This window comes from Loxodonta africana, chromosome 3 (genome assembly GCF_030014295.1).
Source record: "Loxodonta africana isolate mLoxAfr1 chromosome 3, mLoxAfr1.hap2, whole genome shotgun sequence".
Classification (NCBI taxonomy): Eukaryota; Metazoa; Chordata; class Mammalia; order Proboscidea; family Elephantidae; genus Loxodonta; species Loxodonta africana.
In genome coordinates, this window is record NC_087344.1 from 80,502,971 (window position 1) to 80,624,866 (window position 121,896).

Genomic DNA, 121,896 nt, shown 5'->3' on the forward strand with positions numbered 1-121,896 from the left:
ACATATGGCACTGCAGCCTCATGTGATGGTCTTGGAAAGAATAAAAGGTTGCCATGGTGAAGGGGGAAACCCTGGTGGTGTAATGGTTAAGTGTTATGGCTGCTAACCAAAGAGTCAGCAGTTCGAATCCACCAGGCGCTCCTTGGAAACTCTATAGAGCAGTTCTACTCTGTCCTATAGGGTCGCTATGAGTCGGAATCGACTCCATGGCACTGGGTTTGGTTTTGGTTTTTGTGGTGAAGGGGTAGAGGGTCTGCCCCACTCCCCACCTTTTTGTTGGGGCCCAGAGGGAGGGAGCAGTATCCCAAGCTCCAGGTCATGGCCAGCATTACAATGAGATGTGATCCCCTGCAGAGCTTAGAAGAACATTTAAAATGGTGGGCCAGTGCCCAATGGAACAACCGGAGAGGTCTAAGACTGAACCTTCTCTTTCTCTGTTTATGTGAGATGAAATCCACCTCTGAAGGTAGGGTTGGGGAGAAGTGAATATCTGTGACATTTTAAATTTTACTCATTCACAAATATTTATAGAGTCCTACTATGTACCAGGCATCTTAGAATATGTGTGTGTGTGTGTGTGTTTTCCTAAATCATCTAAATCCTTTCTGAATGAAGGTAAGGTAGAAACAGAGAGGGAGGAAAAGGCACTCAATAAATCTTGGTCGAATGAACGAATTGCAAGAGCCAGATGGCATGTGTCTTAAATGAGCAGGGATTTTTCCAGGAGGCTGGTGAAATAATGAAGTGGGAGTGGCTTTTGAGAGTGAGGAAGGTGCTGCCCCTACCTCCCTACTCTGTAGTTGTGGAGAACTAAGCCTGCCCTAGAGACAGTTTCTGTGTCCTCATTAGGCAGGGATTGGAGGGAGGGCCTCCGAAGGGGCTGAGAGAGGGCTAAGTGAGAAGGTTGGGGAGGGAGCAGAGGGAAGTTGGGTCAGGGAAGAGGAAGTGCAGAAGACTGCTGAGTTTAAAGGAGAGGATAGATAATGAAACAGGCTTTCATTCAAATAGTGGTTGAGGATTACCAGGCTATGGGGCCTGTGGGATTAGCTTTTCAGCGGTTCTCCAAACTGGTGCTATTAGAGGCTTGATTATGTTAACTCTAATAATCATCAGATAGCTTCCATTTCCCAGAACCTACAATCTGCCAGGTTCTGGTGAAGCTCTTTACAAACATGATTTCATATAGTTCTTATAACACTATCAAACCAAAACACCAAACCCATTGCCTTCAAGTTGATTCCAACTCACGGCAACCGCATGTGTGTCAGAGTAGAATTGCTCCATAGAGTTTTCCTGGTGTCATCTTAATAGAAGCAGATCACCAGGCCTTTCTTCCATGGCACCATTGGGTGGGTCTGAACTGCCAACATTTAGGTTAGTAGTCGAGCGCAAACTGTTTGTGCCACCCAGTGACTTCTACGACACTACGAAGTAGGTATTATCTCCTGTTACAGAAGAGGAAACTGAGGCCTAGAGAAGGGAAGAAATTTGTTCAAGATTACACAGCTAAGAAGTTGCAGATTGTATGTCTGCATGTCTCCAAATTCCAGGCTGTCTCTTAGTAGCCTGGTCTGCCAAAGCTAAAGCCAGTTTGGCCTTAGGTGGTTGATGGCATGTGTGGCATGTGGGGAGACCCAGCGGACCTGGAGGTGTCCGTAATAGACACCTATGCAGCTCCAAGCCCCTGGCCAGAAGCCCCCTCCCCCCACCTTCACCTCTGAATCCTAAAGCCCACATTGCCCGGGGGCCCCCATAAGCTCGATTCTACATTCCACACAGGGCTGACATTTGCTGTCTCAGAAGTGCTGACCTTCTACTGCCCATTCATGAGCACAACTGTACAGGACACCCAAGTGTGGCCACACCCTGGCCAAGTGGCCATGGGTAGCCCCTTATTCATCTATCTGGAATTATCTGCCTCCCATCAACCTGGGTGCTCTGCTCATGCACTTAATCACAATGCATTCATCCAAAAAAGATTTTTTCAGTACCTACTATGTGCCAAGTACTGCGCTAGTCCTGGTGGAGCATAGGATAGACATGATTCCTGCCCTCATAGAGCTTGCAGTCTAGCGAGAGAACATTATTAAACAAGAAAAGAAAAATGGAGTCAAAAGAACTACAGATTGTGATCAATTCTTTGAAGAAATTAAGAGGGTGCTGTTACAGAGTTACGGAGGGGTATTTTAGATAGGGTGGTCAACACAGGCTTCTCTGAGAGGGTGATATTTCATCTGAGACACTGTAGACCTCTCTGCTCCCTTTCTACCAGTTTTGGTGAGAGGATGAGGGGTAATCCCCACTACCACCTTCCGTGTGCTTTCATTTTCAGCAGCTAGCACCTGCCGTTCTTTCCAGGCTGACTGGCCTCCACCTACCGAAGTCTGGGAGTTCACTCACCATCTGCCCACTCCTCCTCCCTGCCAGTAGCCCATAATAAACGACTAACAGATTGAAAAAAAAAAAAAAAGCAAAACTGCTCATAGGGTTTTAAATGGCTATAATCTTACAGAAGTAGATTGTCAGGCCTTTCCTCCACAGCACTCCTGGGTGGATTATAACCGCTGACCTTTCTGTCAGTAGCTGAGCACAAGGCGTTTGCTCCATCCAGGGACCTTAACCAACAGGTTAAACCAAAAAACCAAACCCGTTGCCGTCGTGTTCATTCCCACTCATAATGACCCTATAGGACAGAGTAGAACTGCCCCATAGAGTTTCCAAGGAGTGCCTGGTGGATTCAAACTGCTGACTTTTTGGTTAGTAACCGTAGCACTTAACCACTATGCCAGCAGGATTTCCAACTAACAGGTTAGGAAGTATAAAAGTTCCAATTCCCTTGCTTGGGGTAGAGACAACTCAAAAAAACAAAAACAAACAAAAAAACAGTTGCTCATGGACTCGATTCTGACCCAGGGTGACCCCATGTGTTTGTTACAAGGTAAAACTGCTCCGTAGGGTTTTCTTGGCTGTAGTCTTTATGCAACCAAATTCCCAGGCCTTTCTTCCATGGAGATGCAGGTGAATTCGAACTGCCAACCTTTAGGTTAGTAGTTGAGTGCAAACCATTGGCACCACCCAGGGACCTTCAGAGATAACACTAAGGTGTAATTTACATGCCAGAGTACTCCTTGGGGTCAGGCTGAAGCTATCCTCTGAGGTGCTTTGCCTGAAATCACATCATTGCTGGGCTTCCTCCCCTTCCATGCCCTGCTTCCCCTGCTGCCTTACCAGTTCCCCGTGGGAGCACTTCCTTAATAAATCACTTGCACATGAATTTCCATCTTAGGGTCTTCTTCTGGGGAACGTGACTTAAGACAGACATGAAAAATGAGAAGGAGCCAGCCATGCAAGTAGCTGGATGATGAGCTCTCTGTGCAACAGAAAGAACGAAGGGCAGGAAGTCGGACGGAGGAGTCTAACACATGTGAGTAAGTGAGAGAGTAACTCCCTCCTATTTTTCTTCCCTCCTTACTGGTAACCTCCACCTTCATCTCCTTTGTGGACTCCTCCACATTTACTTCATCCCCAGATACTGAGGCTAACAATAGCTAACAATTACTGAGAACTTACTAGGTGCCAAGCATCATTCTTTTTTTTTTTTATATAACTTTTATTAAGCTTCAAGTGAACGTTTACAAATCCAATCAGTCTGTCACATATAAGTTTACATACACCTCACTCCCTACTCCCACTTGCTCTCCCCCTCTTGAGTCAGCCCTTTCAGTCTCTCCTTTCTTGACAATTTTGCCGGCTTCCCTCTCTCTCTATCCTCCCATCCCCGCTCCAGACAAGAGTTGCCAACACAATCTCAAGTGTCCACCTGATATAATTAGCTCACTCTTCATCAGCGTCTCTCTCCAACCCGCTGACCAGTCCCTTTCATTTCTGATGAGTTGTCTTCGGGGATGGTTCCTGTCCTGTGTCAACTGAAGGTCTGGGGAGCATGGTCGCCGGGATTCCTCCAGTCTCAGTCAGACCATTAAGTTTGGTCTTTTTATGAGAATTTGGGGTCTGCATCCCACTGATCTCCTGCTCCCTCAGGGGTCCTCTGCTGTGCTCCCTGTCAGGGCAGTCATCGATTGTGGCCGGGCACCAACTAGTTCTTCTGGTCTCAGGATGATGTAGGTCTCTGGTTCATGTGGCCCTTTCTGTCTCTTGGGCTCTTAGTTGTCGTGTGGCCTTGGTGTTCTTCATTTTCCTTTGCTCCAGGTGGGTTGAGACCAATTGATGCATCTTAGATGGCCGCTTGTTAGCATTTAAGACCCCAGACGCCACATTTCAAAGTGGGATGCAGAATGATTTCATAATAGAATTATTTTGCCAATTGACTTAGAAGTCCCCGCAAACCATGTTCCCCAGACCCCTGTGCTTGCTCCGCTGACCTTTGAAGCATTCATTTTATCCCAGAAACTTCTTTGCTTTTGGTCCAGTCCAATTGAGCTGACCTTCCATGTATTGAGTGTTGTCTTTCCCTTCACCTAAAGCAGTTCTTATCTACTGATTAATCAATAAAAAACCCTCTCCCACCCTCCCTCCCTCCCCCCCTCGTAACCACAAAAGTATGTGTTCTTCTCAGGTTTACTATTTCTCAAGATCTTATAATAGTGGTCTTATACAATATTTGTCCTTTTGCCTCTGACTCATTTCGCTCAGCATAATGCCTTCCAGGTTCCTCCATGTTATGAAATGTTTCACAGATTCGTCACTGTTCTTTATCGATGCGTAGTATTCCGTTGTGTGAATATACCACAATTTATTTACCCATTCATCCGTTGATGGACACCTTGGTTGCTTCCAACTTTTTGCTATTGTAAACAGAGCTGCAATAAACATGGGTGTGCATATATCTGCTTGTATGAAGGCTCTTGTATCTCTAGGGTATATTCCCAGGAGTGGGATTTCTGGGTTGTATGGTAGTTCTATTTCTAACTGTTTAAGATAACGCCAGATAGATTTCCAAAGTGGTTGTACCATTTTACATTCCCACCAGCAGTGTATGAGAGTTCCAATCTCTCTGCAGCCTCTCCAACATTTATTATTTTGTGTTTTTTGGATTAATGCCAGCCTTGCTGGTGTGAGATGAAATCTCATCGTAGTTTTAATTTGCATTTCTCTAATGGCTAATGATCGAGAGCATTTTCTCATGTATCTGTTGGCTGCCTGAATATCTTCTTTAGTGAAATGTGTGTTCATATCCTTTGCCCACTTCTTGATTGGGTTGTTTGTCTTTTTGTGGTTGAGTTTTGACAGAATCATGTAGATTTTAGAGATCAGGCGCTGGTCGGAGATGACATAGCTGAAAATTCTTTCCCAATCTGTAGGTGGTCTTTTTACTCTTTTGGAGAAGTCTTTAGATAAGCATAGGTGTTTGATTTTTAGGAGCTCCCAGTTATTGGGTTTCTCTTCATCATTTTTGGTAATGTTTTGTATTCTGTTTATACCTTGTATTAGGGCTCCTAGGGTTGTCCCAATTTTTTCTTCCATGATCTTTATCGTTTTAGTCTTTATGTTTAGGTCTTTGATCCACTTGGAGTTAGTTTTTGTGCATGGTGTGAGGTATGGGTCCTGTTTCATTTTTTTACAAATGGATATCCAGTTATGCCAGCACCATTTGTTTAAAAGGCTATCTTTTCCCCAATTAATTGACACTGGTCCTTTGTCAAATATCAGCTGCTCATACGTGGATGGATCTATGTCTGGGTTCTCAATTCTGTTCCATTGGTCTATGTGCCTGTTGTTGTACCAGTACCAGGCTGTTTTGACTACTGTGGCTGTATAATAGGTTCTGAAGTCAGGTAAAGTGAGGCCTCCCACTTTCTTCTTCTTTTTCAGTAGTGCTTTGCTTATCCGGGGCTTCTTTCCCTTCCATATGAAATTGGTGATTTGTTTCTCTATCCCCTTAAAATATGACATTGGAATTTGGATCGGAAGTGCGTTAAATGTATAGATGGCTTTTGGTAGAATAGACATTTTTACTATGTTAAGTCTTCCTATCCATGAGCAAGGTATGTTTTTCCACTCAAGTATGTCCTTTTGAATTTCTTGTAGTAGAGCTTTGTAGTTTTCTTTGTATAGGTCTTTTACATCCTTGGTAAGATTTATTCCTAAGTATCTTATCTTCTTGGGGGCTACTATGAATGGTATTAATTTGGTTATTTCCTCTTCGGTGTTCTTTTTGTTGATGTAGAGGAATCCAAGTGATTTTTGTATGTTTATTTTATAACCTGAGACTCTGCCAAACTCTTCTATTAGTTTCAGTAGTTTTCTGCAGGATTCCTTAGGGTTTTCTGTGTATATAATCATGTCATCTGCAAATAGTGATAACTTTACTTCTTCCTTGCCAATCCGGATACCTTTTATTTCTTTGTCTAGCCTAATCGCCCTGGCTAGGACTTCCAGCACGATGTTGAATAAGAGCGGTGATAAAGGGCATCCTTGTCTGGTTCCCGTTCTCAAGGGAAATGCTTTCAGGTTCTCTCCATTTAGAGTGATATTGGCTATTGGCTTTGCATAGATGCCCTTTATTATGTTGAGGAATTTTCCTTCAATTCCTATTTTGGTAAGAGTTTTTATCATAAATAGGTGTTGGACTTTGTCAAATGCCTTTTCTGCATCAGTTGATAAGATCATGTGGTTTTTGTCTTTTGTTTTATTTATGTGATGGATTACATTAATGGTTTTTCTGATATCAAACCAGCCTTGCATACCTGGTATAAATCCCACTTGATCAGGGTGAATTATTTTTTTGATGTGTTGTTGGATTCTATTGGCTAGAATTTTGTTGAGGATTTTTGCATCCATGTTCATGAGGGATATAGGTCTATAATTTTCTTTTTTTGTAATGTCTTTACCTGGTTTTGGTATCAGGGAGATGGTGGCTTCATAGAATGTGTTGGGTAGTATTCCGTCATTTTCTATGCTTTGGAATACCTTCAGAAGTAGTGGTGTTAACTCTTCTCTGAAAGTTTGGTAGAACTCTGCAGTGAAGCCGTCCGGGCCGGGGCTTTTTTTTGTTGGGAGTTTTTTGATTACCGTTTCAATCTCTTTTTTTGTTATGGGTCTATTTAGTTGTTCTACTTCTGAATGTGTTAGTTTAGGTAGGTAGTGTTTTTCCAGGAATTCATCCATTTCTTCTAGGTTTTCAAATTTGTTAGAGTACAATTTTTCATAATAATCTGAAATGATTCTTTTAATTTCATTTGGTTCTGTTGTGATGTGGTCCTTCTCGTTTCTTATTCGGGTTATTTGTTTCCTTTCCTGTATTTCTTTAGTCAGTCTAGCCAATGGTTTATCAATTTTGTTAATTTTTTCAAAGAACCAGCTTTTGGCTTTGTTAATTCTTTCAATTGTTTTTCTGTTCTCTAATTCATTTAGTTCAGCTCTAATTTTTATTATTTGTTTTCTTCTGGAGCCTGATGGATTCTTTTGTTGCTCAGTTTCTATTTGTTCAAGTTGTAGGGACAGTTCTCTGATTTTGGCTCTTGCTTCTTTTTGTATGTGTGCATTTATTGATATAAATTGGCCTCTGAGCACTGCTTTTGCTGTGTCTCAGAGGTTTTGATAGGAAGTATTTTCATTCTCGTTGCTTTCTATGAATTTCCTTATTCCCTCCTTGATGTCTTCTATAACCCAGTCTTTTTTCAGGAGGGTATTGTTCATTTTCCAAGTATTTGATTTCTTTTCCCTAGTTTTTCTGTTATTGATCTCTAGTTTTATTGCCTTGTGGTCTGAGAAGATGCTTTGTAATATTTCGATGTTTTGGACTCTGCAAAGGTTTGTTTTATGACCTAATATGTGGTCTATTCTAGAGAATGTTCCATGTGCGCTAGAAAAAAAAGTATATTTTGCAGCAGTTGGGTGGAGAGTTCTGTATAAGTCAATGAGGTCAAGTTGGTTGATTGTTGTAATTAGATCTTCCGTGTCTCTGTTGAGCTTCTTACTGGATGTCCTGTCCTTCTCCGAAGTGGTGTGTTGAAGTCTCCTACTATAATTGTGGAGGTATCTATCTCGCTTTTCAATTCTGTTAAAATTTGATTTATGTATCTTGCAGCCCTGTCATTGGGTGCATAAATATTTAATATGGTTATGTCTTCCTGATCAATTGTCCCTTTTATCATTATATAGTGTCCTTCTTTATCTTTTGTGGTGGATTTAAGTCTAAAGTCTATTTTGTCAGAAATTAATATTGCTACTCCTCTTCTTTTTTGCTTATTGTTTGCTTCCAAGCATCATTCTTGACATCTTACATGGATTTAACAAATAAATGTTGAATGAATGATGTCAAAGGCTGATATTAATCAATTAAATGTATAACTATAAATGGAAAGGAATGCTTTCGTGGAAAGAAACAGGGCTCTGTAGAGTGTCTAGCAAATAACTCTGATCTAGACTGAGGGTCCGGGAGGGGTGCCTCAAGGAAGTGATGCTTGAGCCAAAAGTGAAGAATGAGCTAACAGGTGAGGGGGGTGGGGTGGGAAAGTCCTCTAGAGTGTGCAAGGGCCTGGTGGCTAGGGAGGAAGGCAAAGGGGGCATGGTGTTTTTGAGGAATTGAAAGGAAGTTAGTGCAGCTGGAGGAACAGGGCGGGAATGATGCTGGACAAGGTTAGAAAGTAGGCAAGGCATTTAGTACATGTTAAGGAACTGGCCTTTCATCCCAAGAGCTATGGGAAGCCATTTGAAAGTTTCAGTCAGAGAGTGACAATGGCACCATCTGTGGCTGCAGCATGGGGCTAAGATTGGAGAAGAGCAGAGCAGATGCGGCAAGACCAGTTGGGGGTCACTGAAGGAGTGCAGAGAAGAGAGAGAAAGGGAGCTTGGATCAGTGAGTTATCAGCAGAGATGAAGAGAAGGGGACATACTGGAGGTAAAATTGACAGGATTTGGTGATGGCTCTGAGGATTCTGGCTGGCCTACTGGGTGGAAGTGGTCCCATTCGCTGAGACAGCAAACATCAGAAAGGTGTCAGGGAGTGAAGTTCACGAGTTAGGTCTTGGACACTTTGGGGTTGAGGTGTCTTTGAGACATTGAGGTGAAGATGTTGACTAAGCAGTTGGCTAGGCTCCCGTTGGTCAGGAGCTTAGAGGGAGAGGTTCTCCAGGCTGTAAACATAAAGATGTGAATCATCAGCAGATAGATGGTAACTGGCAGTGTTGGCGGGGATGAGATCACCAGGGGGAGAGTCCACAGTGAGAGGGGAAGAAGGCCTAAGGATGGGCCTTGAAGAGCACAAGTATACAGAGTAGAGGAAGTAGCTCTGCAAAGGAGACTGAGGACCAAAAAGTTAATATGGTGTCAAGGACGCCGAAGAAGATAGTGTCTTAAGAATGCAGCGATTAAAGGCCCCTGGGTGAAGGATAGTCCCTGGGCGGTACGCATGGTTAAGATCCTTGGCTGCTAACCAAAGGGTCAGAGGGTCAAGTCTACCCAGAGGTACCTCTAAAGAAAGGTTGGGTGATCTAATTCTGAAAAACCAGCCATTGATAACCCTATGGAGCACAGTTCTACTCTGAAACATATGGGATCGCTATGAGGGTCGATGAGGAGGAATCGACTCAACAGCAACTGGTTTTAAAAAGAAGAATACTGAAAAACTGCCCAGCAAATGTTGAGCTACATAGATCATAACTCAAACATCGTTTTTTTCAGGCGAGCTGTGGGGGTGAAAACCAGGTTTGACTGAATGTTGGTGTGAATAGAAATGACATAACGGTGAAGAGAATACCCTTTCAAGAAAGTTTATGGGCAAAGATAGGCGGCAGCAGGAGCAGGGAGCTGGAGTTAAGATTGAAGGTCTCACGTTGATGGGAAGGAACCGGTTGACAAGGGGGGAGAAAGTGCTCAGGGGAGGGAAGGGATATTGGATAGAGTGAGGTGTCTGAGAGACAGGAGGGCCTAGGAAATCAAGGCCTGGCAGGAAGCACTGACCTGAGATAGGAGGAGGGGTACTTTAATGCAACAGGAGACAGGATATAGGGCAGATGTGCTGGTGGGAAGCTGGGGGGGATTCCTGCCTGGTGGCTTTAATCCTGTCAGTGAAGGAGGAGGCAAGGTCATATCTGATAGTGACAGGGAAATGGCTTGGTGGGAAGCTCACGGAAAATGAGCAAGGTCGGAAATAGCCACTGGGAAGAGTAGGGGCCAAGCTGACTGGAGAAATGTGTCAAGGGCCATGTGCAGTTCGCGGTCATGATTTGTGGGAACATCAATCTGACCGGTGGAGTTACTTGGCTGCTCAAGGACGAGCACAAGAAAGTAGATAGGAGGGTTCATCTGGTTTTGCTAGACAGATATGACGAAAAGCAGAGAGGCAAAGGGACTTGAGAATATTGGCACAAGTAATATTAAAATGCTGAGCCTGGGCATCTAAGCTGGACAAGGAGAAAAGTGAAGAAAGGAAAGAGATGATAAATTAGGAGAACATCAAGAGGCCAACAGCCCAGAGGTCTGATGAGACACAACAGTTATCGTGAGGTAGCATGAGCAGGGTGGGAGCAGAGGAGATGTGGTTTGGGGTGAGGACAAGGCCCAGTGTGTGATAGTAAGAATGCGTGGCACCAATGGCCTGTAAGAGATGACCACTGGTGATGAGGAGGCCAAGGAGCCTGTGCAGATATTGACGTAACCGAGGCTGATGGCAGGAAGTGCAGAGGTCACCGATAAGTCCGGTGAGCTGAGAACAGAGACCAGGCTATTGGATTTGGCAAAATGGAGGCGAATAGTCATTACATCAAGCGCAATTGTAGTGGAGTGGTTGGTCCCCAAAGCCAGATTGTAGTGAGCTGAGGTGTGAGTTGTGAATGGGAGAGGGGAGGCATAGTATATCAACAGCTCTTGGTTTTGCTGTGAAAGACAGGGAAATGCTCAAGTCTCTCCCACTCTGGGGGTGGGGGGGTGGTGGGGTCAAAAGCAGAAATTTTTTTTAGTATAAGAGAGACTTGAGCATGACTGTGAGTAGAAGGGAAAGATACAACAAAGAAGATGCAATGGACTAGGAAGTGGAGGTGGATAGAGGGGCAAAGTCCTGGAGGAGCCGAGCAGGGAGGCTATTCTGAGCCCAGGTGAGGGCCTGCCTTTGACTAGATGGCTCCTTGGTACTCCTTGATACCAGGAATGAGACAGAGAGGAAGAAGATGTGGGTGGGCTTGTGGACTTGGTAGTGGGGAGATGAGGGAGTCCTCCTCTCACGGCTTCTGTTTTCTCAGAGAAGCATGATGCGAGGTCATCAGCAAGGTGTTCTGTTGAGAAATTAACTCCTGTCACATTCTTCCTCCTGATATTGACTCACTGGGAAAGAATGAAAGGCATTAGCCAGGCTTTTGTGCTCTGAAGAAGCCCTGGTGGTGCAGTAGTTAAAGTGCTCAGCGACTAACAAAAAGGTCAGTGGTTCAAACCCACCAGTCGCTCTGAGGGAGAAAGACTTGGCAGTCTGTTTCTGTAAAGATTTACAGCCCTGGAACCCCATGGGGTCACTATGAGTCGGAATCGACCGGACCATAGTGGTTTGTTTGTGTTCTGAGGCCTGGGCCTTTCTTCCGTCGCCCCACACCTGAGAAGGTAAACCGTTGTTTTATAGTTCTCCTGCTTGAGCTCTTTCTGAAGGACTAAGGAGGAGAGCAACACTGTGTGTTGGAGGATGATTCTCCAACATGGACAGAGGGGCAGGAGAACAGGCATTCCTGGTCCCACCCCCCGCCCCCCCGGCTCCCCAGGAAAGTGGCTGAAAATGACAGGGACTAAGAGCTGCAACCTTTGGGGCATTGGGGTAAGGCCCTCTTGAGAGAGCCCAGAATGGAGAGAGTGGAGAGTCTTCCTCCCAAGGACCAGGGTGGCCTGTGCAAGACCTGGACATGTGAGGCCCTGCATATGGGGGACACAGGAAGCCCCCGAGCAATGATGAGGGATGTCTGCAACAGCAGTGGTGCCTGAAAAAGACTCCAGACTTTCCCTTAAACTCCAAAAGGCCGTGGAGCACAGACTGACCATCTCTGGGGCTGAGCAAACCCCTGGAGTTCTTAGAGGATTGGAGGGAGGTAAAGGGGAGCTGTGAGTGACATGGAATTTTTGCTAATCTGGTGGGTAGGGACTGAAGCTAAATTTAATTTGATTTAGAACAATTAAGAGATGTGACAGTATTTACATCATGGGCTTAAGGGGAGTCTCCAGTGGGCCCAGGACTGGCACAAAGGGCGAACAATGAGAGGGAGCTGACATCTGGCTCTCCCCTCGCCCTGCACCCTGGGGCTGGAACACAGCAAACACAGAGTTGCCACGTGGTTCCACTCAGCCTTCACAGATGAACACAAGGACATCCCTCCCCTCAGGCCCAGGCACAGAGTGGTAGGTTAATCCCACATGGATTCCGTGCTCTGAGTTTGGCAATCTGGATAGAGCCTTGGCTTCTCTCCTTCCTTGGCCATCATTCTCTCACAGGCCTGACCACCTGAGGTTCTGGTCATGTGGCCATGGGGCCTGGGCCTCTGGTGTCATGACCTCAGTTTTGTGTCCAGTTCCAGGCACTGGACACACTGTGCTTGGAGAACGGGGGCCTGGGCTCCAGCAGGCTGCTCAGAGGCACCCTTCATGCTCTGCCTTGGCAAACACCTTGCCGTGTGTTGACGTGTGCCACCAAAAGATGGCTAAACAGAGGGCTAGAAACTAACAGGCCAAGATTCTGAGACCCCGGGTCCCTGAAGGGTTCAAAGCAAGAGCCTGGTTAGCAGAGTGAGTGGATCTGCTGACTTAACCCATAGGAGTATAGAGGTCCTGGTGCACCCACCTTTTGAGTATTGTGTCCACTAGACCAGGCAGTGCTGCGCAGAGGGAAAGGGGTTGCTAGAGCTTAAAGCTACAAAGACCCAGACTAGCAGATGGGCAGGTCAGCAGACACCACAAGCCCCTCTTCCAGCCCATGCTGGACCCACAGAAAAGCCAGAGTTGAGTAAGCTCTAAGGCTTGGGCAGGGAGCTTATCCTCACCTGGTCATTTATATCCGATGGTTCCTTGACCACAGAAGGGGGAAATCTACCTTTTCAACCTTTAACAAATATGTACTCAGCACCTACTGTATGGCAGGCACAGCTGGCACTGGGATATGGCAGTGACCAAGACAGACCTGTCTCTTCTGCTCTCAAGAAACCCACAGTCTGTGGGGTTCGAGGAGACAGATACAGACAGTAATGATACCTAGTGCTCAGAGCTGTGATGGGCAAGCTCCCAAACCCAGCCCAGTGGATTGGGACGGCTTCCTGAGGAAGCGGAGGTTTTTAAACCTAAACCGGTATGCCTAGTTCTAAAACCCAGGGCTTCAAACCAGTTCATTCTGGTTTGAACCCCTGCTGATAATTTGCATTTCTAACAAGTCCCCAAAACCAAACCAAACCTGTTGCCATTAAGCAGATTTCGACTCACAGAGACCCTGTAGGACAGAGTAGAACAGTCCCATAGGATTTCCAAGGAGCAGCTGGTGGATCCGAACCGCAGACCTTTTGGTTAGCAGCCAAACCCTTAACCACCGTGCCACCAGGGCTCCAACAAGTTCCCAGGTGATGCAAGTGCTGGTGGTTAGGGATCAATTCTGAGAAGCACTAGCAGAGCAGTGGCTCTCAAAATTTATCACACATAAGAATCACCTAGGGATCTTGTTAAAATGTAGATTCTGTAAAATGTATATCCGGAGTGGAAAAGCAAATTCTTAGCAGGGGTTCAAACCAGAATGAACCAGCTTGAAAAAAAAAAATTTTTTTTTTTTTTGAAGCTCTCCTAAAATCTTGGTTCTCAGGGACCCAAACCTACTCAACGTACAGCAAGTCTTACCAGTTGCCATCAGGTAGATTCTGACTCATGGCAACCCCATGGGTCTCAGAGAACAACTGTGCTCCATAGGGTTTTCAATGGCTGATTTTTGGGGAGTAGATCGCCAGCCCTTTCTTCCAAGGCACCTCTGGGTAAAGTCGACCCTTCCACCTTTGGGTAGCCGATGAACGTATTACTTGTTTGCACCACCTAGGCACTTCAGAATATGTCTTAAGAGCTGTTACTTTATGACTATGGAGAGAGATTTTATAACCAATTTATGCCAACCAGTTTCCTGTGGGCCAAACCCAAAAGTCATAAACTTTCTGTCTGTCAGGGTCGCCACTGTCTCTCTGTCTTGGAACCACATCATGTCTGATCTCCATTTTTTGAGGTTTGCAGGATTGGTGACTGATTGGATAAGGCTGCAGCACACATTTCTGGCCTAGTGGCAGAGTGAATGAGAAACCATTGCCTGAGATGGGAGATACTGAAGGACAGCGGATCTGGGGCAGGAAAGAGAGTGTGGTGAGTTTGCCTAAGGGACCTCCAGGGAGTGATGTGGAGAAGGTTCTCGGTTACATGAGTCTGAAGCTCAGAAGAAAGGCCCAGGCTGGAAACAGATTTGGAAGACATTAGCACATGGGTGGTAGTGGATAAGGTTGTCCACGAAGAGGCCGGGGACAGAGCCCTCGGCAAGGCTGACATTCATGAGAGAAGGAGGAGAGGAAGTGGTAAAGGAGATCAAGAAAGGGTAGCCAGTGAAGAAAGTACAGTCCATTCACGCCAAAGGAAAGGACTATGTTCCTAAGTCAGCAATGAGCAGACATAATTGGCTAAACAAGTATACTTCTTAAAATTTTGAGGTGGTAAAAAAACCAAAATGCTGAAAAACAGGCAAAAATGCTTAAAGATGCATAAAAATTGCAATACAGTACACCAAAATTACCAATGAGTGAAAAACCACTGACTGAGAATGTCCATTTTTAATCTGTTTGCCATAGGGCCTAATTGTTCACCCAAAATCACCGGAGCCAAGCCCATTCCCTTCTTACACACCAGGGGGCGTACATGCACTGTTTCTGAATCCAAGTCCAGGGCAAAAGCAGGCAATGAGTGAGGTGATAACCAGAACTTCACCCCTCAGCCCAGATCCCTAAATCCCATGACACCCCTGCCCTGCACATTACCAATGTGATCCTTGGATTCAGGTATCTTAACAATCCCCAAACCTTGTCTATTTCTCAACTAACTCCTCGAATTCACAGGGGTATCAGAGAGATCCCACAGAAAAACAAATCCCACCAGGGTTCTCATCTGACCCAGGACAACGGAGATAGGTTTCCCACTCTTTATGGCAGTAGGGTATTCATTCACCCCAGAAATTTATAGGGTCAGCAATTGGGTTTGGTGTGAGGAGTCAGAAATTCAATTAAAAAAAAAAAAAAAAACCAAAGCTTAAATCAGCCCCCCTGCCCCAACCCTTGGGGAAAAAATTCACATCTTGAATTCAGGAGTCAGCGTAAGGTTCAAGATTGGAATTGGTATAAATAATGGAGTGTTGGCTAGCCTCGGGTTGGGGTTGTTGCCAGGTCAGAGAAGTGGAGGGTGAGTATGAGGATGAATGGAGTTTGGGTGTAGAGTTTCTGCGAAGTCTCATTAATCTTGGGTTCCAAGGTTATTAGAATTGGATCAGGCTAGGGTCTGAAATGGCCCCAAGGATGGGAGGGTTTAAGGTATCGGTGTTAGGGGCCCATTCCTGGTGACTCAGTTTGAATTCTGTAATTGGGAATCTCAATTCAGAAAGTGTGTTGGTGTTGATCTGGGAATGGGACTGCAGTACTGGAGTTTTATGTAAGGCTTGGGGTTCAGAAGTTTGAGTACTGGGGTCCGCTTCAAGGTAGCTATTGGACTTTAGGGTCCATATAGAAACTGGGGGATCAGTATTGGCACTCGGGTCCATTTAAGCGCCAGGGTTGGTGCTCACATCAAGCTTAAAGGTAGGTAGAGATAATAAAAGGGTAAGTTTAGGGTCAGAACTGTTATTTGGGATCAGTGTAGCAGTACAGATAAAAATTATTACTTGTGCCAATTTCAGGGAAGATTTATGGGTTCGGACTCAATATTGGCTTTGGGGGTCAGTGTGAGCTCAGCAACCAGTTCTGATCCGCATGAGAAGGAAATAGGGTGCGAGAGTAGTATCAGGTTCACGTTAGAGTTGGGAGCTACTAGAAGGATCTGGATTTACTATTGGACTTTGGGTCGGTCCATGCTTATTAATGGGGTTCAAGCTCAATATTGGGGTTCCAGTCGATTCAGACTCGGGATTGGGTTGTGGCCTCGCCGGGCCTGCCTACATGGCTCCGCGGCTCTACGAGCAAGAGTGCACAAGGGGAGGGGCGGCGCCGGGGGCGCGCACGGCAGGGGCAGGGGCGCGGGCGCGGGCGCGAGCGGGGGCGCGCGGCTGGAGCTGGAGCGGGAGCGGCAAGAGCGGCAGCGGCGGCGGCGGCGGCAGAGGCGGCGGCTCCAGCTCCGGCTCCGGCTCGGGATCCGGCTCTAGCTCGGGTGGCGGTGGCGGGAGCGGGACTCGGTGGTGGCGGCGGCGGAAGAGGAGCAGGAGCAGCGGCCCCAGAGGCCTGGGGGGGACATGCAGACCGACGGCCCCTGGATAGGCGGTGAGTGACCCCCAGCCCCGGTTCCAGTCCACTCCGTGTCTGTTCCTTCCCCACTGCCCCTGCCCCCCCCCCGCGACCACCAAGCGGAGCTGGGGGCAGTCCCGGGGGGCTGGGGGTGCCGCTGAGGCCGGGCCGCGCCCCCACCTGCCGCGCCCGCAGCCGCGGCTAAGCCCCCCTCCGCCCCAGCCCAGCCCGGCGGCTCCTCCCCGCGCTCACCCCGCGGCAGACGCGCCCTCCCACCGCCGCCGGCTCGCTTGCTCTTCGCCGTCCCTGGCCGCCCCCCCACCCCACCGCACCTGAGCCGCAGTCCGCGCCCCCCCAGTGCAAAGTTTCCTTGTGCATTTTTGCTCCCGCTCGTCGGTCCCGCCTCATTCCCACACCCCTCACCAGCACGGACGCGCTCCGGGGGCGGCCCTCAACCTCCCACTGCCTCCCAGCTCCGGGCGGGTCCAGGCCGCGCCCCCGCCCCCGCCGCACAGGCGCCCCCTCCCAGCCGGCAGGGGATCCGCAGCCGACGCGCTCCCGTCTCGCGTGCAGCCCCGACGCACGTGCGGTCCCGGGGTGAGCCGTGCGCGAGTTTGGAATCCCCCCCCCCATCAAACGTGAGCGCGGGCTGGGGAGGGGCCGGGACGGACTGTAAGCCACCCCCTCCCCCGGGTGCTACGCCCTGAAGGCCCTGGAGCTGCGTATCCTGGGAGGACGTGTCCACTCGGACCCGCTCCGGAAAGTTCACTCAGTCGCCGCCCCGCGTCGCGTCCCGTCCGGGTGTGCCCCGGTCCCTATCGCTGTGCCCTAGTCTCTCCTTCCCTACTTTATATTCTCTCTCGCTTTCCTTCTGTATCTCTATCACTGCCTCTCGTCTAACCACCACCCCCCCCCCCCGCCCCATTCAATCTTAGGGTCTCCTCGGCTGTCTCTGTGCTTTCTCCCCGGGTCCCTGGGTTCTCCTTCCCCGGGTCTCTGCGCTCTCCTTCCCCGGGTCTCTGCGCTCTCTTTACCTGGGTGTCTGGGTTCTCCACCCCGGGTCTCTGTGCTCTCTCCCCGGGGCTCTGTGTGCTCTCTCCCCGGGGCTCTGTGTGCTCCCTTCCTGGGTCTCTCTCTTCCTCCGAGTCTGTGAGCTCTCTCTCCCTGGGTCTCTCTGTGTCCTCTTATCCCTCCTGTGTGCTCTCTCCCCCATTTCTCTCTCTCCCTCCCCCCCTCCCCGTGCCTCTCCTGTGTATCTCTTTGGTTTCTTGGTGTTCCTGTCTCCCACTGATCCGTGTCTCTGCACCCCACCCTCTGCTAGGCCCCCTCCTCCATTTCTCAGGAATGTTGTCCCTCTGGTTCTTCCACCCTGTGTGGGGGAGGGGCTTGCCTGTCTCTCTGTCCTCGGCACCCCCAACCAGGGCCCCTGAGTTGGAGCAGGTTGGGGGGTGGGGAGCACTGTACCTGCCTGTGGGGAAATGGGAGGGAGTTTGCGAGGGTGAGTGAGGGGATTCTCTGGATTCCCTGGTGTGGGGGTGGGGGGGCAGCAGGGCAGCCTCTGGGAGGCCAGATTGCTTGCTCCGTGTTGGCGATGGAGGTTCCACTTTGGCTTCAGAAGAACAAGGGCAGGGGTCTAGAGTGACCTGGTGTGTTCGGTCTGGCCAGGGAATCCAGGGACGGGCATTGGTGTGGGAGGTCTGAAAAAGGAGCTTGGGTGGTGATTCTAGGGGGATCCTCAGTGATGAGGGATCCCCGAGAAGGGGCGGGATCCAGAGGGTGGTTCTGACGGGAAGTCAGGGAATTCTGGGCTTGGCTTCTTATTCACTCTTGCTTCAGGGAGCAAGAAAATCCCTGTTTCTTTCTGATTATGTGAAGAAGCTTTAGGGCCTGAAGTAGAAGCAGGTGTAACCCCCCAAGTGGAGCCCCCCACATCCTCAGCCTTGGGCCCAGGCCATACTCACACACCCCACGTCCACTTGCCTTCTTGTCCTGCTCTTGCACACTGGGCTCACATGCCAGCCAGTGTGCAGAAATCTAGGCTTGCACACCCATTCACCACTTCTGCATGCTTGCTTGCGGGTTCACAGCACACCTGTGCACATCCTGGGGAAGGGGCGTGTGCATACTCCCACAGGCTTGCTCATTCTTTTGTATGTACTTTCTTGCACATTTCTTGCTTGATCAGTTTCCCCCTTATCATTTGAAGTAAGTACAATTTTGGTTTTTTTTCCACTTGCTCTTCCTTTTCGCTCTTCCTGTCCTTTAACAAGGAAATCCTTTTAACGTTTCCTCCCATCCTCCTGCAGCTAATGACCGCCCCTCTATCCAGCGTTGTGCACGCTGTGAGGGTGGGCATGGTGTGCAGAGTTCCAAGGGATGTGGGTGAAGCAGTGTAGGAGGGCCTGCAGCAAGGGCAGATGAAATTTTTTTCTTGGGATTTGTATTAATATGCAAGAAAATACTGGCCCTGGCAATTTGTGCCAGGTTGTGGACCAACGGTCAGGTGGAAGTAGGACCTAGACTTGTTGACATAGAGGCTGTAAGACACTCGAGTTCCTCCACTTGCTAGCTTGAGATCTCAAGGAAGTACCTTCATTCCTGAGTTTCAGTTTCACCCCCTATAAAATGGGGCAGCTAATCCAACCGTTGTGAGAATACAGAGGGAACCGTGTGGCATTGCTTCATCAGCAGTGACAGGCTTTCCATGTGACTGACTCTGATGCGTGCCTGGCCCAAGCGTGCACCTAGGGCCTTGCCCTCAAGAAGCTCGAAGTCCCAGGCAGAGCAGATCACATCATGGGGACGCAGAGCAATTCAGTGACCTCAGATTGATTGCTGACTGTGAGCTCTGACACTGAGCAGGCTAGGCACTTTCAGACAGGCTGCCTTGCTTCCTGTGGGACTAACTGCCATGTAGAAGAGGCAGCCCTACCACTTAGGAGCTGCTGAGGTTGAGGCATCAGTTAAAACAGCTGCAGTTCTGAACTGAGCAGGTTGGGGAAGGTCAGCATGAGGCAGGGGTAGTTCAGGGTGAGATGAGTCCAAGGAGGGGCTCTTTGAACTGTTTTTTTTATTTTATTTTTATTTTTATTGTGCTTTAAGTGAGTTTACCAATCAAGTCAGTCTCTCATACAAAAATTTATACACATCTTGCTATATACTTCTGGTTGCTCTCCCCCTGATGAGACAGCACACTTCTTCCCTCCACTCTCTATTTTCATGTCTGATCTGGGTTTTGAGGTATGAGTAGGATTTTGTCAGTTGAAGAAGAAAGAACACTCCAGGCAGAGAAAACGGTATGAGTAAAGACTCAGAAATCCACAAAGGGCCTTTAATGTTAAATACTGTGACTTTACTCTGCGAACAGAGAGGGGAGAAACGGAAGGTGTTCAAAGCTCGGGTGGAGGGCGTAGTGTGCTGTGGTTCGATTTATGTTTCCAGAAGGCGACTCTGTGGCTATAGGAAGCTTAGTGAGGAGGTCAGGTGATTCAGGTGAGAGATGATGGTGGCTTGGTTAGGGTGCACATTTGTCAGGACAGGATGGTTTACTGGAGGTGGGGGTGAGGGAGAAGAAGGAATCTGGGTTCCTGGGAGCAACTGGGTAGGGCCTTCACTGAGCTAGGGGCTTGGGAAAGTAGAGGCAGATTTGGGGGGCAGATAGTGAGCTCATGGTTAGACATGTTGCCTTTGAGGTCCTTGGGACATCTGAGATTCGGTAGGGGAGGAATCTGTAGGAAGGGGTTGGATGTGAGAGTCCAGAGCTTGGGATAGAAGAGTGGGCTGGAGAAAGAGCCAGGAATTGTAGGAGAGCGTGTAGGGCTGTGCTTCCCAAGAGAAGACAGCAGCAAACCATGGTGAAGAGCTTAGGCTCTGGTTCCAAATTGCTAGGGTTTGACCCCTGGCTGTGCCACTGACCAAGAGTGTGACCTTGAGAAAGTTGTTGAACATGTCTGAAACGGTTTGCTCGTTTGTTAAATGGGTACAATAGATGTCCATGCTTCTTTTATAAGGTTGTTTTAAGGATTAAAGCATATAGAACTGGACTTGACATCTAGTAAAAACCAAAAACCCATTGACGCCCAGTCAATTCCAATTCATAGCGACCTTGTAGGACACAGTAGAACTGCCCCATAGGGTTTCCAAGGCTGTAAATCTTTACGGAAGCCAACTGCCACATCTTTCTCCCACTGAGTGGCTGGTGGGTTCAAACCACTGACCTTTCTGTTAGTGCTTAACCACTGCACTACCAGAGCTCTTCTGGCATCTAGTAAGTACATTATTTACATAAATGTTAGCATTTGTTATTGTAACCATCCTCAACGAGAGTGGGACAAACCATAACCTGGGGTTGCTTTTAAAATCTACAGACTGCTAAGGATAGGGGATCTGCTCACCTAAAGTAGTTTTAATTCTGAACTGAGGTTAGCAGGTTGGGGGAACTTACCAGTCCCCAGCCCTCCTCGATGGGGTTGTATTGTTGCCCAGGTGTATTTTTGGCCTTCAGGTAGGCTGGCATGAGGAGACTATAAGATGAAGCCTGGGGAAGAGACCCCACGTTGGGTGTGGATAGACGGGGATTCTGAGATGGGGCAGCTTCAGGGTGTTCAGCTTCTGGAGCTGCCCCTGGTGCAGAAATAGGGGCTGCCTAGGGCTGTCTTTGCCTCTCTAGATTTCAAGTTGCTCCGGTCCCCCTGCAGAGAGGTTTCTGACTGGGCAGATGACAGCCTGCTGAGGGTCTTCTTATCTGACCTGGGTTGTGGCTGCCAACCTCCCCCCTTTTGAGGCTTTCTGGGTACTAACCAATGTGTGATTCCTAACTGGCATCTGCTACTGGTGAGGTTCCTTTCTGAGCAGCTTTCTAGTTGGTTTTTGAGGCAGTGCTGGCACCTCAGGGGGCATACTCGGCAGTCCTGATTGTTCAGTCCCAGTGCAAGTCTACAGCAGTTCTGGGGACCATGATTGGCGTATCCGAGGGGTAATTCCAACTGCCTATCTAGGTCGTTTTCATGCCAGTTTGACCCTGGACTAGTGTGCAGTTCCAGGTGCTATTTCAGGCCATTCTAGAATCCTGTCCTGGGGCTGGTCTCCGTGCCTCAGGGTTTTTCCAAGTGCTAGATCCTGTGCCTATTTTGTCTGTTCTCAGACCCCACCTGAGGGCCATTTTGAGCGTGCACCTCTTTTCAGATGTGGCTTCTGCTCAGTTTAGGGCCTGTGTCACTGCCCAGGCGCAAGGCCCAGTGTTGCCAATATGGCCTTGGGTGTGGCTATGCCAGGCTAGCTTGGGGGACCCTCACTGTTCTCCACCTTGGACTCTGCCCCTCTGCCCAGGGTCCCTATGCAGCAGTGGAACCAACTACCTCACATCTGGCGCTGTGAGGCCCTCAGCGGGTTATCTCCAGGCAAATGGGCCTTTGAGTTTGGGATCCGCCCAGCAGCCTGTGTGCTACTCGCGGGGAACTTTGTGGAGGAACTTAGTACTCTGGGAGAGGGAAGCTGTGCCCATCCCAAGGCCCAAGGCTGTTGATTCTGGGGGCGGGGGGCGGAGGGGGGAGCATAGTGGAGGCAGGAGAGGGTGTGAGCTACAGGATCAGTAAGGATGGTCCTGGTTTGGTGAGGCCCATTTTGGGTCAGCTGGGGTGGGCCTTTGGTCAGTGAGGACTTCCTCCATGTTGGCAAAGGGCTCAGTCTCACGTGAGGGTGATTCCTAGGTCAGGGAGGCTGGTCTTCATGTTGGTAAAGAGGGTTGGTCTCAAGTGGGTGAGGACACTCCTTGACCCGCATGACCACTGTGTTTCCCTCAGCCTTATTTCTGTGTGTCGGTGTCTGTGGGAGTCAAGGTTGGCAGAGCTGTGCGGGGCAGGGACTGATGTGTGTGTAGGGACATCAGGCTGAGGAGAAACCCACTGTGAGGTACAGACTGAGTTAAGTGGGCACCAGCAGTGCCAGGTAGCTGAGCTGTGGTGAGATGGTGATGAGATGGTGTGGGTGTGTCCAACCCCTGCCCCCACCCAGGACGGTGCCCATAATGGTGGGGGCTTGGTAATGGTTCTAGAAGGAAGGGGCTGGTCTGTGTTGCTGTGTATGTGCCAGCGGAGGAGGCATCCAGGGGCACACCTTCATTTTACAAATTATAGAGAAGCAGAGTGTCAAAAATAAATATAGCTTCTGAAACTTCTTTGAAGGCTGGCGTGTATGCACATGTATGTTCTTCCAGGCCAGGTGGTTTTCCGTGAGCTGATTCATTCATTCATTCATCCACTCATTCATCATATGTGGACTGAGCACCTACTATGTGCCAGGATCTCTGCTGGGCCCTAAGGATGCGGAACTGAACCAGGTGACTCTACCAAGCTTACAATCAGGATGAGCACACGTGACTCATAACTGTATAAATAAATAAACAATCACACTTATGGTCACTGCAGCTCCAAGGAAAAGTACTCATTGCTATCAAGTGGCCTGGGGCGTCATGGAAGGCTTCCCTAAGAAAGTGCCATTGTGTGCAAGACCGAGGGGTAAGTTGGGGAGAGGAATATGAGTAGCCTGTTCCAGGCAGTGGCTATCCAGGCAGTGGCTACAGCATGGGCAAAGGCTGGGAGGCAGGAAGACACTTGGCACATTTGAGAATCAGAGAAGGAAGCTCTTGTGACTGGTGAGAGGAGCCACCTGATGGCAAGTGTGGCAGAAGAGTTGGGCGGGGCCAAATCTGCTGGACCTCAAGGGTTATGCTGAGGAGTTTGGACGCAGGTTCTGCTGTCGGGTCAGGGATTTGGTCTGTGTTGTTCGTGGCTATATGTGATGCCTGGAAGAACGTCTGGCACATAGTAGGTGCTCAAGGAGTGTCAAATAAATGAATTGGAGAGGTGGGCATTTTTACTCAATGAGGATCATCCTGCATGAACAGTTCTGTAATCTGCTCTTTTTCCTGCATGAAACAGCACATTTTGACTGTCTTTCTGTGTTGATACATACTCTACTGTGATTAAGTTTCTTTTTTAATTATATTATGCTTTAGGTGAACGTTTATAGCACAAATTAGTTTCTCATTCAAAAATTTATACACAGATTGTTTCGTGACATTGGTTGCAATCCCTGCAATGTGTCAGCATTTTCCCCTTTTCCACCCTGGATTCCCTGTGTCCATTCATTCAGTTTTACTGTCTCTTCCTGCCTTCTCATCCGCTATTGTTTGATTGAACTAAGAACCAAGTTCTTCATGTGTGTTACTGTTTGCTTTAGAGGCCTGTGTAATTTTTGGCTGAAAGGTGGACTTTGGGAGTGCTTCAGTTCTGAGGTAGCAGGGTGTCCAGGGGCCATAGTCTCAGGGGTTCCTCTAGACATTGTCAGACCAGTGAGTCTGGTGTTTTTTTTGTGAATTTGAATTTTGTTCTATGTTTTTCTCCCACTCTGTCTGGGACCCTCTATTGTGATGCCTGTTGGAGTGGTGGGTGGTGGTAGCCAGGCACCATCTAGTTCTTTTGGGTTCAAGCTGGTGGAGGCTGTAGTTCATGTGGTCTGTTAGTCCTTTGGAGTAATATTTTCCTTATGTCTATGGTTTTCTTCGTTGTCTTTTGCTCCAGATGGGGTGGGACCGTTAGATGTATCTTAGATGGTTGCTTGCAAGCTTCTGAAACCCCAGATGCTACTCACCAAAGGAGAATATAGAACATTTTCTTTATGAACTATGTTATGCCAGTTGACCTAGATGTCCCCCGAGACCATGGTCCCCAGCTCTCAGCCCCAGTAACTCCGTTCTTCAAGGTGTTGGATGTGTATAGGAAGCTCCTATGACTTTGTCTTGGTCAAGTTGTGCTGACTTCCCCTGTTGTGTTTTGTCTTCCTTCACCAAAGTTAACACTTTTCTACTAACTAGTGATTTCTCCTCCCCACTCCTCCCCTCCCTCGTAGCCATCAAAAATTGTTATTTTTTCTGTGTATAAACTTTTTCCTGAGTTTTTGTAATGGTGGTCACATATAATATTTGTCCTGTTGGGATTGATTTATTTCACTCAGCATAATCCCCTCCAGATTCATTCATGTTGTGAGATGTTTTGTGGATTCTGTGATGAAAAAAATGAAGTTCTTGATATTTTCTCATTCTTTCCTCCTTCTCCAGGAAGCTGCGGAGGCCCCGGTGCCCTGCCCTGGGTGCTGATTGTGCACCAAGAGTGACTGGTGTGAGCAAGCAAAGACCTGGTGAGCGTGCCCCAAAGTGTAACTGGGGGTGGGGGCGCGGAGGGGTCTTGTGGGCCAGGCTCAGCAGCTTGGATTTTGACCCAGAGCTGGTGTAGAGCTGTGGAAGTGTTGTCAGTAAGGCTGTGACATGATCCCACGTGCCTGTGATTGAGAGATGATGGAGGTCTGGACCAGGATGGTGGTGTGGAAGTGGAGGAAGAGAGGTGGTAGAAGGACCTGAGAGCTATTTAGGAAGTGGAATAGAAAGGACATGGTAAAGGATTCAATGTGGGGCATGGGAGAGGGAAGGTGTCAGGATGGTGCCTGCAGTGGTTGATGGGGGTGGGTGATATTTCAGCTGCTGTAGGTGTGAAATAGGCTCCCAGGTGATATCCTGGCAGGGCTTCAAGCCAGTTCCTTCCAGTTGGATCGCTTGCTGAGAATTTGCATTTCTAACAATCTCCCAGGTGATGCTTGTGCTGCTGGTTAGGAACCAATTCTGAGAACCACTAGTGGAGCAGTGGTTCCTAAAATTTATACATAAGAATCGCCTGGGGATCTTGTTAAACTGTAGATTCTGATTCAGTACATCTGGGGTTCCAGCCAGAACAAACCGGTTCAAAGCCCTGCATCCTGGGACTCCCAGGATCTGTGTGCTTTTCCATTCGCCGTGTTTTTGTATAAAAAGCTGTTCTTACTGACTGGGTGGTGGTAGAAGGAGCAGAGTGCTTACGGGAGATGAGGGTATATTCTTCCTTGTCTCTTTGAGATCCATTTTCCCTACATTTTTTCCTGCTAGAAGCTCAGAGTGGGTGGACTAGGGTTGCAGGGAATAGGTTGGAGAGTTAAGTTGGAGTCAGATCATGATAGGCCTTAGATGTCAGGCCAAGGACTCTAGACATTTTCCGAAAGATGATACGGAGCCATTGAAGATTCTTAAGCAGAGAAGCAACATCCATGTATTCGTCTATCCATTTGACCATCCATTCATGAAACATTACCCGAGTGCCTACTATGGGGTAAAGCAGCAAACAAAGCTTACTGGAGCGATGTGATCAAATGTGCATTTTAAAGCTAAAAGGTGGCATTGGTTTGTGTAGGGGATGGGTTGGAAGGGAAGTGACCAGAGGTAGGAAGACCATGGAAGGGGCAGGAGGTGATGAGGTCTAACTGTAAGATGGTGGTAGTTGGGATGGAGGCAGGGGCAGGTTCAAAATTATTAACTAGTTGGATATGAGGGATGAGGAAAAGGGAGAATTCAAGGAGGACTGTCTGGCGTGGGCAACTAGGTAGATGGTGTGCTGTTACTGAGGTAGGGACTCTGTAGGAGGAGTGGGATTCGGGGAGGCTGAGCTCTGGCTTGGCTGTCCTGAGTGGAAGATTCAGTGAGCCTGTTAACCCTCTGTAAGCTCCTCGAAGGCAGAGCCCATGTCTGTCTTTTTTGTCACCCTTTCTCCTGGCACAGAGCCCAGCAGGTAGTAGGTACCACTGAACAGATTTGGGTGGATGACTAAATGGATGAGGCTGTGGAAAAGATAGGTCTGGCCTAGGCAGGGGAAGAAAGTGAGTGTGTACTGGGCACCTGCTGGATGCCAGGCCCTCTGCTTGGTGATACAGGCTTTGGGGTTATTTACTCAGAGGGTGCAGAAGGAAGGGCCATGTCATAGACTGGAAAGGTTGGATGGGGAGGGCAAGTGTCACAGTCATGTCCACATGGGGATACTGTGTGTCCCTTAACCTGTCCATCCTCAGATGATGGGTCTGACCTACGCAGGACCCAGTCTCACCAGAAAAGGGACCTGAACCCTCTGTCCCCTGGGGAGGCCACGTGCTGATGACATGTCTAGAGGGAGGGGGGTAGGGTGTGCTATAGGTCCCAACTCCTGGAGGCAGGGCTGATGGTGGGAGAGGAGTGCTCTGAGATCCAGAGGCCCCGGAACCAGCTAATATAAGAATCAAGCCAGTACTATTCCTGAACGTTTTGATTCTATAGAAAAAAATCCTGATCAAAAGAAGGAAAATGGAGAACAGAATTTCAAATTCTCTTGGAATACAGACTTTCTGGAGCCATGGAGGCTGAATGAACCCCTGAAACGATTGCCCTGAGGTCATCTTTAAACCTTAAACCAAAAATATTCCTTGATGTCTTCTTAAAACCAAAAAAAAAAAAACAGTAGTTTAGCTTAATTAGTAAAAAATGTTTACCTTGAGCATAATGTTTTTTTTAAGAGCTATCTATGTGGGAACAAATTGATAACGGCAACTCAAAAGATTAGATAGGAATCTTAGGGGGCAGTGAGTTTATCTTAATGGCAGAGGAACAACTCAAAAGGAGGGTGAGAATGGTTATACAACTTGAAGAATACGATCAATGTCACTGAATTTTACATGTAGAAATTGTTGAATTGGTTCAAGTTATTGTTCTGTGTATTCTCAACAACAACAAAATAAATAAAATTAAAAAAAAAAAAGAGTCAAGCCAGGTTGGGATCCCCTTGATCACAGGGCCTAAGGTATTCATAGGAGACTGGGTTCCGGAACAGGGGCCAGGTCAGGCCCTAGACTGAATTGGTGAAGGATCTCTTTGCCTCCACCAGAGTTTCTTGACATCAGCACTATTGACATTTTGGACTGGGTAATTCTTTGTTGTGGGGTTTGGCCTGTGTATTGTAGGATATCTAGCAATATCTCTGGTTTCTTCCCACTAAATACCAGTAAGGAGCTCTGGTGGCACAATGGTTAAGTGCTCGGCTGCTAACCCAAAGGTTGGTGGTTTGAACCCACCAGCTGTTCCACAGGAGAAAAGACCTGGTGATTTTCTCCTGTAAAGATCATAGCCTAGGAAACCCTATGGGGCAGTTCTACTCTGTCACATGGGGTCACTATGAGTCAGGATCTACTTGACGGCACACAACAGCAGATACCAGTAGCACCCTACCCCTGAGTTGTGACGATCAGAATGTCTCCAGATATTGCCTAAAGTCCCATGGGGGTAAAATTACCCCGGGCTGAGGACCACCGGTCTGCACCACCTCTTGCTGCCTTCATTATCTGTACAAATCTGGAGAAATGGAGAGGGACGATCAGAAAGGATTTCAGAGTGATGGGCCACTAGAGCTGAGTTCTGCAGAGTGAGTGGGTGGCTGGGGCAGGAGAAGGGCATCCTCTCCAGTAGAGAGAACAGCAAGTACAGAGGCCTGGAGGCAGCAGAGTTGGTGAGCATTAACCCAGGGGAGGCTGCACTCCACCGTAGGAAGTAGAGCTGGTGGTTTAGGGGTTGCTGCTGTAGGAAGGTCCTTCTGCTGGTCTTCTTTGGTCTTTTGCCCCAGGAGCTGGGCTTCTGCTGGGCCCTTTGCCACCACCCCCAGAGGTTGCAGGATCCTTTTTCTGCTGGGATTGTCCTCCTAATCTCCCCTTCCACTTCCAGGGGAGACAGAAGATGAGAGCTGCAAGGGGTGGGGGTGCAGTCTGGCTGGAGGGAGACCCAATGCCAGACGCAGGAGGGAGGGCCGTTTGTAGTTGTGCTCTCAGATTCTGACAAACTGGCTGGAGTAGGGAAGGCAACCCCGGCCCCCTCCTGCTGGCTGCCTCCTTCCCTGGGGCAGGGGTCGTGGTAGAGACTGTGATTTATTCCCATCATAATCCGGTGGTTGGTTTGGTGAGAGTTGGAAACATGTTGGTTTTCCCTTCCCAAGTATAACAAGGCCTGCTTCCGCCTCCGCGGCCGCTGCTGCAGTGCCACGTGGTGAACTGTCCAGGACATGACAAAAGGGCTTGGTTAGCTGCCTGCCGGCCTGAAGATGAACAGCTCCTAGCTTGCCCTGCCCTCATGGCCTTCAGTGCCCATGCACTGGCCTCTCCTTGGCCCCCCGCTCTGTGGGGCCCTGGATACCACCTCATGCTGATGTCCATTTCTGGGCCCCAGCCTCCTGGGAATCAGGGTCCTGGCCTGGGGACGGGGGGCCAGGAGAAGGCTGTATGAACAGGTGGTATTTGGAGACTAATTAATATTTGTGAATAATAACGTGTGCCCAAGGGAAATAAATCAATCTGTGTTTGCATATTCATGAAGAGGATTTGGGAATGATCCCAGCTGTTCTCCAGCTGGGGAACCCCCACATCTTTGGCATCACACAGTCCCTCAGAGGCCCCCCATTGGTGCTGGCAGTGGTGGTTAGGGTGGGCCGCATGGAGGTGACAAGGTTTCTGGGTAGCATGCATTTTCCATGATGATTGTATGTGAATCCCAAGGCTTGGTGTAATGTAATGCCTGCTCCTTCGTTTTCCCTCAAGGCAGTAATCCCCAGACTCTTAGATTTCCCAGGTCGGTACAATTTCCAGAAGTGCTTGGGGGCCAGACATGGGGTTGGCAGTTTTTTATTTTGCCAAGTAAGGACGTTATAAAAAATAACTGCTATCTGCTATCACCGTTATTTTATACAAGAAAGGACATTTTAACACCAAGGACAAAATTTGAGAATAAAGGACAGTTCTTCCCAAGAAAGGACAGTTGGCAGCTTTATCCCGACATAGCAAAGAAAAAGGATATATTAAAACGATTTTGAATGTAGAAAAATTGCACTCAATTATACTCTACAGTATCATACAGTATGTAATTGTTTTCCTGTCCAAGTATGTCAGTTTGGTAGAGTCCATGATCCACAGTGCAATTCCGGGGCGAGCTGGAGTGTCGAACTGTTCCAGGCCTTGTTTTTATTTCAGTCGTTGAAAGCCCAGGCTCACCCGGCTATGCTGGCGGTGGGGACGCTCTGCTCTTAACACTGTTGAGCTCAATTCAGAAGGTTCTGGCAACCCCAGCAAGGCTAGCCATGGCTCCACCTCCCTGCTCTTCTCCCACCTTCTCCCCACAGGTGACCCTAAACACTCAGGCAGGGGGCAGGGCTGCGGTAGACCTGAGGCCAGGCCTGAGGATCCAGGGCTGCTCTGTGCTGGCCAGGGAGGCCCTCAAGCTGGGAGTGGCCTGACCTACCTGACAATCGTGACAGGCTCTGTGCCCAGGAGTCTTCGGGCAGGAGGCAGCCTGCTCACACCAGCAGCTGGTGAAGGAGAGGCCCCGGCTCAGGCTGCTGTGTGGTTGTCAGAATAGTTCCCTGAGAATGTGTCCATGTTTGTGTCCCTTGTTTCTCCCCATCTGTGTCTGTGCCCATGTCCCTGTGTCCATGGGCCACTGGGAAAACTCTGGGAAGGATGCGTTTGTTTTCAGCTTCTCCACCTTTGTCTGCCCTCCTTTCTGGATCTGAACAAGGTTTCCTGAGCATCCCAGAGCCAGATCACAGGGCAGACCCTGGAGTCCCCAAGTAAGGGCCACTTGTCTGTGTCACATTGGGGCTGAGAGGGGAAAGGACGTCTACAGAGGGGGGACTCCAATCAGGCTTATCTGATGCTCGTGGCTGGAGTTTCATCCAGTATCGCACCATGTAGACATGTGTTCTGGGAGTTTTACCCCCTCAGTGGCTATCCTGGGGAATCACACCCTTTTAATCCTGGTACCAGAGACTGACTGCCCCATAATGCCTAGAAGAGGGAGTTACACCCCTGTAATGTCCATATCAGGCACCTATATGCCCATGGTGTCTGTACTCACTGTCTGCACCCTGTGGTGTTTGTCCAAGGGAGGCACACAGCTATAATTACTATAACAAGGCAGCTACAGGAGGTTAAGCCTCTCTGGTAATCATACTGGGGAGTTACAACCCCATGATGACCGTGCTGTGCCCGTGTACCTCCATCCCCAACCCCCATGATGCTTGTGCTGGGGCGATGCCCCTGTCATGTCTGCACTGGGGAGTTAAAAAGACCAGTTGCTCTCAAGCTGGTTCTGACTCAAAGCAACCCCATGTGTGTCAGAGTAGAATTGCGCTCCAAAGGGTTTTCAGTGGCTGATTTTTTGGAATTGATCACTAGGCCTTTCATCCTAAGTGCCTCTGGGTAGACTCAAACCTCCACCTTGCAGTTAGCAGCGGAGCATGTTAACCGTTTGTACCACCCAGGGACTCCTACTGGGGAGTCAGACACCTGTAATGTTTGCACCTGGGGGTTAAACCTCTGTGCATGTTCTACATCGTAGGGAGTTACACCCTGTGATGCCTATACTAGGCCACTCTACCCCTTGCCTTTTGGTGCAGCCCACCACTGAGTTATAAACCTGTGACATCGGTACCAGAGGCTACAGAATGGTTGTGTCAGGGGACTATAAACTGTAGAAACCTGGGCCAGGCACCTCACTACCTGATGCCTGCTAGGAGGCTGAATTCTGTTGTTGGGTGCAGCACCACAGTGCTAGGATGACCAAGCCCAGGCAGGGCCGTAGGATGTGTGGCCTCCATCTCTGTGTAGCTGTGCAGGGCATTCAGGTAGCTGGCTGTCTCCTGGTCTCAGCCACCTGAGCTCTGTGATCACTGAGTAGAACCATAGGTATGGTGTAAATAGGGCTGGATGCCCATCATATCCCTTGACCTTTCTTGCTTTTGCTGCTCACTTCCTATCTCAGACTCTTGGGAAGGCCCAGGACAGGGGACATCTCCTACCCGTTTCTCTTTGTGTTCAGCCCCTGCCTCACTTTACAGTCCTACCTGTTTGTCCAGCACCGTTCTTCCCCTGCCTCTGACCGTATGACCTCTGACTGCCCCGCTTGAGACGGGTCCAAATTCCAGGAAGGACCAGAGCTAACTGTAAGCCCTGTCCTTTCATGTTCACCTGCCCTGTCACCTTGCAGATTCTCTCATCATCGTGAGGCCCTGAGGCATGGCCACTGTCACTTTCACACCCCCAATGCCGTGTATTCAGAGCATTAGTGAGGAACTTATGTACCACCCCTCCTGTAGTAGGGTGTGAGCAGAGCTGCTAGGCATTAGTACATGTCCCGTGAAGCCCCCTGGCTGGGGGACCTGCAGTGAGACCCTCCAGAGCTCACCACCGGGGTGGGAATGACAGCAGCATATCATACTAGATGGTATGGCCATGCTGCCACCAGGGGAGGCTTCACATAGGCGTTTGCAGGGTGGGGTGAACACGCCAGGCAGAGGAGCCTCAGGAACAAAAGCCTGGAGGCGGTCAGCCCATCCCAATCACGGACATCCTGGGATGTTTGCCTCAGCCCAGATGCCAAGTGAGCGAGCGGCTTCTGCAGTTTGTGCCCTGCCCTTCCCACCGTTGACCTGCTCCAGGCTTCTGTGGCGAGGGCCAACGGCTGTGAGGGTTGAATCTTAGGACCCAACACCCCTGCTCATGGCCACTAGGGCCTCCCTGTGGCTTCCCTTTGGAGTGGGAAGGTACCATGGGAATTGGGTAGGAAGAGGGTGGCCAGGCCGGGCAGCTGCAGCTTGTTGAGAGCACGCTGTGGCGAGCCTGGGCGAATTGTGGCTTTGGCTTCTAGCCTCTGGTACCTGGATCCTGTATGCTGCTAACAAGTCTGTGCTCTGGGGTCTGTGCTCAGCCTGCAGGGTCTGCCCTCCTGCTGCCTCCTCCTCCCTCCCTCCTGAGCAGGGGAGGGACAGAAGGATGCGCCAGGGGTCTGTGGAGTTCTTGGCTGGCCTGTGGGTACTACTCCTCACTGCTCCCTGCCTCTGACTGTCTTGTCTCTGTTTGGTCTCACCTGTGTATCTCTGTGTGTCTGGCTGTACCCCCCTTCTCCTGCCACCTCCTCTTTTGGGTCAGGGTCTGGGATGGAATCCCTGTACATCTCCGGTGTCAGTAGCCTCTCACCCCACTGCAGGGTTCAGAGAACAACCTGGAGGCCTCCTGCACTGTTTTCCTGCAGTGGAACTGCTAGGTTGACCTTGCGCTCACTGGACGATCATTGAGGAGCCTGGGTGGTCACAGGGGTCGAAAGGTCTGGCAATCATTGCACAGGCTGGCTGGGTTGGGGGGGTGGTCTGTTGAACTAGACTTTGGAGCAAGTGGTGGTCTGGGTGGGTCAGTGAGAGCCAGGAGGCGGCATGGGTGGGCAGGAGAGGTATTGGTGGATACCAGCTAACTGGCTCTGCCCTTCTCTCCATCACAGGTCTGATTGTCCTGGGCTGTGGCTGGCCGTGGTGCTGGAGCCTGGATGGCCCCTGAGCCAGCCCCAGGGAGGACGATGGTGCCCCTGGTGCCTGCACTCGTGATGCTTGGTTTGGTGGCAGGCGCCCATGGCGACAGTAAGTCTGACCCCTCGAGGTGCATGATCTCCCAGGGCAAGAGGTGGTATTCCTCCCAGCAGAACTCTGGGATGAGGGGCAGGACCTGAATGAGGAGAAACAGTATCCAAATACACCCCTGAGGCCTTCTGTCTTAGAGACAGCTTCACTTGGAGGCCCCCGCCCCCCCAAGAAGTACCCCAGCCCTGCTGTTTCTAGGAGCATCTTGTGAAATGTGTGTGTTACTGTAGCACAGGGTGGGATGTGTCTAAGCGTGACTCTGTTTTATGTGGCTGGGGTGAGACGTGCCTGAATTCATGTGGTCAGTGTGTGATGTGCCCAGGCGTGTGCTGCGTCTACCATTGCAGATGTGTGTGACGGCACGGTGTGAGCCATGTCCAGGGGTTGGCATGGGAATAGGAGGGCATCACTAGGATGTATGTAGACTTGGGAACAAGATGCCCAATGTGTCCACAGGTCCAGGGTGGGCTCAGACGTGAGAGCCATCCATAGCTCTTCCCCAGCTAGACACTCAGGATCCAAGTGTGGGAACACTGAGCCCTTCCTTTCCTTTTCATGAGGGACCTGCAAGGCAAAGGGGCACCCCCTCCTCCCCCAACCTCTCAGCCCTGGAAATTGGGGGAAGATTGCACTTGGCCAGCAGGAAGCTGAGCATCTCCAGTGCCCCTCTTGTGTGAGTGTGTGTGTAGGGGACATTGTCCCCTACCCCAGGTCCAACTCTGAACTTTGGTCTCTTTCTTGTCGCCCTTCCCCCTGCCTGGCACTACAAGAGTGGCCGCAGTCTGCCCTGTCGTCATGGTTACCACTGCTTGGTTACTGGTGGGAGGCGGGGCAAGGGCAGATTTAGCCAATCTGCAGACTGAGGGGGAGGGGCGAGGTCGGAGCCAAGGTCCCTGGGGGATGGGGCTGTTCCCAGCCTGTCCAAAGCCCAGAGGTGGCCAAGGGCCAACCCAGGAGTCAGCTTGGGAGTCAGCAGGCCAAAGGGCTTCCTTCACCCACCGCTTGGAGTCTGGGCACAGATCTCTCCCCTTGCCCCAATCAGGCTTTTGCTCCTAATGGCTCCTAATTAATTATTCAGGACCAGATCCTGGAGGCGGGTGGGACTGCAGCAGCCCCGCCCTTTGTCCTCAGAGGCTGGGCCCTGGGTGGGGGTAGAAGGGAAGGGGAAGGGGAGGGCAGTCCTCTTAAGGGGTAGGGGTGGGAGGTATTGGGAGCATTGATTTACCAAAATGAGAAAGCTGGGCAAGCAGAGCAGGGCTGGGGGTCTAGATGGGGAATTCAGTTGCAGCGGTAGGGCGAGTGATCTCCAAGCCTGGCTGAGGTTAGGGGGAGAGTGCTTGAGCCTGTAGAGAGAGGTGAGGATAGAAGTCCTCAGCAGGTGTGATTTGGGTGTGGGAGGGAAGGGCGAGGTTTGTTCAGAGCTGAGGGTCAGGTGTGGTCAGCACCCTTTGACATTGAAGCACTGTCCTTGCCCCCCACCCCAGACACTCTCAGGGCCTTCAGACAGGAGCTCGAGGGCAAAGGGAGGACTGCCCAGCTTGGCTTTAAGAGATAGCACATCCAGAGAACAACTGCATTTTCCCTCCTGTCTCGGACTCAGCATGCCCCAACCTGCACCCCCACCCCCTACCCCCCAAACCTCCTCCTCTTCCCATCTTCTCTCTCTTAGTGAATGGCATTACCATCGATTCGGTCACCCAAGTCAGAGACCTGGGCCTCCTCCCAGCCTCCTCCCTCTCTCATACCCTGCATCTAATCCATCACCAAGTTTTGTTGTTTCTACCTTCTAAATATTTTTGGAATGTATCCATGTTTCTCTCTTCACCACCTTCATTCAAGCCACCCTCAGCTCTTGCTTGGGCTTTTGCATGCACAGCCTCCTGATGGTTTCCCTGCCTCCAGTCTCTTCCTTGACGGTGGTCCATTCTCCGTTTCCAAGTGAGAGTCATGTTTCAAAATGAAAGCCTGATGTTGTCATTCCTCGGTTGAAAACCCTTTACCCGCCTCCCTCCGTTGTCTTTGGGATCAACTCTAGGGGTCTTAGCCTTCCTCCAGCCCCTGCCAACCTCCTCCTTTGCTATTCCCCTACCCCAACCCCCCACCTCCATTGTATTGACCTCTCTCAGTTGCTCATATATTCTCTGGTGTCTGGACCTTTTTCTTCTGTTTTTTCTGCCTGGAGCACTCTTCCCTGTTTCTTTTACCTGACTAGTTCCTGTTCACCTGGAGCCATCACTTCCTCCAGGAGCCTGTATGGTCCCCAGCCTGGGTCACATGCTACTCCACTGCACCCCCCTTATATGGAACGATTGTGACTGTCTGCCTCAGGTCTGTCTGTCCCATTGGACTGTGAGTCCTGGGGGGTCAAGCCATTGTCAAGCTCAGGGCCTGGCATGTGGTAGGTGCTCAAAACCATCAATGAGTAGATTGGGCGAGTGAAGTGGTGGGGCCAGGCCTGGACCTACAGCAAGGATTGAGGGGCAGGGGGAACAGTTTCTGGAGCTGAGTACAGGAACTTCCATGCTGGTCCTTTGGGGACCAGAGCCCAACAGTGACCAGGATCTTGGAGGCAGGAACTAGCTGAAGAAGCTGAAATCCTGTCTCAGCCAAGGTGGAGGGGTAGGGGTTCAGGTGAGCTGGGCTTTCCTCTCCAGCAGTGAACCAGGGGGCAGGGGCCTGGACTGGGGCCATGGTGACCTGGTCCTGGGAGGTGGCAGGGTCTGTCCTGCAGGCCTGCCTTAGCTGTACACACTTCTGGATCTGTCCCCGCACCGTGGCCAGACCTGGGCTGAGCTTGGGAGGCTTCTAGCCAGGGGCAAGCACCCAAACGGGGCTAGAGCTGCTGTAGAAGGTAGGGCAGGTGCCCCAGAGAATTGACGACCGGAGCAGTGAGGCGCAGAGCGGACAAATGTGTTTCTGTAGGCCTCTTAACGAGACAAATGAATGGGGGCCCTGGCCTCTGAGGGAGCGAAGGGAAGGGGAGTGGGGAAGCAGCTGCCAAGAGTCAGCCAGGAGGCCCTGGCATCAATGCTGAGTCAGCTCCAGTGCCAACCCTGGGCACACCGGGCTGGACCCTTCTCAGCACAGCTCCCCCAACCAAGGGCTCTGGCTTCTCACAAGGGGAGGCTTGCGGGCCAGCAGTGGTCCTGAGCAGGGAAGAGGCTTCTGCTGATCTGATGTGTGTGTCAGGTGCTCGGCTGGGAAGAATCTGCACCATCAGCCTTCAGAGCCCGCAGTGTGGAGACTCAGGCTGATACACAGACTATACCACGAAGTATGTGTGTGGGGACGGGGTGGGGAGGTGGGGGGGACATTGGCACAGAGGCCGTGACCTAAGCATCTTGGAGAAGGGTTAGGAGATTTCCCGGAAGAGGGTGAGCAGGCATTTGCTAATGTTGGGGCGGGGTCGGGGGGGACATGTAATGAGGCAAGGTCGAGGGGAAAAATGGGCCTAGGCTTCTCCATGGAGCTCATGGGAAAGCCACAGTGAGAACCATCCTCTTCCAGTTCCCAGACAGCATGGGGCAGGTACAGGGTCAGGGATGTAGGACGTTGTGAGCGGGAACATGGATGTGGCCCAGTTACTTGAAATCATAAGGTTGGAGGGGCCGGTGGTGGGGGCCGCAGAGTTGGGTAGGTAAGGGCCTTAGTAGCAGATGGTGTGTCTGTTGTGTCCCCTGCCACCACCCAGAGCCTGTGAAGCTGGCCCTGTGGCAGGGCGCTGTACACGGGCTCTGCAGTGCTCTCCCCCTCCTTCTCATGAGCAGGAAGGACCTGGTAGCCTGTCTAGACTCTGCCCTCGCTGTGGGACTTCCGGCTCCAGCAGGTTGCTTTCTCTCTCCAGCCCTGTTTTTCTATTGCACAATGGGGATAATCACACCTACCTGGGAAGGTTAACTGAGGTCATATGGACAGGGTATCTGGCACCTAGTATGTGCTCCCCCGTGGAGGCCATGACCTGGGGCTCACTGTGTATCCCCCGGGAACCCAAGGTTGTCTCTGAGCGGGCCCCCCTCTGGGGCCACCCAGAGCAGTCACAGGACCCAGTGTTAATGAGTCTCCAGCTCATTAGGCAGTGCAGAGCCTGGGAAATCCTCTTTCCAGGAGCTCCCTCCCTGCCCTTGTGGTCCCTCCCTGTCCCTCACTGCGTGTTGCTTCCGTGTCTGCTCCCTGCTTCTGTGTGCTGTTTATGTGTGGGTGGGTGTGTACTCCACAGAGGAAGCACAAAATAGCAGTCAGTCTCCCCATGGAGGAGCCTTGGAGGTGGCCCAGTTTGGCTGTCCCCCAGGCTGGAACCCTGCAACCTCCCCAGGGGGTGTGGACCCCTAGGCCAGTTCCACCGGTTTCCTTTCTTAGGCCACTTCCTCCCACCTCGCATAGGCTCTGCTGTCTGTGCCCTCCTGAGAATACTGAGCAGGACAGAGTCCCAGAGCGTACCACTGGGTCCTGCTGCCCAAAGGGCTGTGCCACCCATGGCGTCTGCGTGGCAGGGAGGGGAGGTGGAGCCACGCTCTGGTGGGGTGTCAGACTGAGCAGGGTAGGGAGCTGCAGAGTTGCCAGGTGGTTTTCTGTTGGGAAAAGAGTGTGGCAGGAAGCCCCTCCTGGTGTGTTCAGACAGCTCCCTGTTGGCCTAGATCCAGAAGTTCTGTTCAGACCCTCACTGAGCACCTGTGGGCCAGGCACTGGGCACAGAGGTGAACAATAGCCAGTTTCTGCAGGTCTGCCCAGGGGCCTCTCCGGTCACTGTAGGTTATGATCTTTGCAGAGATGGGAGACTCAAGTCTGTGGGGCTACAGCAGGCTCCTAAAGTAGCTTGGGAATCAGGACACATGAGAGTGTTTCCCAGTCGAGATGTTAGCAGGGCACCGGTAAAGGCAAGGAGGTATGGAAGGGCCAGGCCTGGGTGGTGAGTGGTAAATCCACAGGGGCCCAAGTTGGGTCCATTTCATTCCTGGCTGTGTTCCTGGCACAGTGCTTGACTCATAGTAAACAAACAGACAAACAACCCAAGTGCCATCAAGTCAGTTCCGACTCATGGCGAACCCATATGTGTTAGAGTCGAAGAAGTGCCAAAAAATACTTGCTGAGCAAGTAAACAAGATGAGCCAGGAGAGGCTAGCAGGATCAAGTTTGGGGAGGGGAATGAGGAAGCAAATGGCTGGACAGGGTTTGCAGCAGGGGAGAGAGGAGGTCAGCTGTGTGCTTTTCAAAGATTCTTCTGGTGAACAATACGTGAGGCAAGGACTTGACAGGGCTTTGGGTTGAGGCTGAACTGGGCTCAGGGGTTGGTGCTGTGTGTGAGGTGCTCTCAGGATAGGGTAGAGGCTGGGCTGGAGGAGAGCAGAGGACAAAGCCTCACTGAGGAGGGAAGGGGCCAACCAGTCTCCCTCTGGGCTGCACCAAACTTGGGCAGCACTGCCGGTCTTGCCTGAGTCAGTTGGGTGGGTGGGTGGGCTGGGTGGGGCACTGGCTCCTCTCCAGCCTCCAAGCATTGAGGGGGTGAGGTAGTTCTGCCTCCTCACTGGCCCCAGGTCTTGGGCACAATCCAGCCTCCACACTGTTCTCAGGCCTTTCCCCTCCTAGGCCTGGCTCAGGACCATACCTGGCTCTCCTCCCCAGCTTCTCCAGTTCTTTGTTTGGCACAGAGGCCCCGCCCTACCCAGCCCCCAGGCTGACTCGCTGGCCATTCCGGTTCAGCTGGTTCCAGACTCTGGTTTCTGCTGCAGACACGTTGAGGCATGAGCTGAGGCAGGAGCTGGAGAGGAACTTTCTACCGAGGTTTCTCTCCCTGTTGGTGGGGGGTCCCCTGGTGTGTGAGGGGCTGCAGTCTCTACACTTCTCAGGCGTTCCTACGTTAGTTCATTGCTTCATTCATTCAGCACATGTCGTTGGGGGACTCTTATGTGCAGGCACTGGGGTAGGGCAGGAAACACAGCAGATAGGTCTGCCCTGCCCGGGGTTATTTGCCAAGTAGTAAGCAGCTATTAATCAAATAATCACCAAAAGAGTGGAAAAAGTCATAACCTCACACACATACATAACAATCTGTGGGCAGTGCTATGAGAGAGGCCAAGGGGTCACCCGGGAGTTAGGGAAAGCATAAGACCAGGAACTAAACTAATAGGAGGAGGGTTCAAGAATGTTTTCTGAGGAAATGATGTTTAAATTGAGATCAGAGGGTACACAGGAGATAGCAGGTGAAGAGGTAGGCTAAAAGGTTCTTGACAGAAGGGAGGGCTTGTGCAAAGGCCCTGAGGCCACAAGGAACATTGCTTTTTCTGAATGAAAACCAGGGCTTGGGGGACAGAGCCCAGGTCAGACCTGGCAGACCTTGTCTGTGGTAATAGGAGTTAAAATTTTGTTCTGAGAGCAGTGGGAGGCCTTTGGAGGGTTTTGATCAGGGGGAGAAGCTGTCCATTCACTTTGGCTGCTGAATAAAGAATTGACTGGAGGCAGGGACACCTGCTTGTTAGGCCAGTGGGGTGTCCAGTCAGGAGAAGATGGATTATGGTGGTAGCAGTGCAGATGAACAGTGGGGATGTGCTGTGTGGAGGTCCTCAGGTGTGTGTGGGGGGAGGTGCTCGGGGGGGGTATCTCCTGACCCTACTGGAGCCAGAGTGGGTGGAGTCCTGTCTGAGAGGACCTGTCTAAATGGACCAGCAAACAGTGACAGTCTCTGCAGACTGAGAGAGTCTGGAACCTCCTTCAAAGGGCAACTGAGGAAAGGGCAAGGCAAACTGAGGGGTTCCGGAATCTTTGTGTCATCCCATGTTGCTCTGTGGACCCTGCCAGACTTGTGTGTTTCTCCTCTAAGACTGCCTCTACACCCACACCTGCCTGGCTCCTCTGGGCCAGCTGCCCCTCTTTGGCTTTGGTACTCAGAGAGAGTCAGGAGGGATCATGTGTTAGGTGCAGTGAGCTGAGGCTTTGGAACCTCCCTGGCTTCATCCCCAAATCACTCTGTGACTTTTTGGTCCTTTAACCTTCGGAGCCTCCCTTTCTCCATCTCCAAAATGCAAAGATGCCACTTTGAGGACTAAGGTGCACCTGACCCAAGTCTTGTTGTTTTCAGTCACCTCATATGCATGCGAAAGCTGGACGATGAATAAGGAAGATTGAAGAAGAAATGACACCTTTGAATTGTGGTTGGTGAAGAATATTGAATATACCGTGGACTGCCAGAAGAGCGAACAAATCTATCTTGGAGGAAGTACACCCAGAATGCTCCTTAGAAGTGAAAATGGCAAGACCTCATCTCACATACTTTGGACATGTTATCAGGAGGGACCAGTCCCTGGAGAAGGACATCACGCTTGGTAAAGTAGAGGGTCAGCGAAAAAGAGGAAGACCCTCAAGGAGATGTATTGACACAGTGGCTGCAAAAATGGGCTCAAGCATAACGATTGCGAGGAGGCGCAAGACTAGGCATCGTTTCATTCTGTTGCGCATAGGGTCACTATGAGTCGGAACCAACTCGAGGCACTTAACAACAACAAAAATGGGGGTGATAATGCTGCCTACCTCATGGAATTGTTTGGAGATTAATAATGCTAATTGCCAGTGATGGCTGCCCTCACTGAAGGCCTACTGTGTATCAAGCCTGTGCAAGTAGTTCACAGATACCATTTCATTTCATGCACACAGATGTGTCACCAGGGCCATTTTGCAAATGAGAAAATGGAGGCTCAGAGATGGCGAGTGACTTGCTTAATAATGGCATAAACCTCCGGAGCCCACTGGGCCCTGGGGGTGCTCGGTAAAGTGAGCTCCCTCCCTGCATAGATAACCCTCCCTACTCTGTACATTTAGCTAATATACCCTGCGTTGCTGGCCCCCTGGCGTCCTGTCCTCAGGGACTCAGCCCCATCTGCTGTCCCTCTTCTCTCCACTGGGTCAGCACCCTCTCCTTTCCTGTTGGTTTCTTCCCATCAGCATTTAAATGCTGCATCTTAAAAAAAAGAGAAACAAAATGTAAAACCTCCCTCCAACCTTCATCCCTTCCAGCTGCCACCTTTTCTTTATTTCCCCAGTCACAGTGACTAAATAGCCACCTGCGGTCTTGCTCTGTTTCCTCATCCCACTCATTCCCCACCAACCACTGACCCTGCTCTGGACAAGGTCCCCAACGGTTCCACGTGAACTGCTTTGTCCTATGTGTTTTAGAGTCAGATGGTTCCGAGTTGTGCCACTGACTGGCTTTGTGACCTTGGGCAAGTGACTTGACCTCTCTGAGCCTATAAACTGGAGGTAATAATGGTGTAGGACTATATGAGATAACAGACATGAAGTACCTGGCACAGAGCGGGTGCTTGGCAAAAGATTGTCGTCGATGCACACGTGTGTTTCTGTGCCAGGAACCAGGCCAGTCTGGGATCATCAGCACCAAGCAGGTGGTCTGAAAGGTCATTTCTCATGGCATCAGCCTTCCTGGAGTTGTTCTTTGGTCTGACTAATCAGAAATGGATCCACTGTCAGGATTAACAAGGTGTTGCTACATCTTAATGAAGCCAGGTTTCTCTGTCTTGTGACCCTGGGTAGTGGGATTCAAAGGGTGCTCTGGCTTGGCCCTGGTATATGTACCAGGGTGAAGTGGATGTGGCAGGTACAGTGTCTGAGCCCCCTCCTCAACCCCCTTCCCCCACCTCCCTATGGATACTTTGGGGAGATGGCCAGGCTGTCGGAAGGCAATAACCAAGTCAGTGGGGGCAGGGGTGGGGATGGGCAGATTTACAGGAAAGCATTCACCTGGGAAGATGTCCAGAGATACTTAGGAGCTGGAATGTGTAGGCCTCCGGGACTGCTGGTATGTGGGGGCTGAAGGAGAGGAGGAGTCACAGTTCCTGGCTTAAGCCTTGAGCTGTGGGATGGATGGAGGTGCCATCACCAAGATGGAGAGCCGTGGGGGCGGGATGAGCCTGGAGGTGGTGCTGGAGCTCTTCCCGGGAGCTCTCTACTACGCTTTTGTCCTAAAGCTTGGAACTGATGGGAATGGGAGACAAGTATAGCAGTTAGTACGGTATGGGTTTCAGACTCAGAGCCTCTGGGTTCAAACCTTGGCCCTGCCACTCTCTGTGCCTTGATTTTCTTCTCTATAAACAGATGCAGTAATAGCGCTCACTTATATGCTTAAGGGGTAACCCTGGTGGCATAGTGGTTAAGAGTTCAGCTGCTAACCAAAAGGTTAGCAGTTTGAATCCACCAGGAACTCCTAGGAAACCCTATGGGGCAGTTCTGCTCTGTACTATAGGGTCAGTGTGAGTCAGAATCAACTTGACAGCAGCAGATTTGGTTTTTTTCATATATGCTTAAGGAGGGGCAGTGGTAGTTCATTTTTATAATTCTTGCCTTCAATATTCGATTCCCGGCTAATGCACCTCGAGCACAGGGGCCACCTCTCTGTCAGTGGAGGTTTGTGTTTTACTGTGACACTGAGCAGGTTTCAGCAGAGCTTCAGGCTGAGATGAACTAGGAAGAAAGGCCTAGTGATCTACTTCTGAAAAATCAGCAAGTGAAAACCCTGTGGATCACAGTGGTTCAATCCCATTGTGCGTGGGGCGTCATGAGTTGGGGGACCAACTCGATGGCAGCGAACAACCATGGCATATCCTTAAGGGGTCCCTGGATGGTAGAAATGGTTGACAAGCTCCACTGCTAACCAAGAAGTTGGAAGCTCCTGTCTAGCCAGAAGTGCCTTGGAAGAAAGGCCTGGTGACCTACTTCAAAAAAAAAATCAGCGTTGAAAAGCCTATGGAGCATAGTTTGCTGTGACGCACATCACACATGAGGTTGCCGCAAGTCAGAACTAACTCAATGGCAACTGTTCTGTATACATAAATATGCATATTTATATATGTATTCTCGAAGGCGTTAACAAATATCCAAATAGTGCCTGGCACAGAGCGAACATTCCATAAGGGTTAGGTGCATTATTATTATTTATTCTCTAAGCCTTTCTTGCCCCCCTGCCCCATGACTACCACCTGTAGTGTTGGCCATGTCTGTAGTGATCATGCTGTAGTGACTAGGCCCGGTGACCTCCTGTCTTCATCTTTTCTAGGCAAACCTGTCTTCATTAAGGTCCCCGAGGACCAGACTGGGCTGTCGGGAGGTGTGGCTTCCTTTGTGTGCCAGGCCACAGGGGAGCCCAAGCCACGCATCACGTGGATGAAGAAGGGAAAGAAAGTCAGCTCCCAGCGCTTCGAGGTGCGTGCTTAGGTGGAAACGGGCAGACAGGGCTCAGGGTTTGCCTGCCCTGGGGTCTGGTCCTGCATCCCCAGCCCTTGGTCTGCCTCCCCGTGGGAGGACTGCTGATCGGGAGCAGTCCCCTGGGTCCTGAGCAGGCTGTGACGACATGTCTGTCCTCCGGCAGGTAATTGAGTTTGACGACGGGGCAGGGTCAGTGCTGCGGATCCAGCCGTTGCGGGTGCAGCGAGATGAAGCCATCTATGAGTGCACGGCCACCAACAGCGTGGGAGAGATCAACACTAGTGCCAAACTCTCTGTGCTCGAAGGTACATTCCGGGGTGGGAAGCGGACAGGTAGAGGATATGTTGGGAGAGCCAGCCAGCTCTGTTCCTGCTCTGGGCCTGTACATTTGGCAGAAAAGAGGACTGGCCCTCCAGGAGTTGGCAGTGGTCAGCAGTGAACAGTGGGGACCATGGATCTGGCCTGGATTCCTTGGCTTTTGCCAAGGCCAGCTATGTGCCAGGTGTCTACATTGTCCTGCTGAGCCAGGCCAATGCTCTGGTGGGGTCTGGGTCTGACTTGGGACGTGATGCTGTAGCTCGGTGTTCTTTGGGTTCCATGGCTGGTGATAGTGGATCTGATGTGCCTGCGGGAGCCTGGCTGTAGGCTCTGCTGCAGACAGCTTTGTTCCCTGTTGCCCCTGTGAGTGAGGGCCCTAGGCGGGGACCTGGGCTCTGTCTCTGGATTTTAGTGTCTCCCCTCACTTGGTGGCTCCTCCGTTCATTCCCAAGTACTTCTTGATGCCTTAAAGTCCAGAGAGCCATCTGACTGGGGCCCCACACTCGAAGCACTCATGGTTTTCAGTAAGCTCTGCAGAGGGGCAGCACCAAGGACTACTGAAGCCTAAGGACAAGTGGGAGTTGGTGAGAAAGCGGAGGACTAGGCAGAAGGAACAGCATGTGCCAAGGCCCAGAGGCAAGAGGAGATGGAGCTTTCAGGGCACCCTGAGTGGTTCAATTTGACTCGAGGAGCAAGGGTGAGAATGCAGAGAGAAGTAGGGAGAGCTATTTACCGTGACCCTGAAGAGGGTGGATGGCAGATCACACAGGACCAGGCTGAGGAATGAACACTTGCTGGGGCCATGGGAACCACGAATGGGCTTGGTGGTGGGGGGAAGTAGCATGATGAGACCTAGCCATGATGGAGTCATTCGTCCACAAATGTTTATGTGTGATTTAAAAAAAAAGCACTGATCGTTATTTTTTATTAGAGTACTAATACCTGTTCACTGTCAAAAATTTGGGAAGTATAGAATAACACCGAGAAGAAAATAAAAGTCACCCTGATTCTACCTCTGTTGTTAAAAAAAAAAAAAAAAAAATTTTTTTTTTTTTAACATTTAGTTAATAACTTATAGTCCATTTTCTGTACGTATCTGTATCTGGAGTCCTTGGGTGATGCAAATGGTTAATGTGCTTGGCTGCTAACTGAAAAGTTGGAGGTTTGAGTTCACCCAGAGACACCTCAGAAGAAAGGCCTGGCAGTCTACTTCCAAAAGATCAGCCATTGAAAACCCTATGGATCACAGTTCTACTGTGACACACGTGGGGTTGCCATGAGTTGAAACTGACTTGATGACAACTGGCTTCGGATTTTTTTGGTTGTTATCTGTATAAGAAGTTCTGGCAGCTGCTAACCAAAAAGTTGGCAGTTCTAACCCACCCAGCGGCTCTGTGGGAGAACGACTTGGCAGATCTGCTCCCGTAAAGATTACAACCAGGAAAACCCTATGGGGCAGACCTACTCTGTCATATGGGGTCACCGTGAGTCAAAATCGACTTGACGGCGCTTAACATCATCATCTATGTATGTATAGTAAAAACGGGATCACGTTCTGCCCAATGATTCGTAGCCTGCTTTTCTTTTTTTTAAATATGTAGGGGGCCTGCCCTGATAGTGCAGTGGTTAAGAGCTACTGCTGCTGACCAAACGGTCGGCAGGTCGAGTCTACCAGCCGCTCCTTGGAAACCCCATGGGGCAGTTCTACTCTGTCATATATGGTTGCTGTGAGTCGGAATTGACTCGAAGGCAGCGGGTTTGGTTTTGGTTTTGTTCTTATTGTTGGTATATATATTGTTCCCAGTTTTTTGCTTTTATAAATAAGGTGCTATACATATCCTTGTCGATAAATGTGTCCATCTTCTTGATTATGTCTTTATTTCATATTTCATGAAAGTGGAATTGCTGGGTCAAAGGGCACATGCATTTTTAAGGCTTTTGGTATTTCCAGAAGATTGTGTCAGTTCACACTCCTGCCAGCAGGGCATAAGATGGCCTCTTGGCTCTACATCCTCACCAGCAGTGGGAATTATCATTAAAAAAATATTTTTGCCAAGTTAATGGGCAAAAAATGGCATCGTAATTTAATTTGCATTTTTTGATTACAAGAGCAGTTGAACATCTTTTCACATTGGCCATTTTTACACTTTGATTTTGTGTGTTCACATGCGTACCCATTCAGTAACTGCTTTGTGTCTGTGTGTCTCCCATCTGAGCTAGTGGGCTGTACAGAGCTCCGCTGGGCCCTTCAGCACAGGGGGGCAGTGGAGGGCAGTGGTCTAGGGCGTAAATGCTGGACCCCCTTACTCACTCACCGTGTAGCCTCGGGGGAGTGACTACTCCTCTGAGCCTCATTTGCCCCATCTGTAAACAGGAACATGACACCTAAACCCAGGCTGGGATGTACTTGTGCACTTCATGGGAGTCTACCGTAAATGATAGCTGCTGGGGTGCTGGAAGCTGCACATCCTGAAGACCAGATGTGTGAGCTGGCAATACTTGGCCTCCATGCTGCCTGGCATCATTTTGGGTGGCCTACCCCCCTCACCATCCGCTGCCACACAGGGGCTTACCCGTGGGGCCGAAGCCCAGAGAACAGGCCCTGGGCCAGAATCACTGATTGCTTAGTGCTCTCAGGCTACTCCCTGCCACACTGACCTGTTTCCCCACTCCTTACCTGGGGACAAGTATTTCAGCCCTGCATCTGCCCCAACGGGGAGCTGTCTGTCCCACCTTGGCATTTGAGAGGTGGCTGAAGGACCAGAGCTATGGCTCCTGCCCTGGAGGGAATCCTCAGACTCTCTGGCTGGGGGAAAAGGGCCTTCTTGTTAGGTGGGAAAATAACCCAAAACTCCAAACCCACTGCCATTAAGTTGATTCCGGTTCAGACTCATGGCAACCCCATGTATTACAGAGTAGAATTGCTCCATAGTGTTTTCTTGACTGTAATTTTATGGATGCAGATTGCCAGGCCTTTCTTTGACGGTGCCACTGGGTGGTTTGGAGCCATCAACCTTTGAGTTAGTAGCCAAGCACAAACTGTTTGCACCACCCCAAAAACCCCTCACCCCCAGCTCTGGCCCTGACACTTTCCAGTCTTCTTTGGTCCCTGAGCACTCTCCTTCCCCCACCATTGGCCTTGGCAGCTTTATCTTTTGAAGGATTGAAGGGGGTGAGAATGGTCTTTTAGGCCTTGAGGTATGGGGGATTCAGACTTGCTGGGGGTCTCTTCATTTGGAGCAGCCTTGTTGGATGAAGGTTTCTTTGGCAGGGTCCTGGGGTATGTTTGTGCTTCTGGGGTGTGGGGGGCTTCTGACAAGGCTGGGGAGAGTGTGGGGCAGATCCCTGCCCTTCCTATGCTCCCAGGATGGAGGTGAAGCCATGGGCCTGAAGGAGCCCCTCCTACTCCTGAAACATAGCACCCGGAAGACTAAATGCTGACTTACCCTGTTGGTCTGTGTAACCTTGACCAGCTCTGGGCTGGGCAGAAGGGAGTGGAGCTGGAGGCCTCATAGATGCCAGGGGGCGGAGCCAGAGGGAGGCAGCCCAGACTAACCACTCCTGCCCCACCCCACCCCCTCAGAAGGCTAGGAAAGCAGGGGTGTGTGTAAGAATAGGCTGAAAGGATGGTTTGGCTGGGGTGGGGCCAGAGAGAGAGCCAGGCCATTCCTGAGAGACCACCATGGGGTGTAAGCAGGTTGAGGAGGAGATGAAGCTGGTTTACGGCTGGGAAATCAGAGGTAATCCCTTACACTTGCCACACACATTGCAGGCACCCCCAAAGGCACCTTTGTGTGTGCACACATGCTCACCACACACGGGGCTCTTTGGGAGGGGCGTCTGGGGAGCCCAGGCACAGGTGAGGGATCAGCACACCCGCAAAAGGGAACCTGGGCATCCAAATCCGTTTGTATGCCCTCCACCTTTGCCTTGTCCCACGCCAGGCCCAGCTTCCTTCACGCTTAGGTCCCTGTGTCAGGCCCCACTCCACTGCAACCTCTATGAGCGCACCCACCCACTCCTGCTTCTCGGCCTTTGCACCCTGCCCCGTGCAGGACTACCATTCTCAGTGTGGTCCTGCAAGCCCCTGCCTGCCCTGTAATGCCCACCCTCTGCCTCATCACCCCTGCCCCCAGCTGGGTACATGGTGGGGTGCCCAGCACAAGCTGGCTGGGGGTGATTGCATCCTGAGCTGTGACGGAGCACAGGGCCCCACCGCCCAGCGTTCCTGTCTGAGTGGTAATTGAAGCCATTAGCGCGCCAGCCTCTCCCTTGCCGGGTAATGGCAGGAAAAGCTCTTCTCCTTCCACACTCTTGAGGCAGCGGCTGAATCACTCCCCCTCCAACCCACCCTCCGCCACTGAGACAGGGAATCTGACATTTTCCCTCGTGAGGGAGGGGGAGCGGTGGGGGAGGGGAGGCAGGCCTTGATTCTTGGCATTTTCTTTTTGGGAGGTGGGGAGTGGGGGTCTTGGAGCTCCATCTGGAGGTTGTAGAGTCCCCTGGGGAGGTGGGTTCCAGACCAGATGGGACTGGGATCAGGAAAGCCCCAGGAAGAGACCGGACAGCCAGAGATGTGGGTGGGGCTCTGGTGACCAGTAGATTCTGGAAGGGACAAGGAGGAGGAGGAGAAGAGGGCCACTGAGCAGGAATGAACTGTTTCTGACTGTGTTCTAGGACGCCTGGGTCAGGAGGCAGTGCTTGCCTTGTGTTTAGTGATAGAGTGGATCATGTGTACCCATGTGTGGTCTGGTGCCATGTGCGGTGTGTAAGGCAAGCATGTGTGTCAAGTGTGCGGTGCTGTGTGGACAGCAGGCAGTGTGTATGTGTGGTGGTGTGTATACAGCAGGTAGTATGTTCGGCAGGTGGTGTGTGCCTTATAGGTTGTATGTATAGCAGAGTGTGCAGCTGCTCTGTGTGTGTATGTGTGGTGTAGTGTGTACAGCAGGTGGTGTGTACCTTATGGGTTTTGTCTACAGCAAGGGGGTGTATAGCCAGCAGCCTTAGTTGAATGTTTGGTGTCAGCCTGGCACTGGTGGGAGGTCAGAGATGCCTGTCTGGGCCCATTGTCTCTGGGACCCTACAGGATCCCTGCTCAGAGCTGCTGGTCAACAGGGACAGCTGGACAGAGGTGGAGGTGGGGCAGAGTGGTCTGCTGAGGTGTTCTCAGACAGTGCCTGTGGTAGCCTCTCCGTAGTACCTCTGCAGCCAGGCCAGGAGGTTAGGTTGTACCAAGTAAGGGCTGCTGCCCCAGACTTGAAATCCTCTCTTCTCCTTTCCCTCCCTCTATCAAACCCAGACTCCCTTTTACCTGGGTCTGCCTGGCATTGGTGTCTGCTAACTGACCAGAACCACCCCCAGCCCTCCATGCCACCTGGACTCAGGAATCCAGATACCCGAGTGGAGTGCCTGGCTCTGCATCCTCAGGGCAGGCTCTGGGGAGGGGCTACTGTCAGGCATGTGGGTGGAGGCTGGGGGAGCAGTCAGTGCTGGGCCTGGGCCCCCGGGGTCCTGCAGTGGCTCTACACCTGACTAGTTTTGGGACTTGTGGCGTGATGAAGGACCTCTTGAGACCATCTGCCACGCAGTCCCTTTGGAAACAGCCTCAGGGGCACAAGACCTGATAAGCAGGATTTGTCCCTGTCATGAGGTGTTCTGGGCCAGGCTGGACCTGGAGCAGAGCCCATAAGGGAGCTTTTATTTGCAGGGCATGTGAGTGTTTTCCAGGAGTCATCTCTCCCTTTTCCAGCCCTCCTCCCTGCCCCAGGCCTGTCTGTCCCCTCCACCCTGTGGTGGAATGACCCGACCCTGCCTGGGCCCAGGCCTGATTTTGGGGTATGGGGAGTTTAGGTAAAGGGCTACCTCAGATAGAAGATGGCTTCTCAAGTGGCAAGATGCATCCCTTCCTAGTGTCCATGTATGTGTCTGGATAGCAGGCCATGTCTGCAGGAGCTGGGCCTGTCACCTCCTGAATTTGCAGCCACATAATGTGAGCTCCCCAAACCTGGAACTCAGGCCAGCCTCTGCCCCTCCCTGGGCAGCTGAGGTGTGACCTGCATACATCTAGTCTAGACACTGTGATCTCTGTGACCACAGTAGCATTCAGGATCACGCAGACATGAGGCTTTGCAGCCAGTTGCTGGAGGGTGCAGGGCCTTGGGCCTGGGGATGGAAGGGGTCAGGTGGGTGGGCACTTCAGGGAGGGCCTTGAAGGTTCTTAGTACCTGGCATGTCCTCATTGTTTCTGGTTCTGATCTTCCTTCGGGGGCCCAAGTGGACTCCCTTCTAAATGGGTCCTTCTGTGGAGCAGCAGTCCTCCTGCCTCTTCTGTTAGCCGTGGACACTGGACGCCTCCCATGTGCCCAGGCTGGCCCTCCACCCCTGTATTACAGATACCTACAAGGCCCTGTAGTGTGCATGCCCTCTTTGCTCACTCCCTTCTCCCCCAGCCTCATGCCCACAGTGGCTGTGGAACTGGTACCCTCAACTGCTGGCCAACTTAGAGGTTTTAAATGCCCCTGAATGTATACATTCCCTGTCCTTGGTAAGGTGTACCCCTTCCCCCTTCCCGGTTGCCAGGTTGAGGACCGTGGAATTGATCCTGTGGACATTTGGGAGCAGTGGGAGGATTTTACCTGGGGGAGTGACATGATCAGAAAGGTCCCTGTGGGTGCAGGTTGGCCGGGGAGAAGGGGTACTGCCATTCGAGACCAGTGAGGAGGTCCAGATGCAGATGGTGGGTAGGGGAGGAAGGGGGGAATGGATCAGGAGCTGTTTAGAACGAGCAGTGACTACTCGGCTACCTGTGGGGTAAGGGAGGAGGGAACTCTGGGTTATTGGTTCTGGAGCCAGGTAGATGCTGGCACCCTTTTCTAAGATTCAGACCCAGGAGGAAGACCAGGCTTGAGGGGATAAGGTGATGAGTTGGGTTAGAAATCTGTTGAGTCAGGTGTGCACAGGCATCCAGGGATGTGTCAAGAAATCTTGTACAGATTTGCTTGGCATTCCAGATGGACACCTGGCAGTGGAGTTGTGAAGGCCAAGAACTGGCAGATTTCAGGGAACCAGAACCAAGATGGGAGAAAGAGGGCCCTGTTGGAACCCCAGGAACTAACTCTTGATGTTGGGAGGAAGAGTGGCCATGGGAGATGGGCTATGAGGTGCCTGAGAGACAGGAGGGTGTGAGGCCGTGGAAGGCAAGAGAAGAGAGAGTGTGAGGGAGGAGGGAGTGGTCAGCAGAGTGGGATGCTGCTGAGAGGTCAGGCACCATGAGCACTGACAAGCATCCTCTGGAGTTAGCACCATGGAGACATCGTTGGTCTTGGTGGTGGGCTGTTGGGAAGCAGTGGGGGAGGCAGTTGGACTTGGGGTGGGGGGGGTGAGGAGTGAGTGGGAGGCTGTCAGTGGTCTGGAGTGACTGGAAGCAGGGCCTGAACCTAGGGAGGAGGTAAATGAATCAAAAGAATCTCTCTGGAGTAGGACTGAGGTGGGAGAACCCCAGGAAGAGGGCCCTGCATGGGCCAGAGAAGCCAGAGTGTGGGTAGGGTGTATGCCCAGAGGATGGCCCCCAGTTCATCTGGGTGTGTGTGGCGGGGAGGCCTTAACAACCGAGTTGAGTAGGGTGGTATGGGGCCCAGGGAAGCCCTGGGGGGGCCATACAGGGAGAGGGAGGCTGTGGCTGCTCTCCGCTTGCTGCTGCCGACAGGCCCCAAACAGCTCAGATTCAAAAACAAAACAGTCTTTTAAGATGCCAAGTTTGATGAAATCTGAGTGCTGGAAGAAGTGGGAGTTTTCTCTTGGAAAAACAGCTGAAAATCGAGACTGAAAGCTGCGAAGGGAGATGGGCCCAAGGCTCCCTAGGCCCCCCTTCCTGCCTCCAAAGCCTGGGGGCTGGGCTGGGCCAGCGTATGGGAGCAGCCCTGCTCGGGGGTGTCTTGGCCCCAACCCTGCTGAGGATGGAGCTGCCTCAGGGACAGGGATGAGCTGGCTTTGGCTTTGTCAGCGTGCACCAGGGCTGGGGAAGTAGGCAGCCCGCCACCCACAAGGTCCCTTCATGTGCCTCTGCACGTCCTTGGTCTCCATGTCTGTCTGTGTGCGTTTCCAGGTGCACGTACAAGTCTCAGCATATGTGTACGTGTGACTGCATGTCTCCACATGTATGTGTCCCTGGCTCTGCGTGCACATGCCTCTGGATCTGCTTGCCAGCGTCAGTTTCCACAGGTGCTTGTCACTGCAGGTGCCCCACCACATGCCCATGTAGGTTTCTAATTTTGCACCTGTCGCTTTCTGTACGTATGTCTCTGTGTGTCCCTGGCTGTGCATGTGTCTAGGTGTCTGTGTGTTCAGAGAGGATGAGGCCAGGCCCTACACACACATATTGGGGAGGGGGCCAAGCATACAGATGGTGCCACCCCAGGGAGCCTGTGTATGTGCGTGTCTGCAGGTGTATGTCTGCTTATGCACAGAGACGCCATGAAGCTGGGTAAACACGGGTGAGGAGGTCGTGCTGACAGACAGCGCTGTCTGCCCAGGGACCCTGCAAGGCGACTCCATCTGTCAGCTTCCCTGGTGCAGCCCCCTCCCACTAGCCCAGGCACCTGGGGCATCCCAGGCTAAGCTGGACAAAGGGACCTATGTTTGCTTTGTAGGGGGCCTCAGCAGCCTCCCTCCCCAGGCACTGCAGCCGAATGCTTGGTCTGAGCAACCTCCTGTTCACCCCTAGCCTAGTCTACATCAGGACCCGGCACACGTTAGAGCTCCAGCCTCCCCACTGTCCCCCACTTTCTCCGTAGCCAAACAGTAACCCCACCTCCCAGAAAGCTCTCGGTGCCTACCATGCTTAAGTCCTTCCTACTCTGGAGTCTCTTTACTCCTCCAGGAAGCCACCAACATGGCAGGTGAGCTGTGTAGGCAGACCGATCCAGTTCCATGCAGCCATGGGACCTCAGCCAAACACCTGCCCCCCTTTCTGAACCCTAGGCCCCCATCCATCTGTGGCACATACCCTATCATCTTTCTCTGCCCAGTGAGGGCAGCAGGACCTCTCCAGAGATGGGGATGAGGGTTCCTGCTGCAGTGTCTAAAGACCTGCGCAGTTCTGCTTGGGAGCTATTCATGCACATGTACACACCCACCACAGGTACACACAGATCTGTGCCGGCAGACCCTCAGGAGTGTGTGCACACAAGTATGCATGCAAGCCAGCAGAATCCACAAACAGGCGTAGAGACTTGGGATCCCAGTGTCCCTCAAGTCCCCCATGGGCTTCTCTTTCCGTCTTGTAGACTCTCTTTTCAGGGGTTAGTGGGGCCCGGTCCCATGCAGACACTGCGGATGCCCGGCGCTGAGGCTGCGCAGGCAGATGTGGAGATCTCTCCACACTGTGCTGGGCATCCCGGGGGGCCCCAGCTGTGTGTCCGTTGAGCCGGGAAGAAGCCTGAGGGGGGATGTCCTCTGGAGTTGGGGAGCAGGGACTTGGGAGGGGCGGCGCGGGCACGGACCACGATTGTGCGCGCCCGCATGGACACGTGCACGCGCAGCTCTTCCGCCGCGGCGCCTGCCTTTCTGTCGTTGCCATGGTTACCGGGTGGCCTGCAGGGGGAGGGGCCCTTCTTCCCCTCCTGCTCCGGCAGCCCCTCCATCCTCAGGACCTGTTGTGAGGGGCCTTGGCGTGACCGGTATATTCCAGTGTTGGAACGTGGGTGCAAGTCTGCGGGTGTACACGTGTTGGGGACACTTGGGCTCATTTTGCAGTAAATAAAAAGGCAGCGGCATGTGCAGGGGGTCTGCGGTAGAGGTGGAGCCCTGAGCCAGGAAGCTGGCCAGGGCCGTGGTGCTGGGGAAGGGGCTGTGTGAAGGGATGCCCTGGATGGTTGCTCAGCTCTCCAAGGGATATCCCTCATCTCCGCCCACCCTACCCAACTCATTCCCACAGCTTCCAGGGCCCCAGCCAGGCGCTGGTGTTTCACACGGATCCAGAGCACCGGGAGTGGGGACACACCAGCTGGTCTCATCCCAGCCCTAGCTGTGGTTTAGCTGTGACCTTGGGCACATTTCTTCATCACTTAAGCCTCAGTACCTCATAGGGTTTTGGAAAGATTAAATCATTCTGTAAAACACCTTAAGGCAGTGTCTGTTGTTAGTTGTGCTCCAGTTCATTCTGATCCGTGGTGACCCACCTATGCAGAGTAGAACTGCTCCATAGAGCTTTCAGGGCTCCGATCTTTCGGAAGCAGGTCACCAGGCTTTCTTTCGGAGCCACCTCTGGATTGGTTCAAACTGCCAACCTTTTGGCTAGTAGTCAAGCACTTAATCGTTTGCACAGTGCCTAGAATGTAGTAAATGCTCCATAAACGTAACCTATTATTTCTCGTATCTGGGCCTTTCTCTATTGTGATGGGTTTGGAGTGATCATGTGACATCAGCCTGGGGGATTTGCCCTGGGCCCTTTGCCTGAGTGGTTCAGGCTACCGTGGGTACTTCGAGAGGATCATGAAAGGGTTAAGCGTGCCAGTCTGGTAGAGGGATCCAGTTTATACCAACATGCCTGGTGCTTAGATCGGCCAGACACACAGCAGGCGTCAGTACATGGCTGCTGTCCTTTGGCTGTGTCTGAATGTGCTGGTGGCCTCCTTCGGGGAATAGAAGGAAGAAACCACAGCAGGTCATTCCTGAGGGGCTGGAGTCCTCCTGCGAGACACACTTCCCCTCCCCGAGGTGGCAGAATGGCAGCTTTCTGGGTTCTGCCTAGAAGCCTAGTTGGCACAAGGGACTGGCTTTTGGGTCCCGCTGTTTTATGGACAGCACTTCACACATGCCGGTTTGGGCTCTGGGGATGGTGCCTGAGGGATGATTTGAGCCAAGGACGGAGCCATTGAGGGCGCGATAATTGAGGGAGGAAAATTAATTGTCCTTAATTTGGCGTAAATCCCAAAGACCTTCCCCGTGTCAGGAATTCAGAGTAGATTCTTGGGACACAAGGCTGCAGACATTTGTACTTCTTTCATTCTCCTTGATCTGTACCTTGTGGGTGGGATGGGGGCCTGTAGACTCCTGGGCCCCACCGGAGTGCATATGGCAAAGGCCTAGCAGCCATCGCCCCTACCTGGCAGGCCCTGAGTGTCCCTCACCATTGCTCAGGAGGGCTGAGCAGATAGGACTGAGATATGGAAAGAGCTCGGCTGGTACTCCAGTAGGCTAGGATGGCTCTAGCAGCCCCGAGTGTCCCCAAGCTGTTGGGGAGGCAGGGAGGGCAGTCTTCCTGTGAAAGTAAGTAGCAGTGGGGCCAAAGGAAACTATTCCTCTGCTCGTTATATCCCCAAATCAGCTTCATTTCCATCCTCCTTTTTCTTGCCACTGTTTAATATTTTCCTTTTAAAAATCAGAGCCAAAAGTCAGGGTGCTGTGGGATCATATTTACAGCCAAGGAGACTCTGGGTTTACATCCAGAATGTATAGGGCTGCAGCTGGGGAAAAGTGCCGCCAGCTACTGGGAGAGGATGGGGAGGCAAGGCCAGGCTGGAAGTCCTACTGCTCCCTGGCCCTGAAACCCCCCCACCATGGGGCCACAGTCCCTTTGTCATGCCCCATGGCTGCTGGAGCCTTGGCTGATCTCCCCTTGGGGTCTGGCAGCAAACAGAGGGACATCTTGCCCTTGCCTGTTGAGACTCCTCTAGCTTCTTCATTTACCTTCCCTCTAGCCAGTCCCCCTGGGTCTCTGAGAGTCTCCAGAGAGGGCTGACTCTCTGCAAGCCTTTCCTTTTTTCCCTTCCGAGGATGCCAAGTGCCTTTTCCCTGACATAGGAACCTGACCTCAGCAAATGTTCCCACACACCCATCTTGTGTTGGGCATGCAGGAGTGAAGTGTGGAGTGGTGCTAGCCTCCTGACCTCCCCCAGCGTGGAGTCCAGCTCCCTCTCCAAGAGATTGACCAAGGACAAAACGTTCTCTTTTCCCCCATTGGGTGTGCCTAGCATTCCGTTTGTGGTTTGCTCTTGGTGGGGAGGTGGCCACCTGGGAGTGGGGTGTAGGGGAGGGCCTCTCAGTAGCCCAGAATGGGAAAGGGTGGCCCTGGACCCTAATCTCCTACCTGTCTACCCCAGTGGCTCAGCCCTTACTAGTTATAGTAATAACATCAGCTAATACTTTTTAATACTTACTGAGTGCAGGATTCTGTGTCAGACTCTCTCCAATGCGTTTTACGTGCATTATCAGATGTAGTCTTCACAACAGCTGGCTTTGCAAAGTAGGTACTCGAACCCTTTTGTACAGATAAAAATGGAGACACAAAGAGGGTAAGTGATTCTCTCAGGTCACATAGCTAGTTAGTGGTGGAGATGGGTATCCTTATCCCATTTTGGTCTGCAGTGGGCTGGAGCCTGTCCTCCCAGCCGCTCAACCTCATGCTTCCAGGAGCTGGGGAGTAGGCAGCATGGCCTCCCCACCCTCTCAGGCTGGTGTGGAATCAAGGTGCAGTGGCAGGGGGCTGTGCCACTAATGTCTCCTGCTGTTGCTCTCATGGAAGTAAATCCTCCATGAGCCCCAAGCTAGGAGAAGGCAACCGTGGAGGAGTTCTGGCTCCCTGCATCAATTTCTGGTGTTTTCTGAGAACTTCTTTATCTGCTAGCCTCCACATGTGGCACCAGCCAGGACTGAGCGAGTCAAGGTCAGTGCTGCGGTAGAGAACAGGTCAGGGTCAGAACCAGGGGTTGGGGGGTGATCATTGGCAGGGCAGGGGGTGCCCAGGGTCAGGGCCAGATCCTGGGCTGTGACTTGGGCTCTGTTATGAGGTAAAGCTAAAGGCTAGATGCAGGGGTAGAGGGAACACTGTGTGTGCGAACAAGGGGGTGAGGCCCAGAAAACATTAGGCCTTGTGGCTGAGTTGTGGCTGTTGATGCCATGTGAGCTGTGGGATCCCTGCACCCCAGCATCCCTGCAGCACTTTCTGCTGTGGCCAGCAGAGCACTGATCCTCTTCCTCCTCAGAGCCCAGTGATAAGTGCTGACACCTTCAGTCTGAGGCATTGCTTCACAGACCTGGAAACTCCCTGGGCCCCCTGCAGCCCCAGGCCCTGCAAAAGGGCAGGCCTGGGCACTGGGATGCAGGACTTTGGTTCGCCACATCTGCACAAGCTTCATGCTTAGAAGTCAGGATGAGGGAGGGAAGAGTCATGAGGGTCCCAGCCAGCCTGGGAATCCTAACAGGCAGTCAGGGCCAGCCCTAACACACTTGTCTGTTCTTTGTCTGCAGGGGAGCAGCTGCCCCAAGGGTTCCCCTCCATTGACATGGGGCCTCAGCTGAAGGTGGTGGAGAAGGCACGCACGGCCACCATGCTGTGCGCAGCAGGCGGGAACCCAGACCCTGAAATCTCTTGGTTCAAGGACTTCCTCCCGGTGGACCCTGCCACTAGCAACGGCCGCATCAAGCAGCTGCGTTCAGGTGAGGAGAGGGTGGGGGTCAGGGGCCGCAGAGATGTCAGGAAAGTTGTCTGGCCAGAACTCAGCACAGCCTTCTCTCTTAGGCTTGGGTGCCCGGGAGCCGTTGGCAGCCTCAGCCTGGGCTGAGCCCTCAGGGTTGAGCAGAAGGCAGCCAGTGGGGTGGGCTGGATCTTGCTGTAGGCCTCCTGGTTCAGAGAAGAGAGCGTGGCAGCGAGGGCTGATCATTGGCTGTGCCGTTAACCTCCTCCCCAGATTGTCAGGCTCCAGCCTTTGGGCCAGTCCTGCTCCTTGCAGCACCTGTGGTATGCCCAGCATGGCCTTAGGTTCTGCGGACGTGTGCTGTGGATGTTCATCCTCCACCTTGCCCTGAGAGGGGGCCTGGGTGGTGTCTTCGCTTCTGCAGATAGCAGGGCTTAGCCAGGAAAAGAGGCCAAAGATGCCTGATTTGTCACTCTTCAAGAGGCTGGACCTCGGGGGCCTGGAGCCAGGGGTACTCACTGCCAAGCAGGGTGACTGCGACCCCATCCCTTGGCCACCAGACCCACCTGTCTCCTCTGGATGTCTCAGTCGAGCCAGCTCGGAGTCCCGGGAGCAAGACTGCCGTCATGACCAGGCGGGAGGTGTCGCCCCATTGATCGATTTGCCTGCGAGGCTCCCGCCAGGATAATTGATTCAGTTTTTGTGAGAACAGAGCAGGCGGGAAAGGAGGCTCGGAATCAGCTAGGCTGCACTCTGTGTCTGCATGGGCTGGACCAGCAGATCTTGTTCCAGAAGCCTCCTGCCAGCCGTGGAATGGTGGGCCTCAGGCAGGATGGCCAGCGCTGGCCCGAGCCCTTGCTGTCATCAGCTGTGATGTCAGCACTGCGAGGGAGGAGGGAGGAGATGACTCGGCCCCTGTAGTCTCCAGAGATGCCCCCGCCACTCCCTGGGGTGCCAGCCCCTCCCCACCAACTCCTGCTGGGCAGACACCTCCACGGTACCCAGGGGGAGGAGGGAAAGATGAGCCGCCCAGCAGGGGCAGGATTCTGGCCCCAGCCATAGTCGCCTGAGACAGCCCACTAAGTGTTAGCTCATTTAATTTAATTAAAACTCAACAAGATGGAGGCAGCTGTAGCACAGTTAATTAAAACAGCCATAATCAAGGCAGGAAACGGTCCGGCAGCATTCACAGCCACTGCCCAGCCCCACACAGCAGCCAGCGTGGTTCAGCTCCTCTGCATTTTCTTGCAGGTCTCTCAGGCAGCTCCTCAAGCAGGTAGGCAGTCCTCCCTGCAGGCCTGGACTCCTCCCCAGAATGCCGTTGACCATCAGTGGCAGCAGTTCTGGGAAGGCGTATCACCACGTGTGTTCGTTCATCAAGTATTTATGTAGTGCTTGCTCTGAGCCAGGCCCTATGCCACCCATTCACTGCCCTATAGGCCACTTCCTGCCCATTGCTCCTCTGATGCTACTTAGGCCTTATCCTCCTTGACCGCTTGGCAGCATTCAGCATTCCTCCCTCCTTGACTACTGCCTCCCCTTTTCCTGGGCTTCCAGGGCTGGCCCTCTCCTAACTGCCCTTCTGCTTCTCTGATTGCCTCTTCTCTGTCTTCCTCTGTGGGTTCCTTCAGTCGGAGAGCCAGTGAACCCTAACCTGGCTCCACTGATACTCTTTACTCCACTCTCCACTCATCTTTCCTGGGCGAGCTCACCCACTCCTGTAGCTTCTCTTATCTCCACGCCAGCAACTCCCAATTCTGTCTCCAGCCCAAACATATTGCCTAAGCTCTAGACCCAAAGATCTGTGTCTGGACGCCCCCTTAGCCATGATGAGGGGGTAGATGATCTCCTTGACAAACACCTGTGCCCTTCTCTTGCTGACCCTCTCTCACTGGATGGCAGCACTGTCCCTCAGTTTCCCCAGCCTAAAACCTGGGAGACACCCTGACCCTTCTCCATTAAGGAACCAAATCCTCTTGATTATTACCCACATCTTTCACATTGGTCCACCTGTCTCCTTCCACTGCCTTGGCCGTATCCCAAGTCCCCAAACCCTACCTGCAGTCTCTCCCCTGAATCCATTCTCCAGCAGCTGTTGGAGTCACCTGCTGTGTCTCAGTGAGGTCTCATTGCCCACACAATCAAGTACATACTCCTAAGCAAGGCAGCCAGAATCCTTCTTGATCTTTCCCTGCTCATGTCTCTGGCTTTCTCTCATTGGGTCCAAGCTGTACCACTTCCTAGGCTCTGTAGCCTCGGCTAAGTTATTTAAGTTATCTGAGCTTCAGTTTTCTCATCTATAAAAAGGAGCTAATAGTGAGAATTAAATAAGACAATGGCAGTAAAAGCTGTAGTTTAATGCCTGTAGTAGGCTGAGCTATTCTTATCTCCCCCCACCACCTCTCCCCTGCTCTGGCCACACTGACCTCAGCCTTACCCACCATCTGGCCCTCCACTCACATTCTGCTGAGTCTGACTCCCCTCTGTGCAGTCTCCCCGCAGGGCCCAGCACAAGCCCAGCTATAGGGACAGGTGTCTCTGAGCCCTTGTTGAATGAATGATTCCGTGAACGTGACCATTCCAAGCTTTGGACCTTGTCCCTGCAGACGAATGTCCGCTCCTGCTTTTCGGATGCAAAGAAGACCTACCTCCTTGTTTGACCTTTCCCGCCATGGAAGCTGTAATCTAAGGGTCCTGGGCCCAGGGTCCAGCTCCTGGGATGGTACCACATGGCACCTGAGGGGCCTTAGTTATCCCACCTCTTCAGTAACAGATAGGACTCTGCCCCTTCACTGCCTGCCTGTGGCCACTGACCCTTGTTCCCATCCCATGACCGTTGAGAAGGGGACTGGGGCTGTTCTGTGCACATTTTACAGGGACATCCTTCATGGAGTAGAATCAGGCCCTGGGCACTTGGCTGTAAATACAGAGACTCTCCGTTTCCGCATCACCGACAGTTTACAAAGTGCTTTCCCGCCTTTTGTTGCAGTTGCTTCTCCTGCAACCCTGTAAAGTATGACAGGCTGTGATTATCATGCCCACTTTGCAGCTGAGTTAAGAGAGTCACCTGGGGTCGCTTCTGTGAGGCCACCCAGAGGCTTCTAGCATCACACGTGAAAACTGGGGGCCTGAGAAGCAGCTGGACCCCACTAAGGCCCTGCAGTTCCACAGTCCTGTCCTCGCCAGACCTCAGGCCCTTGCCAGCCAGTACCCAGAACCCCTCAGGCATTCTGTGACCTGAGCCACAGCACATCTAACCAGGGCTTGGCCCCCGGAGCAGGCGCCAGGGAGGAGGGCAGCTGGCAGCATGCGTGGCCCAAATGTGAGGTCTCCTCAACAGACACTTCCTCACTGAAAGTGACATGCTGCCACCACAAATGCCTCTTGGAGAATTTGAACACAAGTCCCAGGGCGGAACCAAGAGGAATGGGGACAGACTTGAAGAAAGTGGAAATTAAGTCACAAGGAGGAGGCAGCGTCCCGGGGCAGTGAGCACAGGCTGACCTCCAAGGAGGGCTCGGAGCCCCCGCTGTGTCCTGAGGGGAGGTGTTGGCCTGAACAGGACCCTGAGGAGACTGCCTGTGCTCCTGTGGTCCCCTCATCACAGTGGCTGAACATGCAGCCCCGGAGCAAGTAAGCCACTTGCCTCATACCACAGAGGACATCCTAACTCACTGGGGTGCATGTGCTCACTCAGCAGCCTCCTTCCACATCCCCCAAAACACCAGAACTAAGACAGAGGGTCTTTAAGAAGAGATCCCAGTGTCTGGCTACAACAGGAAGCCACTGCCCCCAGAGGGCGGGACCCAGAGATTCTCCAGGAGCTGGCCTGAGGGCCAGAGCCCTGCCCTTACCCCACCCTACTCTGCTCCTCTTTAGCCCTGAGCATGCTGGTGTCTCTCAGGGACCTGAGCACAGCCTCAAGGCCCCTTCAGTCCCCCACACCCATCTTATAAAACAGAAAAGGAAAATTAGTCTCAGTTCGGTGGGAAAATTACTATTGCAAAAGGTCCAGAGACTTGTCGTGCAGCAGGTTAGGTTTTGGAGGGGCTGAGGCCAGGAGCCAGCGTCCCGACCCTGGACAGTTTACACTGTCACCCCTTCCCCAGGCCCTGGCCTAGGCCCCGGGAGTAGATGAATGCTACTCACCGTTTTTGGTCTCAGAGCCTTGAATCGTAGACACTAGAGGACCTCCAAGTGCTTTTGTTTGTATGGGTTATAGATCTATCAGTATTTACCTTATGAGATATCAAGACTGAGAATGTTTTAAATACTTGTTAATTCATTTTAAAATAACTTTTAAACCCTTTACATGTCAATGTGAATAACATTTTTTAATGAAAAATAATCATTTTCTAAAACAAAACAGTTAGAAGAGCAGTATTATTTTACACGTTTGCAAATCTCTAATTTCGGACTTAATGGAAGACAACTGGATTCTCTCGTATTTGCTTCTGCATTCAGGCTTTCGCGATATTACATGTCACATAGCCTCTGGAAAACTCTACTGTACACTCAGAGAATGACAGCCAAAAAGGCAAATAATGTCTGAGTATTATTATGAAAACAGTTTTGACATTGTAAACCCCCTGAAAGGGCCTTTGGGACTCCCGAGGGCCCCTGGACCACGCTTTGAGCATCCCAGTGATGATTCTTCCCAGGTAATCTCCTTGCAACCCCTTATACACACACACCAGGCCCAACAGCTACCCCTCACCTTCTCCCCATCCTCTGCTTCTGCACGGCAGCCTTGTTCAGTGGGAAAGCTGTGCACCTTAGAGCCAGGCAGACATGGTCAAATCCTGCCTTGTCACTTAACGAGCTGTGTGACATTGGGCTTTGGGCAAGTCACTTAATGTTTCTCAGCCTCTGTTTCCTCATTTGTATGTAGGCATGAACAGGTCCCCACAGGCAGGTGTTGTCAGGTTCCATAAGATAGTGATCAGTGTTTGTGTCTTCACAGAGTTCCCACCTCCCCCCGCAGGTGGGCAAAAAGGGACAGGTAGATAAAGCTGGACCTGGGCCCCCAGGCTTCTCCCCCTCTGGATGAGGCAGGGTTGAATAGGGGGCCCTGAGGGTAGCCTCAGGTGAGGCACCTGTGGGGAACGGGGCCTGTTCAGACTTCCTAACAGCTCTGGACTGGGGATTTGGACGGTGAGGGTCCAGCCCTCTTGGCTGCTGGTTTCTGGGATTACAAGGCACTGAACCAGCAAGAGGTGGGCTCTGACCTCTGACTCTCCACAGTCGGGGTGCGGAGGAGCTTGATAGTCAGACATTTTCTAGCAGAGCCTAGTGGGCTTCGCAGGGAGTCTGCCACTGGGTTGTGAGTTGACCATGAGTCCTACCAGGGTTGGTCTGTTGTGGAAGACCTGGTCTGGTGGGAGCCTTTGACAAGGCCTCCTTTTAACCCTTCTGTCTGCTTAAATACCCTGCTTTGTTTCGAACTCTTACCCAGCTGTGGAATTTGGGCAGCCCTGCAGGATGGTGTGGCTACCTCATCTTCCTCCCCGCCCCGCCATTGGCCCCAGCCACGGGGCCCTGCCAGAGCCTCGCCTCACTTTCCTGATTCCTGTCACCCCCAGCCCTGCTGGTTCCCCTTCACTTTCTCCCTCCTCAGAGCAGTGCCAGTGACCTGGGGAACACAGCTTCACCCACACACAGCCTGGTGCATGCTCACACATCACTTGCTTAGGACCTGAGCCAGGCCTCAGTTTCTCCGTGTATTTAAGGCCATTTCTCGTGTTTTATTTTATCTGATTTGGCTTTGTGTGGCTTTCCTTCCTTTTGTACTAATGCTTTTCTCTGATCTTATTTGCATTCAAATTACCTCGCCAGGTGGTTCACCAATCAGAGGTAAGAATGCTGTCCGTGCATCTCGCCACGCCACTGCCTTCACCACCACTCCATCCAGTCCAGTCCGTCACCTCCCCCATCCCCATCCTGACCTCTCCAGCCTCCTCATCTCCAGCTCCGGCCCCACCCAACACCACCGGCCACCACACACATCCACTCAGTCATTCCCTCCTGTGGACTCATCCATTGCAAGTCTGACTTGTGGAGATACTCAGCTGAGCCCTACCTTTGGGATGGCAAGCCCTACTGCCCAGGCCTTTAGGCCAACCCCTCGGAGGGGAACTTAATGGCTCCAACATGAAACCAAGCCTGGGTCCCCAAGGCTGGCCATAGGTGGAGAGTCTACCTCTGAGGTGGGTGAACATGATCGAGCCATGTCTTTCCTCTTGAGGGCCTCCTTTTTCTTGGGAATCTCAGTATTACTTGCCTTCTCCTTTAATATCCTGGTCCTCTAGTAGACTCAGAGGGCAGCGCTGGTTCAGTGGTAGAATCTTCACCTTCCATGCAGGAGACCTGGGTTCAGTTCCTGGCTAACACACCTCAAGCACAGCCACTGCCACTCATCTGTCAGTGGAGGCTTGAGTGTTTTTATGATGCTGAACAGGTTTCGTCGGTGCTTCCAGGCTAAGATGGACTAGAAAGAAAGGCCTGGTGATCTAAGTCTGAAAATCAACCAGTGAAAACCCTATGGATCACAACAGTCCAATCCCATTGTGTGTGGGGTCACCATGAGTCGGGGGCCGACTCAGCTGACAGCAGAAACAACACAGTAGAATCGGGATCATCCCTTAAATCCCTGCAGCCCATTAGAGAGTCGAGGAATGTTCAGCTAAGACTTCAGTGTAGATGCTGGGTTGACAACAGGGGTATAAACAGGGCCATGAATAACTAGATCGCCCGGCCTGTAAGCTTGGAGTTCCTGCCAGGCTGTGTCTGCCCCCAGCTGCTCTAGGGGGCCCTGCAACCTAAAGCTTAAAAGATCGCTCTGGACTCATAAAGATCTGAGTTCAAGTTTGACTTAATACCTGTGTGACTTTCAAAAAAAATCTGTTCATCTCTCTGAAGTGTTTCCTTCTCTTTAAATTGGCGCTGGGGCACCCACCTCATAGGGCTGGGAGAATTAGGGAAAGCCTGAAGACCTGTACAATATCTGGCGCAGAGCAGACACCGCGTAAATTGGTTGCTTTATTCACATCATTTTCTCCCCACCTTTCTCAGAGTCCTTGGGCAGATCTAGGCTTTCAGAGGTCAGGGTCAGGGCAGTCTTGGGACAGAAATTGGGGCTGGGAGGTCTAGGTGCCTCCCTGGGTGTGTCTTACCCATCACCCCCTATGGACAGTCTCCCTTCTCCTTTTGGCCCTCGGGATCCCCCACCCACCTGCTTAGCCTATTCTCTTTGTTACCCTTGCTGCTGGGTCTTGGTTTTGGTTCCAGGTTTGGGGGTTTCTGTATGCAAATAGGCACAGGGTCTGCACTGGGTCCCCCAACCTGTCCTAGGCTTTCAGCACCAGGGAGCATCCTCCTCCCACAGGCAGGGTCCCACTCTGTGGCACAAGCTACCAGGTCTCCCCTCACCTCCCAGCTACACTGGCCTTAGTGCTGACCCCACCAGCCAGGGGCCCGACCCTTCCCCATTTTGTATGAACATTTTCTGTAACAGCGTCCATCCATCCCATAAACATGTCCTGTTGTTTGCCCATCAGGGCTGTTCTCTCAGGAGATGGGTGTTTGGCATGTGCAGTGGGATCTGATTCCCTCAACAGTCTCAGTGGGGAAGGCTGAGGCCAGGACCTGGGTGGCAGGCCCAGGACCACAGAGGCAGCCAGTCTCTCATCCTCTGCCTTGGAGCCCGAGCCTGGAATTCCCTTCTCTCCCACTGCGAGGTCCCAGCCCTTGGTGTTCATAGCCCCTCCTGCTGCCCTGTGTCCGGATGGTAGACAAGGGATGTCAGGTGGGGCAGAGGCTGAAACTCAGACCCCTAGTGGGCCCCCGCTGGGCCTGCGCCTTGTGAGCATGGCTCGGAACTCTTCCTGTCCAGTCCATTCTAGTGGGATCCTTCAGGTTCTGTCTGTGTCCTGTGTGGGTGTAACATCAGTCAGTCTGTGCCCTGGGCGGGGCGGGGGCTGCTAGGGTCACTGGGCCGTTCTGTGCAGAAGTTAGTTTTCTGTCAGACTATGTCCTGTGGGGTTATTAACTGTCAGTTGGACTGTCCTGTGTGGGTGTAATTGTCTGTCGAGTTGTTCAGGGATAGGAGCGTTGCTTGTGCCTGGGGGTGTTACTGTCAGAGACAGCTTTGCCCAGTGTGCTCTTGCAAGCAGTTTATTCAAGTGTTTATTGTGGGGGTGGGGAGTAGCCAAGTCTTAACAGCTCTGCTCACCCCCTACACACACCTCCCTAGGCTCCCACACCTGGACTTGCCAACAATGGCTCTGTGCCCATTTCTTCTACTCTTTGTGGGGGTCCTCTTCAGCTGCCCGCCGCCACCCCAGTCCTGGCTCCTGTCTGTCGGTCTGCGGCCAGAGCAGCCCTACAGGGCGCTGGCCCGAGTGCGAGCTCCAGCCTGCATTAGCCTCCTGAATTATGCAGGAGCCGTGGTGGGTCGAAGCACTTTAGCAGGGCCAGGCAGAGGAGAGGAGCCGGAATGGGTGGGGCCTGGTGGAGTAGGGGTAGGGGTGGAGTGGAAGGGAGGATGGGTGCTGTGAGCAGAGGCTGCTGGGCCCCAGGGCAAGCCCTTTCCTTCATGTGGAATCCGGGTGGGCGGCTAATTCTCAGGCTCTGGCCTGATGAAGACGTTGTATGCTTGTGAACCCCAGGCCAGCAGATCTACAGGCCACTCCCACGCCTGGCTGCACGGTGCCTGGCCAGCTGATGGAGCACTGATGGGGGTGTTCGTTGGCAAACAGGCTCCAGTGCTGGCTGGAGTGTGGTGGATGCTCACTGGGGTTGCGGGTGGGGTACAGCCCCTGGCGGAGCAAAGGCAAGCCCAACTGGACTGAGGGGGCAGGGAGATTGGGCTCCAGAGCTCAACCCTTGGTTCCAGCCAGAGGGCCGCTGGGCTCATCAGGTAGAGCTTCTCGGCAGCAGCGCTGGAGCTGAGGTGTGGCTTGGATGTGCTGCAACATCTGGTCAACCAAAGCCACAGATGCTGCCAGGACACACCCCCCACCAATGTCCCAGGACGCACAAAACATAGGCCATTCCTGACCTCTGCCTCTGTGTCCCCACAGGTGCCTTACAAATTGAGAGCAGTGAGGAGTCGGACCAAGGCAAGTACGAGTGTGTGGCGACCAACTCTGCAGGCACACGCTACTCGGCCCCCGCGAACCTGTATGTGCGAGGTAAGGACTTGGGCAGTGCCCGGCCTCTGCCACCATGGATCTGAGCTGCACCTTCTGGGCATGCTGCCTGGAGGCCTTGGTGCGGACATGCGGGAGGCCACCATGGGTCCAGTCTCTCTTTTTTCCCTCCTCTTTCTGCAGCAGCGATAACAGCGGCAACAGCTCCCACTGGACAGGCTCTTAGCATCCGCCACTACTTTGCCTTCCTTCCCTGCAGGCCCCTTGGGAAGCAGTCACTCTTGGGAACATTTGCATCTCTTGTAGGTCCTGCCATGTGGGCCCACAGCCCCATGAGAGTCTGGAGCCTTCTGAGCAGACTTATACAGTGAATTTGTGTGTGTTCGTGCACACATGTGTGTACAGACACACATGCTTGTGTGTAAACGTGCACTGCCGGCCTAGACTTCTTAAACTCTGTCCTGCCTTCCCCAGGAGTGTGGCCTCTAGGATTGCTCTGGCTCTGGGCTTTGATTCAGGCCTCAGGAATGGACCTGGTGAGGCGAGCCTGTCTTCAGGCCAGGCCTGCCTGGGGCCTTCCTGGAGGCTTCAAATGTGCTCTGTCACCAGCCAGGACCCTTGTGTAAGGGGGTTGGGCTGAGGCAGCTGTGATCCCCTGCAGTGTACATTGCTTTGGGTGAGCACCTACTATGTTCTAGGTACCTACAAGTCCAGGTACCCAGCAGAGAGAGCCTGGAGACTGTTTTGGGAGGTCCTGTCTCTGCTGTGCTCATAGCCCAAGGGCATCTGAAGTTGGTCTCCTTGCTCTTTCCCAAGAACACACCGGGTCTGGTGTACATGAGGCCCAGGAGATGCCCTGAGAGGCGCAGAGGGCTCAGCCCCCTGCCCCCATCACCTAGGCCTCCTGCACAGATGGCGTCATTAAAAGTTAAACCGTCTGCACTCAGGGGATGGGTAAAGGAAAGTGGATGTGGCTTCCTTGTAGCTATGATTTCATCATGCTAAGTGCTTGGTGCAGCCTTTGTAAGGGGTGTTGTCTGCCTGTCTGCCCAGGGCTAAGCACAGGGCGGGGGTCTGCGGGGTAGTAGTGGTCTATTCCACACTTCAGAGCTGTGTGATCAGACTTAGTCCATCAGACAAGGCAGAGAGTTAGGCAGTCAGTTACCATACGTTTATTGAGGGGCTACTCTGTCAGTTGCAGAGAGGCCTCAAGAGTCTTCCAGCTCATTTGGTGACCAGTCCAGCTGCAGGGAGCTGTTTGTGATAGGCAAGTTGTGCTTCAGAGGCAGTGGACAATGCTTCACTGGAGTTGGGGGCATGGCCTAGCCACCCCCACCATCCCCAATGCCATTTGGTCTCCTCATTGAGGCTTAGCTGAGCTGACCAGAGCCTGTCTTAAGGAACAGCACTGGAGCAGGACCACCAGGAGCCTGAGAGCCACCCAAATGACCAAGATAAATGGAGTTGTCAATAGCGCTGTTTTCATCCCCACCCTGTTCCAGGCAGACTTCTGGTGGGGTCGCCAGGGAATGATGGGTCCCTTTGAGGGGAGCAGCTGGAGTGACCCTTCTCACAAAGGCCTCTCTCCCCTCACCCAGACCATTCAAACGCTGTGTTCTCTCAACTGAACCCTCCTTCCAACAGGCTGAGACTGCTGGAGTAAGGAAGCCTGTTGCTCTGCATGGCTGTGCTGGAGAGAGGACAGGCCAGTTACATGAGCACAGTGGTGTGGGCATGATTCCTGGAGAAGAGCTGAGAAGGTGATGCTGAGGCTGGAGAAGGCCCAGGCCCAAGTTGGATGGACCCCTGTATTGTCGTCTTGGCTGGACAGCTTTCTTCAAAGTTACCGTCAGACTAGCCTTAGCCTGGGAATGGGGGAGCAGTGGGACTCCAGAGATGAGCTGAGCCAGCTGCTATAGCCAGAGGCCTGACCAGGGCTATCTTTCCTCCAGCCCCGGCGAGCACCCCTGTTTATGGGCCCCCACTGTCCACACACATGGGTGTGCTCAGGCAGGACTCAACTGGCTCCTGCCGTGGTCCACCCCCAACTCCACCAGGTCTTCCTAAACCACTTTTCGAGCTCCATTCCCACAAGCCATTTTGGCAGGGAATGTGGGGGTTCTTTCTGTTCCAGTCCCACTTACCAGGGACTCTAAAACAGGCTGTTCAAGCCTGGCTTCTGTTGATAAACAAATGTGTACGCGCACCTACACACACACGCGCACACACAGACGCACACACACATACTCCTGCAGACCCTGATGTTTACAGACTAGCCCCAAGCCTCCATCTCCAGGCCCTGTTTGAACCTAGGCCTGCCCCAATTTACTGAGAGCAACCTGCCATTTGGCCCCAGGACAGGCCGTACTGACAGGACTTTTGGACACCAGAAAAGCTCTGCTACCTGGAACCCTTGCCTCTGGTGTCCCCACCCTCCTCTTAGACCTGGCAAAACCCCTGTCTTCTGCCCCCATCAGACTGAGGGCCTGTCCGCCCCAGCTCTGACTGGACCTTTGAAGCCCGGGCTCCTCTGGGGCAGCCTCTGCCGTACTGGCTACTGGCTCTGTATCACGAACCTACTGTGGACCAAGAGCCCATGGAGATACCCCAGGTGCCAGGCCCACCTGCGGGCCTGGGCCCCACTCATCCCCCAGCAGCTTCAAGGCTTCGTTTCTGCAGGCCCCTGTTACCCTCCAACTCTGACTCTGCGTGGCGGAGACTGCTGGACTCCAGCTCTGTCAGGGCCTGGGCCCCAGCATCCAGATTGGGATGGACTCTAGGCCAGGGTTTCTCAACCTCAGCACTAGGACAACTTGGACCGGATAGGTCTTTGTTGTGGGGAGTGTCCTGTGCATTTTAGGGTGTTTAGCAGCGTCCCTAACCTACTAAATGCCAGTGATGCCTCCAGTTGTGACAACCAAAAGTGTCCACAGACATTGTCCCATGTCCCTGTGAGAACACTGCTCTAAACCGACAGATTCCCACAGCATTGATCTTCATCTCTGACTCTCCTCCCTCTGTGTCCATTGGCCTGACGTCTGTTTCCTCTTCAGACTCAGCTTCAGTGCCTACCCCACACTTCTCCCCTGTCCCCCAAACTCTCAGGGCTTCTGCTCCCTCTCTGAGGCCCTGTGATTGTTGCATTTCATGGAACAAGGTATAAAGCCCCAGCCCGCAGGCACAAGGGAGGCCCATGTAGTCAGTCGTCACTGCTGTTGTCATGATAGCGTTATCCAGGGGATGGATCATCCAGTTACTTCTAACTTGGCTCACTGTTGCCCTCAGCTCCACCCACAGTCTAGCAGGCCCAGGCATGCTGGGTGGACCGGCCTCTTTCTCCGTCACCATCTGACTTTCCCCAAGTGACTCATTCTCTCCTTCCATCCACAGCGTCTCTCTCCTCCAGCTCTCAGGGTGCACAGCTGCCAGGGCCCAGGGCAGTGCCCCACCGTTCACAGAGCGTGGCCTACCTGCACCAGGGCCACCAGCCTTCCCCCTTCTCTGCAGGGACCTGGCTGCTGGGCTACAGCGGTCTCTTAAATGAGAGTGATGTCTCTCTAGCCTTCCCCCCACAGGTCCCAGGCATATCCTCATGGTGTGGTGTTGTGCAACATGGGGCGTCTTCGAGGTGGCGGGGTTCTAGTGGCTCATGTGGCATGGTGGGTTTGTGGGCTGGGTGGGTCCTGACCCCAGAGCCCAGTTCCCTGGGCCTGCCCGAGCTGTGGGGTGCATATGAGGCATGGGGCCTGCCTTGCCCCACTTCTGCCCCTCCCTGTCCCACTCTTGGTGTCCTTGGCACCTGCTAGCGGGACCCACTGTCCACCATGTCCTCCATGAGTCCTGAGTCTTTCGTGAGTGGCGTGGTCCGTGCGCACTTGTGTGCACATGTGCGTGGGGGCACAGGAGTCCTGTCTTGTTTCCGTGCTGTGTGGGCAGATGAAGGTTGGCCTGTTTTTACTCTCTCTGTGTTTCTCCTTGTCTTTTTTTATTCCCTCCTCATCCTCATCGCACTCTGCCATCAACCCAAACTCTCATCTCTCAGATCAGCGAGAAGGTTGGTCCTTTTCACTTCTTATCCATCTACAGCCCGCCCATCGATGGGATGCTCCTGTCAGCAGGGACCAGCAGGCTCAGGCAGCTCCCTCAGGCTCGCTCCAGCCATGCCTGCCCGCCAGCCAGGCTCCATCGTCCACTGGCAGGGCAGCAGGCGGGCAGGACCAGGAGTGGGTGGGCAGGCCCTCGCCCTGCATGTTTCTGCTGCTTGAGTCCCTGATGCACCACATGTCTGCATGTCCCTGTAGGGGCTCCCTTACTGGGGCAGGTGGGTGGGTGGGCATGGTGCATGGCACGAAACGGTACCCCACCTGTGTGCCCAGGCCAGGCCGGCTGTCTGTTCCAGGTGGAACTCAGGAGTGGTTGTAGTCAGAGTGGGATGGAAGAGCTGTAATGCCTTATGTTTACCTGTGGGGCCTTGCTCTGCCCTCTCCTTGCCTAAAATGCACGTTTGTCCCAAGCTCAGCTGAAACCAATGGGAAGATGAAGGGTAAAGGCTAGATGGCAGTCCCTGCAGATCCTGCAGCATAGGACGAAAGTCCTGCAGTGTTCATCTGGTCTTTGAGGCCCCAGGGGTCCGCCAAGGCTAGATGGGGCAGTCAGCCCTGGTCTGTCTTAGGGAAGCTTGGCATTCGTGGCCCAGTTGGGTGGGGTCATCATGGCTCATGGAGGAGGTTTCCTACCGTGTTTTTTCCTGTCCAGCCAGATCCAAATTAAGCATCTTCCCCCCACCCCAACCCCTCCGCCTGAACCCCCCATATCTGTCTGAGGATGGCATTTATTTGGCCAGCTGGCCAGCTAACATTTCCTCAGCCCTGTGCTGGTTGCTGGGCCTTCAAACCCAGGGAGCTCACATCTGGGGTGATAGATGGTCAACTGGGACTTAGCGAGGCTTGTGCTCTAGGGAAGAAACACAGAGGCTGTGGGAGCTGGAAAGGGGCCCAGGTTAGGAAGGCTTTGACTCCCCTCAAGCCAATTGCAGAGTCTTCCCATATGGGGCTCAATTCTCAGCCCACCCTTGGGGCCAACCCCTACCCTCAGTGCTGTGTCCACGAGCCAGGTCTTGCTGTCATTCTTGTGTCATGTGGTCTGTGTGGTCAGAGGAGGCTCACTGTCCACTGAGCAAAAGCATGGAACAGGCCAAGCCCCAGGGAGCTGGCCTGGCCCCCTGTGCATCATCGTCACTGGCTTGAGTTTTCCTCTGAGAGGGAGCAGAGCCCGTTGAGAGGAGAGCTGCGGCCGCAGCTCAGATATCAGCCCTGAGCATCCTTCTATATGCACTCCAGAGCTCTGGGACATTTCAGTTTCATCATTTCGCTGACCCGGCGGATCTGTTGGGCGTTCAGAAAACAGCCGTCAGCAGAGACTGAGCCCAGCCCGCAGCCACCTCCCCCATGCTCCTTCCACTACCCTCCTGGTCCCTTGTCCCTTCTTCCCCGCTGTGGTCCCACCAAAAATAAGCACATATACAAATATTTAATGGGAAGGCAGAAATGAGTTTCTAAATATTCTGGGGGGATTTGCCAGGCTGGTAATTTGTTTGGCGCTGATAATTACATCTTACATTTTTCCAGCTTTACTTAAAACTGTGTGCCGGGTGCGCCGGCATTTAATTACTGCTCTGCGGCAGCCACAGGGTTATTTATTAAAGAGTTATTTTATCTTGATACAGTGGATCCTGCCCCTTCTCCCCTCCTTAATGTTGTGTTATTTTCATCAGAGAAAATTCTGCGAGTGAATGCAGATTGCGGGGCTGCCTCCCCCTGCGATTAAGCTGTCACTCTGCTGAATGCCGATGCCTCTGGGCGCCACGCCGCCCCTTTATAGGTGGTTGTCAGCGTAAATAATTAGACTTAAAAGTTGCAGCTGAAATATAATCCAGAAATGGCAGGGCCCTGTTTTGGAAATTGTCTATAAAATGTCAGCACTAAGGATGCACGGGAAATGGTAATAGATCGGCATTGTTGGAGCCCAAGATTAGACCCTAAGTGCACCCTTCCCAGTTCCAGTTTTTCCTTCCCCGCCGCTCCTTCTGTCAATAGGCAGAGTCCAGGGCGAGTCCCGCTCCTTTTGGAGGCTCTGTGTCTGTAACTGTGGGAGTACGGCAAGGCTGCTGCAGGGGTGGCTGGGTGGGCAGTCAAGGCGCCAGGGCCTCAGTGGTGCTTGAGACACCAGGAGGTTGTCTCTCACCTCCCCCACTCCCACCTGAAGGGCATAGACATATGATAACCCCCTCACACTGCGGGGAAGATGTGGTCTGAGATGCAGGAAACCCTGCTTGGCTCCAGGACTCCTTGCGAATGGAGAAAGCTCAGTGTCCTTGTGAATGAGTGAAGGGTACGGTGCCCGGTAGCCTCAAGTGGAGGGGTGGCCTCGTGCGAGAGATGCCCTTTGGGTCACATCTGACCTCCCAAACTCTGAAGGAGTAAGTTTTCTGAATGACATCCATTTTTTTATGCTGGCTGAAGTTTGAGGCTTTTGGAAATGGTGACCCAGTGACCTCCAGGGCTGATCTGTAAGGACTGCATCTTGGCATGAAGATCCTGTCCTCCAGGAACTATTTGGGAGTAAAGTCTAGTCAAGTTCTGGGCTGTTTAGGTTAAGGTCAAGGTCCAAGGTTTACTGGCCAAAGACCCACTTCCTTCTGCTGGGGCTCTTAGTTCTGGCTTCCAGGTACCCAGTCAGGTCCACAGATTCCACCACCTACCAGAGTCAAACTTGTAGCCATGACTTCCCCCCGGTCAAGCCTCTCGAAGTACCATCCTTGTGCCAACTGGAGCAGCCTCCTCTCCTGCCAGCCTTGGCTAAACCAGAAGCTTCTCCCGGAGCTGTCAGCCAGGGCTCTCAAAAGGAAAGGTTTTCCATCCCACAGATGTACTCCTTCCACAAATATGAACGTGGGCATGTCATTTAAAGATCAGTATGGAGTCAGTTACCTTATCTGTAATTGGGAGATAGCACCTACAGCCACAAATCCCTTGGCACATAGTAGGTGCTCAAGAGTGGTTTCCTTTCCTCAAACCCATTTTGATGCTCACAAATGAGGAGTGGAGGCAGCCCCTGGCTCAGATGGCAGGAAGAACTTGGTCAATTAAGGCTGCCCCCCTCGGCCTCTCTTTTCGAGCCAGGGCTGTGCCAGACACTCCTTTTAGGACAGGCCTGGGCCTGATCTGCAAACAGACCTACCTGCCTGTGCTTCTCCTCCCATCACTTCCCCTAGGACCCAGCCCCGGAGCCCAGGGAACACCCACACCACCAAGCTGGGTGACATTTCTGTCTGTGCCCCCCCCCCCCCGCCCACAGCCTCTTCCTTGTGCCATTTTGGAGGGGAGCGCTCAAAGGGGACTCTTTGTCGTAGCTTCCTTTTGCCAGCCATGCCCCCAGGGCCCGCCTGGTCTCTGCCACACTGAACCCTCTGCCTGTAATGTGCTGTCATCATTGGTGTAGACTCCCAGCATTAGGACAGACACAGAAGCCCAACTTATACCAGCTTCAGGCAAACAAGGAAACTCTTGTTTTACAAAACTAAAAAATGTAGAAGTGGGCTTGGCGTCGGGCAGGGCTGGGTGCAGATGTTTAAACAGCCTGGTTGGGCACCTGTCTGTCTCTGTCCTCTAGCTCTGCCCTCCCCAGCACTGATTTCTACATTCTCAAGCAAGTTCTCCTGCATGTTCGTAAAGGGGGTCCCCAGCCGCTCCAAGCTTACATTTCCCAACTTAGCTACCTGAGTAGAGGAAGTTTCTTTTCTAATAGTTTTTGCAAAAGTCTCAAGGTTGTTTCCTGTTAGCCAGATCTGGGTCACATGCCTCACAGACCAAGAATGGGGGGAGAGGTGTTTCCCCTCAAGAAAATGGGGGTGCTGGTTCTAGGAGAAGGCAAAACACTAAATGTCCATGAGACACCCTGCCACCCCTGGTAAGCCTGGGGACACAGGAAGTAGACCCAGCCCATGACACTGGTCATACCTGGCACACTAAGGGGACTGCCAACACTTTGGTTCTGTCTGGGGGACTCGGAGTGAGGCAGGGCCTAGGTAGGTGGGGTCTTAGAGGCTGGGCTGAGCAGCTTGGACTTTTTGCTAAGGCATTGGGAACAAAGCAAGAGTTTTAAATGGGGGCGACGTGGTCAGATTTGTGCCGACTTTGTGGAGGGCCAGTTAACAGGAATGGGGGGCATGGAGGATGACAAGGCAGGAAGACCAGTGAAGAACCCACTGCAGTGATCCAGGGAAAGGTGATGATGGCTTGGACTTTGGTGGTGGCAGCTGCCCATGGGGTTTAGAGCAAAATGAATGGGTTTGGAAGATACTTTAGGCAGTGACATCGACAGGATCAGGTGACTTCCCAGATGTCTGGTCTCCAGGCCTCAGCCTTGTCACCTGTGCATTGAGGTCAGAGATTGGACCAGGTGGTCTCTGCAGTTGCTTCCAGCTCTGATTCTGTGATGTGGGGGTGTGCAAACAACAGAGTCTGATGTTGACAGTGGAGGTGCTCCTGACATGGGGTCATGGGTCCTTTGCATGCTCAGGCTCCCCAGTAACGGTCCTGGGTGAGCAGTGCTCCCAGTAGTGTCCCCTGGTCACTAAGCCACGCTGCCTGCCTTCTCTGACCCTGTCTGTAAGGGTGCCCTTGTGGGTATAACCCTGGCCTCTGCCCACCAGCTGCATGCCCCGTCTGCATGCCCCGTCTGCATGCCTGTGACTAGGTCTCGCCTGCCCTCCATCCCTCTGCATGCTCCAAATGTCTGTGCCAAGCTTGCAGCTTTGAAGAGGTAGCTCCAGGCCGCACCCCTGGACTGAAAAGCCAGAACAGCTTCTGACCAGGGGAGCCCAAGGCCGGAGGTCATGGCCAGGCACAGCCACCTTTCCCCTTGAGACCCCTGTGCATTGGTGCGGAGAGCTGTCTGCTCAGCACCCTCATCATGTTACTGCCATCGTCATGCCCATCCTGCCCGCGGACCATGTCCCTGGCCCATCCTGTCCCATTGCCCCCATCCAGCCACTCTCCTCAGGGTCAGCCGCCTCCTCTTGGGTTCCCAGGCTGAGCCTTGAGCATGGCTGAGGCCCAGGCAGGTGGTCATGCCACTTCCCCTCCTCTCTTCCCCTCAGGCCATGGGCTAGAGGGGGAGGCGGTGACCTTAGAGGAAGGGGCCATGCCATGCCTAGAGTGACCCTCTGCCCTGCCGCAGCCATGCTCTGAGGACCCTTCACCGTAGGGTGCCTGGGTTTCTCTCACTGGTGCCCCCGCTAATCCATCTGAAGACCCATGGGAAAGGGGATAGGGGCAGGTAAAGGTGGGCACTGGAACGCAACCTGGGTTGTGGCCCTGATCAGACCCGGAGTGTAGACATGAGGCCTGGACCTTGCACAGAGTACCTGGGTAACCCTGGGCACACAGGACCTTTCTGGGCCTCTGTTTCCTGGACTGTCGAGTGGGAGCTTGGTTGTGAGATCTCTTATAAAGTAAGACACTGTGTTCCAGACAGTCCTTGAGTACAGGGCTACTTCTGGCCCAGAAGTGGGGTGGGGGAGGGTAAACCGGGACCCTGGGACTCCACTCCTCCTATCTCTGAGCTCTGACAAGAGGGGCTCCTGGATGAGGGGCCTCCGCCCTTCCACCCCACCTCCCCGCGTGTCCTGCCTGGCCTGTGAGTGCCTCTCTCCCTCCTCCCGCAGTGCGCCGCGTGGCTCCTCGTTTCTCCATCCCTCCCAGCAGCCAGGAGGTGATGCCAGGTGGCAGCGTGAACCTGACATGTGTCGCCGTGGGTGCACCCATGCCCTACGTGAAGTGGATGATGGGTGCCGAGGAGCTCACCAAGGAGGATGAGATGCCTGTTGGCCGAAACGTGCTGGAGCTCAGCAACGTCATACGCTCTGCCAACTACACCTGTGTGGCCATCTCCTCACTGGGCATGATCGAAGCCATGGCCCAGGTCACAGTGAAAGGTCAGTGCTTGTGGCAGACCAACAGAGCTCCTGTGTGGACCGGCAAGGCTGAGGAGTCAGCACTCTCTCCTTGGTGCTGTAGCTTTGGGGCCCCTCTGGCCCTTAGTAGTGAGGGAGGGGTTTCAGTTATTAATAGCTTTAGTAAGAATACCACAAAACTGGTAATTGTTGATTCATGGTAACCCTGTGTGTGTTAGGGTAGAACTGTGTTCCATAACCTTGTGGGTTTGTAATGGCTGGGTTTTCCAAAGCAGATTGCCAGACATTTCTTCTGAGGCACCTTTGGGTGGACTCGAACCCCCAACCTTTCAGCAACCTTTCAGTTAGCAGCTGAGTGCATTACTGTAACTGTTTGCGTCACCAAGAATAGCTAAAATGCATTGAGTTCCTAGGTGGCAGATGTTATGCACAGCTCGTTTTGTTAGTCTTCATGTAACATATGGGGTTGCCATGTAACGCTGGTAGAGAGGTGCTCTTATTATCCTCATTTTACAAATGAGGAAACTGAGGCATAGAGAGGCTACGTCACTTGCCCGGGATCACACAGAAGTAAATGATGGAGCAGGGATTTGAACCCAGAGTGATCTGATTCCCAGCTCACCCCCCAACCACTATGCAGTACCAGACCCTTTGGGTTTAATGGCCTCTCAGCAAGAAGGATGTGGTAAAATAGTAACCTAGAGGGGAAATGGGTTCTCTCTGACTCATCGTTATGCGAAAGCCTGGAGCCCTGGGGACAGGCACGCGTGTGTAATAGAGCCCTCTCTGGTCCCCCTACCTCCAACTCTGCCTCGTTCTGACCCACCGGCATTCTGCAACTCATGTGATCCTTTAAAAATGTGACCCAGAATCATGTCGCTCCTTTTCTTAACACCTTTCAGTGGCTCCCCGTTGTCTGTAGAAGAAAGAGCAGGCAGCCAGCTGCCTGCTCCACATAGGCAACTTGGCCTCTTCCTCCGTGTGTACCAGCCACACTGACTCTAATGGTCTGGGTTTTGTCTTAGTTCTCACCTGCCCTGCCCATTGCGCGAGCCATCTCACCCCCCAGTTCTCAGCTCTGTGGGACCTGCCCTGATCACCCCATCAAGGGAGATGCCAGAGTTTTTCCACATCTCAGCCCCTGCTTCCTTCTGCCCTTGCATATGGTTATTATGGGCTTGTTTAATCAATCTCTCTCCTCCTGAAATAAAAACTCCTTGAGAGCAGGGACCCACACTGTATAACATTGTGTCTCCGGACCCCTAGCATGGTGTCTGGCACCCAGGTGTTGTTAGTTGCCATCAAGTCGATTCTTATCTATGGCCACCCCATGTGTGCGGAAGAGTAGAACTGCTCCATGAGGTTTTCAAGGCTGTGTGACCTTCTGGAAGCAGATTGCCAGGCCCACCTTCTGATATGCCTCTGGGTGGGTTCAAACTGCCGACCTTTCTGCTAGTAGCCGAGGGCTTAACAGTTTGCACCAACCAGGGACTTCCTGGAACCCAGTAGGCACTTAGTAATCACTTGTGGAATGGCTGACTGGTTGTGGACCTGGACTTCTCCACCTTCCCTTTGAGCCAAGATTCAGGGTCTGTGGGGCCAGCAGCACCATCACTTCTTTTAAAAGCTAGGCCATGTAGAAATTGCTGAATGGGTGTGTGTTATGTTGTGTATATTTTCATCAAAATAAAAAAAACCAGGCCAGTCCCTTAAATTTCTTCATCTGCCCCTTCCCCCCCAACACCCCATTACACAAACTTGCCAACAAGTGAGCACACATGGGCTTTGCAGGCAGCTGCCAACCACCCAGCCCTGTGTGCTTTCCATCTGCATGGGACCCTGGGCACGTCACGTCAGCCCAGTTCTGTTCAGTGAGCCCCTGCTTTTCACATAGGCTGATGTGAGGACCTAGTGGAGTCCCAGAAGTGGCATGAGTAGAGACTAGGTGACCTACCAGGTGCCCTCAGAGGTCACTGCATGCTTTTCAGGCCGTCTTCAAGGTGGGCTATTGGTGCCCACCACACTCGGTGGCCACACTGCTTTGGTCAACCAGTGAACCACACCAAGGGTGGGGTTGGTTCTTGGGGTCATGACCCCAGGCAGCCCTGAGCCTTCTCTTTCACCCCCAGCTCTGCCTAAGCCTCCGATTGACCTTGTGGTGACAGAGACAACTGCCACCAGTGTCACCCTGACCTGGGACTCTGGGAACTCGGAGCCTGTGTCCTACTACGGCATCCAGTATCGTGCAGCGGGCACGGAGGGCCCCTTCCAGGAGGTGGACGGTGTGGCCACCACTCGCTACAGCATTGGCGGCCTTAGCCCTTTCTCGGAATATGCCTTCCACGTGCTGGCGGTGAACAGCATCGGGCGAGGACCGCCCAGTGAGGCCGTGCGAGCCCGCACGGGTGAGCAGGCGCCCTCCAGCCCACCACGCCGTGTGCAGGCACGCATGCTGAGCGCCAGCACCATGCTGGTACAATGGGAGCCACCCGAGGAGCCCAATGGCCTGGTGCGGGGATACCGCGTCTACTATACCCCGGACTCCCGCCGCCCACTGAGCGCCTGGCACAAGCACAACACAGACGCAGGGCTCCTCACCACGGTGGGCAGCCTGCTGCCTGGCATCACCTACAGCCTGCGTGTGCTTGCCTTTACCGCCGTGGGTGACGGCCCACCCAGCCCCACTATCCAAGTCAAGACACAGCAGGGAGGTGAGTGCAGATGAGCGTGAGTGCGGCTGCACAGCCAGGGATGGAGCCAGGGCTGTCCTCCTGCCCCAGCCTTTGAGGTTTGGGGCCCTGGGAAGATGAGGGCCCTGAGTCAGTAGGTACATTGTCACTGGGATGCAGGGCAAGGGTGTGTGGGTAAGGATCTGCCTTCCCCTGCTCCTTTTCCCCGGTGCCCCCTGCACTTGAGGGGGATTGGTGAGACTGATGATGCCTACGGTGGGGGTGTTGCAGTACCTGCCCAGCCCGCGGACTTCCAGGCTGAGGCGGAGTCGGACACCAGGATCCAGCTCTCGTGGCTGCTGCCCCCCCAGGAGCGGATCATCAAATACGAGCTGGTGTACTGGGCAGCAGAGAATGAAGACCAGCAGGTGAGTGCCAAGGCAGGGAGAAAGGAGGGGAAGGACAGATCCTCTTGATCCCTGAGGGTCTGTGATGGACTCACCCAGGCAGGCAAAGTCCCTAGTGCTTCTCCTTGGGGCTTTGTGGCTCATGAGTGCCATGCGGCTCATGAGTGTCATGTGGCTTGGGTGGCCTGTGTGTTTTTATAGTCTTTGTCACACTGTGCTGGTGACAGAGTTCTTAGGGTCTATCCTTGGGTCTCATAGGCTCTTTGGCTTAACGACACCAGGAGAACCCTAAAGTTTGTCTTTGGGCCCATACAGCCCATGTGGTCCCCATGGCCCATGTGGTCCCCATGGTTACCATGTGGTGCGGTCAGAGCCCTGAAGCCAGTCCTGGGACCACGGTGGGTCCAGAGGGTCCAGAGGGGTCAGGGTACAATCCATGTTGGGGAATGACCTCTAGGTGACTTTTGAAGTCAGAGTAGTCATTGAGTGCTCTCTGCTCTTCCAGCACAAGGTGACCTTCGACCCCACCTCCTCCTACACTCTAGAGGACCTGAAGCCTGACACACTATACCGCTTCCAACTGGCTGCTCGCTCGGATATGGGGGTGGGTGTCTTCACCCCCACCATTGAGGCCCGCACTGCACAGTCCAGTAAGTGTCTCCTGAAGCCACTGCCTGTTTCAGCTGGGATGGGGCCCGCGCATGTGCGCGCACAAAACACACACACACACACACCCTTTCCCCACTTGACCAGATGGGTGGTCAGGTCTGCTGAGCCCTAGACTGGACTCTGGTCTGGGCCCTAGGTCTGGACCCTGAGAGAGGGACAGGTGACAGGTAAGTGCCCTCCAGTCTGTCCAGGCGGCTGCTGCCCTCACTCCTCCCTACTCTCTACCTGGCCTCCTGCCCCTCCCTCCCACCCATAGCCCCCACACCTGTTCAGGTAAGTTATGTGTCTGTGACTCACTCCCCTTCCTCCATCTCCCTCTGGCTGGGCCGGGCCATCCTCAGCAGTGGGACCACATCACTCCCCATGTCCCAGACCTGCTTTGGCAGCTGTCTTCCCTCCCCATCACCCGTGTTCCCTACTTCATACCCCCACCATGAGAATTATGTGTAACCATACTGAGCAGAGTACACACGGGCCTGAGTCTGAGAATGTGTGCTCGTAGGCCTGTGTGTGGCCATGATACCACACATGTGACTGTCTGCGAAGCTGTTTGGGTGACAACTCTATGGAGTGTGTTACTGTCTTCCCGCCTATGTGAGACCCTGGTGCTGTGACTGTGTGTGTCGACTGCCTGTGCAGCCAGTTATCGCCATATCTGACCACCTGCCTGGCAGCAGCACCTGTATGCATGAGACAGTGAGTCTGGTGACCACAGGTGATGATGTCTGTAAGACTGTCCCCAGAACAGTGACATGCTTAATGTGTCTGCAAGTGACTCTGTGACCTGACCACACAACGGTGTCAGGGTCTCTATAGCTGTCCAGATGAGTGGCTGTGAGTGTGTGGGTGTCACTCTGCGACTGTGGGTGAGACTGAGATTACAGGTGGTATCTGGGTGACCTGCTGGTGACCACACAACCACAGTGGGCCACTGTCCGCAAGGCCTGTGTGATAAGGTGGGTGTGGCTGTGGCTGTAGCTGTGTGTGACAGTGTGTGATCACATGACTGAGGCAATGCATACGTGTCATGACCATAAACACAGCAATGTCTGAAGTTCTCTGTACGACACTGGACTGCATGTGAATATGCTATGACATCACAAGACTGTGCACCCATGTTCATTCTACAAGTACTCACTGCACTCTTGCTGGGCACCAGCCCCTTGCACAGTGTAGGGTCGGCAGCATGAACAGACGATACGGCTGCTGCCCACGGGGATCCTACAGTCTAGTGGGAGAGACAGACCTTAAATGTGCAATTACCCAAATGAGCTTTTAATCACACGCATGTAAAGTGCTAGGAAGGCAGTCCCTAGGTGGTGCAATTGATTAAGCTATCTAACTTGACTGTTAGCCAAGAGATTGGCAGTTTGAACCCATCCAGAAGTACCTCAGAAGAAAGGCCTAGGGATCTGTTTCTGAAAGGTCACAGCCTTGAAAACCCTATGGAGCACAGCTCTACTCTGACATACGTGGGGTCACCATGAGTTGGAGTCGACAGCAACACGTTTGGTTTTTAAAGAGCTGTGACAGAGACTGGTAGGTTGGTGAGACAAACAGGGGACTTCATCTGACCTGAGGGGTCAAGAAGGGCTTCCTGGGGAATGCGATGCTTACACCGAGGTCTGAAGGAAGAGTGGCGCTAGCTGGGCAAACAAACGGGAGTAGGGAGCACAGAACCTTCACATGGGGGCTCAGCGTGGCCAGAGCAGCCACCAGAGCTGTGTCAGTCAGGGCCTTCCGGGCAGAGGCCAGGCAGGAGGGATGTCTCCAGCTGCTCAGTAGACAATGTGTGGAGCAGCCTGAGAGGAAGCTGGGAGACCAGTTAGGAGGCCTTACATCAATCTGTGCAGAAGATGGTGCTCAGATGAGCATGGTGGTAGTGGGTTTGAGAGCTGTTTCAGACGTTAGCTGGACAGGACTTGATGATGGCTCAGATATGGGGGCAGAAGGAAAGGGACACACCAGAATGAATCCCGTGTTTTTGTGTGTAGATCTGGGAGGAGAGTGGTGCCCTTCCCAGTGTAGAAAATGGGACAGAAGCAGGTGTGAAGGACACACATGGGTTTGAACACATAAGTTCAAGATCCCATCCACATGATGTTGCCTGGGACACTGCTGAGTACCAGGGCCTGGGCTGGAGGCAGAGGGAGTGGGAGACCCTGAGAAGGAGGACTGGAGATGGAGGAAATCAGGAGAGGGGAGCGTCTTGGAGATTGGAAGTAGAATTCAGATGCTGCTGGCCGAGTGGTCTCGGAGCAGAGGAACACAGGAGCATCCATTGGCTTTAGGGGTGTGGAGGCGTGACCTGGACAAGCGATTTGGTGGTATGATAGGGACTGAAGCCAGATTGGTGTTTCACGAGGCAAGTTTAGGAGGTGAGGAAGTAGAGGTGGAAAAAGCAGACATTTTCAAAAAGTTTAGTTGTGGGGGAGGGTGGCTGTAAGTCTGAGGGTAGGATTTTTCTTTTAAAATGAGAAAATCTTGAGTATGTTTAGGTGCTGTTGGGAAAGGGTTAGTAAACACAAAGAAGTTGAAGGCATGGAAAAGAGAAGTATAATTGTTGGAGCCTCAGCAGAGGGGCATGCCTCTCCATTCTCCTGGGAGGAAGGGAGAGAATCGGTGCAAAGCAAGGTAGGTTGGTGGGTTTGGTTGTGAGAGATGACGAAAGTTGCTCTTGATTTTTCTCTGCAAAATAGGAGACAGGGTCATGTGCTGAGAGGAAGAAAGGCGAAGGGAGCTGGAGGTTTGAAGAGCATGGAGGAGGTTTCAAGTATACTGTGCAGAGTGGGAGAGTGAGCTGGGCAGAGAACAGAGACAGGCAGCACGGAGGGCCAGGCTGAGGCTCTTGGTGATGTGTCCTTAGGACACCCCGCCTACTTGGCAGGCGGCTTTCTTCCAGCCGCCCCGGGCTGCCTTGAAGAGGGCGGAGACTCAGATTCATTCAGGGCTTGGTTTATGCCAGGCAGGAGCATGGAAAGATAAAGGGGGCGGGGGCTTGGGATATTGCTAAAACGGTGCAGCGAGGGACCTTGGAGCCTGAGCTGAGTATCGAGGGTGGTAAGGGCAGCGGGGTTGGAGGACGGAGGTTCTGATGGGTGAGAGTGGGTGCGGTGCCTTGAGCAGCTGAGCTGCGGCTAGATGAGGGTCTGTGAGGGAATGTTGGAGGCTGCGGTGTTGGAGGCAGGGCCGTTCCCAGCAGTGGCAGTGTCCAGGGTATGACACAGCCTGTGCAGTGGAGGATGAAGCCATGGAGATGAGTCAAGGGGGTTACCCAAGCCACCTGGGCAGGGGCGGTGGCAGAACTTGCTATGGAGAGGAAGCCCACACATTGGAAGCAGAGTCCTCATTGGGAACAGGGTCTGGAACTGTCACTGGGGAATGGAGAGGGCACAGGGCTTGCCTCTTAACCCCCAGTGTACCCATGGAGTGACTACCTCTGTTGGGCACTTTTTCTCCAGACCTTGGGGATTTTTTCTGCTAGGCAGCTTGATGAGTTTGGATGTATAAATTTGAGTCTAAGCTTGGGGGCCCCAGGAGCCATTGGCCATTGGTGTCTATGCGTTACCTGTGGCCCACGCATAGACACCCTGTCCAGGCAGGCACAGGCCAAGGCAGCCTCACACCAGAAGAGCTGTTGGGGCCACTTTTCCTCAGAAGAGAGGAGCTGTGGGCACAGCAGGTGCAGAGAGCTTCTTTGTATGTGGTAAGGGGGGTGGGATGGAACGGTCACATGCTTGTGTGTATCCAGTACTGTGTATGGTTTTTGTGGGAGAAGCCTTGTGTGTGTGAGAGAGAACACTGCGTGTTAGAGCACCGTGTGACAGACGCCATATGTGCATATGGGAGACCCCATGTGTGGTTGTGTGTGTGTGTCTGTGTGTGTGTGTGTGTGGAGAGCTTGTGGTTCAGAGGGAGCCAGGCTGTCACCGTGTCAGTGGAGGCAGCCTGCCCAGAGGGGCCCTGGGATGGCCATTGCAGCACTCAGGGAGTAGCCTGCCTGAATGAGTCTCCAGCCCACTGTGACTCAGTCGCCATGTCAGTGATCCCCACCCTCCATCTGCCTGCTTCCTCCCATTTGTCTTCCCCAGCCCCCTCCGCCCCTCCCCAGAAGGTGACCTGTGTGAGTGCGGGCTCCACCACCGTCCGGGTAAGTTGGGTCCCGCCGCCAGCCGACAGTCGCAACGGCGTTATCACCCAGTACTCCGTGGCCTACGAGGCAGTGGACGGCGAGGACCGCGGGCGGCATGTGGTGGATGGCATCAGCCGCGAGCACTCCAGCTGGGACCTGGTGGGCCTGGAGAAGTGGACGGAGTACCGGGTGTGGGTGCGGGCACACACAGACGTGGGCCCCGGCCCCGAGAGCACCCCGGTGCTGGTGCGCACCGATGAGGACGGTAGGCAGTGGCACCAGAGGAGGGGCAGGGGAGGGCGGCACCCAGCCTCAGCCACCACCCATCTCCCACCCCGGGGCCTTTGCCTCTCTACATACCCAGGCAGGCTGATCTTTCCGGTGTGGGCTTAACTGCCCAAACTGGGGAGATGTGGCTTATGGGACGACTTATGCTTAAATTCCCCTCTTGGGCTGTCTCCAAGAGAGCTGGAGCCTTCAGAAGCTAAGGAGAGAAGCAGCCCAGCTAAGATTTGAGGGTCAAGGCTAGAAGATTGGTGCAACAGACTCTAAAAAGAGCACCTTAGCTAGGCGTTGGCGTGATACAGGGGCCCAGGAGGAAACAGGAGCGGTTGTGCTGACTTCGGGGTGGTCAGAGGCCTGGTGCTCCATCTCCACCTGTTTCCCCACCTCTGCCCTCCCACCAGTGAGGTAGCCTGGGCCAGGGGCTTAGCGGGGCCAGTGCCGGGCTCTTCCTCCTGGCAGGCAGAGGTAGCCTGCCAGTTCCTCACCAGGGATAGTCTAAGAAACTACGTCCATTGCTTTCCTGGGGGGAGGGGAACAGAGGCAAGGCCCTGGAGTTTGCTGTGCCCGCCCGAGCCAGGATCAATACCACCAGTCCTGACTTCATTCTCTCTCTGGCCCCTAGTGCCCAGTGGGCCACCACGGAAGGTGGAGGTGGAGCCACTGAACTCCACTGCTGTACGCGTCTCCTGGAAGCTGCCTGTCCCTAGCAAGCAGCATGGCCAGATCCGCGGCTACCAGGTCACCTATGTGCGGCTAGAGAATGGCGAGCCCCGCGGCCCACCCGTCATCCAGGACGTCATGCTGGCTGAGGCCCAGGTGTGTCACTGGGGAGTGGTGGGGCAGAAAGGAGGCCGTGGGGAAGGGTGGGTGGAGACCAGCATGCACCACCTCCTCTTTAATGCCCAGATGGCTCTTCCCACCCTGCCTGCCCTCAGAGGCACTTATGGCTGCCTTTCCTTCATCATGACACCAGAGAGGCCTCACTGTGTCAGGGCTGGGAGGCACCGAGGTCAGGAGGTTAGGACCAGGTTTCAGGAGACGCCCCTTTCTGCTTTGGGCGTGTTCGAGCTGTGCCAGCCTAGGCCCTCGCAGCCGCATCTGCCCTGGTGACAGTCCCAGCCTGTGTCATCTCTGTGGCTCAGCCACCAGCACATCAATGAGACCTGTTCCCTCAGACCCAGGCCTCCATCGCCACCCTCTGCGCAGACTTCAGGCCCCCGCCCCATGTCCCCCCTTGTGGCTTGCAGGAAGCATGTTCACTGTCACGGGAAGGTGGGCTTTGGAGATGTGGTCTCTTCCTAAACAGTTAAGGGCAGGGTATCCCAACCCCCACATCCAGAGAGCAGGAGAGCACTCCTGGTCTGTCTGCTCACCCTCCATGGCTGTTGGCCCTTGCTGAGCTCAGCAAATGGCCAAGTTGGGATGCTGCTCTGTCCTGGCCCTGAAAGGATGGCTCAGCCCTGATGTTTACTGTCAAGGGCTGAGTCTGCCAGCCAGCCTCATACTTCCCTCTGTGCTTCTGTCCTCCTGGGGATGGTAATATTGCCCAGGAGGTTAGGCTATTCTGTGCACTGGTTTGCCATTCAGATGAAGAACCTGGGACGTTGAGAGGTTATATAAGTTGTTCAGAATTACCCACAAGTGAGTGAGTGGCAGAGCTTGGATGAGAAGTCCCTGGACTCCTGGGAGAGGGCTGTAATTACTGTCATGAGTTCTCTCCCAAAACACTCTGCTGAAAATCATAAAACCTGGCTCAGGGTTCCCCCATCCAGAATCATGGCCTTGCAGGACACAGGGCCCAGCACTGAACCACCCTGGGGGGGTGGGCCCAGACTCCTTCCAGAACCCCCGTACCCTCCCTTTCCAGCCTTTCACCCCTTCCTGGGCTGGGTAGAGGTACAAACACATACCTGGTGTTCTGCATGTTGTGCTTAGGAGTGGACACACCCACACAGATAGGCAGACAGGCCTTCATGCCCCTGGCTGGCCTCAGCCTTCAAAAGCAAAATTCCTTTCTGCCCAGAGGGTGCCCTCTTCCTCTTCTTGGTCTGCTCAGTGCTGAGAGGACAAGGGGGTGGAGGAGGTGGGTGTGCAGACCCGCCTGCATTCCTGGGGTAGGTTAAGGGCTCCTCCTGGAGCCTCAGCAGACACACCTACCCAGAAGCATCCCGGGAATGGGCTTCCTCCAGCCCCTCCCATCCTAGGCGGCTAGTGGCTGCAGCTATGGCCAGTAGGGTTCCAGAAAAGCCATTTTGGGTGCCCCCTTCTGGTCCCATGTGGTTTAGAAGGTGCTAGGCCACAGGCTCAAGGACTCTGCCCTCAGCCTCGGACATCCCATGTGCTTAAGCTCCAGGGAAGCTAACTGAAGATGGTAAGCCTGCCCTTGTGGTCCCTTGGAACTGGGTCATTCTGCTCTAACCCAGTAGGCCCAGCTGTCCCCTGAGTTGCCCTGTCAAGGACACCTACAGTCTGTTCCTTCACCCAGCAGCACCATCTGCTCAGCCCAGGGCTCCATCAGTTCTGAAAGAGCCATGTGGCCTGTCGTTCCATCTCCTACCCCTCGCCAGGGGCCAGGGTAGAGCCAGACCTCTCTCTTTCCTTTGTGTCCCTCTTAGGTTCGTGTCTGTTTTTCATGGTCTCTGACGCCAGTATCCCTGTCTGACTCCTTTTATCCCTTTCCTGTGTCTCTGGTTTTTCTTTCTCTGTTTCTGTCTTTTCCTCTCAATGGCTGTGTTTTCATCTCTCATTCTCTTTTCTGTCCTTTCTGCCTTCCCTTGCCACCCCTCTGGCCCCTTCCTTGTTTCTCCCCCTCCATTTGGTTTTACTGTCTGCCCCTTCTTCTCCCTGGCTCTGCCTCGGCCTAGGAGAGGTACCACATGAGAAAGCCTCCATGCCCAGCCTGGCTTGGGCATCCTCTGTCACCCCTCAGGCAAGGAAGCTGGAGCAGAGATGGGCCCACGCACACCCTAGAAAGTGGCTGCAGCCACAGGGGGCCTGTTGATGGCCTCCCCACATTCTGTTCCATGCTCCTTCCAAGGTCTTTGAACAGAGCTTCCCAAATGGGAGGGACTGAGGCTGTGTGGACAGAGGCTAGACCAGTGGACAGCACTGTCAGGGTGGTCTGGCCACAGGAGTTCCTGGTACCTCTAGCCTAAAGATGTCTTGGACCACTTCCCTGTGCTGTGCTTGACACTGACCAGTTCCCAGCCACCCAGTGCCACAGGGCCCTGTGTGGAGACCTCATTCCCTCCACCTGTCTGACTAATATCCCTGCATGAACCAATGGCCCAAAGGAGAACTTATAAGAAACAACCCTGAAAGCTGCTCTCCTGTCTTGATTCTCAGGCATCCCAAGGAGGGGACAGAGGTCTAAGTGGATCCCTGTGTCTTTGTGACAAGGCCCCGGCTCTGAGCTTGGCATTCGAGGCCTTTATACTCTTCCTGGCCAGGTGGCCCCTTGGGCCACCCCAGCCACGATACAGTTTTTACTGTTTCTGGGATGTTCTTATGCTTAGGGTGACTATATAAATTATTGTCCCAACTGGGATCCTTTTGAAAGTGAATAATCATACCATGATAACAGGTGTAGGCCAGGACTGTCCCAGGTAAACAAGACTTGTGATCACTTCATCATCCCTGGTGGGTCTTCCCTTCCCCCTACCTGAGCTGTCAAACCCATCCCCAGGTCTGTCCTCCTCTCCCTTGAGGCACCTCCATGTGGCGCTTTCTGATCCCCTAGTTTCAGCGAACCTTCTCCCCTCTGACCGTTGGCATGAGTGCCTGCCCTCAGATTTCCCCCTCCCCTTGGCCGTGGCACATATAGTTGGTGCTCAGTGAGGCAGGGGCTGGGATCTGAGGATGGGGAATGGGCTGGGTGCTATGCCCATGGGCACTTCAGAGGCCAAGCCCTCCATCTGTCCTCCCCGGGCCAAGCCCCCTCCGGGCCAGACCGAGTCCTTCATCCTGTCTCCCTTTCTCTCCTTCTCCGCGGTCAGTGGCGGCCAGAGGAGTCCGAGGACTATGTAAGTAGCAGGTGTGCGAGCGCGGGCAAGACTTGGGTCAGGCTGGGCTCTTGGGACACTCCCCCTCTCCTGCCTTTCCTCCCAGCCCAAGCTGCCAAGGTCTGCAGGGCACCAGCCACATCTGGAGAAAATTGGCATTTAGACGCAAGCACCGAGCTGAGCAATGATTGGCATTGCGTCTAATCCTTCCTTCTCGCCTGTCGAGCAACAATTTGAGGCCAATGTTCATGATCGACCAGGGCTCGGCCTCTGCTCGGGCCAGACAGGGATGGAGCTAAATCCGATCCTGATCGTTAAGACTTATTGATCCCTGGAGTGAAAAATAACCTGCGTCTGGGCCCAGGCTGGGAGGGGAGTTTAGGGAGCTGGGTTCCGGCGTTGGTGTGTTCTGGAGCCCCAGCCCTGGGAGACCCTCCAGCTGGGGCAGGCAGGGGCCTACGAGGGGCTGGTGGTGGCAGCAGGGGCCCCACCTAAGGCTCAGAGCTGGAGGGACAACAGGGTTGGTGGTGACAGCTCTGGTCCCACTGCACGGTGGTCTCCCTCCCTGCTTCCTACTTTTCCCTCTGTGTGGCGGGCGTGGCTTGGCCTGCTGTGGTGTTTTTCCGCATGTCCGGAAGTGATGCCTTTGCTATAGGTAGGTTTATGGGCAGGTCCTGCCAAGGCAGGAGGACACTGCCCTGACTGTCTACCTAGCATCACTAGGAACCGATGGGCCAGTCCATTTCCAGGTGTGGGGGGCTCCTTGTTCTCCTTGTCTCTCCTCCCTGTCTCTCTTCCCTACTCAGTAGGTAAACTCAAGCCTGTGTTCAAATGAGAAAACTGATATTTCAGGGACTAAGGTGTTCTCTTGAGTCGGCGTCCTGGGTGGGGTCAGGTAGGGGCAGGCCTGGTCCTCCAGGGTGGTACCTTGGCTCCCTCCACCTTTCTCCGTGTGTGTGTCTGTGTCTGTGTGTGTGTGTGCGCGCACGCGCCAGTGGCCTGACACCTGCTTACACCGGAGGACCTGTGGCCCATGTCTGCATGTGTGTGCCAAGGGCCACACAAGGGGCTGTGTGCATCCTCAGGAGGTAGCATTCGCAACACAATGGAGTGAAAGAAACTGTAGCCCTTTGTTCTTGCCTGAAAGGAAGAATGAACTGCCTGCCCCAGGCACAGGGCTCCTGGGACAGGCGAGTCCTCCTGGGTATACATCCCACCCACCTGCCCTGCCTCTAACAGAATCCAGTGTGGCACAGCCCCCCCGCCCCCAGGACCTCTTGCCACACGTGCCCTGGGGGCTCCCTGAGGCTAGGGTCCAAGGTGGCAGACATGGTCTCCACATGCTCTCCTGTGATGGGAACAGGCCCTTCCTCCTCCCTCACAGGAAACCACCATCAGCAGCCTGACCCCAGAGACCACCTATTCCATTACTGTAGCCGCCTACACCACCAAGGGGGATGGTGCCCGCAGCAAGCCCAAAATCGTTACGACAACAGGGGCAGGTGAGTGAGGGGTCAGGGATAGAGCAGGGTGGGGGGCTGTGAGGAGGGCAGCGCCAGAGCCCCGTGCGTGGTTGTTTAGTCCCAGGCCGGCCCACCATGATGGTCAGCACCACGGCCATGAACACCGCACTGCTTCAGTGGCACCCACCCAAAGAACTGCCTGGCGAGCTGCTGGGCTACCGGCTGCAGTACCGCCGGGCGGATGAAGCCCGACCCACCACCATAGACTTCGGCAAGGATGACCAGCACTTTACGGTCACTGGCCTGCACAAGGGTGCCACCTACATCTTCCGGCTGGCTGCAAAGAACCGGGCTGGCCCAGGCGAGGAGTTCGAGAAGGAGATCATGACCCCTGAGGATGTGCCCAGTGGCTTTCCCCAAAACCTGCACGTGATCGGGCTAACCACATCAACCACGGACCTGGCCTGGGACCCGCCAGTGCTGGCAGAGAGGAATGGGCGCATCGTCAACTACACTGTGGTGTACCGTGACATCAACAGCCAGCAGGAGCTGCAGAATATCACCTCTGACACCCGCCTTACACTCTCCGGCCTCAAGCCGGACACCACTTATGACATCAAGGTCCGCGCACGTACCAGCAAAGGCGCTGGCCCACTCAGCCCCAGCATCCAGTCCCGGACCATGCCTGTGGAGCAAGGTGTGTGCTGCGGGGCATATCAGTGCCAGCCCATGCGTGGCTGCACCTGGGGACCTCTGCTGTCCTTGACCCACTGACCTCTGGCGACTATGATCCACCAGCCTCTGGTGTGTGACCCTCCAATCTCTCATGACTATGACCCACTAACCTCTAGTAAGCGAGCACCATGTTCTCGGGTTTGTGATCCCTGATTTCTGCTGTCCTTGACCTACTGACCTGTGCTACGTGACCCTCCAGTCTCTCGTGACCGTGACCCACTGATCTCTTTTGACTGCATCACCATCGTTGGTGTGTAACCTACTGGCCCCTTGGGGCCATGACCCACTGACCTCTGGTGAATGAGCTCTACCATCCTCTGGTGTGGGGTCCACATCTTCTCACGACCGTAGTCCATTCTCCTCTGGTGACTCTGACCTGGTGTCCGTGCACTGGAGCTGTGCCCGAGCACTGCAGGAGGTCCAACTGTGGATCCTGCAGCAGCATCACCGTCTCTGTCCACTGCTCACTATGTGGAAGAGCTTGGGCTGGGAGTTGAACTGAGATTTGAAACTGGCTGGGAGTGGGGGTACTTGGTACTCTGCAGCCATTCCAAACCCCCCGCCCACCAACCAGTGTCTCATCCTGGCAGGGAACCCTTCCGGCCTGTTCAGCTACGCAGCCAGAGCTGACTCCCTCCTTATGCCTCCACAGTGTTTGCCAAGAACTTCCGAGTGGCAGCTGCAATGAAGACATCTGTACTGCTCAGCTGGGAGATCCCTGACTCTTACAAGTCTGCTGTACCCTTCAAGGTGGGTAAGGGCCACTGCCAGCAGAGCCCAGCACACACATGGCCTACTGTGTGCTGTCATTCCACCCGCAACCCGTGTGAGTGAGTGTTTGAGGCAGGATCCTAGTTAGGGGGTGTTTGTGTATGTGTGTATGTGGTGGGGAGCCTTACTGCCCTGTCTCCCCCACCCTGCCATCTGTAGATTCTTTACAACGGGCAGAGTGTGGAGGTGGATGGGCACTTGATGCGGAAGCTGATCGCAGACCTGCAGCCGAACACAGAGTACTCGTTTGTGCTGATGAACCGTGGCAGCAGTGCGGGGGGCCTGCAGCACCTCGTGTCCATCCGCACGGCCCCCGACCTCCTGCCGCACAAGCCACTGCCTGCTTCTGCCTACGTAGAGGACGGCCGCTTCACCCTCTCCATGCCCCTCGTGCAGGAGCCCTCACTAGTCAGGTGTGTAGATTTGGCCACCGGGCAGGGGGCAGGGCTGGGTGGTGGTGGTCCTAATTCCTCCTCTACCTCGCCCAGGTGGTTCTACATCGTGGTGGTGCCCATCGACCGTGTGGGCGGGAGCATGCTGGCGCCGCGGTGGAATACACCTGAGGAGCTGGAGCTGGACGAGGTGCCCAGGGAGGGGACAGGGCACTCAGCCTCGTTGCAGTGACTGGCCCTTGTGACTACCCCAAAATACATGCTCATACTTGAAGTTACTCTCTTGGCTGCTCTGGCTGGCAGCCTGCCCCCTCTCTGGGGAGAGGGATTCCAAGGTAGCCCCAATGAGAGGATTGGCAGAGAACCCCCTGGGAATTTTCAGAGAATTCCTTGAAGGCTTAGGGAGAACCCCCTGGAGGTGCCTGCCGAGATTCCCCTGGGTGGGAAGTAGCGGAGGAGTCTGCAGGCCTAGAGAATTCCTAGCCCCACAGACTTTAGAGAGTCCTTGATCTAAAGGCCATGAAGGGGCTCCAGTGAGGAAGCCTGACAGCCTTGAAGTCCCTTGTTGTTGTAGTTGTTGTTAGGTACCATGGAGTCAGTTCCAACTCAGAGCAACCCTTTGTACGGGAGAACAAAACACTGCCCGGTCCTGCACCATCCTCGTGATCATTGTTATGCTTGAGTCCATTGTTGCAGCCACTGTGTCAGTCCATTTTGTTAAGGGCCTTCCCCTTTTTACCAAGCATGATGTCCTTCTGCAGGGACTGATTTCTCCTGATAACATATCCAAAGCATGTGCGACAAAGTCTCGCAAACCTTGCTTCTAAGGAGCATTCTGGCTGTACTTCTTCCAAGACAGATTTGTTTGTCTCCTAAACATTTGAAATCCTTCTGTTCTTTTCTCACAACCAGTGTGGACAAGCTCTCTCTAGTTAGGGTGAGCCCAGATTACCCACAGGGCTTCTTACTGGGCTGGCAGGAAGTTGTGCATTGTATTTCCGGTGTTCAGCGTTATTCTGCAAGGGCAGTGGGCTGGGCTAGGCTTGGCCCCTTACATGGAAGGTGAGCTTCCGTGCATCTTGGCTCAGAAAGCTGATGTCCCAGACCACGGGCCCTGGAGGCCAGCACTGACTCCTGTGCTCTGCTCTGCAGCTTCTGGAGGCCATTGAGCAGGGCGGTGGGGAGCGGCGGCGGCGGAGGCAGGCAGAGCAACTGAAGCCATATGTGGCCGCTCAGGTTGACGTGCTCCCTGAGACCTTCACCCTGGGGGACAAGAAAAGCTACCGAGGCTTCTACAACCGGCCCCTGTCTCCAGATCTGAGCTATCAGTGCTTTGTGCTCGCCTCCCTGAAGGAGCCCGTGGACCAGGTCTGCCTGAGCTGGCTTGGTGGTCAGCACCCTAAGACCCCAGGCCCAGATCAGCACAGGGACCTGATGCTCTAGGTCCAGTTAGTCCAGCAACTTCAAGGTTCCAGGCCTGACCCCACACCTAGGCCAGTCTCAAACATTCTGAGACCCCAGGCCCGGGTCAGCCCCAGAGATCCCAGACTTGCACTAAGGATCCCAAAACCCCAGGACCCAGGAGGCCAGTCCTAATCTAGCTCCTGGGACCCAGACCAACTGACCAGGTGCAGGTTAGTTTCTTAGGATCCAGGAGACTAGGCATCACCCTGTCGCAGAGGTATTTCCCAGGTTGGAAGGCAGGGGGAAGGGGAGTTCTCACACTGAGCTCGCAGCCCACACTGTTCCTCCGCTGGGCCACAGAAGCGCTATGCCTCCAGCCCCTACTCGGATGAGATCGTGGTCCAGGTGACACCAGCCCAGCAGCAGGAGGAGCCCGAGATGCTGTGGGTGACAGGCCCAGTCCTGGCGGTCATCCTCATCATCCTCATCGTCATCGCCATTCTCCTGTTCAAGAGGTGAGTCATGTGCCCAGGGCTCCCTGGAACGCCACCTGCCCCTCCCTGGGCACAGTGCATGCAGAGAAGAGGCGGCCACACTGGCCTGGCCCGGCCCCAGGTGCAGTGGGAAGCCAGGAGGAGCAGAAGCAGTGTATGCACATGCACGTGTGTTTGTGTACCTGTGCCCGCACACACGCGTCTGTTTGGGTGGGACACCCTCTGTGTGTGCTCACCTGGATGTGTGGAGGAGCTTCACGGAGGGCTGTTCCATGCATGTCCTGGGCGTGTCTGTCTGTGTTTCAGTGGATGTGAGTGTGTCTGTCTTCCTCTTCAGCTCTAAGACACCATCCCCTGGTCTCCTACCTTAAGCACCTTACTCTGCCGCCATTCCTAGATGACTCCCACGGAGGTCCAGATGCAGCCCTACCCACCTGCCCACAGACACTCACTTAGCTGATGTTCACTGAGCACCTGCTGTGACAACAGTTGCCTCAGACTCCATGTGTCTTTAACGCTGAACCATCACCCTCCCCGCAGCCCTGCTCTCCCCACTCGTCCTCACAGTGGATGGGACCCCATCCGCCAAGTAACCAACCGGAAATCTCAGTGTCACCCTTCCCTTCCCCCTCCCTCTCCCTCTACATCCAGTCTTCTGTGAGTCCTAGGCTAACTGTTACTGAAATACGCTCCCCACAAGGTCATGCCTATGCAGGGCATAGCTGGGGACCTGGCTGCATTAAGTCTGTCTTCTCTCTCGGGTAGCTGAAGCGACCTGCCCTTGGAGTCTATCCATCCACCTCCCAGCCTGAAAGGTATTTTCAGAAGATTTAACCTTGGCACTCTCAGCTAAACCTTTTGGTGGCTCCCAAGATACAGCTTGATCTCTTCAGCCATCAAGGGCCTGGGCAGTGTGGCCCTGCCACCACCCAGCGTCACCACACTGCACTACATGTAGTTTCCGGGAGTTCAGGCTATACCCTCCAGCTCTGTAGCTCACCCTGTCCCTGCCCACCTGGTATCTGCCATCTCATCCTTCAAGACTAAGCTCCAGTTTCTGATGCCCCACGAGGCTTTCACCAGCCCACACCCTCCCCATCCTGTCCTCCGTCTGCCCCTGGGACGCTTCACAGAAACATCTCGGGTTCTGTGTAGGAATCTGCTGTCTCCAGCCCCCAGCATGAGGCTGAGCTCCCAGACATGCTAGTGGACACTTGTAAGATGGATGTGTGTTGGTTTGTTTGTCTGAGTGCATCTCCACGTATGAATTCCTGTATCCTGTGCCCCAGCACTCTCCAGTCCCTGCCCTGAACCTAGTGCCTCTTTTCTGAAAAGTTAGCTCCCTCCTCCTAGGGAAGGGTTCTCCCTGGGCCCAGGCATGAAGGCCTGTGAGTGGGGCCCTGAGGAATGTCCCACACACTCAATCTTCCTTCCCAGTTCCCTCTGGATCTTGGTGTCTAGGGGAGGTGAACCCCCTCTCCCTGTGAATGTCATTTGGTACCATATATGGGTCCTCAATGTCCCCACGTCATGAGAGGGCCTGAGCGTTTGGTGGAAACAATGACCGTTCCTTTCTTCTGTCCTTGCTTGTCTTTCGGGACCTAGTAAACAAGAAAGGTAGGAGTCATTCCTTCTCTCATCACACGTCCCCCCGCTTCACTTCTCCCTCTGCACATTATGGGCACTCTACGGGGAGGGATGGCGCTTTTATCGGAAGCCTGGCCTATGGTTTTAAGCAGCAAATGGTCCAGACAGTGCAGCTGGATCCCAGGTTGGGACCAAGTCCTCACTGGTCTCTCCAGTTTGACTCTGTGCTCCCCATAGGCAATGTTCCTTCTCGGTTGCACAGGCATAATGCAGACTTCAGATGCTTCCCATAGGACACAGGCTAACTGGGCTCCCCAGGACCCTCATCAGCTCCCTGTTCTCTCAGAACTTAACCTCAGTGCTGCAGAGACATTGTCGTGTGTATTTGCAAAGAGCCTCACTGCAGAGCAGTGGGGAAGCATGCCTAATGTACACACTCACGCACATTCGCACAAGCTCACTCTCCCCAAACACGTGTGCAGACCAGAAGGGGCCACGGTTTCTGTCAGCAGCTGGGCCTCATGGTCTGTCTCTGATGCTCTGCTCTAGACAGAGGAGCTGAGGCCAGTGAAGGAGGACTCTGCCGGCTAGGGTGATGCCTTCCCTGTCCCTCCCCTGCTGCTCTGGGCATTTACCCTGAAACCCTGGTGGCCAGACAGCTGGGGCCCAGACCCCTGTGGTGTTTGTGTATTTTATGTGTCATTTGCATGTTTACTCCTGGTGGCTCCTGCCGCCTCTGCTGTGGTGGCCTCCAGGACAGCAGCCACTGCCCAGCAGTGATCTGCCTTCTCTCTGAAGGAGCCCAGCCTCTGCATCCCCTTCCTCCCTCGCTACACCATCCCTTGTCCACACCACACCCCTGCTGTCTCTCCACCCTACCCCTCCCCTGTGTTCTTTCACGTTGAGGCTGCTCTGCCCCTGGCTCCCCCGTGCTCCGAGACCCCAGGGTGAGGTGGGGTGGGGGGTAGAGCCATGGACAGGGCGGTCTGTGATAGATATTCCATGCATCACTCTTCTCCGCCTGAACCTTAGGTTCTCACCAACCTCCCTTCTGTCTCTGTAGGAAAAGGACCCACTCCCCATCCTCAAAGGACGAGCAGTCCATTGGGCTGAAGGACTCCTTGTTGGCCCACTCCTCTGACCCCGTGGAGATGCGGAGGCTCAACTACCAGACTCCAGGTAGGGCAGCTCCCACAGCTTGCTGGCTCCCAGTCCAGGCCACTGGAGTCTCTACTGAGGGCCTGGGTTTTAAGCCCCCATTTCTTGCTCTTTTTCCTCCTTTTGGCCCTTCTCTATTTATTTACCCACTTTGGACTGATATCAGTTGGACAGGTGTCCCAGGGCCCTGGAGCCTCTGGGGAAGGTGTAGCTGCTTAGCCCCACCTTGTGTTTGCTCAAGGCCTCTGAGTACAGGCCAAGGACCCCTACAGAGCCCACATCTCCATGACTGGGGGTTGAGGGGGGGGGCACTAGCTGTGCCTGCACCTGGTCCCTCTACACGAAAAAGAATGATGTTTGGGCAGTTTACAGTGGGAACTGCCCCAGCAGACACATGTGGGGTGGGGTGCCTACTACATCTGACCCTTCCTGGAGGCTAACCCCAGCACAGGGCTTGGTGCCTGCCCTACTTCCCCAGCCCCACTCTCACATGGCACAAAAGGTCATTGCTTCCCCTGCCCCCAGCAGACAGCACAGGCCTTTCCTCCTGGGAGAAGCTTCCAGACAGCCCCAGCCCCCAGGCAGGTTGGGTGCCCTCTCAGCACCCAGATCCTCTCTGCTTCTCACACCATGGCCCCTCTCACACTGGGCTGGGAGTCCTCGATTGTAGTCTTGGAGCTCTGTGGCACCAGGAACTGTGTCTTGTTCATGTCTCTGTTCCTTGTGTTCTGCACATGGTAGGTTCTTGCTGAATACCCGTGAAGTGAATGCCCAGACAACTGAATGAATGCTTGAGCTAACGCATGCACACAGAGAGTTTGTGGATGTAGCTATTGCTGCATGTTAAATTACACCAGAACTTAGTGGCTTAAAACAATAATTATTTATGATCTCTCACAGTTTTTGTGAGTCAGGAATTTAGACAGGAGCACAACAGAAACAGCTTGTGCCTGTTCTAGAATGCCTGGGCCCTCAGCTGGAAGACTTGAAGGCTTGGGGCTAGAATCATTTAAAACAGTGGTTGGCAAACTAGCCTGTGAGTCAAATAATAGCCTACCACCTGTTTTTCTAAATAAAGTTTTATTGGAACAGAGCCATGCTCATTCATTTTTATGATGCCCCATAACTACTTTTGTGCTATGAAGGCAAGGTGACGTAGATGCAACAGAGACTATGTCTGCAAAGCCTGAAATATTGACTGTCTAGTCCTTTATGGGAAAAGTTTGCCAACTCCTGAATTCTAAAGGCTTGTTTATTCACGTGTCTGGTGGCTGATGCTAGAATCAGCTGGGAGCTTCTTCATGTGGTTTGAGCTTCCTCACAACATGGTGACTGAGTTCCAAGGGCAAGCGTCCTAAGAGAAAGAGTGAGCAAGAGAGCAAGAGCCAGGCAGACCTAGCCGGCAGTCACAACCCAGCATGATCAGATCTGTGAGAAGTGAAAGCACTGGGATGGTGGGGACTTGGGGGCAGAGAAGCCTTCTTCTGGAGGGGATGCTGAGCCTTGTGGGCACTGGCCAGGCAAAGAGGAGGCGAAAGGGAGCTTCCTTTGGTGGAAAGAGCATGTACAGAAGCTCAGAGGCATTACGTGTGCATCAGATTACAAGTATTGGTGTTTCTGTAGCATCGGAGTTGGGGGCTGGAAGGATATTGAGAGGCAGGAGATGATACTGGAGGGTTAGGCAAAGGTCCAGCTACAGAGGGCCTTGTGTGCCAGGCTGAGGGTTTGGGCTCTATCCTGAGAGTAACAGGGAGGCACTGAAGAGTTTTTGGCAAGAGAATGACACGGGCAGAATTTGAGAAATACCACTGTGGTTTCTGTGTGAAGAATTGGGGCAGAGAACTATTTAGAAGGCCACCGAGAACCTGGACAGGGATGGTAGTGTGGGGATGGAGGGAAGGTCAGACTCAAAACATTAAAGAGGCTTGGTCAGCAGGGGGAGGTGAGGAAGTAGGGGGACACAAGGATGCCATGTGGTCGCTGGCCCAGTGACGGGGTGGGAGGACCTGACATGGGTCCTGAGGTGCAAAGATGGGGGTCCGTGGGTCGGGAGGTCTGTACCGACAACCTGGCCAAAACCACAGTGTGGGAGGCGCCGTGGTGAGGTGGTGGTCAAAGCCCAAAAGTAGACGGGCTTTCCCAGGGAGGGGGCAAGGGTGAGAGGAGAAGAGGCTGGGGAATGCCAGGGAAGGAGGTGGTACTTTAAAGAGGAATGAATGAAGAATAGTCAGGAAGATTAAGAAGGAGCAGCTGGAGAGAGAGAAGAGGAGTGCGGTGGAGTCCCTGATGCAGAGGTCAGGGGACAGCCACATGAGCCAGCGGTTTAGACGGCGGGGAGACCGCAGAAAGACATTGGCATTGGCGGGTGGTAGGCTGCTGAGGACCTTGGAGAGGGAGTGGTGGTGAGTCTGGGGCAGAGCGTCTGGCAGGTGGAGGCGTGATGCCTCTTTCAGGGGCCAGAGCCTGACGGACATGACGGGCAGGTGCACAGCAAGAGGGGAGAGGAGCAAGGGATCAAGAAAGGTGCTTTCTTTTTTCCAAGGTGGAAATTGTTTATGGACAGTGGTCAGGGGGCATCCAAGGTGCAGGGATGGGGATACTGGCTGGTGGAGCAATGACCTGGGAAGCTGGGATCCAGAGAACTGGGTGTAGGGTGTGATTGAACCTCGGCTGGGGGACAATTAGGGATGTCTCTCCTCTGCATTCTAGGCCAGGGTGGGATGGGAGGTGGATGGGGTTGTTGGCCCCAGGTTTTCCTGGGCTGAGAAAGATGTGGTTAAAGCAGCTGAGAAAAGCAGTGGCCTGAGTGTGGGTGCCGAGCAGCGTTAGGGCCCAGGGAAAAGACCTTGAATCTCTGTGCTTGGGGGCAGGGGGAGACAGAGTTGGATGGATTGGTGGTAAATCCTAGTGTTCAGGATGGATGGGAAAGAGGTGAAGACATGGGAGGAAGGACAGCAGTGATTGGGCAGGAAAACAAGGGATGGTGGATAGCAGGCCTTCAGTGCTGGTAAAGGCCACGTGTGGAACAAGGGAGGAATGGGGAAGGCAGACAGGACGCTGTGGCCCAGGGTCAGAGATGAAAGAACTCAGAGGCTGCTGGCAGGGAGAGGCATCACGGTGGCCATGGACAGCCCAGGTGACGGCAGCACTTGGCAGAGGACACACCTGCCAGCTATCACCAGAGTATTTAGTGAACCAGGGACAGAGGGGTCAGAGGGAGGGGCAGTCGGCATGGCAGGGCTCTCCCAGTCAGAGGGCTTCTTTCTTATTTTTAAGTTGAGCAAACATTTTTTTCTTTTATAATGTAAATTTTATTCTTAAACTTTTCAAACCCACGAAAAGCTAAAAGAATAGTACAGTTAGCACATGTATATCCCTTATGGTGATTAATTTGGAAGAAATTACCACTTGGAAGAAATTACTTTCTCTTTACCAAATCATTCTAAAATGGCCAAGGCCAGATTTGATACCAGAGGCCACAAGGCTTGGTTTGGACTTCATTTTCTGCCATACACAGGCCCGGTGGGGATGGGAGCACTCCCTCCGGGCGGGAGCGGGGAGCAGTCCAGCCGTGTTATTTGGGAGGCAGACAGGGCTGGTGGATAAGGACTTGCCCTGTAGCCCCCGGCCCCTTATAATTCCCCTTCCTCCTGCCAGCGCCTCCTGAGCCTTCTCAGCCCTCTTCCCTGCTTAACTCCCCCGCCCCCCACACACACTGTGTCTGATGGTGACATAACCAAAAAAGGTTAACAAGCTCTCTTCTCTTGCCCCGTCGTATTTTGTTTTGTTTTTGTTTTTTCTCTGCAGGTTCCAGTGCCCCCAGTTGCCCGAATATCTCAAGTTAGTTTTCAAAGTTCCCGTGTTTGGGGAATACTTTGGCCTCTGTGTCTGTTTCCACTTCTCTACTTCTTTTACCCCCGGCCTCCCTGCGTCCTTGACGTCTTCTCCCCTCTTCTCACTGTCTCCTTATGTTTTCTTTCTCTGACCTCCTTTCTCCCCATCTTGCTTCCTCCACTCCTGTCGGTTTTCTCTCCTGCTGGCCCCTATCTTAGTCTCTTTGCCTCTGTCACCTCCGGTCTCAACCTGACATATCTTTCTTTGTGCCTCCTGTCCTCTTGTCTGTCTCTCACTTCCCTTTTGCTGTCTGTTCTCTCTGTTTCTCTGCCATGGCATCTACTGTCATGAAGACTCCATCCACACCTGCAGGGCCTGGGACCATGATTTTATCAAGTCTCTAGCATGACCACTGGCGCCAGTGAGGAGCAGGAGGGCTACGCACAGGCCAGGCCAGTGGGTGGGTGCAGGCTGAAAAGGCCCACCACCCCCCAACCCAGAGTGACAGGAGGTCAGATCCCATCTGGCCTTGGTCTGGGAGGGAAAAAGCCTCTCACCCTTGTTGAGCTACGCCTGCCAGGCGGACCCTGGTGCCCCCACTCAGCACCGTGTCCTGGACCTAGTCCTTGTCACATGCTCACAACACACACACTTCCCTCTGTCTGCTCCCCACCTGCCAGCCACTGTGTGCTCCGCCACCCATCGCCGCATGTGCTGCTGTCTCCATGCCACCAGTGCTCCATGGTCACACGTGTTCACATGTGCACATACATCCATTGGGGCTGGCTCTGCTACCCCCCCTTCAGCTTCACACTAACCGTGCCCACTGACTCTGTCCATGTGTGCCCTACCCTCCCCAGGTATGCGAGACCACCCACCTATCCCCATCACTGACCTGGCAGACAACATCGAGCGCCTCAAAGCCAACGATGGCCTCAAGTTCTCCCAGGAGTATGAGGTGAGATGTCCCCATCCCTGCAATGGCCTGGCCTGGTCTAGCCCCATGCCAGCTTCTGCCTTGTCTCAGGTCTAGGAACTCATCAGGTCCCAGCTGTTGATGGGGTGTCTGGGCTTCCGCAGAACACAAAGAGGAGGGGTTAGCAGTGGCCAGATCCAGCTGGGAACTGAACTCCTCAGGTGCTGGGCCTAAGTGGGGCCCCTCTGGGCACCCTCTGGTGGCCGCCTCAGGAGGTGTTTTGAGAGGCTCAGTGCCCTGGTTCTGGACACTCAGACACATGCCTAGAAGTTAACAGAGGCACAGACACAGAGTGACAGACACAGATCAATAATAATAGCTGTAATACCTGGCATTTATCAGGAGCTGACTCAGCCAGCACTGAGCAAGGTGCTTGGCATGCATCATCTGGCTCCCCTATAGCCCTGTGAAGTGGGCACTGTTATGATCCCATCTTACAGATGAGAAGGCTGACGCTCAGAGAAGGGAAGTGATTTGCCCAAAGTCAAACGGATAATGACTGGTGGAGCCAGGACTCAAACCCAGGTCTGCCTAATGCTTTATGGCCTGTACATTCATATGTTCATCTGTGTACTCAGATTGTAGTTCAGGCATTATAGAGATGGGGAGTCATGGGACCCCATGAGTGGAGGGCCAGGCTCAGGCCCTGCCACATGCTCACCTCTCTGGCCTTGACTGTTGCCAGTCTGGGCTCAACTTCAGAGCTGTGCTTCTTCGGCCTGGGCTCTGAGGGCTTCCATCCTACCCATAGCATGACTCAGATAACCCCAGGCCACCCACCAGGCTAAGGAAGAGCTTTGTTAGAGAAGGAGGTGATAAAGCAGAGACCCCGTCCTGTCAGAAGGGCATGTGGGATAATCTCTGCCTTGTCCACCGCCGTGGAAGCACAGGCTTCCCCTCCATGGGTAATCCGTGCATGGACGACTGATGGGTTGGTTGCTCCTCTTCTAGTCAAATGTCCACCCTCAGCTGTGTTTGGGGGACGCATCACTGGGAGCCAGAATTCCCCTTCCAAGGAAGGGCTATGAGCCAGGTAAGTTCCAGCCCAAAAGGAAATTGAGCTTGGCAGGCAAATTGATGACCATGTCTGCCACGAGGAGACCATGCTGCCTCCAGCTGTAGAGCCCCCCCGGGGCCTTGCTTTGCAGAAGGCCGTGCTACAGGGGTAACGAGGCTTGCAAGTTGGGCTCCCTTCCTTCAGCTCTTCATCTGGCAGGGAAGGCCTTCCACGGTCTTCCGCCCGGACTCACTCAGTCCTATCTACCATGCCTGCCCATCCTTCAGACAAACTGCTGTAGCCTGCAGGCCTCTGCACCGTGCTTCATCGTCTAGGCTCCTGGCAACCTTCATTCCCAGCATTCCCCCTTCCATATTCTACCCAGTTCTTCGCTCTGAGCTACCCGTATGGCACCCTCTTCCTCCAAGAAACCACCTAGGCCTCCCGTGGCCTTTCCCATGCCAAGATCCTGTTGCTGTATCATCTTTACTGTTGTCATCCACACACATTTGACCATGTGTTATATCCAGTGCTGGCTGGGTGCTGGGGTTATGGAGCCAAATGTCACCTCCACCCCTGGCGTGTTGGTGAGGAGACACACAGGTAGACATGGAATATGCTGCTATGACGATACGTGAAAGAGGAAGGCTGGTGGCACTGAAGCAGGAGGAGAGGTGGGGTGTGCTGGTGGGTCTCATGGAGTCAGTGACACTGGTCCTCTGGAAAGTAATGAGACTGGAACCCAGATACAAGGACACTGTGCTATGCTGCAAACTTTAGGTTGTATCCATCTGTAAAATGAGGATGACAATAGCACCTATCTCATATGAGGATTAAATGAGGAAATACATGCAAAAAGCTTAGAGCAGAGCCAGGTACACAGTAAGTTCTTGCTAAGACTTAGCTATTGTCATTATTCTTAACTGAGGCGATGAAGAGTCACAGAAGACATTTAAGCAGGAAATTGATATTCAGGTCTCCATTTTAGAAGGGTTGTTCTGGCTGTCGGACAAAGAATGGATCAAAGTGGGGCAAGAGGAAAGAGGCAGGGAGATGGTAGCTCTGAGTTGGGGTGGCCTGGACCAGGCAGTGACAGCAGGTAGGGGAAGCTGAGTGGTGTCCAGTTATCTGTCCATCAGTCACCTACTGAGGGGGGGGGCCTGTGCAAGGAGCTGAGAAACAGCGGTGAATGAGGCAGACATTGCACATGTTCTGAGATGATGGGGTCTCTACTTTTTCACTTGTGTCTCTAACAAAGCCCCTCTCGCTGGGTGCATGGCCTGTGGACATTCTGGGGCACAGAGGGGTTATTAAGAACTTGTAGGTTCTGCCTTGGCCTTCTGGGTGGACGGACAGTGGTGCGGTTCACTGAGATGGAGTCCCAGCAGGAGAGGAGGGGGGAGCTGATGAACTCAGCTTTGAAAGGGTTGAGATTGGAGGATCTGTGGACCTCCAGGTGGAGGTGTCCAAGTGGCTGTCGGGTATTCAGATCTGGAGCTCGGAGAACTCTGGGGTGCAGCTGGGTTCTGGGCAGCTCCAGCATATGGATTTAAGAGTCCTGAGAACAAGCGCCCTCACCCCGGGAAGGCTGTGGAGTGAGGAGAGAAGAGGGCCCTGGAATGAGCCCTGGGGGAGCTCTGTGTCCTGCGTGGGAGGGGCGGGTGAAAGGGGAGGAGACAGAGAAGGGACAGCCAGGAAGGAGGTTAGAGGCATGCTGGGCAAGGTGGAACAATGATGTCTAGAGCCTTCTCAGTGTCTGGGGCTGCAGAGCTGCCTGCCATTGCTTCCACCTTGTTTCATGCTTTTGTTTCATTAGATGGGTATAAGGCTTGAGGGACCTTTTCCTGCCTCCGCCTCACCCCAGACCACTTTACTGGGAAGGGGATTTGGTACTATGGTCAAGGAGTCTATGGTCCATCACCTTCTGGATAGGCAGTGGTCCGAGGTGTGGCAGCCTCTGAGCCCCACGACTGGCCAGGGGGGTGGTGGTCGCTCCTGACCAGCACCAGGGACAGGCTGGCTGTAGCCTGAGGGGCCAAGGTAGGGTGTGAGCACCGCCTGGAAGGCTGGGTCCCCCCAGGGGAAGTATGTAGACTGTGACTCTGACCCCACGTCACCTGCCCCTTTCATCCGCTGCAGTCCATTGACCCTGGACAACAGTTCACGTGGGAGAATTCCAACCTGGAGGTGAACAAGCCCAAAAACCGCTACGCAAATGTCATTGCCTACGACCACTCTCGAGTCATCCTCACCTCCATCGATGGTGAGACATCTCCTTGCTCTCGTCCCCCTTGCTGGCTGAGGCAGCATTTTGTCCTGCAGGGAAGACCTGCAAGTCCCAGGGCAGTACTGAGGGGTGATTAGCTGAGCTGGGAGCCTTGGGATAATGCATTCCCATGTCCCTTCTCACCCACAGGTGTCCCCGGGAGTGACTACATCAATGCAAACTACATCGATGGCTACCGCAAGCAGAATGCCTACATTGCCACACAGGGGCCACTGCCCGAGACCATGGGTGACTTCTGGCGGATGGTGTGGGAACAGCGCACGGCCACTGTGGTCATGATGACACGGCTGGAGGAGAAGTCCCGGGTAAGCCTGAAGGGCCCTGCTAGGAGGCAGGCTGGGAGATACTCATCCTCCAGCTGACTTTGAGCACCTCTTCTGTCCCCGGGGAAAGAGATTCCTTAGGGTATCCCCCAAATCCGTTTTCCAGGGGTATTAGTATGTTCCCTAGATATTAGGTTATTTCCACGTTCCTCAGATACTGGAGTATTTCTGGAGTATTAGCATGTTCCCCAGATGCTGGAGTGTTGCTGCAGTATTAGCATATTCCCCAGACACTGGAATATTCCTGGGATATTAGCATGTTTCTCAGATACTGGCGTGTTCCTGGGGTATTAGTGTGTTCCTCAGATATTGGAGTGTTCCTGGGGTACTAGTATGTTCCCCAGATATTGTAATGTTTCTGGGCTATTAGCATGATCCCCAGATACTGAGGTATTGCTAGGATGTTAGCATGTTCCTCAAATACTGGAATGTTCCTGGGGTACTAGCATGTTCCCCAGATACTTTAATATTTCTGCGCTATTAGTATGTTCCCCAGATACTGGGGTATTGCTGGGATGTTAGCGTGTTCCCCTGATGCTAGTGGACTCCTAGGGCGGTAATATGATTTGCCAGATGCTGTCATTTTCCAGGAATGTTAATATGTTCCCCAGTTGCTGGCATGTACCTGGGATGTTCACATGTTCCCCAGATGCTGCTGTGTTCCTGGGACACTAACACGTCTCCTAAGTTAATTAGTGGAAAGAGCTGCTGTTATCTGTTTTTGCACTGCAAAGCATTGACTGGAACGTAAAATTTACAGAGCTTGAAAATGGCGCTTAAACATTATGGGTAAATTTGGCAGAAAATGTGCCTGGTGTGATCCGGTCATGAATAAATAATTTTCAATTACGGCCCTGATTCCACCAGCTAGGGTGAGGGGTGGGGACATAGCACAAGGACCTGATGTGGCCTGTTGCAGGGGAGGGGAAACAGTGAATCTGGGAGTTCAGGGCTGGGGCCTTGCAGCGAGGCAGACTACACCTCCCCACCTGCTTCTGCCCCTGGGTCACTTTCCAACCGAGCCGTTTCATACCCTCTAAATGTCATCACCCCCAACCCTGCCCTGCTTGTCCATCTGCAGGTGAAGTGTGATCAGTACTGGCCAGTTCGTGGCGCTGAGACCTGTGGTCTCATTCAGGTGACCCTGCTGGACACAGTGGAGCTAGCCACCTACACCGTGCGCACTTTCGCACTCCACAAGGTACACCATTCCCCGCACAGTGCTCACACCCTGGGCATGTAAGGGCAGGGGCCTGAATGTGGAAAGTGGGAACCCCGTGTGTTGGAGTATCAGTGGCTTGGAGGTGTGTGAGTCAGTGTGGGTGGCCTCTGGCTTGGGTGGAAAGTATGGTACAAGCTCCTTCAAGCTGCCTCATGTCGTTTCTGAGTCCATCAGAGGGCAGTGAGTCTGGCCTCAGAGGTCATGTCATTGTGGCCTTAGCCTGTAGCAGACAGGCTCCTAGTTACACCGTCTCTCTCCACCTTTCCCCCCAGAGTGGCTCCAGTGAGAAGCGGGAGCTGCGCCAGTTCCAGTTCATGGCCTGGCCAGACCATGGGGTCCCCGAGTACCCAACCCCCATTCTGGCCTTCCTGCGGCGGGTCAAGGCCTGCAACCCACTAGACGCAGGGCCCATGGTGGTGCACTGCAGGTGAGGGGTACAGTGCTCCCAGAGGGGGTGGGTGGGTTGGGTGGACCTGTGCACAAGCCGAGCCCGTGTCCTGCAGCGCGGGCGTGGGCCGCACAGGCTGCTTCATCGTTATTGACGCCATGTTGGAGCGGATGAAACATGAGAAGACAGTGGACATCTACGGCCATGTGACGTGCATGCGATCGCAGCGGAACTACATGGTGCAGACAGAGGACCAGTACGTGTTCATCCACGAGGCGCTGCTGGAGGCCGCCACGTGTGGGCACACGGAGGTGCCTGCTCGCAACCTCTATGCCCACATCCAGAAGCTGGGCCAAGTGCCTCCCGGGGAGAGTGTTACTGCTATGGAGCTCGAGTTCAAGGTGGGGATCTGGGAAGGGCCTGGCTGGGCTCCAGGGGCCTGGACTGGGTCATGGAATGATCCCCCAGGCAGCTAGGCCTGACCAGCCCCTCCCTCTCACCAGCTGTTGGCCAGCTCCAAGGCCCACACGTCCCGCTTCATCAGTGCCAACCTGCCCTGCAACAAGTTCAAGAACCGCCTAGTGAACATTATGCCATATGAGCTGACCCGAGTGTGTCTGCAGCCCATCCGTGGTGTGGAGGGCTCTGACTACATCAATGCCAGCTTCTTGGATGGCTACAGGTCAGCATGCTTGTGACTGCCTGCCACACCCCATAGGTACCCAGGCCTGTGCCTGGCTGGCTGGGGGGTCAGTGGAATCGGGCTAGTTCGGAAGACCAGAGTTGGGCTTCCTGGAGGAGGGGCGATCGGGCAGTCTTAGGGGAGAGACTGTGGGCAGCAGCAGCCCCAGCATGTCCAGTCTTGTGTCAACCCCCAGACAGCAGAAGGCCTACATAGCCACACAGGGGCCTCTGGCAGAGAGCACTGAAGACTTCTGGCGTATGCTGTGGGAGCACAATTCCACCATCATCGTCATGCTGACCAAGTTGCGGGAGATGGGCAGGGTAAGCCCACGCCCTCCCCAGGAGGGGCCCTGTCATTAGCCAGGAAAGCCCCCACCCTAGAGGAACACCAGCCACCCTTGGTAGAGATCCCTTTTCATTAGTCTCCCAGCCTCCCAGCAGCATAGCCACAGACCCCACTGTCACCACCTGAGACACCCTATTCTAGAATTCTCTGAAACCTGGAGCCCACCCCACCTCCACACCTGAACATGGTGGCCGGGCCTTCTGTCCACAGGAGAAGTGCCACCAGTACTGGCCAGCAGAGCGCTCCGCTCGCTACCAGTACTTTGTGGTTGACCCAATGGCTGAGTACAACATGCCACAGTATATCCTGCGTGAGTTCAAGGTCACGGACGCCCGGGTGAGTGTTGGCAGGACAGTGTATGTTTGCACACCCAAGTGTGAAATGGCTTGAGCACACATTGGGCCTGGGGCTGCCTGCATGGTGCCTTAGCTCAGGCCACAGGAACCTGAGTCGGGTGCGGGGTATGAGCACATTTTCCGGGTGCCCTCGAGTGTACAACTCAACGGGTGTGTGGCAGTCATTGTATGACTCCAGACTGGCCTGGTGAGGCGCAGCCTCAGGCACTACCCCTAACCCTTTCTCCCACCTACCTCTCCCAGGATGGACAGTCAAGGACTATCCGGCAGTTCCAGTTCACAGACTGGCCAGAGCAGGGTGTGCCCAAGACAGGCGAGGGCTTCATCGACTTCATCGGACAGGTGCACAAAACCAAGGAGCAGTTCGGGCAGGATGGGCCCATCACAGTGCACTGCAGGTGGGGCTGTCCCCAAGCCGGGCTGGAGTGGTTGGGCCTGAGGGGCTAGCAGACCCACTTCCCGAGGTGGGCAGGACTCCTGACCCAGCCCTGTCCTTGAGCAGTGCTGGCGTGGGCCGCACCGGGGTGTTCGTCACTCTGAGCATCGTCCTGGAGCGGATGCGCTACGAGGGCGTGGTCGACATGTTCCAGACCGTGAAGACCCTGCGCACACAGCGGCCTGCCATGGTGCAGACAGAGGTACACAGGCCTTGCTGGAGCCCTCTGCTACCCCAGGCTGCCTGCTGCAGTTAGACAAACGTAGGGACATGCGTTCACTCAGGCTGCTGACATTTCACAGGTGCTCAGGGCAGAGATGAGCAAGAGGCATCCATTCATTCAGCAGCTCTGGGTTGAGCACCAGTTCTGACTGGCGTGCCTGGCACTAGGCTAGGAAGGAGAGATGACAATAAAATATTACACAGATGGATGTGATTGGGGTGGCAAGGGAAGGTAGGTAGCTACAGGGGCCTAGGAAGGTAAGGAAGAGAGATGAGCCTTCTGAGGTTCCTTCAGCCTCCCTCAGGGTAGTTGTCTGGATCCAGCACCTGCTCTTGGCTGCATTCTGGATGCCCTCCGCAGAGTGGGGCGGGTGTGCCTACTGGTGCTGCCCACACTGACCAGCCCCTACCCCCGCATCCCGGCAGGACCAGTACCAGCTGTGCTACCGTGCGGCCCTGGAGTACCTCGGCAGCTTTGACCACTATGCAACGTAACTACTGCTCCCCTCTCCTCCGCCACCCCCACCTGGGGGCTCTGGAGGGGACCAGCTCCTCTGAGCCATACCGACCATCGTCCAGCCCTCCTGCACGGATGCTGTCGCTGGCAAAGCACAGTCCACTGGGATCACAGCATTTCAGGACCATTGCCACACCAAATGGAGAGCCTAGAACCCCTGGGGCAGTGGGCGGCAGGCGGCAGGCGGCAGGCCCCAGGCAGCGCTGTGTCCGCCACAATCCACCGGACCGCCCGGAGCCTGCTTCAAGCTCTCTGTTCCGCTGCCACGTTTCTCATGCTTCTTCTCATGGGGTGGGGATGGGGCAGACTGAGGAATTCCAACCTCTTCCCTCTGATTTTTCCTTTTGCAAATCCTTAACTGCAGAATGGGCCACTGTAGGGGTTGGGGCTTTTGTTTGTTGTTTGTTTTCTTTTTTGAGTTCACTGTGGATCCTCTTTTTGTACGGCCCTTACTGGTAAAGGACAGAAAACGCTGTTGGTGTGGGCCGTGGCCTGAGCAGAGGCTACTGCTGTGGGCCCAGGAGGCCACGCTGTTCCACTGCTCTTCCAGCCCTTCTGAGAAGATCCCATTTCATCCAAATGCAGGGAAACACACCTTTTTTTTTTTTTCTAATTTTGTTTTGTTTTTCTTTCAGAGCCTTTTTTAGGCCCCACAGACAGTGGTGGGTGGGGAAGACATAGGAAACACTCACTCCCAGTTGTCTATTCTCGTGTGTGTACGACATTCACAGCCCAGAACCAGAGAGGTGTCTGGGGGAGCCCGTCAAGGTGGGCCTCATCACCATCATGCTTGCAAAGGTTAAAAAAAGCAAAAACAACAACAAAAAAAAAAAACAAAAAGCATACAAAAAAAAAAGAGTCATCCCCTGGCCTCTGCTTCAAACCCCTGAGACGGGGGTCTGGGGAGGCCCCAGCTGCTGGGGTTCTGCCCTCAGGGCTGCACAGCCTTGCTTTTCTCCCCAGTATTGCAGTACTACGGTGTGGTGTTTGGAGGCTGAGGGCCTGGCGGCACGGCCCAGGCAATTGGCACAGATTGGGGTGTGCCACACCCTGTGCACCTCAGGGCCCAGCAGGGGCATGGCTAGCCCTTCCGGTCCAGGCCAGTGGGCCTGGTAGCACATGTCTGTCCTCAGAGCTGGGGCCAGATGACTTCCCTCCCTGGTTTGTAGCTGTTTCCAAAGCCCCTGAGAATCACTCTTTTCCACTCCTTTGAGATGCCCTCGTAAACCAATGTGGCAAGACTACTGGACTTCTCTTAATGGTACTATAATCAATCCCTATTATCTTGGCTTGCTGAGGGGCAGGGAGAGGGCCTCTTCCTCTGGGCAGCACTATCTAGGTAGGTAAGTGGGGGCGGGGAAGGATGCATAGCTGTTGTAGCCAAGGGGTGTGATGCAGACATCCCCGAATCTAGCTGGGGTGAGTCAAGATCAACAATCCAGGGTTGGTAATGTTGGATGAAACACTCATTTTTACCTTGTGGATGCTAGTGCTGTAGAGTTCACTGTTGTACACAGTCTGTTTTCTATTTGTTAAGAAAAACTACAGCATCATTGCATAATTCTTGATGGTAATAAATTTGAATAATCAGATTTCTTACAAACTGGGCCTCTGTCTCAGCTCTTTCTGAATCAGTCTGGGCTCTAGAAGTCAGTAGCTAGGGATGGGTTGGTTCTAAGGATTTCCTGCTCCTCAAAGAGAGAGTAAGGAGCCCTGGTAGTGCAACAGTTAAGTGCTCAGCTGCTAACCCAAAGGCTGGCGGTTTGAACCCAGCAGTTCCAAGGGAGAAAGACCTGGCAATTTGCTTCTTTAAAGATTACAACCAAGAAAACCCTGTGAAGCAGTTCTACTCTGTCACATGGGGTCTTTATGAGTCGGAATCGACTAAATGACACCCAACAAAATAAGAGTGAGAGTCCCTGGTGGTGCAGGCAGTTAAGCACTTGGCTGCTAACTGAAAGGTATAAGTCTACCAAGAGGCACCTTGGAAGAAAGACCTAGTGATCTACTTCCAAAAAATCAGCCATTGAAAACACTATGGAGCACAGTTCTACTCAAACATATGGGGCCGACATGAGTTGGAATTGACTCGTTGGCACTGGGTTTTTTAAGGAGAGAGAGGCTGTGAAGCTATAGGACCCTCTCCCCTCCCTGCCTTGGGCCCTTGGGTCCTGTTTGTGACAGGGCAGGCTCCTGGCATGGCTACTTACTGTCAGAATGGAGCCATGTCTGGGCAGTGCCCCTCCCCCAGCTTCATTCTCCCTTTCCTGTCACCTCCTCCCTGCCCCTGCTCTAAAGAAGGGATGGCTGTTATCTCACCCTGCACCCCTCTGCTGCAGTAATGGATGCTGTGACGGTGGACGTTGGTTAGTTGTTATCGTGATTTAAGTGAAAGCTTACAATTCAAGCCGGTTTCTCATACAAAAACTTACACATTTGTTATGTGACCCTAATTGCTCTCCCTACAATGTGACAGCACACTCCTCTCCACCCTGTATTTCTGATGTCCATTCAACCAGTTCCTGTACCTTTCTGCCTTCTCATCTCGCCTCCAGACAGGAGCTGCCCATTTAGTCTCATGTATGTACTTAAGCCAGGAAGCACACTCTTTACCAGTATCATTTTGTGTCTTACAGTCGAGTCTAATCATTGTCTGAAGAGTTAGCTTCAGGAATGGTTTTAGTTCTGGGCAAACAGAGTCAGAGGACCATGTCCTCTGGGGTCCCTCCAGTCTCAGACCATCAAGTCTGGTCTTTTTACTAGAATTTGAGTTCTGTACCCCACTTTTCTCCCCCTCCATCAGGGACTGTCTGTTGTGTTCCCTGTCAGGGCAGTCATTGGTGGTAGCCAGGCACCATCTAGTTCTTCCAGTCTCAGGCTGATGGAGTCTGGTTTATGTGGCAGGAAAGGACTCATAACGTTTGCAGTGTGGATACTAGACACCAAAAACTGTGGCCATCTGACTCCTGGACACAGCAATATCAGCTAACTGAGCCCTGTGGCCTCTCCACAGACAAGTCCTACCAAAAAAAAAAAAATAGGTTGTCAAAATATGGAACTTCAGGAAATAGGTGAACGAGACCCAGGTCTTTACACCCAAGGACCCAGAACAAGTAGGGAAGAGAAATACTACATAAATCAGCAGTCACCACACTGGAGTATCATGACAGTCTGACAGGTGCAGTGGGTGCACTGAGGCACACTTGGCCCTCAGACCAGGGAGCGCTTCCCAGAGGTGGTGATAAACTGAGAATGAGTGTTTCATGGATTGAGTAGTGGCTGGTTATCAAAGGGGGAAAGGCATATCCTATGGAGAAAACAGCGTGAACAAAGACTTAGAAGTATGGAACAGTTTAAAAAAAAAAACAAACTATAAGCGGCACAGGAAGACCGGAGTGGTGAGACAGGGGGCTAGAAAGGTGGCTTGGAGGAGCCAGGTCAAGCAGCTAAGGAGTTTAAGTGATTGTGAAAGGGATGCAAGTGTCCCTGGCTGGCATGGTGCCTCTCTGCAGCATTCTCTGCCTGCCTCTGTCCCGGCCCCCACCATCTCCAGTTGTATTAGCAACTGTCTCCTTGGGGGGCTGTGAGTGATCAGGCCTGGCACTGGGTCTCCTCCCACTTTGCATCCCAGCACCTAGTTCAGTGTCTGGTATATTTCTATTTGTTTTGAAAACACCATCATTGCATTATTCTTGATAGTATTAATTTTGAATAATTGGTTGCAAATGAAAAAGAGCCATTAAACATTTTCCAGTGAGGGATAAATATCCGATTTTCAGTTTAAAAACACCATTAGGAATTGCTAAGTGCTTTATGGACATTCTCAGTAATCCTCACAACCCAGCAGAGAGGATGCTTTCCTACCTCCCAAATAGGGAAACAGGCTTTTACGTGTTAACTTGTCAAAGACTACAGGGGCAGGTAAGGGCAGAGCTGAGGCCCACACCCACTCATCTGCTCCAGTGTCCCTCCCCTTTCCACTACTCTAGTCAGCCCAGCCGCCCCTTTCCTCTCACCCCCACCGCACTCCCTGCCCCCAAACCCACTCTTCCAGGGCCCCCTTGAATATATCACAATGCCTGGCATCCCATCCATCCTGGTTCCCTGTGGGTCGTCTTTTCCTACCTCACCTCCACGTTGAACTAATCTCCAAACCTGCTCTTTCTGCCTCCCCTCTCACATGCCTCTTCCCATTCTCTACTTTTCTGATGCTCTAACCCAGGCCACCCTCTCTGTTGCCTGGGCTACGGCCAAGCCTTGTAACTGTTCCTTGACCCCAGTCTTGCCCCCTCCCACCCATTCTCAACACAGCAGCCAGAGTGATGCTTCCTAACAGGGCAGAGGTGACCATGTCACTGCCCAGATGAGACCCCTGCCAAGCCCTTGCAGTCAGCCTGAGCACCTTCATGGGTTTCTAGGATTCTGAGGACCTGGCCTCGCCAGACTTCTGCAGCCTCATCTCTCCTCTTCATCCCTCAGCCCTGACCTCCAGCCATGACAAAATCAATTCTTTCAGTTTTGTACCTGCCTTACCATCCTGTCTCAGCTCCAGGCCTTCCCACATTCTGGAATATTCTCCCCCACCTCTCTAGCTGTTTTTTTTTTTTTTTTTTCCCTGTTATCAGCTGCCATCAAGTCAGCCCTCTGACTTTGGGCAACCCCATTCAAAACGTAATGAAACGCTGCCCCGCCCTGTCCCATGCCATCTCCGTGATTGCAGGGTGAAACATTGTGATCCTTTTTCATTGGCTGATTTTTGGAAGTAGATTGCCAGGCCTTTCTTCCTGGTCCATCTTAGTCTAGAAGCTCTATTGAAACCTGTTCAGCATCTTAGCAACTCTAGCTTCTAACCCCTGCTTTTTTTTTCAGGCCTCAGCTGAAATATTTCCTTCAGAAGCCATCCTTTGCCACCCTAAGTGAAGTCAGGTGACCCTGCTATGTTAGTTATTAGAAATACGTTATTTCATGTAGTCCTCACAACAACATGTGAGGTGGGTCCTATTCTATGGATGAGAAAATGAGGACTCATCCATTCATCCAACAAATGCTTAGTGAGCGTTTGCTGTGTGCCAGTCACCATGCTGGGTGCTTGGAATACATCAGTCACTGAACAAGGATTTCTGTCCTTGTGGCATTAATACTCGAGCAGGAAGAAACAGATGACACATAAGAAAAATAAACAAGTGCATATACAGTTTGCTGAAAGGCGATAAGTGTTTTTAGGGGAAAAAAGTGCAATAAGAGGGATCAGGCATGTGGGGAAGGTTTGATATTTTTTAGGGAAGTCAGGGGAAGCCTCATTGAAAAGATGGGATTTGAGGGAAGACTTGAAGCTGGTGATGGGTTTCCCCTAAACATCTTTGAGAGGAGCATTCCAGGCAGAGACAGCAGCTGTAGCAAAGGCCTGAGGCGGGACTGGGCCTGCTGTGTTGGAGCTGAGATGGTGAAGCTGTGACACTGAGCAAGGGGGTGAGAGTCGAGAATGAAATCCGAGGCAGTGGGGGCCAGTGGCCAGGCCACTGGAAGAACTGTGGCAGAAATCAGGTGTGATGAGAAGTGGCCAGATTCCAATCATACCACGAAGGCAGAGCTGATGGGATTTGCTAATGGATTGGATGATAGGAAGAACCCACAGTTGTCCCTACAGTTTTTGGCCTGAGCAATTGGAAGGATAAAGTTGCCATTAATTGAAACATGGAATGGAGTCCCTGGGTGGTGCAAACATGCTTAGCTGCTAACCAAAAGGCTGGAAGTTCAAGTCCCCCCAGAGGCTCCTCAGAAGAAAAACCTGGCAAGCTCCTTCAGAAAAATCAGCCATTGAAAACCCTATGGAGCACAGTTCTACTCTGACACACGTGGGGTCGCCATGAGTTGGAATCAACTCAACAGCAACTGGTAAGAAGTCAGGTGACCTCCTCAAGATCAGCTTCTTGCCTATAGCTAGAAGTAGAGTCAGATGCATAGGAAAAATATTTGGAAAGAAATACATCAAAGGGTTTGTGAAGGATGGGTAGTTTTTTCCATAATTTTTCAAATTTTATGTTAAGAGTTAATATCATTTCAGTTGCACAAAAGGCAAATAATTGTATAATACTTCATTATTATTAAAAATAAGCAAAACCTTCCAAATAGGATAAAATGGTAAAGTCCCCCATTTTCCCCTGTCCCCAAATCCCTGGAGGGAGTCGCTCTTAACAGTTTAGTGGATATCCTTTCAGACAGTTTCAATTAATATGAAAACATGTATATAAAATTTTATACACCAGAATCATATTATTCATAACTTTTTGCAAATTGCCCTTTTTATTTAAGTATCTTGAGGACTTCTTTCCATGAGAGTGCTGCATACTATTCTGTTATGAATGTACCATAATTTTTAAAGTGATTATTAATACAGCTTTTTTATTAAGAAGAATGGGTGCACATGATTAAGTAGATAAAATAATTCAAACAGTCTTGAAGGGTACAAAATAAAAGGTAAACTTTTCTCCCTTCTCTCTTCAACTCCAGTTTTATTCCCTGGAATTAGTTTTCTGGTTTTAGTTTTCTTTGGGTGGTTGGTAGGTATCCTATCTTTAAACAGTAAGTCACCCCTTAGCAGACAGCATCTGTTGACTCCTGGGTATAAGATGTGTGGGATTTTAGTCAATTTACATGACCTCCCTTCTCTATTTCCTGATTTTGTTAGATGCGTTATTACTTTTAATTCTTCTGGAGCTTGCCCTCATGACTTTGAACAGTATATTTAAATGCCTGTTTCTTGATTTATCACCTTTAGGTGATCTATTGACTCCTCTTTATGAAGAATGAGGAAATTAGCTCACTTACCTCATTCCCTCTCCTCCCATCTCTACCTATCATTTTCTGCAATTTCATTGTTCTATAAATGATTCAGTTTTTTATTCCAAAAATGGAAAACCAATAAACAGCATTTTATGTTTATGAAAAATCTTTAAAGCATCAATTTCAAACAAGTCCTATTCTAATTGTTTCTTAATTTCCTTCACTTTTTTTTTTTTTTTTCTGGATCATACTCTACTGCCACCGTTTCTGATATAGCACGTTTCTTTCTTGGGTTCTTTTTCATTTTGATGGAGTACTCCCTCAAGTAGTTTTTTTCACATAGGATTATAAATTTTTTAATTCTTGCACGTCTGAAAGTATCTTTCTTTTACACTCACACTCAATTTTAAGTTTACGTGGTGTGGGCTTCCTTATCCAAAAACAATTTTTCCAAGAACTCTTTAAAGACAGTTTCTAGTTCTGTATTAACCAGTTGTGTTGAAAGAGGAGGGTTGTATGACAACTGTTGAGGCTTTTCTAATGTGTGTCTTTGTCAAATTTCCCTGATATTTTCCCATGGCTCACTGTAATATCTTTATTTGTAGATGCTGGCCTTAAAACCTGCTTAGGCCTCTCTCAGGAAGAACAATCCTTGCCTTTGGTATCTTGGGCTGTGGTTTTCTCAGCTCTGATTTCTCCATCAGTCATTACTATCTTTTGGAATTCTTATTTTCAAAAATATTTTGGTATATGGTGATGTGAGTGTCTACATTGATTTTTTTTCTAAATAACCCTTCGTTAAGACATCTTTCTCCCTCCACTGGTTTGTAATCCCTCCTTTTGACCGCATACACAGTTATTATATGTAGAGTATACTTCTGGATCGTCGAGTCTGTTTCATCCATCTATCCGTCTAGTCTGGGCCAGAACTAGTAATTTAACTTTCATTGCTTTGTTTTATTACCTAGTCCCCATCATTATCTTTTTACTTTTTCAAAGTTAATTAGTACTATTTCTCAGTTTTTCTTCCAAACGGACATCAGATTATTTTTGGAGAATTCTCCTCCCCTCAAGTTTGACTGCAGATTTTTGTTGTAACTCAAATAAATTGGCGATAACGTATCTGAAGAGTGCCTGTTAACGTAAAGAAAAGCTGACTGGAGTCTAAAGGAAGCTTAAAATTTGGCTTCACTTATCAAAAGTAACCTGTGTTCACCCAGCCCTGCTGAAAGAGGAAATGCTCTTTGTTCTGCGCAACCGTACTAGTTTCCAGAGAGCGAGCTGCATTGTAATTCAAGAATGCTTCTTGGTGGTGCAAGTAGTTTGGCTGCTAACCAAAAGGTCTGCTATTCAAATCCATCAGCCACTCCTTGGAAACCCTATGGGGCAGTTCTACTCTGTCCTATAGGGTTGCTATGAGTCAGAATCCACTCAACGGCAATGGGTTTGTTTTGTTTTGGTTTGGTTCTGACCCTCTGTGGTTCCCCAATAGTGAAAGGCTAGTACTTCATGCTGGTCTTTCCAGCCTTAGGCACTTGTCCCATCTCTCCTTGAGCCCTTTACCCCAATTAAAGACAAAAACAAACACAAACAAAAAAACAGTTGCCATCAAGTAGATTCTTACTCATAACGACCCCATGTGTGTCAGAGTAGAACTGTGCTCCGCAGGGTTTTCATTGGCTGATTTTTCAGAAGTAGATTGCCAGGCCTTTCTTCTGAGTTGCCTCTGGTTGAGCTCTAACCTCCAACCTTTTGGTTAGCAGCCTAGTGTGTTAACCATTTGGACCACTCAGGAACGTGTGGTTCCTTAAACACACCATGCTAAATATTTGTAACAATCAAAGAGTTAAATTCCCAGTATATGATTTCTTTTAAATTAGTCAGAACAAAAGAAACACCTAATAGAAAAATGGGCATGGACAAAAACAGGCAATTTACAAAAGAAGAAATACAAATTCTGATGAAAATACAAACAATATTCGTATTCTTTGACATTCAGAACCAAAGAAGTGCAAATTGAAACAGCAATGAGATACCATTGTTTTGACTACCAAATTGGCAAAAGCTGTTGTTAGGTGCCATCAGGTTGGCTCCAACTCATAGCAACCCTATGCAGAACAGAATGAAACACTGCCTGGTCCTGAACCATCCTCACAATCATTGCTGTTTGAGCCCATTGTTGCAGCCACTGTGTCAATCCGTTTTGTTGAGGGTCTTCCTCTTTTTTGCTGACCCTCTATTTTACCAAGCATGATGTCCTCCAGGGACTGATCCCTCCTGATAATATGTCTGAACTGAGATGGGGAATTGGGCACTCATTTGTGCTGGTGGGGATGTGAACGGGTTCTACCTTTTTGAGGAAAATTTTTGACATCTATCAAAAGCCTTATTTTGACCCAGCAATATACTTTTAGGCATTTATACGAAGGAAACAATTAGATAACTTAAAAATGTGTGGCCAAAGATATTCACTGCAGCATTATTTATAATACTGGAAAATTGGAAATGATACGAACGCCCTCACATGATACATATGTAATCTGCAACCTTGAAGTGAATCCAGAGACCATCAGTCTCTCCATCACCTGGGAGCCTTTTAGAAACACAGAACCTCAGGCCCCACCCCAAAACCAAAGCCGGTGCCGACTCATAGTGACCATGCAAGACAGAGCAGAACTGCCTCATAGGGTTTCCAAGGCTGTAATCTTTACGGAAGCAGATTGCCCCATCTTTCTCCCACAGAGTGGCCGGTGGGTTCAAACAGCTGACCTTTCTGCTAGTAGCTTGGTGCTTAACCACTGTCCCACCGGGGCCCCTTAGGCCCCACCTCAGACCTACTGAATTAGAATCTGTATTTTGACAGTTCCTTAGGGTATTTGTGTGAGCATTTTAAAATTTGAGAAGCACTGGCAAGGATCTACATCAGAATGGTAGCAGTGATTTCTCCTGGATAGTGATGCTTTGTTTCTATTGTAAACACATCTTCTAGTTTTTCTACCACTGGCCTGCATTTTTTTCATAATCACATGTCAATGGTAGAGAAACACACCATGCTATGGTTGTATATGTCATTCCTTCTTCCTGGCACACCTGACCAACACCTTCTCATCCAAGGTCAAGTCGTCAGCACCCTCTTCCCCCACCCTCTGCCAGCCAGTCTTAAGTCCACTTGTGTTGTTGGCTTAGTAACCATAGCACTGTGCTGAAATTATTAGTCTTGTTCTTCATCTGTTCAAATACTAAGATCATGGTAAAAAATACCAAGAAAATTAGCCAAGCTCCAGTGCAGAAATGAAATGCAAATTGGCATTATAATTATGGTTTTATTCATCTGTCTCCTCTACTGGACTGTGAACTTCTTGAGGGCAAAGGACTATAACATTCTTGCCTCCCAGCTTAGAGTCTGACCCCAAGTGTTTGAGTCTGACTCAATAAATGTTTGCTAAATGGATGAAAGGGGAGGTATTTTACATGGCACTGAGGTGAGAAATAAATGTGGTTGTCAGAGAAATTAGAGCTGAGACCTCCACTCCCAGTCCTCACAAGCCCTTCCTTTTGCTCCCACCCAGAGCACACAGCCTAGGCAGGTCCAAGAGGGACTTCCCATCCTCCATCCTCAAGTAAGAAGGGATTTGCAAGGACCACAGCCAAACTCCACCCTCTCTCTAATGAGTTGCTCTCCTCTCCATCGCCCACACCAACCCCAGGAATGGCTCACGTGGAGATTTACCAAGGACCAACAACAACAATAAAAATGGTCACCCAGGACTTAGGCTGGACTTTGAGCCTGGGGGGAGGTTTTTGGCCCGAAGAACTGGGGTTCTCCTCGGTCTCCCCCAAAGACTTTGTGTCCCAGAGTCTTCTCCAGGGGTAGCCAGAGCCCTCTCTCTCTGGCTCCATGTTTTTAGGAAATTCTGCTCTGCAGCTGCCCCTGTCTGAGCTCCTGTATGTTCCTAAAAATTGAAATTCAACAAACATATGGTATATACTTACTATGTGCTGTAATAACACCTGTTAGCATTACTAAGCACTTAAATATGACAATCACTTTACCTGCATTGTTAAAATTTAAATCACCCAATAGTCCTGTATAGTAGCTTATATTATTATGTCCTTCTGCAGTAAAAGACTCTACAGTTCAGAGAAGTTAACTAACTCACTCCAAGTCATACAGCTAGGAAGTGAGCAGAACCTGAATTTGAACGTGGGTCTGTCTGACTCCAGAGCCTGAATGCTTTACTATACAAACTACAACTCATCTGGCTTAATTTATCCATTCTTTTCACAAGCAATATTCCAGGAATGTTTATTGAGCACTCACAATGAGCCAGGCATTGTATAAGGTGAGGGAATTCGAAGTTGATGAAACCACATACCTGCACAGGGTCCCTAAGTGGTGCAAACTGTTAACACATTCGGCTGCTAGCCAAAAGGATGGTGGCTTGAGTCCATTCAGAGGCTACTAGGAAGAAAGGCCTGGCAATCTACTTTCAAAAAAATCAGCCATTGAAAACTCTGTGGAGCACAGTCCTACTCTGACACACATGGGGTCGCCATGAGGCAGAGTCTGACTCCATGGCAACTGGTTTACCTCTATGCACAGCCACCACCCACCTGTCAGTGGAGGCTTGTGTGCTGCTATGATGCTGAACAGGTTTCAGCAGATCTTCCAGACTAAGATGGACTAGGAAGAAAGGCCTGGTGATGTATTTCCAAAAATCATCCAATGAAAACCAGTACACAACCAATGCAACCAATCATCCCTGCAAGCAGCGTTTCATTCCGTTGTACGTGAGATCACCAGGACTGGGGCCAACTCGACGGCAACTAACACAACCACCACTACCACCCTTAGAGAACTTAGTCTAGTGGGAAGACAGACACGGTCAAGGAAATCTCACAAACAAATGTAATTACAAACTCTTGTAGATGCTCTGAGAAGGAAGCGTGGAGAGCACTGAGAACACATAACAGTGCCCGCCTTGCAGCAGGAGGAAGCATAGTTCCTTCAAACAGCATTTTTGAAAAACAGAGCAAAGGCCAATGTGGCTGGAGCCCAGTGAGCAGCTGAGGGAGCACAGTAAGGTGGGCAGGTTGGGGAAGAAAGTGGGCAGCGCCAAGTCACTTGGGGCCTTGGAAGGGGCCAGACACTGGGGGTTTATGGTGAGGGTAAAGGAAACTTTTCAAGAGTTTTAAATAGGACAGGGAATTCATCAGACTTGCTTTTCAGAAATGTCATTCTGGCTGCTGTTCGGAGAATGGATTGGAGGTGACGAGAGTGTAGGCAGGGACCAGTTAGAAGGCTGTTGCAGTGGCCCAGGTGAGAGATGATAGTGGCCTGCGCAGGGTGGTAGTGATGGAGGAAGTGAGAAGAGTAGGATTCAGGATGTGGTCTGGAAAGGAAGGCCAACAAGATCTGCTGATTGGTTCCATGTGGGCTATGAGAAAGAAGAACAAGAATGATGCTAAGATTTTGGCTTTGGGCACCTGGATGAATACTGGCAATTTTACTGAGATGGGAACCCTGAAGGAGCAGCAGATTTGGGGGAGAACCAAGAGTTTTCTTTTGTCCAGTTTGAGGTGCCTGAGGTCATCTGTATTCCCAGAGTTGGCACAAAACAGGTGCTTATTAATAATAATAAAAAAATAAAATAAAAGAATGCACAAATGGGCAGAATTGGAACCAAGTCTTGAAGAATGGATGGGATTTGGCCTTGAGAGGAAGATACTTTTGATGCCTGAAATAAAAAACAAATAGAACAGTTGGTTGAGCCACAGGATAAAGGAATAAATGTGATGTAGACGTGGCCCATGGGAGGCCTGTTGCTGCTGCCTCACCAAGACTTTTTTGTACCTTTGCCAATAACATTGAGTCTCCTCTGCAGAGAAAAAAAAAAAAAACAGAGCAGGGAGAATAAATCAGACCTAGCAAGTTTTTTTTTTTTTTTTTAACATAAGAACTCAGTGTATGTGTGTCTGTCTGCTTTTAAGCATTCTTGCATTTTTACTTTTCTATTTCATAGACTATGAAGGCCCTGGTCTTTCCAGATGACCCTGTCTGCAAGGCTGAATTACCCCCAGTGGACCAGGAACCACCCAGTGAACCAGGCTGAGCAGGTCAGGTCAGGCTTCATCAAAGTGTTCCGGTGCTTACTGGGTCATGGCTTCTTTTTTGAGCCTCTATGGTCAGCCTCTTTGCTCAGAGCCTCTAGAAGCACCGGAGAGGAGTGCTTACATTCAGCAGCTAATGTCCACAGGCAGGACTTGGGATGTGACTGTGAGGTCAAGGCCAAAGGCATTATAAGTATGTAAATACAGTCTTCTGTTAGTTTGTTGATTCAGTTCATTATTCATTTGCTTATCCAGCAAATAGCCTTGGGTCCATCGCTCATTTCAAATTACTTAACCTCCCTGAGCCCCAGTCTCCCCGGCTGCAAAATGGGTATAGTAATAATGCCTTCCTCAAAAGGCTATTGTGAAGATGAAATTAAGGAATATCATTTATTCAACAAATATTTAGGGAGCACATA

At 52.5% G+C, this 121,896-nt stretch overlaps 1 protein-coding gene across 1 annotated transcript; it reads left to right on the top strand.

The window, feature by feature from the left end:
• The first annotated feature begins 32,454 nt into the window (after positions 1-32,454).
• On the top strand, positions 32,455-110,538 carry PTPRF (protein tyrosine phosphatase receptor type F). The gene is made up of 31 exons (XM_064281843.1): positions 32,455-32,764; positions 42,822-42,967; positions 43,134-43,275; positions 56,537-56,725; positions 65,784-65,894; positions 75,580-75,849; positions 77,958-78,539; positions 78,789-78,925; positions 79,410-79,554; positions 83,665-83,970; positions 84,613-84,806; positions 89,376-89,493; positions 89,573-90,151; positions 90,842-90,939; positions 91,120-91,373; positions 91,449-91,542; positions 92,505-92,720; positions 93,117-93,271; positions 95,901-96,016; positions 100,690-100,787; positions 103,942-104,065; positions 104,219-104,394; positions 105,494-105,613; positions 105,907-106,061; positions 106,138-106,423; positions 106,526-106,704; positions 106,901-107,027; positions 107,263-107,388; positions 107,652-107,806; positions 107,911-108,046; positions 108,493-110,538. The coding sequence occupies exons 1-31, from the start codon at positions 32,674-32,676 to the stop codon at positions 108,559-108,561; spliced, it is 5,694 nt and encodes a 1,897-aa protein (XP_064137913.1). The 5' UTR covers positions 32,455-32,673; the 3' UTR covers positions 108,562-110,538.
• The last annotated feature ends 11,358 nt before the right edge of the window (positions 110,539-121,896 follow it).

Bases quoted from the DNA above. Each gene is read 5' to 3' on its own strand.
- PTPRF (XM_064281843.1), top strand. From the start codon at position 32,674: ATGGCCCCTGAGCCAGCCCCAGGGAGGACGATGGTGCCCCTGGTGCCT. The intron at 84,807-89,375 runs GTGTGTCACTGG...CCTCCCTCACAG, and splicing joins TCATGCTGGCTGAGGCCCAG to GAAACCACCATCAGCAGCCT. The intron at 89,494-89,572 runs GTGAGTGAGGGG...GTGGTTGTTTAG, and splicing joins CGTTACGACAACAGGGGCAG to TCCCAGGCCGGCCCACCATG.